The sequence below is a fragment of the Equus przewalskii genome, chromosome 4 (assembly GCF_037783145.1).
Source record: "Equus przewalskii isolate Varuska chromosome 4, EquPr2, whole genome shotgun sequence".
NCBI lineage: Eukaryota > Metazoa > Chordata > Mammalia > Perissodactyla > Equidae > Equus > Equus przewalskii.
The window spans coordinates 15,498,730-15,637,620 of NC_091834.1; the positions used below are offsets into that span (position 1 = coordinate 15,498,730).

The 138,891-nt window shown below is 52.3% G+C and overlaps 4 protein-coding genes, 1 long non-coding RNA gene and 3 other non-coding genes across 16 annotated transcripts; 1 reads left to right on the forward strand and 7 right to left on the reverse strand.

The window, feature by feature from the left end:
• Positions 1-6,192: 6,192 nt before the first annotated feature.
• MYO1G (myosin IG) lies at positions 6,193-25,159 on the reverse strand. The gene is made up of 22 exons (XM_070615522.1): positions 24,717-25,159; positions 23,102-23,310; positions 22,836-22,929; positions 21,851-22,016; positions 21,534-21,587; positions 16,932-17,027; positions 16,696-16,815; positions 15,845-16,069; positions 15,609-15,754; positions 15,046-15,160; positions 14,716-14,886; positions 14,442-14,512; positions 13,315-13,389; positions 12,965-13,097; positions 12,005-12,171; positions 11,469-11,676; positions 9,633-9,856; positions 8,916-9,060; positions 8,069-8,173; positions 7,601-7,714; positions 6,580-6,734; positions 6,193-6,495 (listed from the first exon to the last, which is right to left on the reverse strand). The coding sequence occupies exons 1-22, from the start codon at positions 24,809-24,811 to the stop codon at positions 6,339-6,341; spliced, it is 3,045 nt and encodes a 1,014-aa protein (XP_070471623.1). The 5' UTR covers positions 24,812-25,159; the 3' UTR covers positions 6,193-6,338.
• A 2,568-nt stretch (positions 25,160-27,727) lies between these two features.
• LOC103555922 (uncharacterized) lies at positions 27,728-31,892 on the reverse strand. The gene is made up of 4 exons (XR_546089.2): positions 31,621-31,892; positions 29,272-29,500; positions 28,843-29,056; positions 27,728-28,101 (listed from the first exon to the last, which is right to left on the reverse strand). It is a non-coding gene; the product is annotated as an uncharacterized lncRNA (long non-coding RNA).
• On the reverse strand, positions 30,710-30,841 carry LOC139083165 (small nucleolar RNA SNORA9). Its single transcript, XR_011539732.1, has one exon. It is a non-coding gene; the product is annotated as a small nucleolar RNA SNORA9 (small nucleolar RNA).
• Positions 31,893-45,927: 14,035 nt separating the features above from the next.
• On the forward strand, positions 45,928-96,506 carry CCM2 (CCM2 scaffold protein). 5 transcript variants are annotated; one of them, XM_070617271.1, is made up of 10 exons: positions 45,928-46,119; positions 66,160-66,333; positions 84,443-84,526; positions 85,626-85,809; positions 89,360-89,496; positions 90,551-90,686; positions 93,603-93,660; positions 94,150-94,288; positions 94,891-95,029; positions 95,968-96,506. In XM_070617271.1, exons 1-10 carry the CDS (start codon positions 46,090-46,092, stop codon positions 96,240-96,242), a joined length of 1,356 nt encoding a protein of 451 aa, XP_070473372.1. In that variant the 5' UTR covers positions 45,928-46,089; the 3' UTR covers positions 96,243-96,506. The 5 variants fall into 5 exon arrangements, with proteins under 5 accessions (XP_070473372.1, XP_070473374.1, XP_008525951.1 ...); XM_008527729.2 differs by lacking the exon at positions 45,928-46,119 and adding an exon at positions 59,146-59,878; XM_070617272.1 differs by lacking the exon at positions 45,928-46,119 and adding an exon at positions 59,724-59,878 and having other exon boundaries at positions 95,949-96,506.
• Positions 96,507-98,617: 2,111 nt separating this feature from the next.
• NACAD (NAC alpha domain containing) lies at positions 98,618-109,167 on the reverse strand. 2 transcript variants are annotated; one of them, XM_070615524.1, is made up of 9 exons: positions 108,923-109,109; positions 101,568-106,777; positions 100,295-101,477; positions 100,066-100,175; positions 99,910-99,984; positions 99,358-99,504; positions 99,139-99,285; positions 98,789-98,911; positions 98,618-98,701 (listed from the first exon to the last, which is right to left on the reverse strand). In XM_070615524.1, the coding sequence occupies exons 1-9, from the start codon at positions 108,987-108,989 to the stop codon at positions 98,687-98,689; spliced, it is 7,077 nt and encodes a 2,358-aa protein (XP_070471625.1). In that variant the 5' UTR covers positions 108,990-109,109; the 3' UTR covers positions 98,618-98,686. The 2 variants fall into 2 exon arrangements, with proteins under 2 accessions (XP_070471625.1, XP_070471624.1); XM_070615523.1 differs by having other exon boundaries at positions 100,295-106,777; positions 108,923-109,167.
• A 9,965-nt stretch (positions 109,168-119,132) lies between these two features.
• On the reverse strand, positions 119,133-129,513 carry TBRG4 (transforming growth factor beta regulator 4). Of its 4 annotated transcripts, none has more exons than XM_070615525.1 (11): positions 129,396-129,513; positions 127,237-127,701; positions 124,218-124,541; positions 123,494-123,665; positions 123,054-123,211; positions 122,290-122,400; positions 121,277-121,421; positions 120,641-120,886; positions 120,273-120,384; positions 120,044-120,158; positions 119,133-119,419 (listed from the first exon to the last, which is right to left on the reverse strand). In XM_070615525.1, the coding sequence occupies exons 2-11, from the start codon at positions 127,648-127,650 to the stop codon at positions 119,318-119,320; spliced, it is 1,899 nt and encodes a 632-aa protein (XP_070471626.1). In that variant the 5' UTR covers positions 127,651-127,701; positions 129,396-129,513; the 3' UTR covers positions 119,133-119,317. The 4 variants fall into 4 exon arrangements, with proteins under 4 accessions (XP_070471626.1, XP_070471627.1, XP_070471628.1 ...); XM_070615526.1 differs by having other exon boundaries at positions 129,331-129,408; XM_070615527.1 differs by lacking the exon at positions 129,396-129,513 and adding an exon at positions 128,971-129,189.
• Positions 123,313-123,447, reverse strand: LOC139083162 (small nucleolar RNA SNORA5). Its single transcript, XR_011539729.1, has one exon. It is a non-coding gene; the product is annotated as a small nucleolar RNA SNORA5 (small nucleolar RNA).
• Positions 123,830-123,966, reverse strand: LOC139083163 (small nucleolar RNA SNORA5). The gene has a single exon (XR_011539730.1). It is a non-coding gene; the product is annotated as a small nucleolar RNA SNORA5 (small nucleolar RNA).
• Positions 129,514-138,891: the final 9,378 nt, after the last annotated feature.

Genomic DNA, 138,891 nt, shown 5'->3' on the forward strand with positions numbered 1-138,891 from the left:
TGTGTCTCATTCTGGAGGGGGGGGGTTGAAACTCATTGAGTTTCAACTCAGCTTGCTGCTGGGCAAGAGCAGGCTGCAGGCCCTGCAGCATTTATTACCTCCGAGGTCATGTTCTGGGTACCTCACCCACCATCAGACAGCAGTTCTTGGGGCCAGCCGGTGGCGTAGCAGTTAGGTTCGTGTGCTCTGTTTCGGTGGCCTGGGGTTCGCTGGTTTGGATCCCGGGCGTGGACCTAGCACCCCTTATCAAGCATGCTGTGGCAGGCCTCCCACATATAAAATAGAGGAAGATGGGCACAGATGTTAGCTCAGGGCCAGTCTTCCTCAGCAACAAGAGGAAGATTGGTGGCGGATGTTAGTTAGCTCAGGGCTAAACTTCCTCAAAGAAAAAAAAAAATCAGCTCTTTGAGAGCAGTCAGCTCTATTGCATAGTATAGTCTAATGTTTTATTACAGTGAAGTATTCATTGATTTTACTGAAATCTGTCATAGTCATAAAAGTTATATGAGCATCATCTCTTGGCAGGCAACTACCTTTGCAATTGAAAATAAATTGCCATAAAAAATAAATTACTGAATTGAGTCTTTGAATAACCAAGAAAACTTTATGATCTTTCTGCAAAATTATATGTGACAAAATGGTTGGAATTCTGAAGGCTGATGCCTGGTAGCCCCCCTGGGAGCTTGATCTGGCCTGGTTCATGGGTGCCATGTTGAAAACCCAGGCTCTCTCCATGTTCTAGAAACTGAAGTTGATCTGAGACTTGTGACTACATTCACTAGGAGGGATGAATGAGAGAGTATAGTTGGCAAAAGAGCTTTCTAGAAGGTTGAGGATGATGCCATTCTCCCCAGCCCTCTCTAGGGCAGGAGGAGTGTCTGCACGCATGTCTCTAAAGTTGGGAGGCCAAGCCTCTGGTCGTTTGTCATCAGGAGACTTCTGAGGCAGGAGCAGGGGGAGGATTGCAGCCGAGTGCAAAGGAACGAGAAGAAGTGCTCTGTAGAGAGGAGGGTGGGCCCCCTCGCATTTGAGTCCTGCATCCCCCACAGGGCACAGAAGTGGCCCTGGTGCCCCTGTGGCCTAAATGATGGCACATGGGGTGTAGCAGATGAAACAGAAGCCTGCTGTTCCACGTATGGCTTCTGGACTGAGAGAAGGGCACCCAACTCAGACACAGAGACACAGAGGCACAGAGGACTCTGAGGAGCCAGTGGGTCATGGCTGCTCCACTGTGGTAAAGGGGTCCCTGTCCAAGAGAGGTCAGCCCCCAAACTATGCACAGCCATACAGCAAGCCCTCACCACTGAGACTGCTGCCTCAGCCCCGCCCCCCCACCCCCAGAATGAGACACAGGCATCCCCTATCCTCCAAGAGCACCTGTGACAGAGAGGGGACCACCAGGCAGTAAACAGAATCCACCCTCCCTTTAGCCACACCACTGCTGGGCCGTGTAGATGAGAGATGCTGCAATGTGGTAAGGCATTGGGAGAAAGATAGACAGGGTGAATTTTGTGGCGTGAGAATTATACCTCAATAAAGAAGTGGCAGAGAATATGCAAGGCTAATTAAAAGAATTGTCTCAGCATTTTTTGAGGGAAGACCAATTTAACTTCAAATTTAAAAAAAGGGAAAGAAAAAAGGCCTTCTTTATGCTTCTGTTTCCTTATCTGCTAAATGGGGATGGCCTTTCCTGTTCCCAGAATTGTGGGGGGACCGGACACAGTGAGGGAAACCACTGCCTGAGCCACTTATGGGATTGTCTTGTCCCTGCATCCAGGATAGGGTGGCCCCTGTGTGCTGGACATCTTCTCTGATGGCCTCCTGTCATCCTCAAGACGACTTTAGGGGAAGATTCTAGCAGACTTGTTCTGTTGACAGGGAGATGAGAGGAGGGCCCATGCCTGGGTTCCATAATTCTAACGAGAAGAACTGGGATTGGAACCCTGGTCTGGGGAGCTTCCTGGTGGGTGCTCCAGGCCTCACCTCAGCCTCCTGGCAGGGAATGGCCTGGTCTCGCATGCCTGAAACCGGCAGGTTTGTTTTATGGGCATGTGGCACTTCTGGGGGGAGTTACACTTTAGGCATCAAAATGCTTTTTATGTGAACACTTCTCACCCTCAGTGAGAAACCTCAGCAGGTCAAAATACAAGACTGCAAAACTAGCCCCTTCTGCAGAAAGAGGCTCTGCTGAGAGAGGAGGGGCCCACGTACCAGACCACGGAGTCTTCCAGCCGAGCTCCTGGGCTCCTGTGGACCGAGCCCCCTCTTGACAGCCCCTCCCCGTGTGGAACTGGCGCTTCTCCAGAACTAAGCCTGTTTCACTTTCTCACAGATGGGGGCTTTCTCTGCTGAGGTCCCTTTCAGCAATTACCTCCTGTCGTTGGTCAGTGAGTGGTTCCTGAGTGCCCCTCAGGGCCAGCCATGCACTGGAGCCAGCAGCTGCCGTGGTGAGCAGAGCAGCATCCATCGAGGCCACCAGCACTGGCAGTGAGGACCGACACAAGCAAACTCTGACCAACTGATGAAAGCTTTGCTGGTGACCATGTGCTGCAAGAGAGAAGTACTGCTGCGTGCTTTACTAGCTCATGACAAGTCTGCAGGTGTGGGGTTGGGATGGGAGGGGCTTCCAAGAAATAAATAGCATGTAGGAGAGGACCTGCCGGAGGAGAAGGCTCGAGCAGGTGAAGAGGGGCAGCAAGAACACCCCTCCTGGAGGGAACAGCGTGCACAGGGGCCTGAGGAAGGAAGGGGCCGGGGTCCTGCCACCAGAAAGCGCTCTGAGCTTGGGGGAGGTAGCTGTGGGAGGGCTGCTGGGGCCATTTGGTTAGGAAGTTGACATCCTCCTGAGCGCAGTGAGTAGGGGGGCTGTAAGCTGGGGGCATTCTCCACGAGGAGTGGTAGCCCCCCAGAAATAGAGTTTGAGGGGAATTAGTGTTTGAGGGAAGGCAGAGTCCAGGTGACAGGCAGCTGGCATCCCTATTACTTAGGGGCGGAGCCAGCTCGCCCAGTGGGCCCCACATGGTGGCTGGAGTCCGAGGGAAGAGGGAAGGGAGGCAGCCAGCCTCTGGTGTGAGCGGCTGGTTGGGCCCTAAGACAAGAACCCTGGAGTCTCTTCCATGTTTGTGGTGAAAGATCATGAGTCGAGGTTGGACCGAGTCTAACTGTCTGGTTAACATCCAAGGGCAGAGGAGGCCAACGCCAGGATCTGGGACTCAGAAGAGCCCGGGGTGGTGCCCAGAACCAGGGGCCAAGGCTCCGTGTGGAGTGCTCTGGCCAAGTTCCCTGTCTTTAAACTTGGCATCCATAATGCTGACCACACAAACTTATTCTGGGAATCTAACGGGACAAGGAAACTTAATACAAACATTACCTTTGTTGGGATACAGATTCAGACAAATAGAATATGTGGATTTTGTTTGGATAATGGTTCAAACCACCAACCATAAAAGGACATTTGGGGCGAAAACTAAATATTGACTGGGTATTAGATGACGTAAAGGAATTATTATTTGTTTTGTTAGTTTTGATCATGGCATTTGATTATGTAAGAAAATATGTTTAATTTTTAGAGGTGCATATTGAAATATTTAGGGATGACATGGCATGATATGTATAATCAACCTGAAAACATTTCAGGAAAAATTGAAGCAAAGGGGTGATAGGGCACATGTGCATGTTGACGGTAATTAGTCTTTGGGTGGTGAACATGATGTAATCTACACAGAAATTGAACTATAATGATGTACACCTGAAATTTATATAATATTATAAACCAATGCTACTTCAATAAAAAAGAAAAAATTTTAAAAAAGAGATACCATTTACAATAGGATCAAAATATGATGGTCTTATGAATTAATCTGATAAAGACGTGTAAGACCATTACGGAGATCATTAAACTTAAGACAGCTCATTGGTTAGACGTCAATATGTGGAGAGATAGACACAGCCATGGATCAGAAAGCTCAACCCTTGTTTCAATGATCTATCGCTGTGTTAAAAAATCACCACTAAATTTAGTGGCTTAAGACAACCACCATTTTATTTATTTAAGATTCTACTCAAAATCTGCTGGTGTTGCTGGTGGGTCCCCCCTGCCTCTTCTCTGTCTCCATTTCTCTTTCTCTGTCTCTCTGTCTAGCTCTCTCTCTCATGGCCTGTCCCGCTCCACGTGGCCTCTTCATGTGGTCTTTCCATTCAGTCTCTGCCTCTTTAAGGCTCAGGCCGAGGACTGGCCCCACCTTCTGGTTAAAGCCGCTTCCAGGACCAGGCCAGACTTGGAGGCAGAGCCTGAACAGGCATGGATGTCCAAGGGAGGCCAGTGGGGACACATGAATGGAGCTGGACTCTGATTGAGGCCCTACCCCTGGAGAGCCACCTGACCCATGTCAACGCTCAGGATGGCAGTCCCCATCTGCAAAGTGAGTGCCCCTGTCTGGCAGAGGGGTTCCGTGTTGGTGTGACATGAGGGGCGTGTGCCTGGATCTGCCCTGCTCAGCATCTGGATGGCCTCAGACAAGTCAAGGAACCTCTGATTTCCCACTTGTAACAGTGGGAAGATAACACCAACTTTGTAGGTATGAGGTGAGGTGATATTTGTAAAGTGCTCAGAACGGTGGCACCTAGTAATATAAGACAAATCTAAGGGTTTGTGAAGTGACATATAATGTATGTGAATTGCCTGATACGAGATCTGAGTTCAATAACAGGGTTCTATCACCCTCCGTTTCCTACCATGTCACCCCACCCTTTGGACTGGATCTCAGGATCCCACAGCCCCAGGAACCCGCCTGGCAGCCATGACCTTTCTTCCATGAGGCTGGGTGAACTGTACTTGGCTCTGGGCCCTGGGCAGAGAGTGGCGCCCAGCAGGGCTGGACCCCAAATGTTGCCAGGTGGTGTGTGAGGTATCCCACTCCGGGCTCTGTGACGTTTTCACTCCCTCATAAGCCCTCCTGTCAGCCAGGCAGTGGGGCTTCCTAGAGCCGTGAGAGAATTGGAAAGGAAGCAGGCGATACTGGGGATCTCTGACAAGCCACACTCACGGCAACCCATGGGGAACCTGCAAAGGGCCGGGACCACCTACTGTCTAGTGCCGCTCAGGATCGATTGGTCCAAGGGGACTCGAGTACTCTTCACATCTGCTTGCTCTGCAAGGGAAGCTCCAGCTTGTCCCAAAGCCACCAGAGCCGGGGACAGATGCTAGACTGGGTCTTGTGGGGGCTTTTGGAGGCCTCTGGGCTTAGCTAGGAGATAAGCTGCTCTCCTTTGGCAGGAGCAGCCAGACATAGGCCTGCATGGTAGGGTATGTGTGTGTGTGCGTGTGTAACCCTGTCTACCCCTGGACAGGTGGGGTGGTAGTGACAAGAAGCCTCAGTAAGTTCTGAGCCCTTCCATGAAACACCCAAACGACTTACAGATGCTGACCTCCCTCCACACCAACGGGGCACAACCAAGCAAGAATGCCCCCGAATTTAGGGTGCCTCAGGAAGAGGGAGGGAGCAGTTGTGAGAACAGAGGGTCTGCCTATGGAGGGAGGAGAGGAGGAGGTTGGGGAGGGGCGGGAGCTGGGGAGGGCCTGAGGGGTTGAGGAGGGGTCTAGGGGCAGGGAAATCTGCTGGCCAGAGCAGGTGGAGATGCATCCGCTCTGGCCTTCCTTTGGTTGGTTTCCAGAGAAGCCCCAGACACAAGACCCTGCTCCCAGACTCTGGGAAGTCCTGGCTGCTCCTGTCCCAGAGGTAGCATTCCCAGGGCCTGGGACACCTGCACCCAGCATTGGTCCAGACAGCTGGGACAGCATGTGCCCCCAGTTGGCTGGTGGGACTGCTCTCTGCCCCCAGTGTGTACCAGTACCGCCCTGGGATCCCCAGCTTCCCCAGTGGCCCAGTGGCAACAAGGCAGGGAGCCCTACAGGAAAGGGGAAAGGGAGAGAGGCAACCCCTGTGGAGACAGTCTGAGGGGCAGCCCGGGGTATAAAGGGCATCCTTTTCTCTCAGACCACAGGTTCCACGTGCAGCCTGTCCCTAGGCTGGGGCCCTATGTGGGATGGGGCCTTGCTGACCCTCTAGACTGGGCCCCCAGGCCTCCTTCTCCAGTTTGGGTGGCCCGGCAGGGTCAGCAGAGGACTCTGGGGTGATGTTTGTCAAGTTGGCAGCGGCCACGCGGATGTCCAAGCACAGACACGGGCCCAGCTGGGCAGAGATACAGCATCCTTTATTGCTCAGGGCGCTGGCCGTCCCCGCGCGGGTGTGCAGGGATGCAGGAGCCCTCGGCCTTCGCCCTTCGGGGAGGCCGGAGGCCCTAGTGCAGGCGGACAGACCCAGACAGGACAGGCCGGCTCAGCTGCTCGGCCACAGGAGAGTGAAGGCGCCGCGGCTGCAGCGGAAATCCGGCTCTGGCTGTTCCGGCCTGAGCTCCACTGACACGAGGCGCCGGGCCCCGCGCTGGCTCAGGGGGATGCAGTCCGACACGCGGACCTCCAGGGCACGTCCCTCCCTGAAGCCGGGGCGGACGAAGAAAGGTCAGGGTCACAGTGGGCGGGCTCCGCAGACCCGCAGCCGCCCGCGTCCCGGGACTCACCCCTGGCAGTGCGCGGCCAGCACGCCCACCAGCTCCCCGACGCGGTTGTCCAGCGGCGGCTGGGAGCGGTGTAGACACACCACCAGGTCGTCCTGGCCCCGCGCGTGCAGCACCACCAGCTGGTCCCGCCCGCTGGTCACGCTCAGCCCGGTCACCTGAGGAGGGCGGGGGGCTCAGGATCAGGGGTGCAGCGGACCCTCCTCCGCGACCCTACACCCCGCGGGACCCGCACCCCAGGAGCACGTGGCGCCCCCTCAAGCACCCTGCCCTCGCGCGCATCTCCTGCTCCCCCGCAGCACCCAGTCTCTCTGCCCTCAGCCCTCTCAGCGCCCCTTAGCCCGCGGCTCCACGGTCCAGCTGTCCCCTCCAGGACCCCTTCCTCCCTCTCTGGCCCCACCCACAAGGCGGAGGGTTGGGCAAGGCGCCGCACAGAGGAATGTTCTAAATGTGCGAGGTCTAACACCGCGGCCACTGTTCACCTGTGGCTCTCGAGCACCTGAGTGTGTTGGTGCGACTGAGGAGCTGAACTTTTAGTTTCCTTTCCTTTCCTTACATTTAAATAGCCCCACTAGTCGTGGCCACCGTACCAGACGGCCCTAAACCTTACAGTTATAGGCCCGACCTCGATCCCTGCCCCCGGTTGCTCCTGGCCCTGCGGGAACAGGAGCTCTGCTTCCAGCGAGCGAGTGGGCTACAGAGCTGGGAAGAGGGGCGACGGGACCAGAGTCCCACGGGTGGCAGCCGCACCCCGCAGCCGGATCCAGGCGGTCCGGGCGAGGAGACCCCGAGGCGGCACACGAGTAGGGCAGAGGGGACACTCGGCTCGGCCAGAGTTGAGCGGGAGGGGGCGAGGGGCTGTGCCGGCGGGGTTCGGACCCGGCACTTGGGGGCAACAGGAAGCCACGCAGGCTGTTCAGAAGGGGTGCTGCCATCCTGAGTTGATATGAGTTCTAGAAAGCTCCAGCCATCCTAGGTAGGCGCAAAGGGAGGTCCGGCGGTGCCCCCCGCCCATGGGGCTCACCGTGTCCAGGGGCACGGCCCGCATCACCCGGTACTGCCGGGCCGGCTCCAGCTTGTAGAGATGCCGGTCTGTGAGCAGGAGTGCCCGGTCCCGCCTCTTGTTGAAGCGATTCACCTGCGGGACAGGCGCTGGGGGGTCACTTGCCTGACCCAGGGGCTACTCTCCCCGGGCTGGTTTTCTCACTGACTGGGTTAGAGCTGACGGTTTCCGAAGTTCCAGGATCAGCTGTGAAACCTCTGAGCTGGGCCAGGCTTGAGCTGCCGCGTCCCCAGCGCGCGCGGGAGCCACTTCTCACCTCGCGGCCACGCCCCGCCCCGCCTCCCTCTTCGAGGCCCCGCTCCGCCTCCCCCCTCGAGGCTCCGCCCCGCCTCCCCCTCGAGGCCCCGCCCCGCCTCCTCACTGGCGGCCCCGCCCCGCCTTCCCCTCGAGGCCCCGCCCCACCTCCCCACTCGCGGCCCCACTTCTCACCTTGCGGACGTGGCTGGAGAAGAGCACCGTCCCGAAGCCGTCCTTCTCCCGAAGTATCTTCAGTCGCTGAGCAAACAGGCCTGAGGCTGTGGGGTTGTCGGTGGCCTGAGGACAGATCGGGGGGCTGTTTGGGACAGGGTCTTTGGACCATGCTGGATTAATACCTGTCCTGTTATGGGCACAGCTGTCTTTCACCTCGGGCCATCGAGTCAGGCTGTGCGTCAGCCTTCAGCTGGGTCCATCCCCACGCTGGGTTCCCCGAGGGCCCAGCGCAGCCCTGAGGTTGTAGGCACGCACGTCTTTGCCCTCCATTCACCCTCACCAGCCCTGCTCCTCAGGCCAGACCTGGACAGATGAGGAGAAGGCAGGGCCCCGGGCGGGACCTGGCTCCTCCCTGGTAGCTGCACACCTGGGCAAGCCCTGAGCCCCCTGAGGTGTCATCATCCCCTGTAGAACGGGGCCGGGGGCGCAGCTCACAGTGCCCATGTGAGGGCCAAGACAGATATGGCGTGAGTTGCTGACCAGGAGGCTGTGCCTGAGAACAGGGTGGGGGCGGCTCTGAGAACAGGGGTGGGGGCCTTGCCTGAGAACAGGAGGTGGGGCCGTGCCTGAGAACAGTGAGGGAGTGGGAGCAGGGTGGAGGAGAAGGTGGTAAGTAAAGCCCAGGCCGGCTGATTCTGGGTGGAAACCTTTACACTTCAGAGGCAAGGGACAGGGGCAAAGAGGCATAGCCTGTGGGACAGATGGACAGCCAGGCTAGGGACAGGACAGCTGGGGTGGACACAGGAGGCAAGGTCTCAGCCTTGAGCCCCTCCTTGGTGTGCAGCCTGGGCAGCCCCGCACTCACAGAGGACAAGTAGTCTCGGGCCCAGGCCCGCCGGCAGCCCCAGTCCTGCCGTAGCTCCTGCAGGGCCCCCATGGCGGCCACCTTGGCCTTGATCTGGGCCATGTCTGAAGGGGGGATGTTCTTCACCAGCTGCCGGGCCCGCCACCTGGAGAGGGATGGGTGGTCAGATGGGTGCCCATGCAGCCCTCGCCCTTCCCCACCCCTGGTCTTGGCCCCCAGAACATATGGTAATGACTTCTCATGCCCCTTCCCCTAGAGGAAAAGTCCAAGCCCCTCAGCCTGGCACTGGCCATCCTCCGTGTCCTAGCCTCCCTGGTGTCAGCGGAAGGTAGCTCCTCCCACTGTGAGCATGCTGGTTGCTCTGTACCCCATCTCCTGGAGAACTCCTACTCATCCTTCAAAGCCCCACTCAGATGCAGAGTTTCCTCCAATCCCTAGCCAGGACCTACCACTCTCCTCTGCAGGCCTCTATCGAGAAGACCCAGGCCTGAATGCACAGCACTATGCTGGTGCTGGGGATGTCAGGGCTCTGCCACTGACAGTGGGATGTGGGCAGCCAGTTAATGCACAGAGCCCCCATATTTTTCTGCTTGTCAGATGGGGCTCATGTGTCTCCTAGCAGGCACTACTTGTGGAGTTCAGATGATTGGGTCCAGGTGCTCAGTGGGTGCTAGCTGAATGGGAAAGAGTGAGAGGGCGGCAGCCGAGGGCACATACCTACAAAAGAGTGCGTGGCAGGTGTCCTGGAAAGGCTGCAGCACAGCGGGGGGCGGTGGCCAGACGAGGTCGCGGCCATAGAGTGGGGGCTGCCTTGCAGCCTGGAATTGCCGCTGCAGCTCTGCCAGGTGGGCACGCACCTTGTGCCTCCGGAACCAGCGCATGATGGTGTAGATGGCCCGAAGTCGCCGGCAGCGCCGCCTCGCCAGCGTGCCCCGCCATGCCTGGAGGACCAGCCAGAGGCAGATCCTAGGTTAGGCCCAGCCGTGCCGGCCTCCCTCCCTCCACCCCCAGGGCTGCCTGCTCTCCCATCTTTCCTGAAAACACTATGCTTGTCTCTAGGGAACCCACAGCCTGGGGGTGCTGGGCCAGGCTGACGGCCCCTGGCTCCATGCCTTTTAAGCTGAGACCCAGCACCACTGGGGACTCCCAGGTGCCCCCAGGGAGAAAGCATGTGAGAAGAGAGCTGGGGGGCAGATGGCAGTGTTGTCCCCTCTACCAGGGGCAACTGCCAACTGTCCATCTGGAGTCTGACCTGGTCTAGATCTAACCTCCAACTCCCAGGAGACTCTCAGACAGAAGGGCACCCCAAGAATGCCACCATCAAAACCCAGACCGAAAACTCTGCAAGCCAGGCAGCCTGCAGACCTGAAGATTAAAACAGACTTAAGCAATGTTGCCCTGGACCGCAGTGTATGGACCCTGACTGAACAGAGTGAGCAGAAGTCTGGGGAGGTGCGGACGTCGCTGGAGCTGGTGCGACAGCAACAGTGCAGTGTGAACGTTTGAAGTCCCATCTCTGTGATAGCGGCCTGTGTCATGTTCTTAAAACCAACCCCTAGGGTTAGAAGAGGTTACAGTTAAATGCAGTGTGTCATCATTGATTGGAATCTGGGTTCATAAACGGTGCCATGGGTAACAGGGGGACACTTGCAGAAATTTGAGTATGGCCTACATATGAGATACTCAGATCGTAGATTATATTTCATTAGTGTTGGATTTCTTGAATGTGCTAATGCCAGTGTGGATATAAAGGTGAATGTCCTTGTTCTTAGGATATGCCTGCTGAAGTATTTAGGGGCGTCGTTACTTTATATGGTTCAGGACAAAATACAAGTATTGAGTACCTATTGAGTCTCTGTATGTGGGTGAGGAGAGAGACAAAGACAGAGAGACAGACAGGGTGGGGGAGCCCACAATTGTAGCAATCCAGGTGAGCAGCAATCGTATGAATCTTTCAATTTTTCTGTAGGTTCGAAATGTTAAAAGTAAAAAGTTATGGGGAGAGGTGGAAGAACACTTATCCTCTGGAAATACATACTGAAATGATTGAAAAGGAAACGATTCGCTTCAAAATAACTAGAATAGACGCACAGGTGTCTACACGAATTATATTGGTCACGAGGTGATGCGTTGACACTGGGCATAGGACTGTGGGAATTTAGTATACCATTCTGCACATTTGTCTCTAGGTCCGAAATCTTTCAGAATAAACAGAAGAAGAAAAAAAAGCAAGGAAGAAAAGAAAGAAGAAAGGAAGCCAGATTCCTGAAAATCTTGTTTTGAGCACCTGGATCCACCTGGGCCTGAAGCTAGTGGCCACAGGACTAAGGTGACCTGAACTGCAGCCACACTTTTTGCTTAAGTCAGTTTCAACCGTGGTCTGTTTCCTGCGAGTGGGGACTCCTGTGGTACTTGGAAGTGTGCCTGTGGGCCCTGCTGGTGCACACACATCCCCCCACTCCAGGTGGTGCACCCCCATTCCCCCCGTCCCTCCCCCGGAGTGCACACCCATCCCTGCCCTGCTCCGTGGTGGGTGTCCCTCCGGGGCCGCACCTTCTGCAGCAGCAGCACGATGATGGGGATGAGCCGCGCGCGGCCCTGCTCCAGCGTGACCAGCGTCTGGGGTGAGCGGATGAAGAGCTTGCTGTGGCCAAAGGCCACGTCCCCCTGCAGCCCATGCTGCTCTAGGAGGGCGCCCACGGCCGCTTTGTCGGAGCCCAGCAGGTGGTTAGGCCACGTGTACTCACAGGTCATCTTGTACCTGTCACCGAAGGACAGGGCAGTGGGTGCCAGTCCCTGGGGAAGGGTATGGAGCCACCCCGCCCCATGCACCACGCCCAGCCCATGTGCCCTCACTCCCCAACCCCTGCACTTGCCACTCACGCCCCAGCCCCTTCCTGCCCACATCCCGCCCTGTGTGTCACATGAGGGTCCTTGCTCTCAGTGTCCTGAGGTCAGCAGCATGCTACTCCCATGTGTCAATGTCTGAGAAGTGCTCACTGCTTTGGGCACCCCCTGCTCACCCCTCAGGCTCCACACAGCCCGTGGAGATCGGGGTGATGGGGCTCCTGGGCAGCAGGGGTCCATACCTGAGCAGGAATCGAGGGTAGGGTTGGCGGGAGGCGAAGCCGGCCCTGCGGACCCTCACATTCTCCAGCAGCCCCAGGTATGCGACCTGGTGGCGACAGTGGCCCTCGTCCAGCCTCGCGGCCACCTTGTCCTCATTGGGCTTGATGCAGCGGACGTAGAAGGGCTCCTGTGGGAACAGAGGTCACTCAGGAGGCCGGTGTCTCAGCCCCAAGGTCACTGGGCAGGGGTGGCAGGTGAGCTCAGGTGTGCTACCTCGTGTCCCTCCCACGCTCTGTCTGCGTGGGGAAGGGGCTTTCGTGGTGGGAAGGGGAGGCCGAGGGGCCAAGAGCAGGCAGAAGCGCCAGGCAATAAGGAGATGGGGACGAGGGGATGGCAGGCTGAACAGGACCTGCACCAGTGGGGGCAGGAGGCGGGGCCCAGAGCCAGGTTCGGGCGGGGCAGCATTGCGCCCTTTGGCCTTTCCTCTCGCCTTGCCTGAGGCTGAGCTGGGTCTCTGGATGTTCTTGTTGAGCCGGCCCTGGTGGCCTCCCGCTGCCCTCTCTGCCTTTGGGCTCCAAGCTCCGAAAGAAGCTAGTGCCCGTTTCCTGTCCCTGTGGCCCCAGCTTCCAGAAGATAATCCTGGTTCCCGGCAGGGCCTGGGCTGCGCCAACCCAAGCTCTGAGCAGGGTTTTCCCTTGCCTGTCCCTGCCCAAGGGGCAACGGGGCCAGGGAAGGCCAGCTGGAATCCCGTCTTTACTCAGGAATCCTGTGCCTACTCGAGCCTCAGCCTGGCTCAGGACATCCTAATCTGTGCAGTCGTGAGTCCCTCCGCCCGGGAGGCAGTGCAGCTCACAGCAGACAGGAAATGAACACCCTCCTCCACATGATGTGCAGAGGCAGTGGGCGGCCCGACTTGACACCCAGGCACAGATGGAAAGATCTGGAAGGATCTAGGGTGGCAGCAGGAGTGAGGGTGGTACCTTGGAAGCCAGGTTTTCCACCAGGGCCACCATGGAGTTCTTGAAGAGGGTGCCGGCCGTCAGGGGGCGCTTGGTCACCTCTGTGATGTCCTGCTGTCCGTCCGGCCACATAGCCTTCAGGGTGGGGTCCGTGCTGTGGAGACAGGCTGCATGTCCAGCTGCCCTCACCCTCCCGGAGAGCAGCCCCTACCCAGCTCAGCCATTCAAAAGCCTCGTGGCCTTAGTGTTGTACCTCAGGCTGTCTGCCTGTCAGGCAGGGTCAGCCCCGAGTGTCTGAAGGCCCTTCCAGCCCGAGCCCCTGGGTCCTCCACCCCCCAGCGCCCACACACACGCCCAGCCAGCTGGCTCACCTGTTGTACAGCAGCCGCTTGAAGTCCTGGAAGAGGGAGTCTCTGTTCTTGTCAATGAAGCCCTCCACCGAGTACCTGCAGGGGTCAGGGCTGGTGAGGGCCGAAGGGGCCTCTGACAGCCCCAGGAAGCCCCTCAGCCTCCTCTGGCCTGCCTCTCTTCTCATAGGCCAGCTCTCTTCCTCCCCCCTCAGCTACTGCCCTCCCTTCCCCTCTCCTGCCTGCTTTCTCTCTCATCACGTAAAACTCCCTCCCTCAGAAGTTTCCTAGATGGGTCGAATGGTTATGCCCACGGCTCTGGAGCCAAATGTTGCAGCACTGAATCCTGGCTCTAATGCATACATGCTGTGTGACCTGGGATGAGTTACTTAACCTCTCTGTCCTCACTATACATCAGATGCTCAGAATAGTATCTACTTAGTTTTCCATAAATATCAGCAATTGCGATTACAACCAGGAACTTCTGAGTCATTGGTCTATTTTGATCCCGTGGCACTGACAACCACAGATTCATTGTCTCCTCCTTTGACTGCTAGAAAGCTCAGCACCAAAATCTTGGCTCCACTTGCAGCTCCTGCAAAAGCTCGGGGCGTGGGATCTGATGCCTGGCTGCTTCGTCTTCTCTATTCTATTTCTTCTCCTTGTGAAGGACACATTAGACACTTGTGTCTCTCTCTGGAGTCCCTCGAAACCACTTCAAGATGAGGTGAGCGACAGGTAAGTTAATAACAACAATCATGGCGATTTCCAAAGGACCCCCTCGGCCTTGGCACTCTGGGTGTGGCCTGAGGACCGGCAGTGTTCGCCCGCCTGGGAGCTGGTTAGAAATGCAGACTCAGCCCGTTGCCCCTCTGCGCTGACCTGCAGCTCGCAGGATGCCCTGCTCAGAGTGTGCCAGGAACTGGCCCTGGACTGGATTGGGGGCCCCTCCCCGGCTGCACCTCGGAATGTGCTGGGGTGGAGCCCAGACATGGCATTTTTTTAAGCTCCCCAGAGGATTCCGTGGTGCAGCCAGGGCTGAGAATCACTGTCTTAAAATCCCCATTTCATGCTTTTCACTTGTGAATCTGGTAAAGAGGACGTTTTCAGTGTCTTAAAAAGGGAAGAGGGGACATAGTGGGGGGCCTCACGTGACATCCCCCGCATAGTGCTTGATCCGGAAGTCTCGGCCAAACTCCATGGTCTTGTCTGTGGGGCAGAGCTGTGGGAGGGACAGGCCAGGGTCAAGGCACAGAAGGTGAGCGGGATCTGCAGGGGGTGGGGGGACAGTGCTGAAGAAGAGGCTGGGCCACCCCCAAGGCCCCACCAAGACAGGCAGCAGGGTGCCTGGGGGTGTGTGTGCCAGCACCAGGACAAGCTGGGGGTATGCGGGGTGGGGGTGACTGCAGGGGGCGGAGGGGGCACCTGGCGGCTGGTGTAGTGTGGGTGGTGGCGGTGGTGTGTGTCCAGGGTCTGCAGGAAGATGCGGTCAGTGATGGGGCCCGCGGTGCTGCAGGCCTCATCCAGCACGGCCAGGATGCCGCGGTGGGGCCGCTCCACCAGCTCCACGATGGTGGCGTTGTTGAAGTACTCAACCTGGGGCAGAGCGAGCAGGCAGCTCCCGAGTCCCGCCAGCCAACCTCTCCCACACCGTCCCTGCTGGGCGCCCGCTCTGCCTGGCCGTCCTCCGCACGTCTGCTTGCCTGCCCGCTCCCTCACGGCCCACAGCCGCGTGGGATGGGCCCGGGCACTCACGCTCTGCCAGGTGATGCCCTCCCGCTCATACTCCTCCTGCTCCTGCTTCAGGATGAGCTGGATGAAGAGCTGCTGCAGCTTCTCATTGCAGTAGTTGATGCAGAACTGCTCGAAGCTGGGGGCGGAGGGTCTCGTTCAGAGTCACGCCTTACCCGCCCACCTTGGGGCTTTTGCTCCATTTGGAGTGAGTGCAGTGTTGGCAGGTCTCTCCCCTAAAGTTTGCCCGAGGGGTCTGGTGCCAGGTACCCCAAGTGGCCCAGAGTGGGGCTGCATTTCCCACTCTGGGCCTCTCCTTTTCCCCACTGCTCCCACCTCTGGCACACATGCTCTGGAGTGGATTGGGGAGTCTGGCAAGGGGACATAAGCCTGAGATTTTGCCTTCCTGGTCACCACTGGGCAGGTGGCACAGCTGAGGCAGGCTCGGGGGCATGAGCCTGGGGCCAGGGACCAGCTGGGACAGATGCCAGACATCCCACTCCCCAGCCCAGCCAAGCTCCCCGGGGCTAAGGCGGCCCTAGAGGTTGAGGGGTCAGAGCATGGGATATGGTGCCTGGGCCACCCACCTGTTGACAGGGAACACCTCGAAGCCATAGATGTCCAGCACACCGATGACTGTGTCCTTGCCGTCACGCCGGGGGTCCCGGCCCCGGGGTTCCATGACACCATTGATCCGGTCCACCACCCACTCAAATAGCCGCTGGTATACTGCCTGGGGAGAGGCCAGGAGCCAGTTGCTTTGGCTGCCTCTAGCCTTGCCTCCTCCAAGAAGGCCCCCACCTCCTGCCTGCCCCCAGAGTACCTTAGCACAGGCGTCCCGGGCATAGCTGGCCTCAGCCGCAGTGTGGCCCTTCTCAATGACTTCTCTGCCTCCCGAGGCCACAGTGCGAGCCAGCAGGCAGCGTAGCACCAGCTCCCGAGGTGTGGCTGTCAGCTCAGCCACGTGGTCCACCAGCACTTCCTCCGTCACGGCCAGGCTCCCCTGCTCCAGGGTATCCTCCTCAGTCTCCACAAACTCGATGTTTCCCTGGTGATGGGGGAATCGTGAAGAGTCAGGCTCCATGTTCCAAAGGAGCCTGCACACCTTTCCTGGGGGAGAGGAAAGGAAGCCAGTGGAGCCCGGCTTCTGCCACAGATGCAGCGAGAAAGGTGAGAGCGGCCCCCAGAACACACCAAAGCCTTCCCCAAGGCTTCCCACTCAGAACAGCATGTGAATGATCCCACTGCATCCTCCAAAGCCGGCTACGCGCTACCTACTCCTCAAGCTATCTCGAGAGGATGGAGTTCTCAGAGGCACTGAGTACCCTACCCAAAGCCACACAGCTCTTAAATGACAAAAGCAAGAGGCAGGTCTGCACGATGCTCGCCTTTACTGAGCCTGGACTGCCCTTGCCCACTAAATGCGGGCTCATCTACTAGACGCGGACTGGGCACGTCGCAGGCCTGACTTGCCACAATCTGGGCACATAGAGCCCACAGCCCAGGGCCTGGCCTTGAGAGAGCCCACAGCTGAAGCAACTTGGCTTCAGCAGAGGGAGGAGTGGGCCAGCTACCTAACTGGGTTGTCAGAGGCCAGTCTCCTCCTCCAGGGGTGGCTCCCAGCCAGAACACCATGTGGGGAGGTGGCCCCCCAGCCCTGGCAGCCAGGCTCACCAAGTGTAGTATGGCGGCCAGGATCCGGTGCACGGAGCCCACCTCCTCAGGGCTGAAGCCGATCACCCGCATGGCCTCTGTCACTGCCTGGTGGTGGCTCTTCTCATCGGTCTCCAAGGCCTGGGGGAGAAAGGGGTCAGCACCCCAGGGCCACGCTGAGCCCCAATTCCTCTGTCCCAGTGCCTGTGCTCACCTTCTGCACCCCATCCCCACACTGAGCCCTGTTCCCCGCTCACACTGAGCCCTGCTCCCTGGCGGGTGAAATTATACAGGGCAGGGTTCCTCTGCAGGTGCAGTTCTCGCAGCATCTCGTCCTCACTGCCCCGCAGCAACTGTAAGACAGAGACACCCCTTGGTTAGGCCCCCTGAGCTCCAGAAACCTCACCCACACTTGTTTGATGACAAACAGATGTGTCCTTCAACCATCGTTGACCCAACAATGGCACGGAAGCTCAGAGATGGTGTAGATACTGCTGGAGTTCAGGGAGAACCCATTTCTAGGTCAGACATGGTGTAGACACTGAACAAGTCAATGAGAACCCACTTCAGTGGTCAGATATGGTATAGACACCATGAGAGTCCAGGTAGAACCCACTTCAGTGGTCAGACATGGTGTTGATACTGCCCAAGCCAGGGAAGAACTACTCAGTAGTCAGAGCTGTTATAGACACTGAATGAGTCCAAAGAGAACCCACTTCAGTGGTCAAACATGTTGTAGACACCATGGGAGTACAGGGAGATCCCACTTCAGAGGTCATACACAATGTAGAAACCACCTGAGTCCAGGGAGAACCCACTTCAGAAGCCAGATGCATTGTAGACACCACCCGTGTCCCAGGAGAACTCACTTCAGTAGTGAGACATGGTGTAGACACCATCAAAGTCCAGGCAGAATCCACTTCAGTGAATCAAGAAAGAATGTAGATATCACCCAAGTCCATGGAGATCCCACCTCCATGGGTCAGAATGGTGTAGACACCACTAATGTCCAGGCAGATCTCAACTCAGTGGTCAGGCAGGGTGTAGACACTACCCATGTCCAAGGAGATCCCATCTCAAGGGTCAGGCACAGTGTAGACACTGCCTGTGTCCAGACAGAAATCACCTCAATGGGTCTGACATGGTGTAGACACCATCAATGTACAGGGAGATCCTACCTCAGTGGATCAGTCATAGTGTAGACACCACCTGAATCCAGAGAGAGCCCACTTCAGTGGGACATAGTGTAGACATCAACTGTGTCCCAGGAGACCCTGGTTTAGTGGTCAGACACAGTGTAGATACTGCCAGTGTTCAGGCAGACCCACCTGAGTGGTCAGTACACTGTGAATGTCCAGGGAGATAGCACTTCAGTGGGTCAGACATGGTGTAGACACTTCAAGTGTCCTGGAAAAATCCACTTTGGTGCATCAGAACAGTGTAGACACTGTGTCCAGGGTGAGCTTACCTCAGTGGGTCAGACACGGTTGTACACTGTGTGTGTCCACGTAGAACCCACTTCAGTGAGTCAGAAAGAGTGTAGACACCACATGTGTCCCAGGAGAACTCATTTCAGTGTGTCAGAATCTTGTAGACAATGCCCATGTCTAGGGTGAACTTACCTCAGTGGATTAGACGTGGTGTAGACATCGACTGAGGCCAGGAAGATCCTACCTCAGTGGGTCAGACACAGTATAGACACTGGCCCAGTCCAGGGAGAACATACCTCAGTGGTAAGATTGGTGTAAACAAAGACCAAGTCCAGGGAGATCCCACTTCAGTGGTCAGATACAGTGTAGACATTGCCTGTGTGTTGGTGTGTCCCACTTCAGTGGTCAGATGCGGTATAGACACCGCCAGTCCAGACAGACACTTCAGTGGTCAAACATGGTATAGAAACTTCCCAAGTCCAGGGAGATCCCCTCTCAGTGGCTCAGACACTGTAGACACTGCCTGTGCCCAGGTAGAACCCACCTAAGTGAGTCAGATTGGTGTAGACACCAGCCTAATCAAGGCAGATCTCACCTCAGTGGTCAGACATGGTATAGATAGGCCAGTGCCCAGGCAGAACACCTTAGTGGTCAAAGTTGGCATAGACACCACCATAGTCCAAGGAGATGCCACTTCATCAGTGAGTCAGACACTTTGTAGACACTGCCCAAGTCCAGGCAGAACTCACCTCTGTGGGTCAGACATGGTGTAGACACTGACTGAGTCCAGGCAGAACCCACTTCAGTGGGTCAGACATGGTTGTACATCATCAGAGTCCAGGGAGAAGCCACCTCAGTTGGTCAGACATGCTTGTTCAGTGCAAGTGTCCTGGGATCCGACTTCAGCATGTCAGACACTGCGTAGACACCACAGGTGTCCCAGGAGAACCCAATTCAGTGGGTCTGAATGGTGTGGACACCACCCGTGTCCAGAGTGAACCTACCTCAATGGTCAGACAAGGTGTTGACACCGCCCGAGTCATAGAGGTTCAGCCTCAATGGGTCAGAACTGGTGTAACCACCAATGTCCAGAGAATTCCTACCTCAGTGGGTCAGACACAGTGTAGACACTGCCTGAGTCCAGGGAGAATCCACCTTAGTGGGTCATACTTGATGTAGTCATGCCCACGTCTGGGGAGAACCCAGTTTAGTGGGTCAGAACAATGCAGACACTGTCCAAGTCAAGGGAGAACTTACCTCAGTGGGCCAGACACAATATACAACTGTGGAAGGAAGATCCCACCTCAGTGATCAGACACGGTGTAGACACTGCCAGTTTCCAGGATATCCCACTACAGTGGGTCAGAAACAGTGTGGACACTGCTTGAGTCCAGGGAGCACCTACTTCAGTGGGGTGGACAAGGTATATCACTGCCAGTGTCCAGGGAGATCCTACATAGTGGGTATGAAGGGGTGTAGACGCTACCTGTGTCCAGGCTGAACTCCCACCAGTGGTCAGACACAGTGTAGACATTGCCACATCCAGGGAGAATCCACTTCCATGAGTCAGAATGGTGTAGACCACCAGTGTCCAGGGAAATCAAACCTCAGTGGGTTTGAAACAGTGTAGACACCACCAATTTCTGGGGATATCCCACTTCAATGGGTCAGATCAGTGTAGACACCACCTGAGTCCAGAATGATCCCACCTTAGTGAGTCAGACACAGTGTAAACATTGTTTGAGTTGAGGGACATCCAACCTCAGTGGGTCAGACAGTGTAGATATCACTAATATTCAGGGAGTTCCCACTTCAGTGGCTCAGACACAGTGTAAACACCACTTGAGTCCAGGCAGAACTCACCTCAGTGGTGTGTACATCACAAGTGTACAGGGGGATCCCATTTCAGTGGGTCAGACACAGTGTAGACACTACCCATGTCCAGGCAGTGTCTACCTAGTGGGTAAGATTGGTGTAGTCACTTAAGTTCCAGGGAGTTCCCACTTCAGTGGGTCAGACATGGTGTAATCATGTCTGTGTCTGGGGAGAATCCAATTCAATGGGTCAGAACAGTGTAGACACTGCCCAAGTCCATGGAGATCTTACTTCAGTGTATCAGACATGGTTGTACACTACGAGAGTCCAAATATCCCACTTTCATGTGTCAGACTTCATGTAGACACAGCACGTGTCCGGGGCAACCCAATTCAGTGGGTCAGAACGGTGTAGACACCACATGTGTCCAGGGCAAACTTACCTCCATGGATCAGACACATGTGGACACTGCCCAAGTCCAGGCAGAACCCACTTCATTAGGTCTGATACTTTGTAGACACTGCTGAGTACAGACAGAACCCCGCTCGGTGGGTCAGACATGGTGTGGACACCGACTGAGTTGAGGGAGATCTCACCTCAGTGGGTCAGATAGGGTGTAGACACTGCCTGAGTCCTGGCAGAACCCACCTCAGTGGGTCATTCAAAGTATGGGGACCACCAGATTCAGGGAGATATCCAACATCAATGGGTCAGACATGGTATAGATCACTAGTGTCCAGAGAGTTCCCATTTCAGTGGGTCAGACGTAGTCTATGTAGATATGTCTGTGTCCTGAGAGAACCCACTTCAATGGGTCAGATACAGTGTAGACACTACCCGAGTCCAGGGAGATCTTACCTCTGTGGGTTAGACATGGTCTAGACACTGACCAAGTCAAGGGATTTGTCACCTTAGTGGATATGAATGATGTAGACACTGCCAGCGTCTAGGAGGAAGCCGCCTCAGTGGGTCATGTACACTGGAGACACTACCAGAGTCAGGGAGATCCAGTATCAATGGGTCAGACATGGTGTAAACACCACAGGATTTCAGGGAGATCTCACCTCAGTGGGTCAGACATGGTGCAGGCACTGCCCAAGTCCAGGTAGAACCCACCTTGGTGGTGGGTCATACACAATGTCAGCACCACCAGACTCAGGGAGATCCAGTATCAATGGGTCAGACATGGTGCAGACTGCCAATATCCACAGAGTTCCCACCTCACTGGGTCAGATACGGTGTAGATATGCCTGTGTCCTGGGAGATCCTACTTTCAGTGGTCAGCCACAATGTAGACACTGCCCGTGCCCAAGCAGAACCACCTCAGTGGTCAGACATGGTGTAAATATAGCCCGAGTACAGGGAGACCCCACCTCAGTGGGTCTGACCTGGTGTAGACACCACTGGTGTCCAGACAGAACCCGCCTCAGTATCACACAGGGTACAGACCCTGCCCATGTCCAGATAGACCCCGCCTCAGGGTCAGATGCAGTGCACACACCGCCTATATCAGGGAGACCCCACCCCAGGGCGGGTGGAGAGGGGAATGGACGGTGGACGGAGCCATGGAAGGGCTTCCCCATTACCTGCCCGCCCACTCGCCAGCTCACTCACCTGGTAGAAGGCATGGAAGTTCCTTTCACCCACGTGCTGTTTGAGGACTCGAGACTGAGGAGAGAGGGGCAGCTGGGCCTGTGCTTGGGCAGCAGCCTCATCCCAGGGGACCCGCCCTAGAGCCCCCAGGGCAGTGCAGGCAGGAGGTGGTGGGCCTGGCCACAGAGGGTGCCCTGCCTGTGAACCTGGGGCTTCAGAGAGGGTATGTTCCTGCCCCCAGGGCCTGGGAGGGTCAGCATGGTTGGGCAGCTCTGTCTGGTCCCCATGGGGAGGCCTGCACAGCCCACCTGCCTAGGGTGTGCAGAAGCAGGGCCCACCTTCTCCAGCAGGTAGCTGTGGATGTGTCCCCCGACAGGGTCTCCTTTGAAGTCAAAGTTGATGTCCATGTACTTGCCGAAGCGGCTGGAGTTGTGGTTGCGGTTGGTGCGTGCATTGCCGAAGGCCTCCAGCACGCAGGTGGACTTGAGCAGCACGTCCTTGACCCTGCGTGGGGCGAGGGGCCAGAGCTATAAAGCAAAGACCTCATACTGGGGACTGTACCCAAGTCCAGTATCCGGTCTGAAGCCTCCCCATTGCAGGAGGTGAGGAGGCCCAAGGGCCTGGCCTCCCCCTGCGCTGCCCCGTGCAGGCTGTGGAATGGCCCTTCGCTCTGAGACGCTGGGATAAGCACCGGCCAGGCGCTTGTGCTGGGTGTAGTATAAGCACTGGGCCCGAAAGGCCTCAGCCATAGTGTATGGTCACCTCCCACCTTCCCAGACAGCAGCTGCGGGCTGCAGTGAGGAGATGGGTCTGGACGCTTGTCATCAACTCCAGCTGCAGGAATGGGCAGCTGCCGGCCACGTGTGCTCAGGAACTTCCATCACTGCCCCCCACCCAACCCCACCTCACCCATCTTGACAGGAAGAGCCGGGGCTCCCACACAGGAAGCTGCTCCCACAAGGCCTGACTGGTGAGCAGCAGGCGGGCAGGTGGACAGCCAGGCCCTGATTCCCAGGTTCCCGGCCCAAACCAGCACAACCGGCCTGGCATCCTGGGCCTTCCTGAACGGCCACCCAACTTTTCCCCTTCGTTGGGTGCACCGGCTGTCAATCCTTGTCCCTCACCTCCATCCCGTCGCCAGGGGGAGGGCTTCCTGCACAGGGCCCCCTCAGTTGAAAGGTCCAGGGTGTGGGTCACCTGGAGCCTCCTGATAGGCGAGCCCACTAAACTTGGCTTGAGCCGAGCTGGGCTCAGTCCTGTCTCTTGCTCCCCGTTAGGCGTGAGGCCCAGGGCTGCCCCTGCCCCAGCCCTCTCCGCCCTTACCTCTCCACCTCGGCCCTCTGGCTAGGGTTGGTGACGGCAGCGATGTACTGCATGATGTGCTTGCTGGCTTCTGTCTTTCCTGCCCCACTCTCCCCTGCCGGACAGATGGACAGTCAGACAGAATTAGCGACCACTCCCCCTTGGCCAGCTCCCTGTGCCCACTTCCTCCCCAGTGCTTCATTCACCTCCCATCACTGACAAATGAAGATGCTGGGGCCCAGGGAGGCTGCGAGCCAGCACTGGGGCCTTAGCCACAGGGCAGGTACCTGAGATAACGATGCAGGTGTCCCTGGACCGGCGCTTCATCGCCCTGTAGGCGGCGTTGGCCACAGCATACAGATGGGGTGGCCGCTCGTAGAGCTCACGGCCTTGGTACCTGGCGATGGCCTCGGGCCCGTACAAGGGCAGCTCCTGGTAGGGGTTCACGGACACCAGCACCTCCCCGATGTAGGTGTAGATGCGGCCCTTCTCGAACCTGGCACAGGCAGGGCCAGTCCTCAGCGCTCAGGGCAGCAGGGACACACACCCAGGTCCTGGGGCCTCGAGGCCCTGGGCTGCCCCTGGGCTGAGAGCGGAGAAGTGGGATGGGTTGACCTGAGTCTTCCCGGTGCCCACACTACCGTAGTGTAGTGTTGGGCTCCACACTGCTCTCCACGGGGTCCTGATGTCACAGGAATCATGACCACCCATTCTATGAAGGGACTGACTTGCCCAAGACCACACTGGGCAAGGCAGAGCAGCAGGTTCGGAACCAGGTTTGGGGACAGGGAGGGGCCCATTTCCGGCTCAAGGCCTGGGTGGGGACCCAGAGGCAGATAGGACCCGCCTAGCTCCACCCAGATGGTAGGCGCCGGGAGGGGCTGAGGGCAGCTGGGGCTGCAGCATCCTCCCTGGCACATCCTCAGACTCCTCAACTCTCCCGTCAGGCGCCCAGTTGCTGGTGGGGTGGCTGTGTCGTCCCTCTCTTGATCTTCCTGCCTGAGGAGGAGCAGCGCGGCCTGCTCCCCGTGGTGTCGCGGACCCGCCCTTCCCCTGGCGGCTATCCTGGGTTCCTCTTCCTCCCCTGCCTCTGGCTCCCTCCACACCTTCTCAAGTGCCACCCAGCCACCCACCGGGGACCTGCTCAGAGACACGCTTTCCCATCTGCAAGCTGTGTGGGCTGGGGCTCAGTGCTCCACTGTTAAATGGAGATGGTAATACCTGGCTTATATGCTAGTTTATACGAATGAAGTAACATCAAGTTTAGCTGGGTGCCCCATACATAGTAGCTCATTTCCTGTCCTCTGGCTTCAACAGTCTGTGCTCAGTGGAGCCCCACCCCGAAGCTCTACACAGCAGGCTGCCTTCTGCTCCCCAAGGCTGTTCAGGGATGAAACCAGCTCTCAGTGGCCACCCCATCTCACTGCCTGACCCCTGGTTCTTCCCTGCCCTCTGCCTTTCTCCTCAGTAAATCGGGCCTCATGTCACTTCTACCAGCCACACCCTGAATCATCCCCATGTGTCCCCCTGAGTGTCACCTCAACTTGTCCACCTGCACCCCAGGGCAGGACTTACCCACTTCCCTCAGAGCCCCCAGGGCTCAACACAGCCCCATGCAGGAGATGGAGCGCCCACCCAGTCCGGGTGCCTGGCACCTGCCTGTCCCTGCCGGACAGGACGGGTAGAAGACACCTGGGTTGTGTGTGAGGCAAAGATCTGAGGAGCTCTGTCCATCGCAGGGTGGCCACCCTTGCCCTTGAGGGGACAGTTGTTCCTGCCCTGCCACATCTCCCTGCAGTCACCCAGATGGTGGTCTGCCAGGGTGTGTATGCACTACCCTTCCCGGACTGATGGAGATCAGTAGGGCTGGGGATGAGAAGGGAGCCAGTGCCCTGGGTCTACCTGAGCTTCAGGTTCTCCATGAAGTCCTCCATGGTCACTTGGTCCAAAAGCACAAAGTCGGCTTTGCCGCAGTCGGGGCCTTCCTCGTCCTCCATCCTGCCGCGGGCAGCACCCAGGCCAGGTTGCCCCTGCCTTCCTCTGCAGAGGGGCGGAGGGAAGGGGTGCTCTCCAGCAGGCCCAGCCCTCCCTGCCCGCAGCCCTCCCTGCTCATCTCCCCAGCGGCTGCGCAGTAAAGTAGGAAGTGGGTTCTGGCCCCAGGGAGGGACTGCTTTTCCCACTTGCAGCTCCCTCCTGAGGGGCTCTGACCCCTGCTTCCTGTTCCCCACCCCCAGAGAGCGGGTGTGCCTAACGGTTGGTCTGGTCAAGGCTGGGGGGTTCCTGTTGGCCTCCTTAGGAAGCTCCAACCATTGTGATCTCTAAGTCCACCCCTCACCCCAAGCAGCAGAGACTGCAGTCCCCAGCCCTGCCACACTGAGTCACTTGTGGGACTGTAAGGAATGATTTCTTGACATGGTCTTGGCTACCTAACCCTGTGTGTCTGTCAACTCTCAGACCTCAACAGTAGGTGGATTTTACGGTGGGTACACTGTACCTTGATAAACAGTAAAAATGTGCTGATGCGCAGGCCTTTGGGGCAGGAGCCCAGGCAATAATATTGTTTAAAGTGTGCGAGACCACGCCAGGATGTGAAGCACAAAACGAGCTTCACGGTGAAGCCCACGATGGGCTGGTGGTCTGAATTCATCATGCTGCGATCCACAGCCTCTGGATGCTTCCCAGAAGGTTCCTACTTGTCTTCGGGGTCCACCTGCCTGTCCCTTCAGTAGTAAGGACAGGAACAGCACCAGGAGCCCTGCTGTCCAATCTGTGTACTCAGCTCAGAGGTGTGGACTCTGTAGACGAGATAGCACCTTTAGGAGATAGCCAGACTGGCTGGCTGAGGTTCACTTGAAACAGCATCCCTTGACCGCACAGTGCTCTCATCCCTCCCCTCGCACAAGGAGGCCAGAGTATTTCCCAAACTTGGGTCATCCATGTGTCACCTCTGGGATTCTGTATTCAAAAAGCTAGTTTATTTAATAATTGTCTTTCAATCAACTCACTTTTTAAACTCTAAAATAACTGTTTAATATGCAAGTTACAGGGTTTTTTCCCCCTCAGATACCTTAAAGTGGATGCATATCTAATAAAATTGGAAAGTGCTTGTTCAAGTTCCTGATAAAACCAGGCTGTGCTCCATTGTGCGCCATGGGCTCCAAGGGGACCCTGGCCAAAAGACCCTCCCATCATGAGAGGGCTTTGGCTCCACCCTGCGCCAGGCCTGGGGCTCCTCTTGGGCAGATTCAGATCAGAGTTCACCCATCCAAGCTCTGGAGACACCCTCCCTAACACCCACCTCGAGGGCTGGTGCTTTTGAAGGGCTTTCCAAAGGCAGGCTCAGGACAATCTGGGGCATTCTCAGAGCTGGGTAGCAGGTTTCACTTCCTCAACCTCCCAACCACTGGGATCACCCATCCCAGGGTCTGTATTAAATTAACATTTGAAAGAAATGACGTGGCTGTTTCAGAGAAACTTCAGGGACACTGAAACTTGAACTTGATAAAATTTCCCACGTGTCACCAAAATTTTCTTTGTTTTTTTTTCCATGTAAAAATGTCAAAGACCATTCTTAGGTTGGGTATTTGGCCCACGGGCGGAGCTTGGCAGTCCTGGCTTTAGACACTGCTGCCATGTGACCTCGAGCCTAACTGCAATCATGCCTGCGGTCTCTCCACCCCAACAGCATGCACAAAGGATTTGCCACCCACTGCCTCATTTATCTCACTGAGGCGGAGATGACATCACACTAAAAATCCTTTTCCCTTCTGGGTCTGGCTGGACCTCTGGGCTCACAGGTCAGTCTCGGCCTTGTCTTAGGCAGTAATGGCTCTATTTGCAGTTTCCCCAGGGCACACCCCTTGCAGGGTCTGACAAGTTGGGGCAGTGACCATGGTGGAACTACCAGGTGTATGAGTGAGAATGTAAGGACACCAGGGAGGGGCTGCTGGGGGCTGAGGGCAGCAGTTTCAGTCTCTCGATCTGATATAGATCAGTTTCAATATGCCTCTCTGTGTAGTTCCTTTGTGGCCCCCAACCTGGGCGTGCCTTGCCGATGCCATTGACCTTTGCAGAAGATCCCCAGTCCCTTTCAGTTTCTCAGCTTCCTTACACAACTAGACCCAATTGGGATTTACACTTAAAATTTTCACACCGCAGGGCAGACACATTGTTGGTTAGCTGCAGGTAAGGGCCCCAAAGCGCCCTGGAGCTGCATGTACTCAGAGGCCACACGGCTCATCCTCTGAAGGTGCTTGTGAGGAGTTGCTCTGAGGCCACCTCCCACTCTCCTCCCCGTCTGCCTAGGAGGTGGTCAGGAGGGTTTCCTCTAAGCCTCCAGTTCTGCGATGAGGCTTTCTGCCTGTGCCCTTCAGGGTGTAGCAGCGTGACTTGGGGTGCAGGCACCTTTGGGTACTCTTCCATTCACTACATCAGTAGCGAACTGAACGTAAAAGTAGTCCCTTACATCAGTTATGGCTGTTAGCCCTGGCCTGCCGACATTCCTTAACACAACATCAAGCTGTTTAGCTAAATTTGTTGGTGCAACCCATTGGTGGATTATTTTCCAAATGAAATAGGACATTATGTGAGTGCACCACTCATACTAAGGGTATCAATTCAACTCAGGTCTTGATCTGCACTCCCAAATCTGACTCACGCTGAAGAGGACATCAAGAGGCAGAGAACACCATCAAGCCAAGGCAACTCACTCTAGGATCTAAAGGTAACCCCGATGATGGGTCTTTGTGCCCCATCACCCACTCTGCAGTTTACAAAGGCACAAGCACTGAGAATGTCAGACACCCTGGGGCTCCCTTGGACTCAGATGAAACTCATTCAAGCATGGCAAGGTCTTCTTCCTCTTTGTATCTAACATATGGAAAGGAGAAAGAAACAGAGGCTAGACTAAATCACACATTTAAAACTGTTTATTAAATATGTCTTTCTCCTTATTCAGGAGATGTCAGAGAGACCTGGGTCCTGATGCACAGCGAGGATTCTTTTTTTTTTTTAATTATTATTTTTTTTAAAGATTTTATTTTTCCTTTTTTCTCCCCAAAACCCCCCCGGTACATAGTTGTATATTCTTCGTTGTGGGTCCTTCTAGTTGTGGCATGTGGGACGCTGCCTCAGCGTGGTTTGATGAGCAGTGCCATGTTCACGCCCAGGATTCGAACCAACGAAACACTGGGCTGCCTGCAGTGGAGAGCACGAACTTAACCACTCAGCCACGGGGTCAGCCGCACAGCGAGGATTCTTGTTCTGGAGGCAGATACAGCGCCCACACCTGGGGTCAGAGAATGTCAGTCAGACACACACCCCAGGCCCCGAGCCACCCACACCCCAGCCTGGGCCCAGAACCGGAAATTCCTGACTCTTCCTAGCAGGGGAGTAAGGGAGGCATTGAAGTTGCTCAGAGAACCCAAGTGCAAAGGCCTGGTTCAAATTCTGCTGCAACCTTATTAGGTGTGTCAGCGTAGACAGGCCACAACTCCCCAGAGTACCCACTTCCTCATCCGGAAAAATGAGGAAATTGGAAACACCTCAGAGGCCTGCTGTGAAAAATGAGTGACGTAAACACATAGCCAGGGATTGTTACAAATGCCAATTGCCACTGAGTGGCAATAACAGAACTGAACTTGGGTTCCCACTCCTGACTCCACCTTCAGTTGAGGAGGCCTCTGTGATGAGACTTCGCAGCAGCCTGCCCTTTCTAGGCCAGCACATCACTGACCGAGGAGATTCCTGGGGAAAAGGTGGCGCGTCGAACCCAAAACCAAATTTGGCAACCAAATGCCAAAGAATCAAAGCCCCACAATCCAGACACTAGAAAACTGCCTGTCCACAATGTAGTCTTGTGGGCTTGAAGGCAATTAACCTTTCTGGGACTCAATCATCTGACCTATAATAAGGGAAGGTCAGAATAAGTCAATGGTTTTAAACTTCTTGGCCAGGGGATTCATGGAAAACTAACATATAAAACAGAAGTGAAGTGACTTGTTAGGCCCGACCCTTCCTGCATACATACCACTGCAGATTCCATGGACAGCCTGACAGCCACCAAAGGGATCCTCTCTCAGGTCTCTTCTAGTTCTAGCATCCTGGGCTTTCTGAAACACTGGGGGATGGCAGGCACTTCCTGTTATGCGCTAGGGCAGGGACGCAGAGCAGAGTCTGCTGGGGGAGGTAAGGGTCTGATTTAGCTCCCATCCGACAGCAGACAAACTCCAGTTTCACAGATGCTGGTAGGAGACACAAGATTCCTCGATTAGAGACACAAACAATCGACTATTCAAAACAGCAGCTGCCAGAACATCAGCATTTTCCCCTAGCCCCAATTCCCACAGGGTGACCCGAGGGGAGTCAGAAGGCACCCGTACGTGCAGTAGGCTGCGTTACAGGAAAGGTACTCCGAATGCAGGAAAGCCAAATCTTTTACGGTGGACAGTGGGCATACCTGCTTTCTGCTCTGGAGGGAGGCGCTACCTCACACATCTCGAGGCTGTCTGCTACTTGAAGATCCTTGAAAAGGCAATCTGGGCAAAAGGGCAGCCGGCACCTCGCTCCGAGGACTGCAGAAACTCGAGACTCATGGGCAAGTGTCCCCAGACGCAGCCGCGTGGAGGCTGGTGTGCTCAGCCTCTGCAGTTGGACTGAAGGGATCCGTGTCCACTGGAAGCCTTCACCTGCAAGGGAAGAAGCGTGGTGTGACCTCACCACCCGGAGGAGCACAGAACTGGGCCGCCCTGCCACGACCATGCTGGCCACTCTTTCCACCATGGCCTATCCCTGACTGTACCCCACAGTGCTCACACCAAAGGACACAACCTATTTCCCTCCAACCCAAACTTCCCACCCGCTTCTAGATTCCCCTCTGTCTGGCATCCTGGAAACGAGCACACACGGTAGGGCTGGAGAGGCCTGGCGTCCAAGCCCGACCTGCTAGGTTCCAGCTGGGCAACCCTGGACACAGAATTCTGACTGTGGGCTTTTGTACTAGACCTAAGACCACCTCATCGTGGTCCTCAAAGATTTAAACTGGGTGAAGAACTACGAAGTTCGGCACAAAACAAGAGTCCAAGCAACAAGAGAGCCCTCCTCTCCCAGGAGGTCTTCCCTTGAGATCAGTGCACTGACCCTGCCCTTGGTCAGCTCCTGGGGCATTCAGCTCTGCTGCAGAATTTAGCCTCTGGTTCTCTTTGGTTTGCCTGTTGTCAACACCCTGTACCCTCCAGGCAGGGCTCACCCCTGTAACTCCTTTCTACTCTTTATTCCCTGATGCTGGTCCAACTTTACCTTTACCACTCCCCCTGAGCTTTATTTTCAAATTTTGTACAGGTTTTGTTTTAAGAATATAATAAAATTCGCAATGAGCCTGACACATAGAAAACACCCAAAGTCCAAAACAACTTTTGCAGAGATGTGGATGTTCTATATTCTGCACAGTCCAGTACAGTAGCCATTTGCCACATGACTACTAAGCATCTGAAATGTGGGTAGTATGAATGAAAAACTGAATTAAAATTTTTTTTTTAAAGATTGGCACCTGGGCTAACAACTGTTGCCAATCTTTTTTTTTTTTCCCTTCTGCTTTATCTCCCCAAACCTCCCCCCTCCCTCCCGTACGTAGTTATATATCTTAGCTGCAGGTCCTTCTAGCTGTGGCATATGGGCCGCCGCCTCAACGTGGCCTGACGAGCGGTGCCATGTCCGCGCCCAGGATCCGAACCCTGGGCCGCCGCAGCCCAGCGTGCGAACTTAACCACTCGGCCACGGAGCCGGCCCCTGAGTTTTAAAATTTAAGTTCAAGTTAACCATATGCTGCAAGTGGTTACCACATCAGACAGTACAGATCTATACAATGCCTAGCACACCAGATAGGGAAGGGAGCAGGCGATTGTCTGAAATTTCTATAACCTTGCTCTGGATAGAGCAGGGCAAGGCCTCAAACCGTTTCAAAATGTTCTCGCAAGCACTGTAGGAATGCACAGGGTCACCCCAGACCCAAGCACGCTGGAGGCTTGCAGCCCACACTCATTTAAGCCCCTCAAGCCCGGGGAGCTGAGAAGAGAGATCATGGGGTTAAACTGGGCCTACTTGGGTTTATTCCAGGAGCGCACGGGCACAGGTGACTCCGACAGGTGGAAGGAGCCTGAGCAGAGGAAGCCTTATCAAGCAGTTGGGACGAGGGGAGCGAATTTTACTCCCTACGACCGTGTAATTCTAGAGCTGAGCTTCCTACACTTAGGCGACCAGAGAAACCTCTCTATCATCATATCATTCACAAAACGGCCTTTTCTTCCACATTCTTCTAGGTGTGGACTTTACGTTCAGAAAACACTTCGGAACTGTAGGCCAAGACACAGAAGTAGGCTCGGTTTTCCCTGTGAAATAACGGTGGAGAGAACAGCGGGCCGGGTTCCGGGAGGTGAGCGCGGGGCCCGGGCAGCGACACTCAGCAGCGCGTCTCCGCGAAGAACTGCTGCGGGGAGCCGAGGGCCGGCCCCGAGAAGGCACGCGGCCAGCTCAAGCCGGCCTCCTAACGCGCCCAAGTCCCTTCCCTCGGGGCAAGCCGGACGCACGACCCCATTCCCCCAGCGCTGCCCCCAAGGCCGCATGTGTCCTCCGAATGGGACCCTCAGAAGCCCGGCTGGAGACCCCCGCCCGCCGAGCCCCTAGCCGCAGGGCCGACCGCGCCCGGTCGGGCACCCCGGATCCCTCCGCACCCGACCGACGCGGCCCAGCCAGCGACAGCAGGGGGGCCAACGCGCCCTCCCACCGGGCCCACAGACCCCACAATCTTTACCTGGCCTCAGCAGAGCGCAGGTACCACCTGGGGCCCTCGATGGCCTCGGATGACGACGCTGCCCGGCAGCGGTCCGCGACCGCACAAACACGCCTCATCCACCAGCCATGGCTTCTGCCGCGCACGCCCGCGCCTACGTCACCACGCAGTCCGCCGAAGGCCGCGCGCGGAATCACGTGACCCCTGGGCCCGGCGCGATGACGTCACCTGGGGCGCGTTCGCGGCGTCTGCTCGTTGTATCTTGTGAGAACGGCGAGCAGAAGTCTGGTGCCGCGGGAAGCCGGGCGGCTGGTGTCTAACCGCGGGTGGGGCCTGGGGCCGGAAGGCGAGCGGGTGGGCCCTGTAAAGGAGCCGGAGAGCGGAAGCCGCCCGGGAGCGGGGCGGGGTGGGCGGAAGGCCCCAGAAATGAGGAGCGGGACCTGGGTCATCCTTGTTCAAAATGAGGAAGACAGCCCTTTTGCTTTCAGAATTTCATTTTCTGCACTTTTCAAATAAATCCCTAATGGCTAAGTAAGCTCAGGCTAGTCTCACAACTCAGGAATGTTTCCCAAGGACTTGGGAGCCCTCACTTTGAAATGTAATTGTCAAGGGGGACAAAGCTCGATCTCCCGTGTCCTGGGATGTTAAGGGTCCATTTGTCACCTGACTCCAAATTGCACAACCTGTCTAGTGTAATGGGCTCTGTCCACTTAGCTATATAGGAGAGTGAAGTTTCTTTCTGTCTTTGCATCCCTTTAGTGGATTGCGGGTGGTGCACATCACATTCTGGTTTAGCGCTTTTTCAATAAAATTGTTTTCTTTCTCTTCTACCTTTGTGGAGAGGTTTTCTGAGTTGGGAGGAGATTTTGTTTTTAATTGTATTCCATCCCCCTGCCCCCTGCTGAAGAAACCACATTGGAAGGTCCTGAGACTGGAAAGGGCATGGCTTGTTGGAGATACAGCTAAGTCTAAGGAGAGGTGGATAAGGACTACACAGTTAAGGGGCTTGACTATCAGGCTGGGAAGGGGAGAACTTGGTTCTGTAAGTAAAGAAAAGCAGAGCAGTACTTGAAACTCATATTTTATGTGTAGCACCTGGTATATACATTCAAGCAGTTTACAGTATACAAATCCAATTACTTCATTAAATTTCATGAGACGCATAGGGCAGGAATATCACTTGCAGACTGCTAACATGGAAACTAACTACATTCACCCAAAGAGGTTAAGTGGCTTGCTCAAGATCTCATAGAAGGCTAGGGTTTGATGCAGGTTGTTCTCGCTCAATGCTCTTTCCATTCTGTCACTGCCACGAGATAATCAAAGAGAACCGGGAAGGTAAATGGTTATGGAGGGCCAGAGTATGAGTGTGAGGATGTGAGTTTATATGTGTGACCAAAAAGGGTGGGCTCTCCCAGGACTGAAAGAGAAGAACTTTTTTCTAAGATGGTAACAAACAAAATTCACTAGAGAGGGGAGGACGCTCCATGGAAACTCTTATCCAAGTAATAAGAAAGGATGCCAAACATTAAAAATGACATACTCAAAGCTCAATCGCATTATACTAGGAGGTTGCATGAGACTGGCAGAGAGACAGAACTGTCAGTAGTTAAGCATCTTAACTACTTACCAGAATTTTGAAAAGACCTTTCCACAACTACATCTCAAAAGAGTAACTCCACTGTTCTACCAAGCCAACTGGGATGTATGCCTGAAAAGAAAATTAGCAATTTGGCTCTGGAGGAATACAGAGGCCTAAAGCCAAAGAGATGTCAAAGTAGGGCATGCAAGCTTTCTTCCACTGGGGGCCACATGGGGCAGCAGTGCTTCTGAGGGGTCATTATAATCTAAAGTTGGTTTCCTCCTTTATCATTTATAGGCCCGGAAACTGGATATATAAATTTATTGAAAATTCACCTGAATCAACTCTTAAAGAAATTCTTTTCTTCATGAATTAAGTCAACGTTGGATTTATCACATGCACAGCATGGTATGAGGTGTTGCATGGCATGTCAAAGAACAACTCAGGGACATCTAGTTAGCTATCTGCTAGCTATTTAGTTCTCATATGAGGGAGACAGTTGATGGGTGAGAGGAACAAAAAGGAAAAAACTGCAGTCAGCCTTAGGAACAGTGAAAAAATTCACTTAAAAACCCCACAGTTAGCTGGAAACTAGCAAATACGTGAGTCCAGCAAAACTGTCTTTGAGTAGGCCAATTGAGGATAAATTTCAGTTCAGGGGTTTCTTGAAAACTAGTCTAGCTAGGAAGCATGTGTATGAAGCTGTGTTCAGGTAACATCAGTGCCCGTCCATCAGTCTGGCCAGGTGTGTGCCATTTCTCTCAGAACTTCTCAGATACCAAGAGGAATCCCGGGGCTGGCCCCGTGGCCGAGTGGTTAAGTTCGCGCGCTCCACTGCAGGCGGCCCAGTGTTTCATTGGTTCGCAATCCTGGGCGCGGACATGGCACTGCTCATCGAACCACGCTGAGGCAGCGTCCCACATGCCGCAACTAGAAGGACCCACAAGGAAGAATATACAACTATGTACTGGGGGGCTTTGGGGAGAAAAAATAAAATCTTTAAAAAAAAATAATGCTAGGTTATCATAAAAAAAAAAAAAAAAAGAGGAATCCCACTCAGTCCCTATCTTTAAAGGAGCTTATAATCTAGTAGAGGAAATAACATAGTTATTTCCAGTCTAGTCCTAACATGGTTAACTCTAGCATCAGAGCAATATGAATAAAGTGCTCTGGGGTCTGGAGGAGGGAAAAATTGCATCCAAAGATTTAGTGGAAGAGGTGATACTTGAGCTGGGTGATAAAGCCCAACAGCCAAGTCTACTAGGGACAAACCAGGCGTCCAACAAAGTTTGGTTCATTAATCTGCTGCAATAAAGGAGAACCCCGGGGGATTCTGGGCTGCCTCTCATTATGAGAGTAGAAAGGGGATTTTGTAAGATTTGGGGATTGCAATGAATAATTCAAGGAGAGGAGAGGGGAAGTGAGACTCAGCTCTAGAGTGTTGCTTCCATGAAGTGCAGACAATTTAGTAATTGGATCTCAGTCATTTTTGTTCATGAGGTGGGGCCACAGAGCAGGCTAGAGAGGTTATTGCTAAGAAAGTAGTGACTGCGCAAAAGAAGGAGGCTGTTAGTACACTTTATAGCCAAGGTGAGACCTTGGGAGAAATATTGTTTTCTATTAACATTGCAGCTGGCCTCATCGGTGTCTGTTATGAGAGACTGAATACACAAATGGACAATGAGTAGACCCAATATAAAAATAGACCTCTGACCCACAACCTGCAGCAACCAGCCCAGGAAGACAGCTGCTGTAAGTTAGTTAGACTCAGGGGAAGTCAGATTGCTTTCTCTAGTGACAACCCAGGAAGCCACACCATAACTCCTGCAACAATCCAAATGAGCCAGATGACCAGGACTTGGTCAATAACTGACAACTTCCCCAATTTTTGTTTCCACTTCCTACTTAGCACCAATCAAAGACAGCCAAACACACTCCCCTAACCAATCACGAGGATGCCCCACTTCTAGTTGGCCCACCTCCAGCTTCCCCCGGCATACAACCCCCATCACGACACCCATGAGCCCCCCTTTTTCCACCATGAAGCTCTCCCATCCCTTGCCTGCCTTTGGGTCTGTGCCAAACCAAGTGACAGGGGCGACTTTCTCGCTATAGCCAACTCTGAACGCATAGCCTTTGCTTGTTCTCATTTGGTTGGTCCTCGTTTATTTCCAAAATTATCACCATCTGATTATTAGTAGGCAGAATTTTACTTGAAGCCTGGTCTGTGAGTGTGGATTTGAAGAAGCCTGAGAAGAGTCAGCCGAGGGTCAGGTTGTGAGATAATAGAAAATACACATATTGGTCTCTCCCCCAGTTCCTGGCGCAGAACTCCTACATCCCTTGGAATTTCCTGGGCGGAAGTGTCTTTTTTTTTCTAATGAGGCAACTCTGGGTGGGTTCCTGGATGGTTCCTGGATGGGGGCTGGTCACCAGAAAGACCATAATTAGAAGCTTAGAACTTTCAGCACCACCCCCATCCTCCAGAGATGGTAGAGGGGTTGGAAATGGAGTTAATAAGTAATCACGTCTATGTGAGGAAGCCTCCATAAAGTCTCAATATTATGGGGTTCTAAGAGCTTCTGGGTTGGTGAACATGTGGAGGTGGTGGGAAGGTGGTTCACTGAGGAGAGAGCATGGAAGCTCTGTGCCCCTTCCCACATACCTTGTCCTAGGCATCTCTTCCATCTGGATGTTTATCTATATCCTTTATCATATCCTTGAATAATGAAGCGGTAAACAGTAAGTAAACTGCTTCTCTGAGTTCTGTGAGCCACTCTAGCAAATTAATCAAACCCAGGGAGGGGGTTGTGGGAATCTCTGATTGATCAGAAGCACAGGTGACAACCTGCACTTGAGATTGGCATCGGAAGTGGGGGGCAGGGCGACTTTGTGGGACTGAGTCCTTAACCTGTGGGATCTGACGCTATCTCCAGATAGACGGTGTCAGAACGGAGTTAAAGTGTAGGACTTTTGACTGGTGTCACAGAACTGCATCATGTGGGAAAAACTCTCACGCATCTGGTGTCAGAAGTGTTGTGAGTGTGGTGTATAGTGTGAGAGTAAAGGAGAAATACAGGAGTAGAGTGAGTTTTTCCTAAAACACAGGTTGAGGAAAGTTTTAGCAGTATTATTTACTGCATTACAGAGTGATAAGTATGGAAATGTACATTAGTGGAAGACCTTAAATATTAGGCCTCTGTTCTGTGAATGGTGGGAGAATAAGTACCAAATGCCCTGCATTATTTCTGTCTGTGAATGTAGTAAGCTAAATTATTGCAGAAGGTAGATTGAAGGGTCATTTCCTGCACTTCCGATTTCTGTGCCAAAGGGACTGGAATACCTAATACCTTTGGAGAATGCTAGAGACCAACTATTTCTTTGGTATCTGTACCAAATAGGGTCCAGTCAGGAGACAGAAACACGGTACAGGAAAGATTTACTATAAAGGATTATTAAGTATAAGGGGATTAGGTACAAGGGATTGGATAGTAAAAGTGAAGAGAACTGAAGAATCAAGAATTGTAAAAATAAGGAGCAGCTACTATTCTGAGAGCTGAGATAAAGTTCCCAGGGAATAAACCTCCCCACACCCCCAGGCTGAGATCCAGACTGTTGAAGAGAGCGTAGCTACAGCTCACTGAATTGCAGGGAAGTGCTGGCAGAACCTAGCGGAAGTCCGTCCTCTGGAATGCGGGGAAAGCTGTTCATGGGGAGGTGTCTTGCTGAAGCACTTGGATATAAAACTCCCCAAGGTGGGTGCTGGAGGAATCTGCTGGCAGCTGTGCACTGCAGACCGGATGCTGCAGAGAACCTGTACTGGAGAAGCTCCCTTGATGTAGGGAGGTGGGCCCTGCAGAGCCTCTCCTTCTGCAGATGCTTGCTGAGAGAGCTCACTAGAACCAGGCAGCAAAGCCCCTTCTTCCTGCACTCCCTCTCAGCAGCTTCTACTGGCAAAGCTTTATACTGGGCCACCTGGTAAAGGAGGAATGCTCAAAGGACCTGGCTCCATCCCACAGAGCAGGAAATGAGAGTGAATATGGAGCTGAGAGACCATACATTGGTACTGGCACAGGATCCAATACTTTAACTAAATCAGTTGAGACAAATATTGGCTTGCTTGGCATCAGTTTGCATGCTAATTGTGCTGTATGGTTTTTACTGGCAGCTTGGTTTAGTGGCAAAATGGCTGGCCTGCTGCCGCTGACTCCAATTTGCAGTCTGCTTTGGGCAAACCACCTAATTCTCTGGACCTCTTCTGTAAAAGGTGGCAGTTATCCCAGGTGACTGTTAAGGTTCTATGTTTTATTCTGATAGGGTCCAGACATGCTTGATGTTGCATTTCCACTTTCCTGACCTGTTTGTCTAAGGAAGGCCGGCATTGAAACAGAAGTCTTAGTAAAGGGCTTCGTGGTTGTGAAAATTAATAAAGAACTGCTTAACTAAAATTGGAGTAGGGAGAGCCTGTAGAGGGAACTCTCATGCCCTACCACTCAGCGTCAGTTACCCCAAATGGAAAAAAACTACCTTGCATCTCCAGCAGGAAGTTAGCTACTACTCTGCTACACCAGCAGGAGGAAGGAAGGTTTTCTTCTTGCCTGGCAACAAGCCCAGCCAATGGCAAACATCACAGTTCAGTCAATGAGGAGTCGCTGCCACCCTGAACTCTTACTCTCTTCCAAAGAACTTGCCTTTAGAACAGCTCCTCTCAGCTCCCACTTTTTCTCTGTACAAGCAAGCTCCCCTTCTTTGTTCTCTGGACTTGCCTGTGGTTTGTGTAGTTTGTAGGTCCCAAATTGCAATTCTTTTGCTGTTCCTAAATAAACTCATTTTTCTGGTAAAATAACTGGCTATTTTATTTTAAAGTTGACATTAAGTGGTGTCAGAAAGTGGGATCCCAAGTAGGCGGCCCCTGAGAGATGACAACCCTTGGAATCGAGTGAGGTACCTTCCCTGAGCCCCTTGTGCTCATTGCTTCCATGAGTTGCCACCAACTTTCAGTTTGGTAAGTCTCCTCTTGGATTCTGAGCTCCAGTCTCCTTGCATTTTGAGCTTTCTGACTTTATTTGGGATCATGAAAGGCTTTGTCTTTTCTCGTTCAAGGCTTCATCCTTGGTGTCAAGGTTTCATCCTCGGGGATCAATCGGTTATTTTCTTCAGAAGTGTACTGAAACTTTAGTAAAGTTCCTTTTGGAATAGGGCTAGCTAGGAATTTTCTTTTGTCCTGGGAAAAATTTGAGAAATGGGATCGCAGTCATCTAAATGCTCTAAGGGCAGCCCTCCTTCAGGGACCTCAGCCAGTTTTATGTTAAAAAACTATGGTCCCTTTTCATGCACGTTTTTAACTAAATGTACTGAGTTAACTAAAAATGATTTAGAACACCAACGGCCATTGTGGAGAATTTTCCATCTCTCCAAACTTGATTTTCTCGGAACTAAATTAGAAAGACGCAGCTCTAAAATTAAACAGACTGAATGGGATGCCTATTTTAAATGATACCTTTGGACTTCTAAACATATTCAGGACTCTGAAATTGCCTCTCTGCAAAATGCTGTTATCTAAATTAACCAAGACAACCAAACAAACAAGAGAACAAAATGGCTTCCACTGAAGCCTCATGTTCCCCTTCCTCTGCTCCTTTGTCTCAAGCTCTGCCCCTGACGCCATCCTCCTCTTTCCCTTCTGCACCACCTCCACCTTCTCTGTACCCTCCCCTTCTCCGTTTTAATTCTCTTGCCAAACTTCTCTTCTCTGAACCTGTCCCTGCCCTCTCTTCTTCTGAATCTATTAGAATCTGCCTCTTTAAAGTTAAGCCCTCTGAGGATCTAAATAAACCCCAAATCTCATATGTTCCCTGGACTAAAGCAGAATTGTGTTAAGAATTTTCCAAAAGCAACCGAAGACCCCATAGATTTGCTGATGAATTTAACATAGTTGTTCAGACCTACTATCTGTGGTTTTTGGATTTCTAGCAACTAATCCACATGCTTGTTGGTGAAGGTCAGGCCCAACATTGGATGAAACTGGCATCCTGAAAGGGATTTAGGAAAAGAAACCTCTAACTTTTGGAAAGATGCTAGAATATTCGCTGGAAATCTCCACTGAGCAATCACAATAGCTTTTCCCAAGCCTGTTGATTGGAACAAAATTCAGGCTTGCACATGAAAGCCTGAGGAACCTGTTTATGACTATTATAGTTGGCTTCAGATTGCTTTTAAAGAAAATTCTGGCCTCCCTATGGATGTTAAATCCACTGAGTAAAATCACTGTTAAATCCACTGGGCTGAACCAGGACCTTTCCCTTCTAGTAGAAAGGACCAGGATGGAATGGGAGACTGTGTCCACTCCAGATTTGGTGACTATATCAGACCAGCTCATTGGACCCTAGATGATTCAATTGAAAGGAAGACCACAAAAATACTTTATTTTCAAATTCAACAAATGGAGGCTCCTGGATAGAACCAGAAATTTTCTGGTTTCTGCTATTATTGTGAAAAGCCAGAGCATTTGAAGAGACACTGACTGAAGCATAAGCACTCCAGGGGTTTTCAGCTCTCTAATCACTCTTTCCAGTGCCTTCCTAATCTCCAGGGACAGGGCTCCAAGGAACCACAGGAGCTTTTCCCAATCCTTCTCCTTAATCAACTTGTGGAAACCACTCTCCAGATTGGGAATGAATCTCTCCCTGTACTTATTAAGACTGGAGCCATGCTCTGGTGTCCAGCCCCACTGTTATTAAACAGCCCTTGCCTTGGAGTACTGAAACCGTTCAGATAGTGGGGTCTCAAACAAAGCCCACTGGTCCTGTCTCTAAACCCATCCCCTTTTGTTTAGGCCATTTGAGAGATACTCACTCTTTTCTCCTTAGTTCTTCTGCTCCTATTCATTTATTGGGCCAAGATTTCTTAGAAAAATATCATGCTGGAATTTCTTTTTCCCAAAACAGGGGAATAATTCTAGAACTTGACAGCAGCAACCAAAATGGCCAACTAGGTGAATTAAATGACCCTTCAACATCTTCTATTTACTCTGTCTCTGATTACCGTGAAGCTAATTCCAAGGACACTAGTCGTTTGTCCCTATTAGACCAGCTACCACCGTCTTTATGGGCAAAATACACAACTGATATTGACAGTATCCACAGTGCACCTCCAATTAAGATCCAAATAGACCCCCAAAGCCTCTTCCCAGAATTAATCAATACCCTATAAATAAAGAGGCCCTCCAGGGCATTAAGCTGATAATAGAGGACTACAAGGTCCAAGGCCTTGTCCCCTGCACTAGTCCCTGTAATACTCCTATTTTCTCCTTAAAAATACCCACTGGCCGAGGATGAAGTTTTGTCCAGGCCCTCTGAGCAATAAATAACGTTGTCATCCCTCAACACCCTATTGTTTCTAATCCTTATACACTCCAGGCATCCATCCCAACTGAGGGCAAATTCTTTACTGTAACTGATTTATGCAGTGTATTCTTTAGCATTCCACTTGATGAAGGTAGCCAATACCTTTTTGCTTTCACTTGGAAAGGAAAACAATTCACCTGGACGGTAATGCCTCAGGGTTTTACGGAAAGTCTTTCTTATTCCTCACATATCTTAAAGGCTGATCTGGATGATATGAAGTTTCCTAGAGGCTCTACTTTGTTGCATATGTGCACTATTTGCTGCTTTGCTCTCCCTCCCAAGCCTCCTCACAGGAAGACAGCATCCACTTGCTAAAGCTTTTAGCCTTAAAGGGACACAAGGTCACCAAGAAAAAATTGCAGTTTGTGCAAACCCAGGTTTGGTATTTAGAGCATCTGATATAGAAATAAGGGCTACACCTAGATCCAGACAGTCATCATAGTGTCCTGAGTTTCTCAAAAGCCCAAACTAAACATCAGTTGTGAGGTTTTCTCAGGTAAGATGGCTATTGTCAAAATTGTATTCCAAATTTCTCTATTTTGGCCAAACCTCTGTGTGTTTTATTAAAGAACAACAACCCTGATCCAATTTTATGGGGAGAACCAGATGATGTAGCCTTTAAAGCCTTAAAGGAGCATTTAATGAACCCCCCTGCCCTTGGGCATCCCATTATCAGATTCCCTTTCTCCTTTCTATATATGAAAAGGAAGGGATTGCCCTTGGGGTGCTCACTCAAAAACACGGGGACACCGTTGACCCATATATGGCCATCAACTGGACCCTGTGGCAGGGGATAACCCCCCTTGCCTTGGAGACATTACTGCCACTGCCCTTCTGTTTAATGCCACCAAGAAGATCATTGTGGGATCCCCTTTAGCCCTTTTTGTACCTCACGCTGTGGAAGCCCTCCTGAATTCAGACCACACTCAACGTATTTCAGCCAGTTCCCTCACCTATAAAATCCTTTTGTTAACTGCTCCTGACATAAGTCTTTTATGTTGTAATAACCTTGACCTTGCTACTTTTCTCCCCACCGTTATGGATGGAGTCCCTCACAACTGCTTAAAGCTGACAGATCACTTCCTGACTTCTTGTGATGATCTGTAGGAAACTACTTTGGTAATGCTGACTTCTCATGGCTCAAGGATGGTTCTTATTTAAAAGATGACAATGGCAAATATTGTGCTGGATGTGCAACAGCAACATCTTTTGATGTAATCGAAGCAGCGTCTTTGCCTTTGGCTACAACAGCCCAACAAGCTGAATTATACGCAATCACATGGGCCAGCACTGTAGCCAAGGACAAAACTGCCAACATTTACTGATAGTAGATATACTTTCAGAGTAGATCATGATTTTGGAATGTTGTGGAAACAATGTAGTTTCCTTATTTCCAGCAGAAATAAAATTAAAGATGGCTCCTATGTTCAGGAATTATGGGTGCTAAACTTTTACCTACCATTTTAGCTATTATTAAGATCTTGAGACATTCTGAGCTTGACCCTCTGGAAGCTGAAGGGAATCACCTTGTTGATACTCCTGCCATGAATGCTACTCTTAAAGGAACCAAGAGCAGCCAAACCTCTGTCATGATTCAAAGGGATATTTCCCCAAATGATAACTTAGTAAATTGGCTAGAGAAGCTCAACAATCAGCCTCAGAAAAAGAAAAACAAGATTAGAAATTCAGCAATTGTTGGTTTGACAAAAAGAGAAAGCTCTGGTTTGGAGCAAATAACAACCCAGTGCTACCGGAGTCTGTGAAGTTCCCATTGCTAACCTCTGCACATGCCTTGAATCATTGGTCCACTGATAAAATGGTAACAGTTATGCACCAGTACTGGTGGGGAAATATTAGTAAGCCTGCAAAAAGTGCCCATTTTGCTTATCATACCTATCCAAAACATAATTCAGGAAAACCTGCCTGTATTGTTCCCAGATACTTTAAATTTCTCAGTGGACCATTTGAGGTTTGGCAAATGGATTTCATATGGCTTCTCCTGTCTCATGAATATAAATATCTTTGGTTATGGTCTGCATGTTTTCTCACTGGACTGAAGCTTTCCTTTGTAGATAGGTCACTGTTTCTTCTGTGGCTAAAATTCTGTTAGAAAAGACTATCCCTATCCGGGGAACCCCCCTCGAACTTCATAGTCACTAGGGAACTCATTCCACTGGTCAAGTACTTGGACAGGCCTGTGCTGTTTGGCTGGTTCTGCAGCATTTTCACTGTGGTTATCATTCTCAATCCTCTAGACTGGTCAAATGCACTAATGACATTATTAAGACTCCATTGGTGAACTTTGTAGAAACCCTCCAGATACCCTGGCCAAATCACTGCCCCCAGTTCTTCTAAATTTTAGGTCTACCCCCTCTGAGGCTCATAAACTCTCACCTTTTGAGATAACTACAGGATGCCCCATGCACTTGGCTTCTGCTTCTTTTGATCCACAGATAACAAAGGGAGATATGCTTCAATATGGTAAAGGCCTAATTGCTTCTGTTGAAAATAACGATGTTTCAGGAGCAATCTTTTCACAGTGCGCTCCCAGGAGATGAAAACCCCAAAACACCACACTGCAACCTGGAGATTTTGTCTACTGGAAAAGATACCTCCCAAAGGACTCTCTCCAGCCTCCCTGGAAGGGCCCCTGTCAGATATTACTGACTAACCCTTGTGCTGCCAAAGTCCAGGGAGTGGACACTTAAATTCACGTGTTGCACATAAAGAAGGCTTCTAACCCTGACTGGACCTGCATACCATCTGGTGACCTGAAATTAAAGATTTCCAGGAATTGAAGCAGGCAGCATTTGAAGGAGACAGCTTTCCCAAGATGACTGGATTCAGGTCTGTAATCTCTTTTTTCACTGTTGCTTCTTACTTTATTTTCTCCCTCTCTTTCTTGGAAAGACAATGCCCTTGTCTGCGTTTCCAAATCTATTGTGAAAGGGGGAAACCTCTCTGATTGTCAGACCTGTCATCAGAAGCCTGGATCTGTCCAAGACAGTAATGACTGCTTATTCACCCTATAAGTAATTTTGCCAGAATTCCAAATGTACGTTTAAATTGTTCCACGGGCCCATTTTATAAATTAGGGTAGTAAGCCCACCTAACCTCATTCCTTGCTTCAATCTAACCCAACCCTGGGTTGGGGAAATGAGATCTTTCAAATATCCATATAAGAAACTGTGTGGGACAGCCACTGTAAATCAGGCCATTTTTAAGCTCACTGACATACACATATATTTAGGTAGCCGTTTGATAATATAGTATCTGAGCCTTGGTTGAATGATGCTAAAGCCTCTATACCAATGAATGGGTCCATAGATTAACATTTATGCAGGAGGCTTGTGCATACCTCCTGGCTATATCTATATATGGAGATTTCGGTAATGGTCTTAATACTTGGGCAACACATTGCCTTGATAGCTAGAGGATAAAAGGACAGTGTCCCCTTGTTGTATTCACTGTTCTAGTCTCTCTTCACAACAAAACAGAAGCCTCTCATTGGTCTGTCCCTTTAAACTTCTGTACTCACTTTAAATGAGAACTTCCAGGAGGTGCATGTGATTCTGGGTTTGCCTCTGCAGGGAGAGCTTTCTTTCCATGGATTGGAGTAAGTGCCAATAAACAAATGACCAGAAATCTCTCCCTAACATTAGGAAAGTTGGCCTATTCCACAAGTCAAAGCAGTTTCACCTCAGCAACGACTGCTTGACTCATTGGCTAAAATAGTTTTGGATAATCATATAGCCTTTGATTATGTACTTGCTGAGCAAGGAGTTGTCTGTGTGATAACATACACCTCTTGTTGTACATGCATAAATGGCTCTGGAGAAGTACAAACCCAATTACATAAAATTCAGGAACAAGGACAATGGCTACAGCAAATTTCATGTGACGATCCATGGTCTTTTGATCTATTTAGCTGGTTACCCTTAGGTCTGGGCTCCTGGTTTAGAGCCATCATACAAACTGGGTTTAAGTTGTTTTTAATTCTGCTCTGTATACTTGTTAAGTTCTGTACCTGCTGGATGTTGAACCTTTGTAAAAATGACTTGCCTAATAAGGTGATGTTAGCTGGGTACTTCAAGATGATTTCCAACACTTATGACCTTGACAAAATACAGACTTTGAATAAGAAATCCCTGAGAGTTCTCCCTAATACCCTTTTTTGTTACTCACTGTGGCATCAAGAGGTTTACCATCTGTGCACTTTCCCTCTAAGGTGGGACAGGATACCCAGGGAAGTTCTTTCCTGGTACTGAGGGATAAAGGTTAGTGAAGTCAGAAAACCTGACTCTGGACCAGCAATGCTTTCAGAGAAAGATCTTGATCAAAAGGGAAAATGTGGAAATTAATAAAGGAAACCTCAACTAAAATTGTAGTCAGGAAGGCCTGTAGAGGGAGCTCTCATTCCCTACCACTATTTGTCAATTGCCCCAAACAGGGAGGGACATACCTTGCAACTCCAACAGGAAGTTGGCTACTACTTTACTACCCCAGCAGGAGGAAGGTTTTCTTTTTCCCTGGTGACAAGCCTAGCCTATGGAAAATGCCCCAGCTCGGCCAATGACTAGCCATCACCACCCTACACTCTTACTCTCCTCCAGTGAACTTTCATTTAGAACAGCCCCTCCCAATTCCCTTTTTGTTCTCTGGACTTGCTTGTGGTTCCCTATAGTTTGCGTGTCCCAAATAAACTTATTTTGCTAGTAAAATAACTGGCTATTTCATTTTAAAGTTGACACTGCAGCGGTGGGAACGAAGAAGCAAAATGAGAAAAAGAAAGGAGTGGCCCCTGCACGCCCCGCCCTCCCCTTGCCACCGGCACCACCCCTCCTGCAAGGCCCCGCCTTCACCTCCCCACAGGCCCCACCCCTTTCCACCTGCTCTTCCCTCCGCTTGCCTCTAGCCCCGCCCCCACCGGCCCCGCCCCTCCCCTTCCCACCAGCCCCACCCTCCTCCTCCTGCCGGCCACGCCCTCCGTTTCCCATCGGCCTGAGCTTGGCCTCCTGAGCGCGAGGTAGGCTGGGAAGTGGCTGTCCTAAGGATGGCGGCAGAATTGAAAAGCTGTAGCCGCTCTCGCGGCCCTGAGGGGCAGGGGGCGTGCTGGGGGCGGGGCAGACGCACTCTCGCTCCCTCTATAGCCCGTGGGGCGGGATAGAAGCGGCTCTGCCGCCGTGAAGGGGAGGGGCAGAAAGGGGGCGTTCCCGGCCGCCCTGAAGGGTTGGGGGCGGGGCGTGCGGGCTGGGAGGGGGCGGGGCGTGCGCGCGGGGCGTGGCGGAGGCGTGGCCGCGCCCTCGGCCCGGAAGTGCGGGGTGCGGGGCGCGGGGCACCGACGGCCCCTGGCGGCCGCGGGTGGAGATTGCGGCCGGGCGGGCGGCGCTGGAGCAGCGGCAGCGGCGGCGGCCGCGGGGCCCGGCGAGCATGTAGCGGCTGCGGGCGACGTGGGGCTCCCGGGGCGGGGCGGGCCGGGCCGCGGGGGCGGCTCGCAGCGACATGGAAGAGGAAGGCAAGAAGGGCAAGAAGGTGAGCGTGCGTGGGCGCGTCCTCACCGGCGGGAGGCGGGCTGGACCCCAGGGCGAGGCGGGCGGAGGGGCCAGGGCTCGGGGGGGACAGGGGAGGATCCCTCGGGACCTCCTTTCCGTCTGCTGCTGTGGGGCGCAGGGAGGTCCGGCTTGGAGAGGTCCAGGGAAGGGAGGTCTGATTTGAGGAGGCCCGGCGTGGAGAGGCCTGGGACGGGGAGGCCCGGCGTGGGGAGGTCCGGGGGCGCACACGGTTGGAGGTGACCGTGGCGGGCGGGCTGAGGTCCCTGGGCGGACGGCGCACGGTAAGGCCCGGGACAGGGCCGCGGGAGTCGGTCTCCGCGGATGGGATAGGAGGCGAGCCCCTGGACAATGGGCTTAGGTGGTCCCGCCGGCCCGGCGGGCGGGGGAGGAAGGAGCCACGCCTTTCCGCCCCTTCCGGTCAGTGACTCTCCCCAGACCCAGGCTCGCCACATGGCCTTTCCTTCGGGTCAGTGACCAGGGGCTGCAGAGGAGCTGGCCCCGGTTAGGGCCCGGAAAGTTTTGCACGGTTGGTATCTTAGAGACAATGGGGTGTAAGCTTAATGTGGAAACAGTTGCCGCTTAGTTGGCTTAAATTTTTTGATGTCAAGTAAAAGCAAAAGCTGTGCTTCGCTGTACAGCCAGTTCACGGGTTGAGTTTTGCCCTACCTAGTAGCAGCTGAGTGATTTTAATGACGTTACATTTGGCACTTGGATTTCGGACGTAGTTCAAGACAACGCTCCTTAGTTTATGTAGTTTTAAGAATGTGGCTTTAATTAAAGGTTAGAGTAGTTGATAAACTCAGCATTGTAAGGAGACTGAAATAACCACTTGGGATAAGCTACCATTAAAATGGAAAATGGGTTTCCATGAAATGCATGTGTTTCAGATACAGTCTTTATGTCTTACCTGTCGTTTTCGTTTTAATAAGTGTGTGTGTGCACTTTTAAGCACAAGTTTAAAACAGACCTTGATAAATCCTATGATTTTACCACCCTCCGCTCTTCAGAGCCAGCTATGTCCTCCAATGACGATTACTCATCACCTTGTTTCACAAGGTGCCCCATTTAAAAAAGGTCATGTTTGAAATCACGTATAGCTGGGTGGTCTTCTGGGGATTGTGTGGTGCTGCCTCTCTCACTTTCTTTGCTCGTTGTTTTGTTACATTATGGACATGCATGTCTAATTTAAGTGCTATATCTGTTGCAGTTACCTACAAAGATAGTTTAAGTCTGGAAACAGCCTAAGAAGGTGATTCAGCCTGCAAGCATTGGACTGCAGAGGGATGCTGCCCACCATAAGGGGGGAAAGCTGAGTTTGATGTTTCTACTAAAGCTGGTAGAAGCCTCCAGAAGATCTTCAGTCAATTCCATCCTTCCCTGTCGCAGACAGACAGGTGGGCCAGGGCCCTTAGAGGAGATGACCTGTCCCCAGTGCTCTTGGCTGCCAGCATTCAAGAGAATTGCTAGCTCACTCCCAGCAAAGCACCGGTCCTAGCCACACAGCATCTTCCACAGTCAGGCCAAATGGTGCCTGGTAGGAAGAGTCATTCCTTTCAAGTGGGTGCTAACCTGTCTGATGGAGAAGGATGGGATTGACTGAATTTCTTCTAGAGCATTCTGCCAGCTTTGGTAGAAACGTTAAAACATTCAGTAATATTGAGAGAGACAGAGAGAAGCAGTAAGACATTTCTGAGGTTTTGGAGTAGAAGTGAAAAAACCAGTAAAACTGAAGAATTTTGGAGTTGGGGGCAGTGGAAAGATTTAGGCGTAGAAAAGGTTAATGATGAATTTCATTGTCTCTATTAGAGGAGACAGTTGCTACCTCTTATCAGTTGTTACCTCATTGCCTGAGCCTGGAGTTTTGTGTTGTCTCTATATGCTGTCACTGCCCCAGCTCATTTTCCCACAGGCAGGCCAGACAGAGAGCTCTGGGGCATGGCTTCTTATCCAGGCCATAACTTAGCACAGTGTACCGGTTGCTCTCGGCCAATTGCGAGCTGGCAGACCTTCCTGCTCTGCTCCCTAGTCAATGTCAGGTCACTTCCAACTCGTGAAATTTGGTACTTAAGTTGTTCTCATTACCTATTTTAGAGATACCTATTTTCAAACTTATATACAAATTCAAGCTAAAATAGCAGAAGTAATGACAATAGTTTTATAAAAGTACAGTTTAGACATTTAAATTCTCTTTCCAGGTTAGCGCTGTCAAAAAATGCCGATTTAGACCTTTAAAAATGTGGATTGGTGAGCTTTTTCTGGTCTTCAGACATTTGTCTTGGTGTTTGTCAAGCAGTTATTCAGGCTTGTTCTCACGTGGCCTATTTCCTCAAGGTAGGAATCAGTGAGCTGCCAGAGAACCAGTAGACCAGAGTGGATCTCATATAAAGTGGCCCCAGGTACAGCCCTGTTCTTTCTCAGGCTACCCTGGCACATATGATGAGGGTGATTTGACCCCCCTGTAATGTCCCGTGGAAGGCGCTGGGTGATAGGGATGCAGGAGGAGCCAGTGGGGAGATGGGTAGGTCCTGGTACTTCTGGGCGATGAGTGTGTGGACATAGAAGTCCACTGGCTGCTAGAGGTGTGGGGCTTGGGGAGTAGGAATGACCACAGGGTCACTCTCCTGCCTGGATGTCCCCAGAGTGACTAGTACCTTTCAGACCACAAGTCCTGATTTGGAGTTGGGAGAATGAGACTGCCTTCTTACAAAATAGACCCAAGTTGTGTGTATTTTGACACTATTCTGTTAGGATGTGCTTTCTTTTTATAAGAAACTTAGGTGTGCACTTGAGTTGGAATGTGCGCATTTTTAGAAAAACAGTTGACTCAGGTGAGCGTGTCAGACTGTGAGAAGCCACGGCCATGGGAGGTCACCATTGGGCCTCAACCCCATTTGGGTCCTGGCTTCTGCTGCTGTTAGGTCATAGGTCATACTACTGGTGGCTATGATTTCAACCTGAACAAAGTTAGATATTTTTACATCGATCTACTTTATTTGCATTCTTTAGCTGAAAAAAAAAAAGTTTATAAGTTACTCTGGAAATGTATGACTGGATATTAAATGATAATTAGGAATTATTAACTTTGTTGCGTGTGTAATCTTCATAATATGTTTTGTCAAGTTATGATCTGATAGCCGTAGATACTGAGATGTTTATAGGTGAAATACTATGATTTCTGAGATTTGTTTTACTCAAACTAGAAAAAAAAGAGGAGAGAGAGCTGAATGCTTTGGCAGTGAATATTCATTATTCTGTCTACTTCTGTGAAATTTTGAGAGTTTCCATATAAAAAGGGAGAAGAGCTCCTAGGTTATCAGCTCATGTACCTGCCAAATCATCCTTCAGCCAGTGTCTTTGAGGAGCTGGCAGCTTGGGCTGGACCTGCACCTTTAAAACTTTTGTAACTCCAGCCATCAGGCAGCTACACCTTTTCCATTACTGTGTGCATGTGTGTGTAAGTGTTTATAGCTGGAAAGAAAGTTTAAAGAAATGGTGCTTGTTCCAAGCAATGCACTCTGATTTTTTTATGTCGTTCTTTTTTTTTTCATTAAAATAACTGCTGGTTATCACCTACTAAATTGCTTTTATAACTAAGTTGATTCTGTGGCTGTCACAGCTGTAACATGGGTTAACAAAGTGAATTGGGCCTCTGTACCTTGTTATGTCTTTCCTCTCAGATAGTTGTCAAGTGATTCTTGTGGGGCAATGTGGCACCCCGGGGTGAGGAGGCGGGAAGACCAGGGCAGGAGGTGCCTGCTGGAGACCATAGGTCAGACGAGTCCAGAATGACCGGCAAATGTGAGGCTCATTCCTCTCTGATTTGGAGAGTTACTATTTACATAGTATCATGCGTTTATTAATCTTCAACATTAGGAGCTGTAGAGGCCGCGCCCAGATTCTGTTACCCACTGACCATGACAGTGTCGATTGAGAAAGTGCATCAGAATCTTGTAGTGCTTGTCTGTTACTGCTCTGACCATCATCGAGAGGAAGGTAGCGAACAGGGAAACGTTTCTCTTAGCAGTGGTACTGATTGGGGGGCTGCTTTGAAGCGGGAAGGGCCGTCCGCATTTTGCCCCATGAAGTAAGGGACAAGTGCCTATTGTACCCAATGGTTTTTGTCGCTGCAGTTAACTGTTGGTCTTAATGTTTCTTCATTTCTGTTAGCAGTAATAACCCAGCTTGCCCGTCCTGATCCCCACTCTGCTGTGAGTTAACAGCCACAGTTAAGTACTGTAGATTTAGCTGATGGACATGAAATCATCCTATTTATTTATCTGAGTGCCTATTACATGCTTAGTATAGTGAGAAGAAGGGCTGAGGACGCTGTATTTTGTTTGAAGAGTAAGCTGCTCACGTAACATTAGAGAATGAGAGAGGGTCAGTGCCATGATGTCAGGAGAGACCTGGGTGGGTGTCAGCTAATTCCCTGTGGAGGACCGTGTACGTAACGTTCAGAAGCAGGAGGGGTGGAGGCCAAGGCCTCACAGTGCTGGGAGGGCTGGGGGCGCGGTGGGGGAGTTTGGGTTTAGTCCTGCGTGCAGCTGAAGCCACTGGAGGTTCTCGGTTATTCCTTTAAGAACCGTTCATTGGCACGGACTGTGTGCCAGGCGCAGATGCTCGGGAGACAGGTGAGTCAGATGTGCTCTGTGGCCACAGGGCTTGAAGCAGAGCTCAGAGGACAGATGAGGGTGGAACTTTAGGAAGTGAGCTTTGAGAAGAGTGAATAAGAAAACCTTTTTGTTATGAAGACATCAAGTAGAAGCATAGAGAAAATCTTGTAATGACATCCCTATGCCCCAGCTTCAAACATCGTCACTGCATGGGCAGCTCGTTTGAGGTACAGTTTTTCCTCATCCACCCCTGCTCCCCTGGTGTTGTGGGCTGAACCATGTGCCCCCCAAATTCATATGTTGAAGCCCTAACCCCAGGCACCTCAGAGGGGCTCTGAGATATGGCCTTTAAAGACATGATTTAGGTTAAATGCAGTCACTTAGGGTGGGTCCTGATCCAGTCTGACTGGGGTCCTTATGAGAAGAGGAAATCAGGGCACAGACACGCACAGAGGGACGACCACGTGAGGACACAGGGCGAAGACAGCCGTCTGCATGCCACGGAGAGAGGCCTCAAGAGGAGTCGGCCCTGCTGACACCTTGATCTCTGACTTCCAGCCTCCAGAACTGTGAGGAATAAATGTCTTGCTTGAGCTGCCTGGTCTGTGGTGTTTGTTAAGGCAGACAAAGCAGGTTATTCTGAAGCAAATCCTGGTTGTCAGACTGATGTGACAGGAGTCTAGTTCAGTGGCCCTGTTCTCGGACCACGTGGTGGGAATCGCTTTCAACCTAGCCCAGTGGTTCTGAGGACCTGGTCTCAGCTGTTGCGCCAGACATGGATAAGCTATTCAGAGCAGCGGGACGACCCACACTGCACTCTGTGTGGGCCACAAACCGCACTCTCTGTGGCCTGTGGCCCGTGATGGGCTTTGAGCCTTAGGTCTGCAGTGGGGGAGTGGACTGAGCCTCGTGTCATCTTTGCACAGCTTCTGTGTCATTGCTCTACATTGACACTTTCTGCTGCTCAGCTTGCTCTTTCTTATTCCTCAATCCGAGAACAGCGGCTCTTCTTGAAATACGACACTCAGTTTTGATGATTATGCAGTTGTAAGGGAGTTTAGAGTTGGATTTGTCACTTTAGTAGAAAGAAAAAGGAAATTTCTTCCTTAGCTCTGTGCCAGTGCCAAAAATGTTACAGTTTTTCCTTCTAAGTGTACCTGTTCAGTAGCAGTTTTTTGTTGGATTGTCTTAAGAATTAGGGCATTTGATCACAGGCGTGCAGTGAAAATAATCCTCTTTAATAAGTGCCGTAGGAAGTTGGAATTTGGGCTTTTGTTCAAGGCTTAGGATGGTGAACTGCAGTGTGTATCTTGTAACCTAGGAGGTGGAAAGAATAGTTGAATTCTGAACGTGTGAGAACAATGGTGAGCCCGACCCTGTTGTGTCCCTGTTCTTAAGGAAAACCCGGTGTGGGAGTAACCCATTTGCGGTAGGAGATGCCGTTTCCCTATGTTGTTACTTGTGACTCTGAGAAGAAAAAGAGAGAAACTTTTATTATTTGAATCTTTATTATCCATTCCATAGTTTAAAATCCCGTGTTAGTTTTTTCCAAAAATCGAATATGCTTCCTGTGTGTGTTGCCATGAACTCCGCAGTCAGCTGTGATGTAGAATATTCTGTTTTCCTCTTGCTATTTACATGGTGGGGATATAGGTGATTAATTTAATGCCTTAGGGCAGACCTACATGTCAGGTATGTTACCCTGCATGTCACATGTCAGGAAATGTTCCAGGTCTGACCGTGTCTAATTGTTGTATTACCACGTAGACACGTCACTCTAAACAGCTCTTACATTTTATGTCTGTGGTACACATGGTAGCTGAAGCAGACCTGTCCATTGTACATCTGATGTCAGGCCCATTTCAGGCTCTGTTCTAAGCCCTCTTTCTGCTAATATTGTGCATCTTCAGCTCCCCTCTTTGGAAGAGGTGTATACAGCGACTGTCTGCTTTTTCCAGCCTTCCCACCTAGCGTTTTATTATGAAAATTTTTTAATACACTGGAGTTGAAAGAACTTTACAGCATATATCCGTACACTTACCACCTAGATTCTACCATTAATGGGTGCTATACTTGTTTTATCGCATTTCTAGCCATCTATTCATCCCTCTACCCATCCAGCAACCCATCTTATTTTTCTGATGCATTTCACGATAAATTGCAGGCATCAGTTCATTTTGATCTAAACATTTCATCATGTTTATCGTTAACTAGGCTTCAAGAGTTGTTTTCTTTTGCTGTAAAACTGATAGGCAGTGAAATATACACGTTTAAGGTACATTTGCTAAATTTTGACAAATGCATACCCCTGTGTAACCCAAGCCCCTGCCAAGAAATAGAACACTGCCATCACTCAGAAATTTCCCTTGTGCCTCTTAGGATGTCCCTTTCCGAGGCAACCACTGTTCTGATTTTTTTCCCACTGTAGATTAGTTCTGTCTAGATTGGCTTTATCTGCTCTAGAACTCCATACAAATGGATTTGTACAGCATATATTCTTTTGTGTAAAGTTCCCTTTACTCACATAAGGTTTTTGAGACTCATCCATGTATCCAGTGTTGCCTGTATCAGTTACTCGTGAGTAGTATTCTATTGTATGTATGTACCACAGTTTGTTTTTTCATTCACCTCTTGTTGGACATTTGGATTCTTTCTAGTTTTTGAATTATTATGAAAAGCTTCTATGAACAGTTGTGAGCAAGTCATTGCATGAACATATGTCATTTCTCTTGGGTAAATACCTAATGATGGAATTGTCAGGTTGTACGGTAATTGTACATTAAACTTTATAAGACACCACCAAGCTGTTCCCTACTGAAATTTTGTCAGCTAATTCTATCAGTTATTGAGAGAGGGGGTGTTAAAATCTCCAGTTCTTGTTTTGGATTTGTTTGTTTCTCCTTGTAGTTTTGTTAGTTTTGGTTCTATATATATATATATATATATATATATATATATATATTCTTTCTTTTTTCTTTTGAGGAAGATTAACTGTGAGCTAACATCCGCCACCAGTCCTCCTCTTTTTGCTGAGGAAGATTGGCCCTGAGCTAACATCCATGCCTGTCTTCCTCCACTTTATATGTGGGACACCTACTGTAGCATGGCTTGATAAGTGGTGTTTAGGTCTGCACCCGGGATCTGAATTGGGGAACCCCGGGCCGCTGAACTGGAGTGTGTGAACTTAACTGCTGCTCCACTGCACCAGCCCCCTGGTTTTATGTATTTTTGAAGCTCTGTTCTTAAGTAGATACACATTTGGGATCATTTTGTCTTGTTGAAAAGGTTCTTTTTCATTGTGAAATGACCATCTTTATTTCTGGTAATATTCCTTGTCTTGAAGGAAGAATATCAAACTTTGTCTGATATTGGTATAGCCACACCAGCTTTCTTGTGCTGCGTGCTTGCATGGCGTGTCTTTCGGTATGTCTATGGCTTTGCATTTAAACTGTACCCTTTATAAACAGCATATGGTTTATACGCTTTTATGTCTTCCTTTTTTATCTGGTCTGACAACTTTGTCTTTTGATCCTGCCATTCACGCTTAATGTGACTGTTGACATGACTCTGTCTGTCTGCCATGGGGCTCTTGTTTTCTAATTCTCCTCTTTGTGCTTTCTTCCTGTGTTCCTCCTTTTCTGTCTTCTTTCAGGCTGAGTATTTTTAGTATTCCGTTCTCTTGCTAAGTGCTCTTAGCCGGATCTCCTCTAGCAGTTACAACACGCCTCCTCAACTTGTCACAGACTGCTGTCAATTAACGTTGTGCCATTTCTGGTCTAACGTAAGATCTCAGCAGTAGCATTCCATTTCTACTTCTTCCTGTCGTTTGCAGAATTTTGACATACAGTTTATTTCTATACATGTAATATTATATTATTTTTGCTTTATTTTTTTTTTGCTTACTTTTTTGGTGAGGAAGATTGACCCTGAGCCAACATCTGTTGCCCATCTTCCTCTTTTTGTTTGAGGGAGATTGTCCCTGAGCTAACATCTGTGCCAGTCTTCCTCTGTTTTGTATGTGAGATGCTGCTACAGCATGGCTTGTTGAGCAGTGTGTAGGTCCATGCCTAGAATCTGAACCCTGGGCCACTGAAGCGGGGCGTGTGAACTTGACCACTGTGCCACTAGATGGCCCTCTTTTTGCTTTAAACAACTGATTTTTCACCTTTTTCTATTGAAATAATTTTAAATTTACATAAAAGTTGCAGAAATAGTACAAAGAGCAGCCATATACCTCTACCCAGGTTCCGATTGTTAATGTTTCTGAACTGTTTAAGAATAAATTGCACCTTTGGTATGTTATTTCCTCAGTACATGGGCCCTCCAGCCTCACCTCACTAAGACCTTGCAATCAGGAAAGTAACATCAATCCAATGTTACCGTCACTTCAGGAACCCCACCCACAGTTGCTGATTGATGTCTGTTTACCCCATTCCTGGTGATGCTGCCTGTGGTCACTTGCCAGGTTTCTCCATTTTAAAGTTCTCATTTAATCTTATTTCACTCAGGAGACTGTAATCCTTTACTATCATCATTTCTTTTGAAGCTCAAATTGTCCAAAACTCAGCCAGTAGGAGCCACGAACGGCTCTGGTGTCTTTTCATTTTTAATTGTGGTGAAAATCCCATAACATACAGTTTACCATCCTAATCATTTTAAAGTGTGCAGTTCGGTCATGTTAAGCACATTCACACTGTTGTGTACCTGGTGTCTTTTGACAAGTCCCCGTTCTTTGAGCTCTTGCTTCCATCTCCTGCAAGATTTTTCAGGCTCCTCTGATGCTTCCTGGCCCAGCCCTGTACCAGACATTGTCCAGGGAGCCCTGGTTTCTCTCAGTGGAAATGGTATTTAGAAACCAAGATCTGGTCGGTAAATGTGCTCAGTGCTGCTAGGGTATTGTTACTTTTAGGTCCAAGAGTTCATGATCTTGATCTGTGAGAGGGTTATTCTGATACAGTCTATTATGGGAATAGGAACCTCTTTTGGGGTATTTTTTATGGACAGTATTTTTTGGAGAGCTCTCATTTCTGCATGGATAGTTTCTTTATTCCTCTTTAGGGCTGAGTGGCATTTTCTCCTGTGGTCATGTGATTCATTTAAGCAGTAGCCTGTCTGTGGACTGTTAGCTTGTCGTTTTGCTCTGACAGAAAAACGCAGTGATGAGCTTTTCACTAACCTTTCACAGGTGTGCAAATATAGCTATAGGATTAAGTACTGAAAGCGCAGTTGCCAGGAAAGCTTATGTACTTTTGTAATTCTAGTAGATATTGACAAATTGTTTTATATAGTTGTACCAGTTTTTATCCCTAACCGCAATTTATGATGAGAGCGCGTTTTCAAATATCCTAGACCACTTAGCCCAACCAAACTGTTGAATATTTGCCAAGCTCATAGATGCAAATGGTGTTCGCTAATAGTTTTGGGATTTTATTTTCCAAAATGAACTTAAATTCTTTTCTCTTTTTACTAAAAAATACGTTTATATCTCAGAAAATACAGCAAAATTTATTCAAGGAAAAATCATGAGAAAAATCTGACCCGCTAGAAACAGCTATTATTAGAATTCTTCAGATTGCTTTCCTGTGTGTGTATACTTTTCTGTGTTGGCGTACACGGTCTGAGTCCCTTGGTATCATTTATTTCAAACACTTGGTGCCCACTGGGTACAGTGCTTTCTGGGGAGCTGTTACTGCCTTCCCGAATCTCCCTCACCATCTAGTGGGGTGGGGGGTCTTACTGCTGTGAGGTTGAGAGATCTGGGTGCTGCGTTAGAAGGGGCCGGGGGCAACGGGTCAGGATGTGCACTGTGCAAAGTGAGCAGATTCTCCAAATGCTCCACCCCCCCCCGCCCCTGCGTCATATGGTCCTTTTATTGCTGGAGAAGCAGAGCTCACACTGCCTGCCCCTGCTGGGCTGCTCCTCTGCTGACCAGCATAGGTTTCCGTAGCTATGTCTGGCACGTGTAGAGGCAAGCAGGAGATGGAGCACGCCTTCGAAGTAACATTAGGAATGGAGTTATTTAGCTTGGAAGGAGGTTGAGAAGTCAGCATAATCTGATTATGGATGTCCCTCCCCAAGATTCTGTTGTGTTTTAATACTTGTTATAAAGAAACATCTGTGGACCCCACTTCTGGGGTCACCGACCTGTGTCTATATAAAGTGCTCTCGTAAGGTTACTCCCAGAGCTGTCATTTTGTTGAAATTACCAGAGGCAGAAAAACCTGTCGCAGCACGTCCTGTTAGCGGTATTTCATCTCCTGGTATATGCAGGAAAGACGACATTCCACATCCAGGAATTTCCCAGAGTACCAAGTACCTACGTGGGAAGTCCTCATTTCCAGAGCTCTTCCCATGTGTCTGGATCCTCCACATCATCACAGACTTGGGGTTGGCTCCCCAGTGCCACCTCTGTTGTAGTGAGAGGGCATGGTTTGACCTTTACAGAAAAGGTCCTTGGAACCTTTTTCAAAAGGCCCTCTGCCTGCCTTGTCTCCTTGAGTGTCCACCTTCAGCAGTGGAATGTCGTTTCTAACCTCCCTGTCTTCCATTTTTGGATCTCAGACATAGAGGGCTAAGAGGATTGTACGTATGATTGGTTCCTGCCAGGCCTCCCTGGGGCTCTCTGATTCTTTTATTTATTCATTTATCTGCTCACTTTCTTTGATCTTTCATCCCCACTGCTCTTTCTTGCCCTTCTTTCATTGACAGCCATCCTAACCTATTTAATGGGGGTTCTTTTGTTAGTGTGTGTTCTTGTAAAATGTATGTTATTTTGATGTCTGGTTCTTTTTTCTTTGAAGTAATTTCAAACTTACAGAAAAACTGCAAGAATAACACGAGGAACTCCCATGTACCCTTAGCAGGATCAGCGCTCAGGTGCTGTCCGCTGTGGAAGCAGTGTTGCATGTGCGCTGCCCGCCCCTTGCTCTCAGCAGCTGCTCAGGGTCTGTGTGCACACCTCCTGTTGGCCATGCCAGTCCTTCCCGGTTGCCCGTCTCCGTGGGGTCAGGCGCTAGTGGAGTTGCTCACTCGCCTTGCCAGTGGCAGTGCCTCCCCTGGGGGCGCTTGCATGGGTCACGTGAAGATTTGATGCAGGGAGGAGCCCAGACGGCGAGCCCGCGGCTCTGTGTGTGAGCCTCTGTGCGGTATGCTCTGTGGCCAGGGGCTCTGTCGGACGGCCACCCTTTGGTTGTCGTGTCTAGTGCATTGGGCTATGGGCAACTCACGATCAGTAATGCGGACAGCTGCAGCCTTCTGTGGACTGTGCACCTCAGGGGTGAGGGAGGCAGGCTTTACCGTCCGTGACCTGGGTCCGACCTGGTAGGCGAGCCCACAGTGTGGGTGAGCTAGAGGATCTTGCTTCCTCTGGGCCGCCTGCTTGTGGAAGTAGCTGGGTTTTACCCTTAACTAGAGGTGTTCTTTCCGTCTTCCAGGGAGCAGTTCTGGAGCTCCCTGGAGCTGGGAATGTAGTTTGGAGAGAACTCGTCATCAGAATTGGGGGCAAAACATCACTACTTTTCTTAATGTGGCTGCTCCTTTTCTTCATCCCATTCCCTCGTGGCTGCTCTTCCTCTTCATCCCATTTCCTTTCATCCTGTTCCCTCATGGGTGTTTCCCCCTTCATTTCATGACCTCATGGGTGCTCCTCCCCTTCATCCCGTTCTCTCATGGGTGCTTCTCCCCTTCATCCCGTTCTCTCATGGGTGCTCCTCCCCTTCATCTCATTCCTTCCATCTCATGTTCTGGTTCCTTTGGTGCAGGTTCAGGCAGCGCTTCCTGCCCAGCCGCAGGAGAAGTTCTCTGGTCAGAAGGTTGGAAGCACATAGGTGTCAGGGGAGTCCTAAGCTCCAGGCCAGACTGGTTCCAGAGTTCCCTGCATCTGTGGGGCTGGTCACAGGAGCCCTGAGGAAAGTGGGGACTTGGCCTCACTGCCACCTGGGCGTCCTTCTGTAGAGGCACATGCTCACATTCGGCTACACTGAGAGGAAGTTATATAAAATCCAAGCACGGATGAAGCGTCTTCTGTGTCCTGCTCTTAGCTGTGCATTTGGCAAGCCTTGCTGTGCAGTGTCACACTTGCCTCCAAGTCCTCCCATTGTCTCTGCAGTGTCTCTCCCAGTTACATGGCTAATGAAAACAGCAAGCACAGCCTAAACGCAAGACCACAACCAGTGTTCAAGTCAACACAGGAACATGCGGGGTTTCCTGCTTACCCCACCCCATAGGTCTTGCCTCCCAGGCTGGCCTCTTGAAGCTTCTCCTATTTGCGAGACATTCTGGAACATTCAGAGAGTATACAGGTCTTCACCATCGACAAACTTAACTTCTCCTTTTCTAGATTAGGAGATTTGACCCTGAAGAAGTTAAAGTGAGCTTGCTCAGAAACACACTCTAGTTTCAAAGTTGTAGCTCAAACTCAAGAGTCCTGGAGGCAGGTAGAGGCGCTTGTGGGCTGAGGGTCTTAGATGAAGGGATGCTCTGCCCAAGACCCTCAGACTGCCGTGTCCTTGGAGCCAGCGCTGAGAGCAGCCTGGTTAGCGGTCTCCCCTCTCACTGAGCAGGGTGACTTGTGGCTGGGAGGGGGAGCCCCGGCAGTGTTCTTGGTTTACTTTTTTTGTTCTTTTTAGCTTTCGCATTTGGGTTTGCAGAATAGTTGGACTTCCAGAATAATGTCCCTCAACTGACTACACAGCAGTGGCTAGAAATGTGGGGAGGCCGCCCGTGGGCTCTGTGTGCTGGAGGTAGTAAGGAAGATGGGCTGGTTTGATAGGGAGACACACTAGTTGACTAAGGAAGATGCGCTGGTTTACTTTGCGTCTTTTTGTGTACAAAGCCTGTTTGGTTTTTGCCAGCAGTTTCAGGGTGCTCCCTGCCTCTTAAACTTTTTAAAAAACTGTAAACAGCGTCAGTGGGGTTTGCAGAAGGAAGCTGTGGTTTCTGGTCTTCCTGTTCATTCACATGTTTTTTTAGAGGGAGGGCTAACATCTGACCATATTTTTCAACAAGATCAGAAGTGAACACAGGAGAATGCACAGTAACTGTCGGCAGAGCGGGAGGAACCAGAATTTCTCCAAAGAAATTCCTCCTCAAACTGACTTTCCAACGGGGTGTTCCATGGAGAATGAGGTAGGTGCAAGTCCAGCAGGGAAAGAGCCATCTAGAGTGATCCTTTGGGTCCCTCAGGGGTGCGTATGTGAGCTAGGATGACCTGATGCTGTGACCCCTGTTATGGGAAGGTGGGGTAGAGAGTTCCTGCCAGCTTCTGGGTCTGAGAACTGGTAGCTGTGGGTGGTTGGTGAGCAAGATGAGCTGTTTGTAGGTCCTTGGGTTCATCCATCCTAAGCCAAGAATAAGAGGCCACAGTGTCACGGCTGCTGGGGAAGAGCAATCTTCATGTGGATTTTTAGTCATTTAGGACCCAAGATCTGAGCTGGAAGTGATTTAGGGAAAAGGTCAAGGAAAAGAGCATGCTCACATCCAGTCAACTAGAGCCTGGAATTGGTCCGTGACGCCCATGGGAGAACCAGGGACGCTGTGTGTTTGTCACCAGAGCAAACCGGCAGCAGTGCAGGAAGTCCGGTTCATGCCGACTCCTGAGATGGGGAACTCACCGTCTGCAGAAGGTCTGAGGGCACGCGCTGTGTCATGCTCATCTTTAGGCCTCTGTAGCAACTAAGAAAGCTTCTTCTTCTGTTGGTAGGCACCTAAGTACTTGACTTTTTAAATAAAGATAGCTAATCTGTTGACTTGTGTTGTGGTAAATGCTGTAAGTTAGTTGAAATTAAGATAGACAGTGTTGCAATGTGGGTGAAAACAAAAGGTGCTCTTTGTCACGGAGTTTAGGAGAGGATTTGTCACAGTGTCTTGTGCACCCGGGGCAGGTGTGACTCTGTAGGGAGTAGCCACTGACCTGCCCAGCTGGACAGAATTGTATTTTTAGGTTTCCCCTGAAACAGGCCTCTTGGAGGGGTCTGCCCAGCCCACACTTCCTTGATCAGTCTCCTCCAGTCGTGGTTCGCACCCGCTGGTAGCCCTGATCACCGCCGCACGCTTGACCCCTCCCTCCTATTAGACTGGGGCTCCTGGGGCAGGGACGGGTTTCCGTCTCATTATAGCCCCAGTGCCAGGCATACTAAGCACTCATTAGACATTTGCTGAATGCTGAACTCAAGGACCACCATGCCTTGTGCTTGAAAAGGCCTGCACCCTTGTTCAGGGGCAGCTTTGTGTTATTACAGGATTAAATAAGATACGTATGAGAGAATGCCTGAACACTATCCCCGAGGCGCCTTGGGTCCCTAGTGCATTTCCTTCCCTCCTAGACTGTCATGCACTTTCTCCAGAAAATGCTACCCTTAGTGTTGTGCACATGGAGCCAGTTGGTATGTGTCACCTTATTATTAACTTTGGTCCCCTAGTAGAGGCCACTGTCCCACACGTGAAATGCATTTCTCATTGTAGGTTAATAAACAGATGCTCTGAAGAGAAGTTAGCCTCTGAGAATTTGTTTAGGAGATGTACTAACTCAGAGCCTGGTTACCCCAAGTGAGCTGATAAATTGAGCTTCAGTCTAACAAAACTCAGGGCCAGCTGTTGGCATCCGGGCCTTCTTCCAGGAAAGTGCTGAGTGGGCCAGAGTTAGCATATGTGTGTTTGTCTAAGAGCTACATTTTAGGTTTCCAACTTCAAAAGTTGTTTCAAGCATAAGATGGAAAATATTGCAAGAATATTGTAAAGATCTAAGGATCGTTTCCAAACCAGTCCAGAAACTTCCGCACAGTTATAAGAACAGCATGTGTTCCACGTGAGAAGTGTACACGATGCTGGGTGGTGCCTCAGAAGCCTTGCCTTTCCTCCCTGGCTCCCTGCCTTGGACCCTTGGCTGGTTCCTTTAACCCTCAGGGCCCCTGTTTCCTCACAAGCGACTTAGGCACAGATGGACCCCAGTTGCACCCCAGTGCTGGGGCTCCATTCGTGAAGAGAAATGGCATTTAGTTTTGTGCTCCTTCTGGAGGCTAAGTTGGTCTTTTTGTCTTTTGGGGGTCGAAGATTATAAGGTCATTTTGGTGATGATGAACATGATCACTCAATAAAAATACTTGTTGAATGAAGAGTGAGCGAGTGCACGGGCTAAAACCACTGTTCAAACTCTGTACTGATTTGGAGAATATTACAGTGAATTGAAGGATCCACGATCGTTTACTGTAATCCTGATTCTATGTGTCAAAATATTCTTAATTATTTCTCAGTTTATTTTTTCAACCAGAACTTCCCTTTACATTTTCATGTTCAAAAGCAACATCAGTTCCAAAACCCTGAGTGCCTTCTTATTCATTGTGTTTCTGGGAAAGCTGAGAGGCCCCCACCATGCCTGCTGCCCCCATCTCCCAGTGTGTGTATTTTCCAGCTCTGTACAGTGGGAGCAGGGCATGCATCAGTGCAACATGCCCGCTGTCCTCAGGTCGAGCAGCTACCACCCATTCTGTGCCGAAAGGGGGTGAGATGGCAGAGGAAAGCTGGTTTACCACGATGCGTTTCTTTATTTTTTAATTTTTTTTGAGATTGGCACCTGAGGTAACATCTGTTGCCAAGCTTCCTTTTTTTCCTTCTTCTCCCCAAAGCCCCCCAGTCCATAGTTGTATATCCTAGTTGTGGGTCCTTCTGGTTGTGCTATATGGGATGCTGCCTCAGCATGGCTTGATGAGTGGTGCTAGGTCCATGCCCAGGATCTGAACCAATGAAACCGTGGGCCGCTGAAGCAGAGCACACGAACTTGATCACTCGGCTACAGGGCCAGCCCTGATGCATTTCTTTATGTAATGGTTTCTGCATTCCACTTTCTAGGAAGCCTCCTCCACCAGCTAAAGTTATTTGGGACATTTTTTTGAAAAGCATGTGGTGCCTGGTGTATTCAAGGCTAAGGGCGAGGCTGCGAACCTGTACCTGCTCCCAATTGGTCACCCTGAGTTCGTGCTCAGCCAGGTGGTCATGTGTGGGGCCCAGGTTGGAGGGGTGCCTCCCCTGTGAAGCACTTTGGTGGGTCCCCTCATCTCTGCCAGCCTGTGAGCAGCTCGAGGGTTGGCACCACTATTCGTCATGGGCTGTGCGTGTCGTCAGAGTAGCACCTTTATAAACAGGCCACTTTGTCACAAAGCGCACCTTTGAAGCATCTGGCTGGTGGTTTTTGTGTTCTTCTGCTTTGGCCTTATTTCCTCTGCTTGTCTGACCTCCTTGAGGGTAGGAATTAGGTATCATTCACGCTCAGCACCTTCCTGATGGCTGGCTGCAAAGGCACCAAACACATGTTCAGTAACCAGCTTTTCTTGCTCCTCTGAGAGGTGCTGGGTGCCAAGCGGTGAAGGCAGAGGAAGAGGGAGTTGGGTTCAACATAGGGAAAACCCTCATATGGTTAGAGGCATCTGCATGGGGTTGTCCTGGTTTCCTTGGCCTGCAGGGGGCCGGACAGAAGCTGCTTATCTGCCCACAGAGGGTCTCTCTTTAGGCTGGGTTGCAGGCCTCGGGCCCCGGGGTCCTTGCCAGTACAGACACTCTGTGTGCAGACTGTAATTTGTGACCTGCAGCTCAACGTTAAGATAACAGCATGGGTTGCATGCGGTCTGTGGACCTGGTGATTTGGCACGGCCTTCTTGGTGAGAGGCTGGCTTTGGCAGTGCCTCGTCTCAAAGTTGATGTCCTGTTGCTCCCAGGCATAGAGGAGTAAGGAGGTGGAACAGCAAACGGGTTGAGCTGAGCTGTTTGTGTGTGCCCTCAGATTGAGAATCAACCACGGTCTGCTCCAGCTGGTTATGATTCAGGAGGCTGAGCTTTGTGGGGTTGCCAGGTAGATGGTGTAGGGACAGATGTTGACCTCTGGCCGATTTCCAATTGTGTATGCCTGTGGAGATTGTAAGTTTTAAAAAGCTCGAGGCTTGTGTTACGTGCCTTGGTATTTCCACCGCCCTGGGGCAGTGCCGCACACATCATAGGAACTGGGAGGCTGTCTGTGCAGCCAGACGAAGGATCAAGCAGAACCTGACTGAAGAGTTGTCTGCGTGCCATCTGATCCCTGGGAGGGCCAGCCAGAGAGGCAGTCACAGTCCAGTGTGGCCTTCCTGTGGTAGGCCTGGTGAAATGTGATGTTTGCCTTGTGATGCAATGTGATGTTTCCAGGATCATTTTCAACTTAAAGTTTACCATTGGTGCTTGTCTGACTAATCATGGGTGACCCTTTCTCATCAGTCCGTATGTGAACTCCACACGGAGACCACCTGGTGCTGTCGCCTGAAGTGCCCCCACCCTCTACCACTTGCCTAAATCGTCCTGGGTCTGAAAGCTCCTGTGGGATTGAGGAAAAGGAAGCCTGAGCGGACCCAGGTGGTCTGTCTCAGAGCTGGGGTCAGGCAGCGCAGGCTCCTCCCAGAGCCCTTTCTGTCCGTTCTGCAGCTCGTCTGTGAGACTGTGGAGATGATACTGTCATTTTATGATGATGTTGCTTGTCTTGTCTTGCTTAACTTTCCATGCTTTTATCTTGTCTCAGCTTAAATGTAAGCCGCCATAGGCAGGAACTATATACTCATGCGTAAAATGAAACTTAATGTTATGGGCAATTTCAAGTATAAACAAAGGCAGAGAGAGAAGTAAACGAAGCTCCATGTGCATAACTTCCAGCTTTAATCATTAGCACGCTGCAGGTCTCATGTCGGTGTTCCTCCACCCCGGCCCGAATGCTGAGGGGCTGTGTTGGGGGTGGGGTGGGGTGGGAACAAGGGGGTGCTCCAGGGTAAGGAACGCGGTGCTCCAGGGCAGGGAGGGAGGTGCTCCAGGATAAGGATGGGGGTGCTCCAGGTTGAGGAGAGAGTACTTCAGGGCAAAGAGAGGGCTACTCCAGAGTAAGGAAGAGGGTACTCCAGTATCAGTTTTAGTGGATTGGTGGAATAAAAACCAGATATCCAAGGGCCAACTATTTTGAGGTAAGGAGTGCGAGCCAAGGAGCAGAGGAGGAAATGAACCTCTGGCTAGAAGGAGGTAGTGTGGGCAGGAGAATGTTGGGGTTCAGTTGGTGGAGGGTTTGCCTTTGTTTGCTTGTTGGTTGACCTGATGTTGCAGAGCTGAGCGTGCTGGTGGCTGTGGGGTGGGACCTGCAGGGTCTGCTGGGAGACCCCGAGGCCTCACCTGCCCCTGGTGAGTGGGGGAGTCACTGCACCTTGCCGTCTGCGAGATTGACGGGCTGATGAGATGCCTCACAGGGTCGTAGGTTCTGTGATGCTGTTTTGTGTGGGATTTGGTGTATGACTGAATTTCCCCCATGCAGAGGAGAAACAGAAAGGAGAGCTTTTAATAAATGTTTGGTGACTTAGATATTTTACGAGTTTCTGTAAGTCTTGGTTGGGGCTAGGCCTGCTGTGGGTCCTGGCTGCTGCGGGTGCTGGGTCCGTGGCCAGGCAGGGAGCTGTAGATCACAGAGAAGACGGGAAAGTGACCTTGGTCTAGTGTAGACCCCCAGCTTTGGATTTTGTGTGCTGTGTGTGGTGATGTTTCCCTTCTGAGGCTGCGTGTTGGTGTCTTGTTTTCTCTGGTTTTACGTTCCTTTGGGTGACTGGGAGCAGTGACCCGTGTGTCTGGGTGCGGCTGCCCAGTGGCCGTGGCATGACTTTCGGAATGTCTCTGCCCTTGGAGGGTGCTCCTGCCCTGTTACGGAGAATGAGAACCAGGCCTTTTCCTGGCTCACAGGAGAGGCCGACCCTCTTCTCCTGCCCCTTGTCTCACTCTGCAGATTTGCTTTGACTAAGGGATTAGCCTTCAGGACCCTCTAGACCCTGAGTAGGGTGTGAGGTCACCCAGGTGCTGATCCGTGCCCCAAGCCACCAAGGTCCTGGCGGAGGGCAGGGAGTGCAGAGAGCACGGGCTGCATTCCTAAAGAAGAGAGAAAGAGGTGGCACTGGTGGCCGTAGGCTGTTGGTGCCGCAACCCTGGGCCCACCTCCCCCGCCTTCTCAGAGGTCTTGGAGTGAAGTGACCCAGCGGAGCTGGGAGGGTCGCATGACGCTATGTATGTGTCTTTGGGGGGATTCTCCCCATTTCTCCCCTCTTCTCACCTGCTGCGGTTACTCGCCTTGAGAATTTATTTGGTCTTGACCTTCTCAGTGTCCATGAACAGGTGAGGGACAGGCCCTTCGGTGCCGAGGCAGCACTAGACCCAGCCCCATCCTGGCCAGTGCCTGCTGGTCTGTAGAACCTGGGCCTCTGGCCTGCGCATCCTTGGTGCTTTTCTCCCCACACTGGCCTGGCCAGCCCCTGTTTGCATGGGGACCGTAGTAGTGGTTTTGCCTACTTCTGCTTGTTAGCCGTAGGTACGACGCAAAGCCTTTGTAAATAATGAACTCCAATCATTGCCGTTTCTGCCTGCAGCCTGGAATTGTGTCGCCATTTAAACGAGTATTCCTAAAAGGTGAAAAGAGTAGAGATAAGAAAGCCCATGAGAAGGTGACAGAGAGGCGCCCTCTGCACACTGTGGTGCTGTCCCTGCCTGAGCGCGTCGAGCCTGACAGACTGCTGAGCGACTATATCGAGAAGGAGGTGAAGGTAAGTCCACAGCCTCAGGACGTGCCTGCCCATCGCCAGCAAAGGCCCCTCTGATCCACCAAATGCTGCGGCTCAAGAGACTCGTCCCCACGCACACCCGCTGTCGTGCCTGTGGTATTGTGTCTGATAACTGGGGACCCAAACCCCAAATTCCTGTCTTCTGGCCCCATTTCTGGTTCTTTCTACAGTAGCAAGCTACCTCCTTTCTCTCGAAGGCGGACCGTGTGTTTTGGTTCCTTGCTCAAGGCTTTTTAAAGCTATTCCATGTGTCATTGTCACAGCCCAGGATGTGGGTCTCCCAAATCCTGTCAAAGCCTGTGCCCAAACCCTTGTGGATAAGGATGACGTGCACCAGTGTAGTTTTAGTCCCTCCCCCAAACACACTACAGTGAGAATAAATGAATGAAAAGGTATAAAGCCACGAGGTCAGAGAGAATGAGAAAGGAGACAACAGTGATGAGTGAGGCCCATAAACGTGGAGAGAGAACCTGTGCAGGTGGGACAGCAGAGTTAGCAGAGCCGACAGAGCTGGACCTGAGTCCCTTCAGAGGACACAGCGCTGTCCAGCTGAACCCTAGGGGCTGGAGGGGCCTGGGGCAGCTTGTGTGCTTGGGAGGGGTTTCCACTCTCGCCTGGCAGTCAGATGAGAGGGGAGGTGGGAGGACTCCCTGGTAAAGACATGAAATTAGGGAGACTGTGGGTGTGGTGACACCTGCCATGGAGGAGGTTGGGGGTGAGACCCGGAGTGAAGACAAGGAAATTAAATCAAAGCCTCTGTACAGAAAGGTGAGAAACTCCAACCCGCTTTCCATGCCAGGCTTTCAGAATGCCAGCAACCAGGCCTCCCCCACGAGAGGATCTGTGGAGGGGTGCTTCTCTGGGGGAGCTGGGCAGCCTGCAGAAGTGCTGCCTGGATACCGACCCTGGGGCTACCACCAGCCAGCCTGGGAAAAACCGACGGTTGGCGACTCCACCTGTGCACACGGCTTCTGTCATGGGCAGCCAAGGGGAAGTGCACTTTTGAGGAAAATGTTTAACCCAAAGATAGAGTCCAAGAGATAAACATGAATGAAACAGCAGTGATGCTGAAAATAGGGGGAAAATATAATATTCTCAGAAAGATAAGAGGAAATATTGTTAACTATGAAATAGCAGGATCAACTTTTAAATAAAGAAAAGGAGACGAGCTTTTGGAATTAAAAGTATCTTAATTGTGTATCTAAAACATTCATTAGAGGGGTTGAAAGATAAAATCAAGAAAATTACCCAGAAAGAATAATCAAAAGACAAAGAGATAGAAAATTAGTAAACAAAAGATGAGAAGAGAAGAAAAGGAAATTACAGATCAATCCAGGGGTTTCAGCATCCGACTCACGAGAAGGAAGAATGGAGAAAAGAGCAGGAGGAGGTTGTTAACACAGTGATGCAAGAACATTGCGCAGAATTCACCGCCGGATGTGACTCTTAGACTGAAAGGATCGTGTCACAATAACCAGAAGTCAGGTCTCTAAAACGTGAGCCTGCAGAGCCCATCCTGAGGAGGTGACTGGAGGGTGTGCTGCGCCGGAGCCCGAGGACACGCCAGGGACGGGGAAGACACGGATCGAGAACCAGGGCTCCAGCACAGGAGGAGCGGAGGGAATTCCAAAGCCAAGGTCCAGAACGAGAATGTGAGGAACAGTCCTGAGCAGCTCTGGGAGAGGGGCCACAGATGGTTTTATATGTTTAGGTAGAGGCTGCTGAAGAATGGGGAAGAATTAGAACAGTGCATAAGAAAACAAAGCAAGTGGAGGGAATGCGGGTCCATATTAAACCACGAACATGAAAGGTTGGGGACTTCCGCTTCTGGGAAGGTGGAGTGGACGCACTTGCCCTATTCCTTCCAATAAGAACAACTGAAAATCCTGGATGTTACATAGGCAGCAACATAAGAAGACTGAAAGGTAGAGAGAAGGCGGACCAGCTAGGACTTTGGGATCCAAGGAGTGACCTGGCGTTGAGTTCCCTGAGTTCTTTTTTCCTCATGTGTCCCAGGCCTGGAGCTGAAGAAGCCACAGCCCAGCAATGCCAACAGGTGCAGACAAAACCCCATGAAGCTGCTCCCTCTGGACAAAGGGACAGGAGAGGGACAGCCTAGCAGGACAGAATGTGTTTAAAATACCTGCTCAGCTCCAACCAAACACGACAGAAAAACCTGTGGCCCCACCTCCGCCCCGGCCAGCAAAAGCCAAGTGGAGGCCAGCGCCCACCTCACAAGGCCAAGTGGGGAGCAGGGACTTTGACCCCGATGATCCCTGGATGGAGCTGGGTTGTCAGTGGGGGCCACATGGGAAACCTGGACTTATGCCCTCAGACAGCAACGATGATACACACGCTCCCTCATGTCAGTAGGGGCCACGTGGGGAGCTGTAGTGGCCACCATGCCCCCCACTCAGGTGGCAGCAGAGGCCAGTGGGGAAGTGGATCCTCCATCTCCACTTGGCAGCAGCGGGGTGCACTCTCTTCCCACCTGCTCTAGTGGGACGAGAGCAAACTCTCTATTATTTTTGACATTGGAATTCTGGAGGAAGGGGCTGAAAAACTGTTAGAGGATTCATGGCAGAAACTTCTCTGATTTGGCAAGAGAACAACTTAGAGATTCAAGAAGCTGAGCCACAAACAGGACAAGCCCAAAGCAGCCCACACGAAGACACCTAGTGAGACTACCGAAAAGAAAGACAGAAAAAGTCTTGAAAGCAATGAGAAAGAACGCTCCACCCATAAGGCAAACAGAATGACAGCAGGTTTCTCATCAGGAACCCCGGGCCCAGAAGGAAGTGGTGCGGCATTCTTCAAGTGCTGAGAGCCCTCGAAGAGTCAGGGATAGTGAGAGAATTCGCAAGCACCTCTGTGCACTCAGAGGACCGACAAATAGTCCATTTCCTCGAAAGGCACAAACTACCACAGGTCACCAATATGAAATAGATAATTTGACTAGCCCTATAGCCATTAAGGAAATCCAGTATCTAATTTGAAAACTCCTGTGTGAAAGTCTCCAGGCCCAGATGGTTTCGGGAGAATTCTATCAAATATTTAAAGAATTAACCAGTTCTACACAGTCTCTTCCAGAAAAATAGAAGGGGAAGGAACACTTTGTAACTCGTTTTGTGAGGGTAATGTTACCCTGATGTCAAAACCAGAGAAAGACAGTGCAAGACAAAAATAAGTTACAGACGTGAATATAGACACTTAAGTGTAAATCTGACAAAACATGGGTGGGATTTATATGCTGAAAACTACACAGCACTGATGAAAGAAGTCAAAGATCTGAGTAAGTGAGTGGAGAGACATGCCATGTTCATGGATTACAGGAGTCAACCTAGTTAAGGTGTCAGTTCTCCCTAGATTGATACACAGGCTCGCCACAATTCCTGTCAAAAATCCCAGGAAGATTTTTTTGTAGATAGACAAGATTACTCTAAAATTTATATGAAAAGGCAAAAGAAGCAGAATAGCTGAAACAGTTTTGAAAAAGAAGATTAAATGAGATGAGTCAGTCACCTGATTTCAAGATGTGTTTTATGGCTACCAGCCGTGAAGACAGTGAGATATTGGCAGAGACTGACACGGCGATCAGTGGAACAGAATCATGAACCTGGAAACAGGCCCACACAAATATGCCCAGATAATTTTTGACAAAGGTGTAAAAGCAATTCGTGGGAGGAAGGACGGTCTTCTCAGCAGACGGTGCTGTGACCATTGGCTACCCATAGAGAAAAAATGAACTTCATCCTAAACCTCACACCTTATACAAAAAGTAACTCAAAATGAATCGCAGACTTAAAGGTAAAGTGTAAAACTGTAAAACTTTCAGAAAAAAAGTAAGGGAAATTGTTCAGGACCTAGGGCCAGGCAGAGTTCTTAGACTTGACACCAAAAAAAAAAAAAAAAAAGAAAGAAAGAAAGAAAGAAAAATCAAACTGGACTTCATAAAATGTAAGTCTTTGACTCTGCGGAAGACCCTGTTAAGAGGATGAAAAGACATGCTGCAGACTGCAAGAAGAAATTTGCAAACTGCACATCTGCCAGAGGCCTTTTATCTAGAATAAAGAACTTTCAAAACTAAGAAGTAAAGAAACCAAAATAATCCAGTTAAACTTGAGCAAAAGACTTGAAAAGACATTTCACTGAAGAAGATCTACAGATGGCACATAAGCCCATGAAAAGATGTTCAGCACACTAGCCATTAGGGAAATTCAGATTAAAACCACGGTGAGACATCATACACACCTGTCAGAATGACTAAGTAAAAAAATTAGTGAGAACACCGAATGCTGGCAAGGGTGTGGTGGATCACTCATGCATGGCTGGTGGGAATGGAAAATGCTGCAGCCATTCTGGAAAACAATTTGGCTGTTCCTTAAAAAACTAAACATGCAGGTCCCATACGACCTGGCAATTGCACTTAGAGTATTTATCCATGGAAATGAAAATTTATGTTGACACGAAAACCTGTACGTGACTATTCAAAGCAGTTTTAGTCATAATAGCCACAAACTGGAAACAGCCCAGATGTCCTTCACTGAGTGAATGGTTAAACAAATGAGCTCCGTCATAGCGTGGAACCCTATTCAGGCGTGAGAAGGAATGAATTACTGATACATTCAGTGACCTGCGGGACTCTCCAGAGAGAGACGCTGAGTACAAAAAGCCACTCCCAGAATGTTACATACCGTTTGATTCCCTTTGTATAACATTCTTGAAATGATGAAATTGTTGAAATGGAGACTTGATTAGGGCTTGCTAGTGATTAAAGAGGACACCAGGTGGGTAGGAAGTAGGTGGGCCTATAAGAGGAATGGGAGGGTCCCTGTGGTGCTGGAATGTTCTGTGACTTGAGCATGTAGTTGTCCTGGCTGTGATGGAACGTTCTGTGACTTGACCGTGTGGTTGGTGTCCTGGCTGTGATGGAACGTTCTGTGACTTGACCGTGTGGTTGGTGTCCTGGCTGTGATGGAACGTTCTGTGACTTGACCGTGTGGTTGGTGTCCTGGCTGTGATGGAACGTTCTGTGACTTGACCGTGTGGTTGGTGTCCTGGCTGTGATGGAACGTTCTGTGACTTGACCGTGTGGTTGGTGTCCTGGCTGTGATGGAACATTCTGTGACTTGACCGTGTGGTTGGTGTCCTGGCTGTGATGGAACGTTCTGTGACTTGACCGTGTGGTTGGTGTCCTGGCTGTGATGGAACGTTCTGTGACTTGACCGTGTGGTTGGTGTCCTGGCTGTGATGGAACGTTCTGTGACTTGACCGTGTGGTTGGTGTCCTGGCTGTGATGAAACGTTCTGTGACTTGACCGTGTGGTTGGTGTCCTGGCTGTGATGAAACGTTCTGTGACTTGACCGTGTGGTTGGTGTCCTGGCTGTGGTGGAATGTTCTGTGACTTGACCGTGTAGTCACTATCCTGGTTGTGAGGGTGTGCTGTCACAAGATGTTACACATTGGATGTAACAGGGTGAGGGATAAATGGATCTCTATTATTTCTTACAACTGCACATGAATTTTACAACTGTCTTAAAAAGTTTAAAAGAAATAAAAAATGATGCAGGAACAAAATTGTGAATTCATTACTTCTTGGCACAGCAGTGAAATAGTATATACCTAGTAAACTATGGTATAAGCACCAAGCAATGATTAAAAAATTATCTGAATCATAAGAAGAAAGGAAGGGGAAGTGGGAGTGGTGATATGAGAGAGTTAAACCTTTCTCTACCATAACTGGAAATCAGCAGATCATGTCTTAAATTGACGAATCAAGCAGTAGCAATGTAAAACCATTATGTGGAAAGTGGGCCTGGATCCCTTAGAAGACCCCGGAGTGGCTGCCTATGGAAAGCGATCTATAGGGTTGTCTGGGTTGGGACTGGAGATTGTTGGTTTTTAATGTATGGTTTTGGGGACTATTTGCCTTTTTTAACTGCGTACATGTTTCATTTTGATAAAATAAAAATAGTGACAACAAAGTCTGCTAGTGATGAAGAAACATTTACTCCCACATACTCCAGTGTGATTCTTTATGGCAAGTATTTTGTATTTAGAATAAACATTGATAACATGAAGTTGAGAGGAACTTAATAGTGGCTTCTGTTTTCTGAATGTTTACTGTATACAGCAACACTGTTTGACATTTCAAATACATTTCCTCATTTAATCCTCCCCAGCCTTTATAAAGTGGAAGCATCCTTCCCGTGTTTTCTGTCACAAGCTATTATCTATTCCAGCAGGCCCCAGCGCAGTGCAGGCTCAGGCCCTGTGAATGGATACTCCTGGCTTTTAATACTGGGGGCAGCAGTGGGTAATTAATCACATCTGTGATACTAAACCTAAGACACTTCTTGATGAGATTTATTATTTATTGTATTTTTAAAATTGAATATGTAAGTTATGTATGTGGTACAAAATTCAAATGGTACAAGGAGACCTTGGTGAAAAGAGGTCACCAGTTCCGTCTGTGGAAGCAGTCACTGACACCACTTTCTCGTGTGTCCCTGTGTGGTTAGTCTGTCCATACACAAGCAGATGTGCGTTTGTTCCCAAATGATCACAAAGTGTGCACTTTGTACCCTGCTGTTTACATGCAACAATATATCTTGGAGAGTATCCACATTAGGACTCTTAAAGCTGCCTCATCCATTTTACTGGCTGTGTAGTATTCCATTATACAGCTGTACCATATTTTATTTAATCAGTCATCTATTCTTGCATATTTCATTTGTCTCAACTGTGACACACACGTTTTACTATTCCTATAGGATAAATTCCAGAAATAGAATTTCTGGGTATCAGCCTAGGTTACTTTTTAGTTTGATAGACATTTCCAGATTGCCCTTCATGGGGGATTTAAGCCAGTGTGTACCATTGGCAGTCTATGAGAATACCTGTTTCTCCATGCTCTGAGAAGCAGCACAGTGATGGGCAGACTTTTTGATCTTTGCCACTCTCACGTTAATAAGATGTTTCATCATTATAGTTTGTACTTATGAATGAGCTTGAGCATCTTTTTAGCTGGTCAAGAGTCAGAGCTCTTAAATGTCTTTCTGTAGCCATTTTTCTGTTGATTGGTTGGTGGTTTTCTTACGCATTGGAAAACATAGCTTTCAGTGTGGCAGGTGAGCTTGCCCTTTGCTGTGAAGTTAGCTGTGAGGTTTCCTTGTTTGGTACTTGTCTTTGTAGATGTCTTGGATTGCTTCTCTAGAAGCAGAGCCTGAAACTGGAGATGGTGTTTGACGATTTATTCAGGGCATGCTCTCCCGAGAAGGAGAGTGGAGAAAGCAGGATAGGGCAGAGGCGGAAGGTCTGTGGGAAGTGTACCTGCCCACTATGGGTGGGAGTGTCAGGGGACATGTGGGGGTACCTGGAGACCACACACATGCCTTTTTGTCCCCGCTATGTGGCAGCATCCCCACCTCCCCATCACGATGAAGGCCGTTTGCCCTTGCAGAACAATAACTCCTTTCTGTGCTTGCTTGTCTGCTGGCATGAGGAGCCCAAACTGACCAGCTAGCAACTGTAGTTTTAAGTTTAGATCTTTATTGTGTCCCCTGACAAGCATTTTACCTTTAGTGCCAGGCTCTCAAAACCCACAGAGCCGAGAGTTATGGGGACAGGAAGCCCATGTTCCCCAAGGTCTCTTGGATTGATGGTGATCAGAGCTACTCCTGCTTCCATGGGACCCCAGATCCATGCATTCTGCCCACTGGAGACACAGTGCGGTGGCGTGACTCTTGGTTTAAGACATACCCTGCATTCTGAAGAGATGTGGCATCCTTTTGGGATGTCCTCTCTAGGCTGGCAGCTCCTGGATGGTGTGGGATTCTGTAGGACCACTGAAGCTGATGGACATGCGCCTGGTACCGTCCTTGATCCAAGGTGGGGTTATGTGTGACCTCATCAGAGCTCAGACACTCCATGAGCCCTTAGGGAGTGAGAGTGGGGCTGGCTGGGACACTGCAGGCAAGAAAGGCAAACCTATACCTGGAGTCCATGTCAGTCCTGCCAGGGAAGACGCTCCCATTGCAGGGTCCACTGGCCACCCAGAGCCTGGTTGGTCTTGACTATGCCTTATCAGGGTCGTGGAGTCTACCACCTTGAGAGGGGCTGTAGTGCGTTGGCTTCTTCCCAAATACGTGAACTGAGCTTGGGCTTTCTGCCCTCTGCTGTGTACTGGGAACCCTTTGTGGGGCCATAGGCGTAAGCTAAGGGAGGGGCCCCAGTGCATCTGTGCTGGGGCTCACTGGCTCCAGGGCTCCTGTTCCTGCAGCTGATGTGTATAATGTGGTCCTGGGGTAAGACCGTGACTATGTGCTTTTGTGGACATGAATGGGTTCCTGATGGGTTTGCAAGAGATTGCATTGGCCACTTCAGTAGCTGCAACCCTGTACCCAAGACTGTGCTTGTCTTAAGGTGTATGGAGGTCCCCGGTCACACACCATGATCCACCCTCTTATGCAGGAGCCAGACGGGATAAGATGGAGACCGCTGACCCCATGTCATTTAAGTCTTGGAGGGCAGCATGCATCTCTGCTTTTCTCTCTGGAAATGATACTGTTCTTGCTTTAGGACCATGGCCAGGGGCAGGGGGCTGGGGTCAGTTTCAGGGTCTTCCACATGGCCTTTTATACTTCAGTAGCTCCTATTCTGCAGGACTTAGAACCAGTGTGAGGCTTCTACAGGCTGCTAAACATGTCTGTCCCTATTACACATTTAAGAAGTGGATCTGGTCCCAGTGGACACACTCTGAGGTGGACCTTGGCCTGGAGTCCATTTACTGCCTGACCCACGTATGTCCCCATGCTAACAGAGGACATTGTTGGCCGTCTGGGCCCCTGAGTATCAGCATCATCTCAGACCCTCTATTCCAAAACCTCTAAAAGACTTTCCGTTCCCCCGTCAAGGACTGTAAGTCCCTGTGGAGAGAATGGGGTCAGCGCTGCAGTGTGCACTTGCTTGGTGTTACAGATTTGTTCTTGTGGGGCTTGGCTTCTCTTGCAGTCATGTTTCTGGGTCTGGAAGCCAGCTGAGGGATCGACACTTTCTGTTGGAGTGGCGCCCTCAGTGTTGATGTCCTTGTTTGTTTACATGAGGTGGTGCCCTGGGTGGCTCCCAGCTCTTGCCCCTGGGATCTCCTCCACTTCACGAGCCATCTCCATAGGTCCCTGCATACCAGGCCCCTGCTGCCCCCTACAGTGACCACACCTGCCCCTGAGTGCTACCTGGCTTCTGCTCTGCCAGGGTCCTGTTGTCCCCCTTGCTCCAAGGAGCCTGGTTCTCTAAGCGTCTCCTACGGCTAGCTCCGCCTTCAGAGAACAGCCGCCACGGAGCTGCTCAGTGGTGCCAGTGTCCCTTCCAACCCATTTGTTCCAGCCCATCCTTGAGGGGAGTGTCTTTCCGGCCCTCCCAAGGAGCAGGGGCAGCCATGACGTTCCCTGTCTTGCATGGTAGATCCCATCCAGGCCCACCTCTCAGCCTTTCAAAACCTTTATCCACAGTTTGCCATGGCAGTTCTGTGATCTCTCCTGTGTTTAACGTGTGCCCTCACTTTTGCTGAGCTTCTAAGAGCCATACAAGCAACGTTTTAGAGCTGAATCTGGGCCTCTTATCGGGGTTAAGTGCCAGGCCATGGAGAGCCCCCATAGACACACTCATCCAGCTAGTGTTCCATCCCTCTGAGCCCAGCACCTGCCACTCTGTTGGCGTTCAGTCCCCTGTCCTTCAGTAGGACCAGCAGTCCCCACTTGTGCTACGTTGAGACTTTACCCCACGTACAGATCCAGCAGTGTCGGGAAACGTACCCATCCCATTTCAGGCCTGTGTGTTTTCAATCAAGGTGTGTGTGTGTGTTTGTGTGTGTGTGTGTGTGTGTCTCTACCAACAAGCAGGGATGGGCCACTTCTGCAGGCCCAGAGCGTGGAGAATAATTTGAGGATTGAGGTTCTCAAGTGCATCCACCCAGGTGTCCCCACCCCAAGTCTCAGAGTCACACCCTTCCTGTCAGGGCCCATGCTCTGCTGTGGGAAACTTGTCGATCAAGGCCAATAGGTGGGTGTTATAGGGAGGCTGATTCGGCCTCAGTATACAAATGGACTTGTCTTGTTTCTTGTCAGCAATTATTTTGGGAAGCATTTTCTACTATTTAGAGCTGAAACAGTGAGCTTATCAGCACACCCCTGTGTGGGCTGCAGTCTCTGTAAGGAACAGCAGTGGCGTTGGTGGGTGCCTGAGACCGTCTGGCTGTGTCGTCTTCCATTTCATTGATACCCAGGCTGATTGAGCTGATGTTCTGTCAGTCGAATGTTCCCTTGGTCTCTCACGTTCCATCACGTTCATCCCTCTGTGGCTGTGTCCTTGGCATGCTACAGTTAGTGAGTTGGCACAGCAGCCTGTGCCATTTCTCTTCCCTGTGGGTGTGGGCTTGTCCCTGACATTGCTGTTGGAGGCATTGGGAGTTGTTTAGGACTGGGCAGGGGACTGCCCAGCACAAGCTGGGAAGGGCTGTTGTAAGAACTGACCAGGAGGCACACTTTGTCCCATCAGGAATTATAACAAGGATGAGAGCTGCAGTTTTCTTTTATTGATGAGAGTTGTTTTATGAATATTTTACAGCAAAAAATATCTCACATGAATGAGGACTCACCTCTATGAGAAAGTAGAATCCTCTTTGGAGATCTGTGAGCCTGTGTTTGAAGCATAGTGCCACCACCGGGGAGGCGAGACAGCAGTGGTGACGTTGTGTGCCCAGGCCATGTGGAGGTGGGGCAGTCCTGTCTGGTCCTGCAGACATAATACCAGGGCGCTTGTATTTCACTAAAGCACTGGGCATATGACACCATCTTAGCCAATACTTTTTACTACCATTTGAATGAAAACACAAGATTATTGATTTTGGATGATACAAAGCTAGAAGTGATAGCTAATATGTGGTATAATGTTGATTATGATTTGGAGTTTTTAGCAAATAAAATTATTGAGTAAAGCCAGTAGGAAAACTTTTTTGTTGTGCTAAGATATACATAACATAAAATTCATCAAATTAATTTTTAAGTGTACAGTTCAGTGACATTAAGTACATTCACATAGTTGTGCAACCATCAGTACCATCCATCACCAGAACTTTTTCATCTTTCCAAACTGAAACTCTGTCCCTGTCAAACAGTGACTTCCCATTCCCTCTTCCCCCAGCCCCTGACTAGCCACCATTCTCCTTTCTGTCTCTCTGAATTTCACTACTCTAGGTCCCTCATAGAAATGGAATCATACAGTATTTGTCTTTTTGTGACAGGCTTGTTTCACTTAGCATAATGTACTCATCTGTGTTACAGCATATTGCTGAATTTCCTTCCTTTTAAAGGCTGAATAATTTTCCATTGTATGGATATACTACATTTTGTTATCCATTTATTGGTTGATGGACACTTGGGTTGCTTCCATGTTTTGGCTCTTGTGGATAATGCTGCTGTGAACATGGGTGTACAAATATCTCTTCGAGATGTTGCTTTCGATTCTTTTGGGTATGCATTCAGAAATGGAATTGCTGGATCATATAGAAGTTCATTTATAGTATTTTGAGGAACCTTCTATGCTGATTTCCACAGTGGCTGCACCATTTTATATTCCTACCAATAGTGCACCAGGGCTCCAGTCCCTCCACATCCTCGCCAACTCTTGTTTTCTGTTTTTTTGGTAGTAGCCATCCTAATGGATGTGAGGTGATATCTCATTGTGGTTTTGATTTGCATTTCCTTAATGATTAGTGATGTTGAGCATTTTTTCATGTGCTTATTGGCCATTGGTGTATATTCTTTGGAGAAAAGTCTATTCAAGTCCTTTGCCCATTTTTGAATCGGGTTATTGGTTTTTTTATTGAGTTTTAGGAGTTCTCTCTATAATCTAGATATTAATCCCTTATCAGATAACATGATTTGCAAATATTTTCTCCCATTCTGTGGGTTGCCTTTTTACTCTGTGCATAGTGTCTCTTGATGTACAGAATTTTAAAATTTTCATGAAGTCCAATTTGTCTATTGTTTCTTTTGTTACTTGTGCCTTTAGTGTCATATCAAAGAAATTATTGACATATCCAATATCATGGAGCTTTTCTCCTGTTTTCTTCTAAGATTTTTATAGTCTGCTTTCACTTCTTCTGTGTATATACCCAGAAGTGGAATTACTGGATCATATGCTAATTCTATATTTAATTTTTTGAAGGCTGGCTATGCTGTTTTCCATGATGGCTTACCCCATTTTACATTCCTGCCAATAGCACACAAGTGTTCCAATTTCTCTGCCTTCTTGCCAACACAGTTATTTTCTGTTTTGATAGTAGCCATCCAATGGGTGTGAAGTAGCATCTCAATGTAGTTTCGATTTACATTTCCTAATTATTAGCAATTTTGAGAATCTTTTCATGTGCTTATTGGCCATTTGTATATATTCCTTGGAGAAATATCTATTTAAGTCTTTTGCCCGTTTTTCAGTCGGGTTGTGTGGTGTTTTGTTCAGTTGTAGGAATTCTTTATGTATTTGGATATTAGCTTCTTATCATATATAAGGTTCCAAATATTTTCTCCCATTCTGTGGGTTGTCTTTGCACTGTATTGATTGTGTCCGTTGATGTACAAAAGTTTTTAATTTTGATAAAGTCCACTTTTCCTATTTTTTCTTCTATCATCTGTGCTTTTGGTGTTATGTCCAAGAAGTCATTGCCAAATCCAACGTCATGAAGATTTCTCCCTACGTTTTCTTCTAAGAGTTGAACAATTGGGTGTTACATTCAGCTGTTCCCTCCATTTTGAGTTAATTTTTGTACATGGTGTAAGGTAAGGGTACAGCTTCATTTACATGTGGATATCCATTTTTCCCAGCACCATTTGTTGAAAAGACTGTGCTTTCCCTATTGAATGATCTTGGCACCCTTGTCAAAAATAAACCAACATACATGCCAGGGTTTATTTCTGGGCTTCCTATTCCGTTGGTCTGTATGTCTATATGCCAGTCCTACACAGTTTTGGTTATTGTAGCTTTTTGGTAAGTTTTGAAGTCAGGAAGTGTAAGAAAGCATCTGCATTAGGTTTACATGAGCAGATAAGAGGATGGAAAGATCTTGGCTAACTGCAGATCTCTGGAAACATTCTGGAATGTTCATCAGTGACAAGCTAAGTTGAGCCAGTAGTTAGATGTCGTGCTTGTTTATTCTTAAACTTCTCTAACTGTCAGAGGAGGATTCCCAGCCCTGTAGAGAGTGGGGAAACCAATACACAGTTTAGTTTTATTTCTTCTCCTCTGCCTCGCCTTAGAGAAGATGAAATCTAAAACTTTTCAGAATGGTTATGCATTTGCCTGTGGAGCTGCCCAGCGCATACTGACAGTTTTTGAAGGCAGCTTTTCTCAAGTTTAGGATGCTGCCCAGACTCAGCTCGTATCTGCCACTGTGCCCTATGTGTGCTTCAGCTGATTCTTCTCCTCTCTGTGCCACTTTCCTCCTCTGTGTGGGCAGATGGTTGCCTGGCATAGCAGTAGGTGGACTGACTCAGGCCGCTGTGTTTACCTTGCTTGGGTTCAGTAATCCCCAGAGTGACTTGCCTGCTTGGTTCCCCAGTCAGAGGGCTTCTGTGAACAAAGACGGTTTTTGACTTCTTCCTTCCCAGTCTGCACCTTTTATTTCCTTTTCTTGTCTCATTGCATTAACTAGGACTTCCAGTATGATGTTGAAAAGCACTGGTGAGAGGGGACATCCTTGCCTTGTTCCTGATCTTTGGCAGTCTTTGAGCTTCTCACCATTAAGTGTGATGTTAGTTGTAGGTTTCCTGTAGATGCTCTTTATCAAGTTGAGGAAGTTCCCCTCTATTCCTAGTTTGCTGAGAGTTTTTGTCATGAATCGGTGCTGGATGTTGTCAAATGCTTTTTCTGCAACTGTTGATGTGGTTGTATGATTTTTTTTCTTTAACCTGTTGATGTGATAGATTACATTAATGGGTTTATGAATGTTCAACCATCCTGGCATATCTGGGACAAATCCCACTTAGTTGTGGTGTATAATTCTTTTTATATGTTGTTGGATTTGATTTGCTAATATTTTGTTGCATCTGTGTTTATGAGAGATGTTGGTCTGTAGTTTTTCCTTTCTTGTATTATCTTTGGTTTTGATGCTAGGGTAATGCTGGCCTCATAGAAAAGGTTAGAAAGTGTTTTCTCTGTTTTTATTTTTTGGAAGAAATTATAGACAGCTGGTTTAATTTCCTCCTTAAATGTTTAGTAGAATTCACCAGTGAACCTGTGTGGCCCTGGTGCTGTTTTGGAGATGATATTGATTCAGTTTCTTTAGTAGATTCATATGCCTGTTCAGATGATCCATTTCTCCTTATGTGAATTTTGGTAGATTGTCTTTCAAGGAATTTCCATTGTGATCTGAGAACACACAGTCAAGCATGGCTTAATGATGGGGATATGTTCTAAGAAATATATTGTTAGGCGATTTCATTGTTGTGCGAATATCATAGAGGGTACTTACACAAACCTAGATGGTGTAGCCTACTACACATCTAGGCTATATGCTACTAATCTTATGGGCTCACCGTCATATATGCAGTCCGTCCTTGACCAAATGATTGTTATGTGGTACATAACTGTACTTTGTATGCTTTCTATTCTTTTAAATTCATGTAGGTGTGTTTTATGGCCCAGAATATGATCTATTTTGATGAATGTTCCATGTGAGCTTGAGAAGAAGGTGTCTTCTGTTGTTGGATGAAGTTGTCTATAGGTGTCAGTTATATCCCATTGATTGATGGTGGTGTTGAGGTCAACTATGTCTTTACTGATTTTTCTGCGTACTGGATCTGTCTGTTTCTTAGAAAGGAGTGTTGAAGTCTCCAACTAGGGAAGTAGATTCGTCTATTTCTCCTTGCAGTTCTATCAGTTTTTGCGTCATGTATTTTGAAGTTCTGCCCTTACGCACATACAGGTTAACGATCGTAGTGTCTTCTTGGAGAAGTGACCCTGTTTTCATTATGTAGTGCCCTTCTTTAAAGTGGGTTTCCTGTAGACAAAATATATTTATTTGAATCTTGAATTTTTTATCCCGTCTGACAGTCTTTGTCTTTTAACTGGTGTATTCAGAGTATTCACATTTAAAGTGATTGTTGATATAATTGGATTAATATCTACCATATTTGTAACTGTTTTAGTTTCTCTTGTTCTGTTTATTTTTTTTTTACTTTTGTTTTGGTTTTCTACTCTTTATCTGCATCCTTTGGTTTTATTTGAGCACTTTATATGATTCCATTGTTTCTCCTTTCTTAGCATATCAATTGTAGTTCTATAAAAAATACTTTTAGTGATTGCCCTAGGGTCTGCAGTATACATTTACAACTGGTCTAAACCCATTTTCAAATACCACTTCCCTCTTCATGAGTAGTGCAGGTATAACCAAGTACTCCTGTCCCCCCCGCCCCCCACTCCCCCCACCATTGGCTGTCATGCATTCACTTAGCCCAGAGCTGTAATCACCCAAAACATTGCTGCTAGTTTTGTTTTGGAAAACATTTATCTGTTAGAACAATTAAAATAATAACATAAAAGATATCATTTTGCCTTTATTTATTTCTACTTTGACATTTTTCCCTTTCTTTATATAAATCAATTTCTGACCAGATCCTTGTCCTTCTCTCTCAGTGAGATTTTTTAACGTTTCCTCCCAGGTAACTGTGGAAGCCCTCAATTTTTGTTTGTCTGAGAAAATCTTTATTTTTCCTTCTCTTTTGAAGGACACCTTGACTGGATTCAGAATTGTGGGTTGGCAGGTTTTTCTTTCAACGCTTTACGTATTTCACTTCTCTCTTGTCTGCATGGTTCCTGAAGAGAAGCCCAACGCCATTCTTACCCTTGCTCCTCTGTAAGGTCGCTTTGTTCTTGTGACTGACTTAAAGATTTTCTCTTTGTCTTTGATTTTCCGCAGTTTGGATGAGGTGTGGAGGTGTAGTTTTTTTGCTATTTATTCTGCTTGGTGTCCTCTGGGCTTCCTGGACCAGTAGTTTGGTATCTGATGTTAATTTGAGGAAATTCTCAGTCATTGTTGCTTCAAAGACTTCTTGTGTTTATTTCTCTCCTCCTCCTCCTGGTATTCCCACTACGCATGTTACACTTTTTATAATTTTCTCACTGTTTTTGGATATTCTGTTCCATTTTTTTAATGTTTTTTTCTTTTCAGTTTTAATGGTTTCTACTGACATACCTCCAAACTCACTGACTCTCCCTTGGCCGTGTCGGGTCTACTGATGAGCCCATCAAAGGTGTTCTTTCTTCATTTCTGTTACAGTGGTTTTGATTTATCGTTTCCCATTGATTCTTTTTTAGAATGTCCATCCCTTTGCACACGTTACCCATCTGTTCTTACATGATGCCCACTTTTTCTATTAACATATTAATCATAGTTCTTTTAAATTCTTGGTTCTGATAATGCCAACATCCCTGCCATATCTGAATCTGATTCTGATGCTTGCCCTGTTTATTCAAACACTGTTTTTTGCCTTTTAGCATGCCTTGTAATTTTTTTGTTGAAATCTGGACATGATGTAAAAGGAACTGTGGTAAACAGACCTTTCGTGTGAGGCTGTGTTTCTTTGGCCAGGAGTTGGGCTGTGTTTATCATTTGCTGCAGCTGTGGTGTCACGGCTGAATAGGGTCTGAGACATGTCATCTCCTGTTGTACAGGAGCGTACTGACGTGGTAGTGGGAGGGGTGGGGGAGCGCTCTCTAGTCCTGTGATTAGTGGGTCTCAGTCCTCCAGTGAGCCTGCGCGCCTGGGCTCTGACCACCATCTGTGCTTCTCCTTGGTTTTGTTTTTCCTGCTTAAGAGAGACGGAACAGCTATGGGGGCCGGAGTTGGTATTTCCCTTCCCCCGGGTGGGTCAGGAGCTGGAAAATTAGTTTTCCATGAGCAAAGGCCTTTGTTAAGGATAACAGGGTGCTCTGGTTGCAGTTTAAAGTTGTTTCTTTTCCCCTCCCCCTGCCAGAAGCACGAGGAGATTTTTCTCCAGTCTTCACCCTGAGAACCTGGTGAGGCTCCTGACGGCGGAACTCACACAAGTGTGGGCCCCGTACAACTGGCCATGGAGTTTTTGTCTCCAGCATGTCCACACCTGTGTTCAGCACATGGTCACTTCCCTTCCTGGTGCTGCTGCTGTGCTGGCTCCCATGGCTTCTTCTCCCTGGGAGCTGCAATTCTCTGTTCCCTGTCACTCTCTCCAGTTTTGGGGGCAACAGTTTGCCCTGTGACTCCATTCTTTGATGAGTCTAAGAAGCGTTGTTGATTTTTAGTTTGTTCAGCTTTTTCTTATATGGGAGTGACGCCTTCCAAGCTCTTTACACGTTGAACCAGAGATGGGAGTCCAGCGTCACCCTTTTTTTAACAGAGACTTTAAATATGCAAGTTAGTGAAGACTGAGAAATACCAAGTACAAGAGATGTGTTCTTGGGAAGAAATAAAAAGAATATTACAAAACTGTGTTAGTTGGTAGAGATACGGCGTGAACGCGGCCTCTACGGCGCTGTGTCTGTATTCATACCCTCCTGTGATCGTTAGGCCCTTGTCATTGAGGTTTGTTAACCAAGTCCTTCTTGGCCACATGCCACTTCATTTCTCTGTTTGTCCTCATTCCTCAGCTGGCCCTTTGTGATTTATTAAGTTTATCTTTAGTAGGGTTTTGCAGCACCATTGTTTTCAGTTCCCAACAGTGACCTGGAAACACGGGCCATCCTTGTCTGTTCTTTCAGAGTCCACATTCCACCAAACGAGTTTTCAGGTTTCCTTTGCAGGACTCTTGATGACAACATTGATGCAGTATAGTTGGAAGCGTGGGAGCGTTCTCCTTAGCCTGTAGAGATTTCTCTCAGAATTCGGAGCATTCTAGGAGCACATTTCCCAGAGGAGGGCCTCAGCTTTGAGCCAGAACTGAGGCCAGAGGGCCTGGTGGCGGGAATGTGTGAGGCTCTCGCTGCACTGTCTGTGGAGTCCATGATGGTGGTGGCCAATCTTCCCTTTCTCATGGTGCTTTCTCTCTTCACTCTCTTTCAGTACTTAGGTCAGTTAACGTCCATACCAGGATACCTGAATCCCTCCAGTAGGACCGAAATACTACATTTCATAGACAATGCAAAGGTAACCCCATCTTCCTGACCCCATTCTCTGACCCTCGGCCTGCTCCAGTTCCTACCCCTGACCTCTGACCCTCAGCGTGTTCCACTTCCCAACCCTGACCTCCAACCCTCGGCCTGCATCAGCTCCTATCCCCAACCTCTGACCCTTGGTCTGCTCCACCTCCCAACCTCGACCTCTGATCCTTGGGCTGTACCACCCTCAACGTGAACCTCTGACCCTCGACTGCACCAGCTCCTAACCCCAGCCTCTGACCCTTGGTCTGCTCCATCTCCAACCCTCACCTCTGACCCTTGGCCTGCACCACCTATGACTCCGACCTCTGACCCTTGAGCTGTACCACCTCCAAACCCGACCTCTGACCCTTGGCGTGCACCACTTCCGACCCTTGGCCTGCACCACCTCCAACTCTGACCTCCGACTTTTGGGCTGCACCAGCTCCTAGCCCCAATCTCTGACCCTTGGTCTGCTCCACCTCCCAACCCCGACCTCTGACCCTCAGCCTGCACCAGCTTCTAACCCCTATCTCTGATGCTCAGTCTGCTCCACCTCCCAACCCTGACCTCCAAACCTTGGCCTGTACCACCTTCAACCCTAACCTCTGAACCTTGGCTTGCTCCACCTCCCAACTGTGACCTCTGACCCTTGGCTTGCTCTACCTCCCAACCCTGACCTCTGACAATTGTACTCTGTTATCAGCTCTTGGTCTTCTGACCCTAGGCCTTCATGGCTGTGAAGAATAACCCAGTTCCACCATATTATGGGTGCGCTTGGCACTTGGCCAGTAAAGACTGTTCCTCAGTCTGAACATAAACTTTATTCTCTAGACTTGCTTCTTGAGGTTTTGGGCTGTTTTCACAATTCACATTTTCAAGATATCCTGACCACTTGCCATAGGTCTGAATGTAAAGGCAGTTCTGGAAGACCCCCACAATGTGACGTGAACATGGCAGTGCCCCTGGAGCAAGCATGGCCACACTGAAGGGAGCAGCACTTGCTTCAGCTGGCCGTGTGGGCTGTGTCTGCCGGCACACATTGCAGGATTCCTAGGGGAGCCTGCTGCCGGGGCCCTGTGTTTCTGACACCCTGTGGTTCCTTCTAGAGAGCCCACCAGCTCCCCGGACACTTGACCCAGGAGCATGATGCTGTGATCAGCCTGTCTGCCTACAACGTCAAGCTGGCCTGGCGGGACGGGGAGGACACCATTCTCAGGGTCCCCATCCATGACATTGCTGCCGTGTCCTATGTGCGGGATGATGCCTCACACCTGGTGGTCCTAAAGACAGGTACGGACCTGGGGGTGGGGTCAGAAGGGTCCTTGGGAGAAATGGCCACGTCTTTGTCCTGAGGAGCGAGTCCATGGATTTGGAGCTCTGGAGACCATTTCTCCAGTGCTGGGTCAGCTGCTGCTGCCCATTGTGCCTGAGGAGTGGCTCTCCTGTCTCCAAGGCCAGCCTTGGCCAGAGGAGGGCAGTGACCCAGGAGGTTGTGAGGAATAGGTGCTGAGCCTGGCCACTCTCACTTGGAGCCTCGCGGGCCTGCCACTGTGCCTGGTGATGCCCCCTTCGGGGACATTGGAGAGTCCTCCAGCAGGCAGGCAGCACTGGTCTCAGGCTCTGGCTGGGGCCTCAGCTCTGCCCAGCCTTTGGCCATGCTGCCTTCCCAAAGCTGAGGGTGCAGATGAGACCGTCACGGAGCTCTCAATCTGTGAGACATTGTCAGCATGTCCTTGTAGCAGAATCAGAAAGCCCCTTAAACCAGACATCAGCCCCCTTCCCCCAGCCCGGTTCCCTCACTTGGTGACGAGAGGGCAGTGCGCCTTACTGGGCACTCGTGGACAAGCTGTCCGCCAGGTTCCACAGCTTCTGCCCTGGCGTCAAGTTACTCAGGAATGAGGAGCGAAGTCATGGTTTCGCTTGTGCTGTGCCCTTCCCCGTGAGGGTTCTGAGGATGGTGCTGCACCACTGATTCTGTTCTGGGCTCCTTCGGGCGCTCCTGTCGGCTGGGTTGGGCCCCGAAGCCATTGTTTTCCAAAGGGCCACTGGCGGGGTGTGAGGCCAGCCAGATGGATCCACCTGGAGCACACTTCAGGCAGCACAGAGAGAAAGTTGTTTCTCTGCTGGAGCTCGGTCATTCATGGAGGATCCAAGGGCTTTTCTTAAGAGCCAGGGCCCTGGTGAGCTTTCTCAGCACTGACTTCTTGAGCTTGGGTGAGCTCTGGAGATTGGTCGGGAAGCTGCCAGCCCATGAAGCTGGCGGGGTGCTGCGGGCCCACCCACACAGCTGACTGGAGCAGTGTGAAGGCGTCTGCCGCAGTTTCAGCCCCTTGGCTTTGTGCAGCTGTGGCTTAGCCCCCCCGACTCTCACACACACACACACACACACACACACACTCAGAGTGTCTTCACACTCACAGCCCCTCACCTATGCTCACACACTCCCACACACACCCACACCCCCGCTCTGTCACGCTGTACTTCTGAGCAAGGTCCCTTCTGTGCTCTGCTTGTCCCTCATTTCCCTTCATTGTGCTCAGTGAGCATCTGCTATTTAATGACGGGCATTATTTTAGGTGGACAATATGAAACTGCCGATATTTAACTATTTTAATCTACAAAAATGGCAATTTAGTGTGGCTCAAACTAGTACAAAGTATGTGACATGAGTGATCTAATTTAATCTCCATCGTAAATGGGAAGGAGGAGCCTGTTTTCTCCTGCTTTACAGGTGGAGTAACAGAGCAGACAGGACGGGTGACTCGGCGAGGGTCACCTGGTGGGTAGATGGTGGGGCTGGCTGTGGGAGCTGGTTTTGTAATCGCTTCCACCACTGCTGCCCGGGGCCATGTGACTGCCCAGTCTGCTACCCAGGGATGGGGTCCCCCGCAGGAGGCCTGAGGTCTAGGGCACCCTTAGGGACAGAAAGCGATGGGGAGACCAGCTTCTGACGGGGTGCTGCAGGCATGTGAGCTGGAGGGTGGGCGCTGGGCCCCCCTGGCTTCTTGTGCAGCCGGGCATTTCTCAGCGTTAATCATTAGAACAAATTGCTGAGAAGATGAGTAACAGATTTGTTAAAAGGGAGTGAATGAGCTCCATAGGAGAAACTTGCCAAAAAGAGATGAAAACCAGGAGCCAGAGCTTTGAGAGCCTTTGAGTTAAAGGAAAAGAATGAATCCCTGTGTCCCAGGGCGCCTTCCTTGATTTAGTGGATCGCTCTGAAGTGAAGTCCTGAGATCAAGAGCCTTCATGTCTCTCAGAGGCTCGTGTGTACGTCGGATATACTGTTGGTGGGATTCTGAACATAGCAGTCCTCAGCACAGACACTGGCAATGATGGCTCATATTTATTAAGTGCCTACTACATCCAGGCACAGCTGTGTGCCTCCTCGGGCCCAGAGTATGCTGGTGTTGGGAGAATGCTAGGTGGCGGGGTTGGGGGTGCTGGGCGAGGGTGAGTTGGGGCCAGGTCTGGCTGCAGGAGGTTTGGTGTGGCAGGCATGGCTTGGAGGGCGGGTGACCAGATGTCCCTTTGTGCCAGGATGGAGCAGATCATGGGGACATCTCATTGAAGGATTTTTCTGTGACTGTAGGAGAGCAGATGTGGATCTGAAGCAGGACCTGTGGGGACAGTCTGTGTGACTGCAGCTGGCAGTGCTCATGGCCAGGTGCAGCTGGGGGGTTGGAAGTGGGCTCTTTAGAGACAGCGCAAGCTCGCTTCCTTGTGAACCAGCCATGGGTGCGAGCCATAGAGCTACTTAAAATGTTCTAGGAGCCATGTTAAAAAAAGTAAAGAGGAACAAGTGAAATCAATGTTAATAATATACTTCATTTAGTTCTCTGTCTCAAATATCGTCCGCATATGATCAATATAACAATTTCCAATGAGAAATCATACATTCTTCTTTGTATAACTCTGAGACCCTGTGTAGTTTACACTTAGGGCTGGACTCAGTGTAGGCTCATCACATTTCTCGTGCTCATTGCCTATGGCCGCTGTGGGACAGTGCGGTCCCAGAGTCCCCCCAGGGTTTTTGGGGCTCAGCCTCCACGCAGGGTGCCAGGCCACAGGGCACCTGGTCTCTGCAGGCCCATTTGCCCCGAGTCCCACTGTTCCTGGCCCGGTTCCTGTCTCCTGGCCATGTGTGAGCCTCAGGTGTTCTCCCTCCTCAGCTGGGCCTGCCCCGAGACACACGGGCACCAGGCGGAGTTCAAGGCTTCACTTGCAGTTCCTGTGCCCGGGTCTGTCCAAGCTGATGTGCTTGGAGCCCTGCTCCTGCACAAGCTTCCCCAGGACGTGGGCCTCCCTTCCTGCCTCGGGCAGGCCTGGAGTCATCTCCGCAGCTCTTGAGGCCCTGTTTGTCCGAGGAGGCGGTGCATAGACTTTAGGACCCCAGTTGGGGCTCTCACAGTCCAGATCCCCACCTGGGCCCTGCCCCTCACATGCCCTTGGGCCCCGTCCTTTGTCCCCCATGCCTCAGTTTTGTGTGTCAGGATTGTCCTCATGGTCCGTCTTATGTTAACCCTGTGAATGGAACCCTGTGAGTACCTTCCTTTGTGTAGATCAAAAGCAGCTGAATATCGGCAGTTTCGTGTCTCAGCCTAAGATATTGGCACCATCTTTGGCAAGGATGCTAGAAGGTCATGTAGGGTGAAAATTCTCAGCAGCCAGTGTGAGGATGAAGGAGTTGCTCCCTTGTTCCCACCCCTTGTTTAGAGAAGTTGGGGGAGAGGGCGTACCCCGTGTAGGCCTGTCCCCACCTGAGCCTGCTATGGGCTGTCTAGAGACGGCTGTTGAGCTCCTGCACTTGCCCTAACCTGCCGCGGTGTTGACTTCTCAGCCCAGGACCCCGGCATCTCCCCCAGCCAGAGTCTGTGTGCGGAAAGTTCCAGAGGCCTCACCGCAGGCTCCCTGTCAGAGAGTGGAGTGGGACCCGTGGAAGCGTGCTGCCTGGTGATCCTGGCTGCAGAGAGCAAGGTGAGCAGAGTTGGGAACTAAGACCCAGGCCCCATCCACACCTGGCCCAGGCCATCACCGTCACCTGGCCCAGGCCTTGCCCACAACCTGTCCAGCTCTGCCCATACCCCACAGCCTTCCCAGGCACCACTCACAATCTGGCCAGGCTTTTTCCATATCTTGGCCCAGCCCTACCCACACCCAACCCATGCCCTGCCTGCAGCCTGTCCAGGCCCGTCTCACATCCTGACCCAGCGCTGCCAACAGCAGCCCCAGCCCCACCTACATCCTGACCCAGGCTTCGCCCCTAGTCCCACTCCATCTGGTGCCTCCCCCTGTGCTGGTTGGTTCCTTCTCCTCTTGGTGGGCCTTGTCCCTCTCTCCCCCGTGCTGATGGGGGCAGTGGTCTCCTCCACCCCAAGCTGTGCCCTGTCAGAAGATTCCTAGGAGTGGCAAGTTGGGGTTGGGGCCCCCTCAGGCACCTACGTGCTGCCAGCCTCTGGGAGCCCTTAGATATCCTTCTGTTTAGTTTCCACATCCGAAAGACAGTGGTGGTGCCGCCCCTCCTTAGGTCGCCTCTCGTCAGCTTCCCTCCTCCTCAGCTGTGCCCGCGTTTCAGCAGCAGTTCTTCCTCATGGGGCCACCTCCCTGGCCTGCCCCGCTGGAAGCCCCTCCAGACATTGCCTCGTGTCCTGGGGCCAGAACCGCCCCAGATGGGGCCCTGGTTTAACAGCACACATGTGAAGCATTTTGCAGTGTTGGGAATGCTGTCCATGTGAGCTGCCACAAATGCTGGTTCCCTCCCTGCCCCGTTTCCTGAGGCTAGAACAGGAGTGGTGAGAGGGTGTTGGCCGGCCAGGGCAGTGTGAAGAGGAGGGCTGGTAGCTGACACGTCTGCAGGCCACACCTGGCCGCCCCGGGTCTGGAGAGCGTCCTCGCCGTGGGCTGGCATCCCTGTGGCCCCACTGGGCAACAGGAGGCAGAGGGCACTCAGTCCTGGTGTTCACTGAGCATCTGAGGTGGCAGGTGCCCGGAAGCCACCCAGGAAGGCGCAGCTTTGTCCCCTCCATGGCAGGTCGCCGCCGAAGAGCTGTGCTCCCTGCTGGGCCAAGTCTTCCAGATTGTGTACACGGAGTCCACCATCGACTTTCTGGACAGAGCCATATTTGATGGAGCCTCAACACCCACCCACCACCTGTCCCTTCACAGTGGTACGTGGTGAGAGGGCGGGCAGCAGGGCCCCAGCTTCCCTCCCCCAGTCCTGCAGAAATGCCCCCCAGGCAGCATCCGTGTGCAGTGCCTTTGCTCCCTGTCCTGGGGGTTCAAGCCAATGCCCTTTGTTTCCAGACTGCACGTTCATGTTACTCTGCAGGTTTAGTCAAGGCCATCCTCTTACACCAGCCTGGTGGCTTCCAGCATAACTTTGGGAGCCCGGAACACTTTTTCTGGAACTACATGTGGCTAAAGTCACTTCACCTAACTCAGAACAGAGGGCCAGGAGGGGCTTCCAGCACTGGGGCTGAGCGTGGGTGTGAGGAGCCTCCCTTCCAGAACGCCCAGACCTCACTGCGCTTGGTGGGTGTGAGGACTCCTTCCAGAACGCAGACTGCCTGGGAGCAGGGTGGTGGGTGGGAGGAAGTGAAGGAGCCCTGAAGACTGTGTGGCGTGACCAGCATCCGGGAGCCACCACCTCCGCATGGATATCTGGAGCATTTTCAGGAATCTGTTAGCGCACACAACACATTTCCTTTACACACAGCCCACTTGAGCTAAATATTCTACACACCAAGAGTATCTGTCTTAAATATGTGATTTATTGAGGACTCATGGCTTCTGTAAGTAGAAAGACACTGGAGACAGTACAGCTGTAGCTTCCAGTATCGTCTGTCTGTGGAGATAAGTCCCAGCCCTGCGTCCTCCCCAGTGGTTCACACATCTCAGCGAAGAGGGACAAAGCCAGGAGAACCCTCCTTTGTGTGTTTATGAAGCTGGGGGCTCTTTGAGGAAGGACCCATCCCAGGGCTGGTTGTCCGCTGCCTGCCTTTCCTGCTGCTGGTGCTGAAGCTGCACGCGGCCCCGCAGAAACGGCCCAGCAAGGCAGGCGGTCTGTCCCCATATGCTGGGCGGGGGTTGAGGCCCAGAGGCCAGCGACTTCTCTCCAGTAAGTAGCAGGTGGTTGGTTTATCAAGCCGTATGTAAACATCCAATTTCAGTGTGATTGGTTTGCCCTTGTGCATTAAAATTCCCAATAGGGTCTTTTTTTTGCTGAATCTTTTGCTAAAAAGTGCATAAATTATAAATGTATAGTTGCATGAGTTTTCACAAAGTAAGATGTAAGTGATCAGGGCTTCTTGAGTGGCCTTCCTCCCTGCCAGCCTCCACTCCACATGGGCGGCGGCGTGCCTCTCTCCTCAAGTCTCCCTGTGGGATCTGCACACATACACACGCACCTGTCACCCATGCACACGTACGAACAGGCACACCTCAGAGATCGCTGTTGCATTCCAGACCACCGCAAGAAAGCGAGTATCGCAATAAAATGAGTTGCATGAGTTTTTCAGTTTTTCCCAGTGCACCTAAAAGTTATGTTTACACTATACCATAGTCTGTGAAGTGTGCAATAGCATTATGTCTAAAAAACAATGTACGTACTTTAGTTAAAAAGTACTTCATTGCTAAGAAATGCTCACTGTCGTCTGAGCCTTCAGCGAGCCGTAATCTTTTTACTGATGGAGGCTCTTGGAAAAAACGCAGTGTCTGCGAAGGGCAGTGAAGTGAGGCATGCCTTATCACACATGTGTGCACATCTGTACACACCACACATGCACACCCATTCCGTGCACATGTACACGCTCACACTCTCACACCCACGTGCACGCACACGCATCTTGTGCTGGTTTATGCCTCAGGGCCTTTCTTACTGAGTCTCTTTGCTCCTGCTGCTGTGAGATCACCAAAACTTAGGAGCTTAGAAGCTTAAACACAGATCTAGTCTCTCATGTTTTGTAGGCCAGAGTCCAGAGCGGGTCTCACTGGCTAAAATCAGGGTGCTGGCCAGGCTGCCTTCCTTCTTCGGCTCGGGGAGAAGCTGGCTCCTGCCTTTTCTAGCTTTGGGAGCCCTTCCTGCATCTTCACAGCCGGCAGAGGAAAATCTCTGACCTCCTGTTGTCACAGCTCTGTCTGCCCCTCTGCCCCTCCTCCACTTTGAAGGGCCCGGTGGTCACACCAAGCCCACCCACACAGCCCAGGACATTCTCCCTGTGTTTGGTCAGCTACAGAGCAGCCTCCACCCCCATCGCCATGTCACCCACACATTCATAGGTCCTGGGATTTGGACGTGGACCATTGCCCTTGCCCACCACTTTTATTTCTTCCCACTGCCAGAAACGTCCCTTGTTCTTCCTCAGCCTCTGCCACACCGTGTCACCACCACTGTCACAGCTCGGCTTGCTGTCTAGAACGGTGCTCCGATGTCCCGCACGGTCTGTGTCATACAGACGTTACGTCATCTGTCCAGGGTTTCCCGAGTAGCTGCTGTGTACCAGGCCCTTGCTGGGCTGAGGGTCTCGGGCATCCCGAGGCCTCGTCTCTGTCCTTGGGGAGCAGCTGTCTGCGTGTGGAGCTCGGCTGGGTCCAGGATGGGGGTCAGACCTACCAGCTCTGATTGTGGCTCTGCCCTCACAGCTGTGACGTGGGGCACAACTTCTCTGATTCACATCCTCATCTAAAAGCAGGGCAGTGATGAGACCTGCCAGAGTCAGAGAAGATGAGGTAACACAGCTCCTAGGATTCTGCCAGATGTGGAGCTGACACCTACAAATGGTGCTTTTCTTTTTCTTGGCCATTGGGGAGCCTCCTCCAGCTCTGCCACTTGGCACATCCTCTGAGACCAGAGCATCACCCCTCCAGCCCAGACCTGCAGCAGGTGGTGCATCTCACAAGAGCCCAGGAGGAGCGGGTGCAGGTGCGGCCTGAGGTGCACCCCAGGTGCCCAGCCGGCTCTGCCCACAAAGGCCCCAGGAGCCCTGCCGCCAGGGCTCTGCATCTCCCATTTGGAGCTCGGCCGCTGGACTCAGTGCTCTCTCTCACGTAACTGGAAGCATCTGTTTTCTGCGCTTTCTGTACAGATGACTCTTCCACCAAGGTGGACATGAAGGAGTCTTATGAGACAGAAGCCAGCACTTTGTGAGTACTGGGCCCTGGCTTTCAGCAATGCCAGCATGTCAGCCTGGCCCCCCTCCCCTGTCAGGCTCCCTCCATTCTCCCTTGCTGGCCACCCTCCCCTCCCGCTGTTGGGCCCCATTCCTCTTGCTGGGCCCCCTCCCCTTCATCAGCCCCTCAACCCCTCCCCCCGAGTCCAGCCTTCATAGGCTTTCCAGCTCGCAGGCTCCCCAAGGTTGCGCTACCGGTGAGCTCGTCGATCTGTGAGAGCGTGCTAGGCTCCATGTCGCTGATCCCCTTGTGTCTTCCTCTGTCCCACTCCCTGTGCCCCTCCCTCCACCTTCTCCAGACCCTCGCCCCATGCCCGGGCAAGCTGACCTCCCTTTCCCGTCACCTGCCCTGACTCCCACCGCGGGGCACCCCTGGCACTAACTGGGTGCTTGCAGGGTGTCGTGGGTGCAGGTACGGGGCAGGGGTCGAGGAGCTGCCTGCCCATGGCTCGCGTCCTTGCAGCTCCTTCCCTGAGTGTGCGCACGCAGGCGGCGTCTCGCCCTTGTCCTTCTGCATGCAGACGGCACCCCATGCCAAGACGGTGAGCGAGAGCGAGCTGAGCGCCACGGCCGCCGAGCTGCTGCAGGACTACATGCTCACGGTACCCTGCCCACTGCGGGCGCCTTAGTCGTAGAAGTTCCTGAAGGAGGCGAGGGGGGGGAGGAGGAGGAGGAATGGGGAGGAGGGTGAGCGAGGGTACCTTGCTTATGTCTCCATCCTCTTCGCCAGGCATCACTGCCTTTCCTGCTGGGACAGTCATTGGGGAGCACTTGGGTTGGTGTGGGGGCTGCTCTGGCCACTGGGGCTTGACCACAGGTCTGTCCCTGGGTCTCAGATGGTGAACGGTGGCAGAGGGACTGGATGCTCCCTGGAAGGGCTGGATGGGGCGTCTCATTGTTCAGCTGACTTTCCCTCTGTCCCCTGACCTCATGTGGTCTTGCCCTTGAAAATTCAGTCTCCTGGCCCACACGTGTCCCCCAGATGGTGTGGGCATTGCTCTGGGCCCAAGGACACCAGTAAACAGACCCCTGGCAGTGGTGCAGCCGCGCTCCCTCTGCCCTGCTCCTGGTGAGATTAGGGCAGACGGCATGGGCTCTTCTTGGGTCCCTGCGACCCTCTGCGCAGGTGTAGGGGCCTTGACCTGTGGCACTCTTCTTCCTCCGGTCACCGGGTCCTGTCTGGTGTCCCACTCTCTCTCTGTAGCTGCGCACCAAGCTGTCCTCGCAGGAGATCCAGCAGTTCGCTGCACTGCTTCACGAATACCGCGACGGGGCCTCGGTGCATGAGTTCTGCATCAACCTGCGGCAGCTCTACGGGGACAGCCGCAAGTTCCTGCTGCTGGGTGAGTCCTGGGATGGACGGGCACCTGAATTGCGGGCCGGGGCTCTGATAGGAAAGGGGGTTCCAGCCATTAAGGCCCAAGTGATTCTGGCCAGAGGGCTCTTCCCAGTGCCTGGCAGGAGCTCGTCCTCTGGGGAGCAGCAGAGGGCCCCACAGAAGCTAGACTGAGAAGCCAGGAGCTGTGCACTGGCCACATGAGGGCTAAGGGGGCTCTTCAAAGGAGGTGGTGCTTGAGCTGGTTTTGATGGATGAGTAGAAGAAGAGAACGTGGCATTTCTCAGTGGAAGGACCAGCTTTTGCTGAGGCGGTGAGGCCCCAAGAGCTCAGTATGTTGGGCCAGCATGGAAGGCGGGGTGGTCAGGGCCTGCCGCCCATAGCTGGGATGTGGCACTGGACGTCTGCCCACACCCACGAGGACAGGGGCAGGGCTGTGCCTTCCCTCTGCTGACTCCAGAGAACATGGCTGGTTGAAGGTGGCTGGTGGAGGCTCCTGGGTCCTGGGCTCCTCCTGCAATAATCCAAGCAGGGTGTGTTGTACCCGCACTGGCTGCCACCTGAGGGCTCTGCTCGCAGGGGGATAAAGGGCTAAAGGCTGGACCTGCTGCCTCCAGTGAGCTCTTGACGACTTCATGGCCTCCCTGGGGTCAGTCGCCCAGCCAGGGCTTAGATCCAAGGGCCTTGACCCCCAGCTCATAGTGTTCCTTTCAGTCTTGTTCTCACATAGGAGGGTGCCTCTTGTACGGAAATGGGTGGTCCTCCAGAGGTGGAAGCGCAGCTGGGCGGTGGGGGCCTATTGCTCCGAGCTCCACCTCCCCTCACCTTGGAAACTTGTGAACTGGGACTTCTGCGAGGACTGGTGGGAGTGAGGGTAGACATGGGGCGGGGTCCTCTGGGTCATGGATGTGCTTCCTGTGGGTCAGGCGAGTGGTGTGTCTGCAGGTCTGCGGCCCTTCATCCCTGAGAAGGACAGCCAGCACTTCGAGAATTTCCTGGAGACCATCGGGGTGAAGGATGGCCGAGGTATCATCACGGACAGCTTTGGCAGGTACCGGCGGGCCATGAGCTCCACCTCCACCTCCAATGGGAACAGGGCCGCAGGCAGCTCTGATGACCAGTCTGTGCCCTCAGAGGGGGACGAGTGGGACCGCATGATCTCAGACATCAGCAACGACATCGAGGCACTGGGCTGCAGCATGGACCAGGACTCTGCCTGACGACGCCGGGAGGGACCCCGCGCATCTGCCCTTCCTGTGCCGGGGCTGGGGCCAGCCGAAGGGCCCCAGGCACAGGTGGCCCTTTACTGTGAAGAACGCGCCCCAGTGAGGGGGCAGAAGGCTGCACCCTGCCGCCTGCCTGCGGCCCCACTTTGGGAGGGGCTCCCTCGGCCAGACCTCGGACAGCTGTCGATTTTGCACATGACGTTCCTATTGAAATTCCCAGAGACCTTAAAAGAAGTTTACTGCAATGTGAATAACTTACCTCTGGTGGCCAGTGTGTTTCTGACCCAGTGGGGTGAGAGCGGCGGCCTTTGCTCTGGCCTCTGTCCCAGGCCTGCATGCCCGGGGCTGGGTACGGTGGTCTGGGGGCCAGGCTGCCCTTTGGCTCTGGCCCCTGCAGGGAGCTGGGCCGGGCTCAGTGGCAGGGGAGGCCACGGGGAGGACGTGATGTGGGCTTTTGCTTTGTGGACATGGGGTGCAGGAGTCTTGGGGACATGTGGTTGTGAGTGGCAGGCAATGGCTATTGGGACCCAGGCACTGGGCTCTCCAAGGGGCGCTGGCTCTGTTCTAGCCTCACCCAAGTTCCCAGGTCTCACCTGCCATTGCGGTGGTTTCCAGAGCAAACCCTGTACACCTCCCACCCCACCAGAAGTGCCATCCGCATCCTGAAAGCGTGTTATCTTGGAGCCTGGGTCCCATTTCCAGGGGGCCCTCCTCAATCCCCTGGGCTCGGCTCCTCCTGTGCCCTTGAGACATGGGGAGGTAATGGGGATGACCGCAGGGCAGGGGCCTCAGTTTGGGAGCTGGGCCTGGAGATTGCAGTGTGCAGGCGCGGGCAGGCCCAGCTCTGGGACTCCCTCCTCACCTGGAAGGTGCCTTCATCCTGCAGACCCCCTCCCAGTTTCCTGTACAAGCTCTGGCTGAGCTGGGGGGGCGTCTGGCCCCAGGGAGGGAGGGTAGAGCCCTGGTCTCATGTGTGGGACCAGGCAAGGGTCTGCAGTCCCTCAGGCTCCCTCCTGCAGAGGGGCAGGGCAGGACAGGAGGAAGAACCTCAGACTGCTCTGGCCAGGATGTCTGAGAGCTGTTCACGAGCAGCCCAGGCCGGGCAGAGCTAAGGGAGACACTTGGTAGATACTGTCTCTAGACACGTGTGCAAATCGATCTGCCCTGGAAGCATTTGGGACAGCGAAAGACAGCCACAGCCCAGGGCTGGCCCCTCTAGAGCCCAGCCTGTGCCTGAGCAGTGGGACCTGTAGTGGGATTGCATGAGCCTTCTGTGCAGATGGTCAGGACTGCTCCTGCCCCTTCAGGGGCCCCCACCCACATGTGGGCCCCCACTACAGTCCCTCACCCTGTCCTGGGACATGGCCCCCACTCTCTGGGTCTCTAGACTTTGGAGAAAAGAGGACATAGGCCGGAGTGAGGGGCCAGGAACTTTGAGGATTAACCACTGGCCCCCTGAGCAAATGCGGTTTTCCTGCAGCTTCTCCAGTGCAGGTGCCCTTGTGGAAACTTCTAGGGTCTCCTACATCTGGGGACATCCACCTGGAAACTCCAGTCCCAAGGCCCATGCATTGAGTCACAGACAGGTGACCAGACTGCCTGCAGTCTCTAGGCAAATCAGGCACCCCAGGACATAAGGGGAGGACCACCACCCTTTGGGAACACAGTAGAGGGCCCCCACCCTCGGGGGACAAAAGAGAAGGATGACCACCCTCTGGGACATGCGGGGAGAATCACCACCCTCTGGGGATGGGGAAGGAGGACCACCACTCTGTGGGGACATGGGGGAAAGACCATCACCCTTGGGGACATGGAGGCGGGGACCAGCACCCTCTGGGGACATAGGGGAAAGACCACCACCCTCTGGGGATATGGGGGGGGGGGACCACTGTCCTCTGGGGATATGTGGGGGAGGACCACCACCCTCTGGGGACATAGGGGAAAGACCACCACCCTCTGGGGATATAGGGGGGGACCACTGCCCTCTGGGGATATGGGGGGGGAGGACCACTGCCCTCTGGGGATATGTGGGGGAGGACCACCACCCTCTGGGGATATGGGGCGAGGACCACCACCCTCTGGGGATATGAGGGGAGGACCACCACTCTGGGGACACGGGGAGAGGGCCAGCACCTTCTGGGGACACGAGGGGAGGACCACCACACTCTAGAACCTTCTGGGGACACGGTGGGGAGGGCCATGACTCTGGGGACATGTGGGAAGGACCACCACCCTCTGAAGATGTGGGGGTTGGACCACCACACTCCTTGGGTTCTGTGTAGCCTCTGGAAATGTCTTCACGCCGCCTCAAATCCTGCTCAGCCAGAGCCTGTGCTTGGGGAGCAGTTGGAGCAGGAACAGAGAAACAATGAGGGAAGACTCATTTATTGAGCAGCAGAGCTGAGGGGCAGGGATGGAGTTGGGTCACTGGTCAGCGGCTACATTGTCAGCTCCTGCAGGAAATGTAGAAAGAGAGGGTCACGTGGGAGAGGCCCCAGCAGAGCCAGCCAGGGTGTCTGCGAAGGGGCCTAGTCACTCACCATGATGGCGTTTACGATATCGCTCTGGTTGTCCCTCAGGGCCCGCACAGCCTTGGCCCTCGACACATTGGCCTGCGCCATCACCAGCTCAATGTCCCGCAGCTCCAGCCCCGCCTCGTCCACCTGGAGGGCGGCAAGCAGGAGCTGCTGGAGCTGCCCCCCCCCCCGACACCCCAGGCAGAGTCTCTGAGGGCCCACCCCCCCACCCCCGACCCTGTGGACCTCCCCTAGACCCCCACAGGCAGTGCTCCCCCAGACCGTACAGGCAGAACTCCCCTAGGCCAAGTCCCCCCAAGCAGAGCCTCCCCGCCTGCATGCCTGAGGCAGGGCCCAGCATCCCTGGGCCTCACCTCCTCCTCCTCCTCGTCCCCTTCTTCCTCCTCGCATGGCCTCACATGCGGCCCGGGTGCAGACTCAGGGACCAGGGCAGAGGGCTCCGCGGGCACCTTGAACTTCTCGGCGGCGGCTCTGTGCACTTGCTGGGACAGGTCCTCAATCTGTAGCACAGGGCACAGCTGTCAGCCAAGTCCACACCCCCAGCCCCTGCCCGTGCCCGCGGCCAGTCGAACCTTGGCCTCTCCGAAGACCACGTAGGTGTCCGAGGCCGGGCTCTTGAAGACGTCGGGCTTGGCGATGACGAAAAGGATGTTTTTGGACTTCTGGATGGTGATCCTGGTGACCCCCTGGATCTGCCGCAAGCCCAGCTTGGACATTGCCTGGGGGCACAAGGGGCTCAGACCTGGGTGTCAGCCCCAGGGGTCCCAGTGGGGGGTGGGGGGAAAGGAGCAGGCCCAGGGGCAAGCAGCACACTGCTAGGGGATGAGCGCTCTGCCAACTCCTGGGGACCATCTCTGGATGTAAGCAGACTTCTTTGGACCTTGGGCAGCACTCCATGGGACTCCTCATGGGACCCCTACAGTCGTCTCTGGGACCCCAGGCAGCCCCCCCCTTGTGTACAGTAGGGCATTGGACTCAGGCTGAGAGGGCCACCTCAACTGACATGCAGGCCCCAGCTGTTTCACAAGGTGTTCACTACTGAATTCCCCAAGGACCCCCACTGGTAGGATTCATTAGCCATGGGGTGAGAGGGGTCCCCTTGTGCAGCCAGGCCCCCAGCCCACCTTTCGGGCCTTCTTCTCACTGCGACTCTGCTTGGCTTTGGCGACGGTCTCCTCGCTGCCACTGCCTGCTGCAGCCTGGGGAAGGGTGGGGTCTGAGCATCCGAGGGTGGGTGTGGAGCCTTCCCAGGGGCGCACCCTCCCCCCTGGGCCAGGCACCTGGGCTGGGCACTGCGCACTCTGCGGTCCTGAGAAGTTCTCCTCCAGCTCGGCTGATGACTCCCCGTGGCTGTCTGAGTGCTGGCCTGAGCCCGGTGCTCGTGGTGAGTCTGGGGACAGGAGAGGTGTGAGGACAGCTCTGCACCATGGAGCAGGAACCCCTCTGGCCCACCCCACTGCCTCTGGTCCTGCTGCTCAGGACAGCGCTCCAGCCCGGGGTCCCCCTCACCTTCCTCCAGGCTGTCCTGGTCGTCCTGATGCTCAGTAGCTGGGAGCCCTCGAGGGCCGGCTGGGCTCCAGGGCCCAGAGCCAGGAGGCACTTGGCAGGGGGGTGAGAGCTGTGAGGCCAGGTCTTTGGCATGGCTGCCCCTCTTGGAGGCTGCCTTGGGGCTGAGAAGGGGGGCGTGGGGCGGGAGGGTGACTCGCTGTCCGGCCCCCGGGAGGTTTGTGGTTCCTGAGAAGGCAGCCACCGCCCGCTGGGCTCCTGCCTTGGGGGATGGGAGGCTTGGAGAGCCCGGGGGCTCCTCACCCTCCATTGAGTCTTCCCGGGGGCCCTGACAAGGGCAGGGGCCAGGGAGCGCCATGGGAGGCGGGGCTGCCTCCACGAGGACACCAGCAGCAGAGGGCTCAGAGCCCAGGATACTGTCCTGGGGCGCCCTGGGCAGGCCCCCCGTGGGGCTTTCTAGGGACTGTGGTGGGAAGGGGCCGGGGATTCTGGGTGCTGCCTGGGCCCGCTGGCTACTGCCCAGGCTCAGAACAGGCTCTGGCTGCCAGGAGGGAGGTGGGGATGTGGGGGCAGGCTCTTTGGGGTAGCCCTCACCCAGCCTGGGCACAGCCCTCAATGGAGGCTCTGCACAGGAGCCCAGCCAGGCCTCTGAGGCCACAGCCCCTGGAAGCCGGGGCTCCGGGGTGGCCCTTCCCTCCTCCACTGGGCTTGGGGGCTGTGCCTGGCTGACCTCGGGGCAGGCAGCAGGACACCCCTCTGGGCTGCTGCTCCTGGGAGCCTTCCCGGCACCCTGCGGCCTTGGCTTAAGGCCTCCACTCCACTGGTTCTTGGCCCCCTGGGCCTCCTTTGGCAGCAAGTGGGGCTCAGCTCCACCACCAGTGTGCACGCCGGCATCAGGACAGGCTCTCCACTCGGGCACCAACACATCCTCAGCTACTTCCTTTCCACTGGAGGCACGCTCAGGGGTGTCCAGGGCCTCCGTGGCAGGCTCGGGGGTGTCCAGAGTCTCCGTGTCAGGCTCAGGGGTGTCCAGGCCCTTCGTGGGAGGCTCAGGGGTGTCCGGGGCCTCCGTGGCAGGCTCAGTCGTGTCCAGGGCCTCCGTGTCGGGCTCAGGGGTGTCCAGGGCCTTCGTGGCAGGCTCGGGGGTGTCCAGGGTCTCCATGTCGGGCTCAGGGGTGTCCAGGGCCTCCGTGTCGGGCTCAGGGGTGTCCAGGGCCTTTGTGGCAGGCTCGGGGGTGTCCAGGGTCTCCATGTCGGGCTCAGGGGTGTCCAGGGCCTCCGTGTCGGGCTCAGGGGTGTCCAGGGCCTTCGTGGCATGCTCGGGGGTGTCCAGGGTCTCCATGTCAGGCTCAGGGGTGTCCAGGGCCTCCGTGTCGGGCTCAGGGGTGTCCAGGGCCTTCGTGGCAGGCTCAGGGGTGTCCAGGGTCTCCATGTCAGGCTCAGGGGTGTCCAGGGCCTCCGTGTCGGGCTCAGGGGTGTCCAGGGCCTTCGTGGCAGGTTCAGGGGTGTCCAGGGCCTTCGTGTCAGGCTCAGGGGTGTCCAGGGTCTCCATGTCAGGCTCAGGGGTGTCCAGGGCCTCCGTGTCGGGCTCAGGGGTGTCCAGGGCCTTCGTGGCAGGTTCAGGGGTGTCCAGGGCCTTCGTGTCAGGCTCAGGGGTGTCCAGGGTCTCCGTGTCGGGCTCAGGGGTGTCCAGGGCCTTTGTGGCAGGCTCGGGGGTGTCCAGGGTCTCCGTGTCAGGCTCAAGGGTGTCCAGGGCCTTTGTGGCAGGCTCAGGGATGTCCAGGGCCTCCGTGTCGGGCTCAGGGGTGTCCAGAGCCTCCATGTCAGGCTTAGGGGTCTCCAGGGCCTCCGTGGCAGGTTTGGGGGTGTCCCCGGCCTCTGTGTCAGGCTCGGGGATGTCCCTGGCTTCCATGGCAGGGGTGTCCATGGCAGGCTCGGGGGTCTCCAAGTCCTCTGTGTCAGGTTCAGGGGTGTCCCTGGCTTCTGTGATAGGCTTGGGAGTGTGCAGGCCCTCCGTGTCAGGTTTGGGGGTGTCCGGTCCCTCTGTGTCAGGCTCAGGGGTGTCCAGGGCCTCCGTCTCAGGCAGGGGCGTTGCCAGGGCCTCCATGTCAGGCTCAGGGGAGTCCAGGGCCTCCATGTCAGGCTCAGGGGTGTCCAGGATGTCCACGTCAGGCTTGGGGGTGTCCAGGGCCTCCATTTCAGGCTCGGGGGTGCCCAGGATGTCCACATCAGACTCGGGGGTGTCCGGGCCCTCCATGGCAGACTTGGGGGTGCCCAGAGCCTCCATGTTATGGTCAGGGGTGTCCAGGGCCTCCGTGGCAGGCTCAGAGGTGTCCAGGGCCTCCATGTCAGGCTCGGGGGTGTCCGGGCCCTTCATGGCAGACTTGGGGATGCCCAGGGCCTCCATGTCAGGCTCAGGGTTGTCCAGGCCCTCCGTGGCAGACTTGGGGGTTCCCAGGGCCTCCATGTCAGGCTTGGGGGTGTCCAGAGCCTCCGAGTCAGGCTCAGGGGTATCCCAACTCTCCATGGCAGACCTGGGCATGGCCAGGCCCTCCTTGTCATGCTTAGGGGTGTCCAGGCCCTCTGTAGCAGATTTGGGGGTGTCCAGGGCCTCTGTGGCAGGCTTGGGCGTGTCCAGGGCCTCCATGGCAGATTTGGGGGTATCCAGGGTCTCCGTGTCAGGCTCAGGGGTGTCCAGGGCCTCTATAGCAGATTTGGGGGTGTCCAGGGCCTCTGTGTCAGGCTCGGGGGTGTCCAGGGCCTCCATAGCAGATTTGGGGGTGTCCAGGGCCTCTGTGTCAGGCTCAGGGGTGTCCAGGGCCTCCGTGGCAGGTTCAGAGGTGTCCAGGGCCTCGGTCTCAGGCATGGGTGTGTCCGAGCTCTCTGTGGCAGACTTGGGGGTGCTCAGGGCCTCCGTGTCACGCTCTGGGATGTCCAGGCCCTTTGAGGCAGGCTCAGGGGTTCCAAGGGCCTCTATGTCAGGCTCAGGGATGTCCAGGCCCTCTGTGTCATGCTCAGGGGTATCCAGACTCTCTGTGTCATGCTCAGGGGTGTCCAGACGCTCTGAGGCAGGCTTGGGGGTACCCAGGGCTTCCTCATCATGCTCAGGGGTGCCCAGGACTTCCTTGTCATGTTCTGGGGTGTCCAGGCCCTCTGAGGCAGGCTCGGGGGTGTCCAGGACCTCCTTGTCATGCTTGGGGGTGTCCAGGCCCTCTGAGGCAGGCTCGGGGGTGTCCAGGACCTCCTTGTCATGCTTGGGGGTGTCCAGGCCCTCTGAGGCAGGCTTGGGGGTACCCAGGGCTTCCTCATCATGCTCAGGGGTGCCCAGGACTTCCTTGTCATGTTCGGGGGTGTCCAGGCCCTCTGAGGCAGGCTCGGGGGTGTCCAGGACCTCCTTGTCATGCTTGGGGGTGTCCAGGCCCTCTGAGGCAGGCTCGGGGGTGTTCAGGACCTCCTTGTCATGCTTGGGGGTGTCCAGGCCCTCTGAGGCAGGCTTGGGGGTGTCCAGGACCTCCTTGTCACACTCAGGGCTGTCCAGGCCCTCTGAGGCAGGCTTGGGGGTACCCAGGGCCTCCTTATTGTGCTCAGGGGTGCCCAGGACTTCCCTGTCATGTTCGGGGGTGTCCAAGGCCTCTGAGGCAGGCTTGGGGGTGCCCAGGACCTCCTTGTCACACTCAGGGCTGTCCAGGCCCTCTGAGGCAGGCTCAGGGGTGTCCAGGACCTCCTTGTCATGTTCGGGGGTGTCCAGACCCTCTGAGGCAGGCTTGGGAGTACCCAGGGCCTCCTTATCATGCTCATGGGTGCCCAGAACGTCCTTGTCATGTTCAGGGGTGTCCAGGCCCTCTGAGGCAGGCTCGGGGGTGTCCAGGACCTCCTTGTCATGTTCGGGGGTGTCCAGACCCTCTGAGGCAGGCTTGGGGGTACCCAGGGCCTCCTTATCATGCTCATGGGTGCCCAGGACTTCCCTGTCATGTTCAGCGGTGTCCAGGCCCTCTGAGGCAGGCTCAGGGGTGTCCCGGACCTCCTTGTCATGTTCGGGGCTGTCCAGACCCTCTGAGGCAGGCCCTGGAGTGTCCAGGACCTCCTTGTCATGCTTGGGGGTGTCCAGGCCTTCTGAGGCAGGCCTGGGGGTGTCCAGGACCTCCTTGTCATGCTTGGGGCTGTCCAGGCCCTCTGAGGCAGGCTCAGGGGTGTCCAGGACCTCCTTGTCATGTTCAGTGGTGTCCAGGTGCTCTGAGACAGGCTCGGGGGTACCCAGGACCTCCTTGTCATGCTCGGGGGTGTCCAGGCCTTCTGAGGCAGGCTTGGGGGTACCCAGGACCTCCTTGTCATGCTCGGGGGTGTCCAGGGCCTCTGAGGCAGGCCCGGGGGTGTCCAGGACCTCCTTGTCATGCTCCGGGCTGTCCAGGCCTTCTGAGGCAGGCTTGGGGGTGCCCAGGACCTCCTTGTCATGCTTGGGGGTGTCCAGGCCCTCTGAGGCAGATTTGGAGATGTCTGGGGCTTCTGTGTCAGGCTCAGCAGGGTCTGGGGCCTCTGTGGCAGGACTGAGGCAGCCCGCATCTTCCTGTGAGGCCCAGGGTATTTCAGCATCTGCAGCTTGCTCTGGGCTGCCCTGTTGGGCCTGGTCCAAGGCTGGAGGCTCTGGGCCTCCAGTGTGGCCTGCGTCCCTATCGTCAGGAGCTGGCCTCAGTCTCAAGGCCTTGTCTCCTTCCCGCCGGGCCGAGGTTGCCATGGGCTCAGTACCTGGGAGGCAGCTTGCATCTGTCTGCAGGGCCTGATAGCTGGCCGCAGCAGCAGGCCCCTGGCCTGAGGGGAGGCCTGCATCCTGCAGGGGCAGGGGTGTGGCCAGATCCACTTCTCCAGGCTGTGGCTCAGGGCTGGCTGCAGCAGCAGGCCCCTGGCCCGCTTCCTCCTTCAAATCCTGCGGAGAGTCTGGGCTTGGCAGGAAACCTGCCACGCCCTGTGCAGTCCGAGGCTCCAGGCCTAAGGTGGCATCGTCTCCCTCCTGCAGGGGCTGAGGTGTGGCTGTGGCGACAGGCCCTGGTCCTGCAGTGGAATCTGCCTCTTTCCCCAGGACCTGAGGGGTCAGCCCGGTGAGGCCAGGGCCTTCCTGTGGGGCGTGCGGGGCCACAGCCGCAGTGGATGCCTGGCCTAAAGCGGGCTCCGCCCCAGCTATTTCAGCAGCAGTTTCCTGGCTCTCAGTGGCATGGCTGGCCTCTCCCTCCAAGACCCCAGGAGCGCACTCCGGGCCCCAGGACAGGGCCTCGTCAGGGCTGTTCTGGAGCAGAGCGGTGGGCTGGGCGTGGGGCTCTCCGCTGTACAGCCTCTCGTCATCTGCCCCTGTGTAGGAAGCCGAGTCGGGGTCAGAGGAGGCCGCCGAGGTGTCGTCTCGGAAGGCAAAGGCCTCATCCATGCCCTCAGTAATGGAGAGGTCAGACAGCGACTGCAGGGAGGAGGCAAAAGTGCTGTCGTCCTCGCCCTCCCCGGCCAGGTCCCCTCCAGGGGCAGGGGCCTCCTCCTCCTGTTCCCCCTCCTGTTCTTCCTCTTGTTCCGCCTCCTCTCCCTCGGGGGGCAGCGGCGTCACCTCTACTGCCTCCACCTCGAAGATCAGGCTGCCCCGGAAGGGCAGGAGGGCGGCGGGGATCATTGGGTCGTTGGCCAGGAAGTCCAGCTCGAAGAAGTGGCCCTCCTGGCCCCAGGAAGAGCTGCTGTCTGCCGAGAGGCTGGACTCTGAGGACAGGGAGCCCGGGGGCCCAGCAGGGGGCAGCTCCTGCTCGTCCGCCATGGACCCCAGCTGGGAGAAGCCCCAGCCCGAGGGGATGTCCAGCCCCTCAGCCGGGGACAGCAGGCTCAGGGAGCAGGATGGGGACGAGGCCCAGCTGTCCCCATCCGCTGTGATGTAGGAGCCTGAGGGCGAGGCCGGTGGTGAGGCAGGTGGCGAGGCAGGTGGTGAGCCCCCTGGCTCAGCCTGGGCATCCCGGGCGTCCCTGCAGGGCCCAGCGCTGCTCCTGGGGAGCAGGGCAGAGGCTGTCTCGGTGGGGGTGGAGGGAGGTGTGAAGTAGGAGTCAGGGTCCAGAGCAGGGAAAGGCACAGGAGGGTCACCCTGAGAACACAACTCGGGGGGTGGGTTCAGGCTGGCGTGCCCACCCTCCCAGTCCCTGAGCTCTGGCAGGGCTGCCCTGGACGGTGGGAGTGCGCGGTGCGTCTCCTCGCCCATCACAATCCGGGGCTCCAGGGTGGCTAGGAGAGGACCCTCGGCAGGTCGAACCTCGGGGGGCCCTGGGCTGGGGCCGCCTTCCGTGGGGACTGCCCAGGCTGAGGGGGTGCCCGGTCCTGCATCCCAGCTGGCTCCCTCTGGTGGGGGCCTGGCTCCTGGCTTGTTGGGCAGGAACGTGAGGGCCAGGGCACTGGGCCCGGGGGTCAGGGCACAGTGCTCCAGCTGGTCCCCTCTCGGGGTGGTGGCCGCAGCTGCATCGCAGGACAGATCTGTGGAGAGAGGAGGGTGTGAGGAGGGCAGCATCCTCACTGAGAAGCGGCCCCCAGGCCACAGCCGTCCCTCCCTCAGCCCAGAGCTGAGCACAGGGCTGGGGCCCCGGGGGTGTTGGCTGAAAAGGGAGAGCAGGAGAGGGAGAGGGGATTGCTGTGTCTGGGTAAAATTTCCAAGCTCTCTGACCACCATGAGCAGCGTGGGGTCACAATGCGTGGGGTGTGGCTGTGGGCACAAAGGGGCGCCCTGGCTTTTCTCCGAGATGCTCCATAAAGATGAAACTAGCATCTGTCTCCTCGGACACTGGCTTGCTGCCTCCCTGCAATTAATCTGTGCCGCAGCCTCTGCTGAGCTTGGCAGGGCAGGCCCTCTCATGACCTCCCAGGTCAGAAGGGCCTCAGGGGGCGGGGGCAGGGGCCTGCATTGCTCAGCTCTGGAACATTCCAGGTCTCATGCCTGCTGTGAAGTGGGAGTCCCGCCTCTCTGCCTCATCCCTCTGCTCTTGCTGCCTCCACCTGAGGCCAATTGTCAGGGTCTTACCGGGCTCTGCCCGACTCCTACTCCCAGAGCTGGCACAGGGAGGATGGGAAGCAGGTCCTCAGGCAGGGCGTCCCACTGAGGCTGAGCTGGAGCATTAGGCCATGGGGCAGTGCTGGCAGTGACGATGGCCATCCCATGGAACTCAGAGGGGGCCCTGCCCTGCCCTGTATTCAGCTGTGGTGGGCCCGTGGGCTCTAGAGGCTGCAGGAGGACCTGGCCGAGTCTCTCCACGGTGGCAGCCGCCCCGTGGTGCTGGCAGGGCTTGTTCCTTCTGTCAGGAACATGTGAGTGGGTCCCACGGCTGTGCACAGGGGCTGCTCAGGCTCCAGGGGCATTCTCTGGGGGATTCCTGCTCTACCATGCTCACCCATGACCGCTCACAAGTGCAACACCTCCTGTGCCTCAGCTTTCTGTCTGCAAAGTAGAGTATCTGCCAGGATTAGAGGTGAAGCTTGCGAAGGGGTGGCCTCTCCCCAGGCAGCAGCAGCAGCAGAGCCCCAGGCCCTTGGGCCACACCGCTAGGGTGCCAGGGTGGCCAGGAGGTCCTGAGAAGGGGGTCCTTTGGTTCCACTGGGGTGTGATGGACACTCAGCTCCTGGAGGTGGGTGTGGCAGGCAGGGCTGGGTGCTAGAGACTGGGATCTTGGCACTGAGCCTGGAGTGGCACCCCTGCCCACTGGCATTGGATTCCAGAGCCCCGGGGCAGAGGGAGGGTGGACATGGGCCAAGGGGGCAGTGGAAGGGAAGCCAAAGGTCAAAGGTTTGTATGACTCATTCAAGGTCACCAAGCAGTCCCAGCAGAGCCAGCCCCAGTCTGGGGAGTCCCAGCCCCCACCCTCTTTACTGGACCCCAGAGGCAGGCCAGCCCCCTGGCCCCAGTACTGGTTCCATCTGCAGGTGACTTCTCACCCACAGCAAGGTGCCCTTGGCCCTCCTGAAGCCACACATGGCTGACCTGGCTGGTCAGGCCATCCTGCCTGGTCTTCCAGACCCCTCAGCCTCCACTGACACTTGCTGACCTGGCCTCTCCAAGGACGCGGGTCTGCCCTCGGGGGCCACTCTTCCCAGGCCATGCTCCCCCAGGGCCTCGGGCCTCCCAGATCCACAGGCTGCCCCTGTGGCTTCCTCAGCCTCCAGGGCTGGGCCTGCTCCTCCCGGGCTGGGCCAGTCGCCCATGCTGAGGCAGCCCTCAGACAGCTGGGGGGCCGGCGCCCTGCGCTCCGTGTGTCCTCAGAGGCTGAGGTGCAGTTGAGAACCCGCCGCCTCCGGTCCAGAGCCCCCCAGGCCCGCCCGGCCCAAAGCTCTGCGCGGACAATGGGGCGCGGCGGCCCAGCGGGCGGGCCGCGGCCGGAGCGCACGGAGCGCAAGGAGCCCGGGGCGCTCGCAGGCCTCCCGGCTCCGGGACGACATCCCCGCTCCACCCTGCCCTTCCCCGCAGCGCTGAGTGGGGACCGGGGAGGGGCGGTCGGGGTTCGGGTGAAGGGGGTTCAGGGCGCCGAAAGGACCCGGGAGGGGACGGAGAGAACAGGCACGGAGAGGGGACAGGCAGGCAGAAGGAGCAGGGCGGCGGGGACGCACGCAGGCGGGAGAGCGCTGCAGCCTCACCTGTGCGGGGACCCGGGCCGCCCGCCTCAGGCAGCAGCAGCTCGGCGCGAGCAGCCTCCCCGGGCATGGCCTGGCCGTGCGCCCGTCCCTCCGTCCCGGGTCCGTCTGTGAGTCCGTCCCGCGGAGCCTGCGCGGCCACCGCCCCTCGGCCAGGGGGTGGAGGGGGTCAGTGGGTGACGTCAGCGCCGCCCCGCCCGCAGGGCGCCCCGAGTGAGCGTGCGCGGGCGCGCCAGGCACTGCGGAGCGCGGGGGGCGGGGGCCTCCCCCCGACCCGGCTGCGCCCTCCTCCCGCGGCGCGCGGCCCCGCCTTTCCCGCAGCATCCCCTCTTTAACTGGAAAGGGGTTCGGGGCCAGTCGGAGGCTGGGCCGACCCAGGGCGGCATCACGCCTTAGCTGGGTCGGAGAAAGGCGGAGAGTCGGCACAACTCGGGGTGCGGGGGCTGTTGAGTGGTTGAAGGTTCTAGAGGGCAGGGGCGCTTTGGGGGAGGCGGCGGTGCAGTGCTTCTGCCCGGCCGCCCGGACCCCAGCTGCCCCGGCGCAGGGTCCACGCCCAGCCTGGCGCCTCCATCCGAGAGGTGAGCTGGCGCCGCAGCTCCGCACTGATTGGCTGGTCCTCGCACGTCGGTCTCTGTGGCAACCGCCTCCCGGCTCCATGACAACCGGAGCCGGCTGGCGGGAGCGTATTGGGTAGGCAGCCCCAGCGAAGCTCTGGGCAGGCGGGTCCCTGGGGCTCCCCGCAGCTCGGGGCTGCCCCACCCTCAGCTCTCGGGTACTGGAAGGACGGTGAAAAACAGACCTTCCTCCATTCTTGGCAGCCGCCCCTGCCACACCCCCCAGGATGCAAGCCCTCCCAAGACTTCCTGAGATGCGCCCTTGCTTCCACATAGGCTCTCCTGAGCTCAGATTCGCCGAGCACCCGCCCTGTGCCAGGCTCCGGGAGACAGATGAACATTGTCACTACCCCAGAGCTAGCCGGGGGCGGGGGTGGGGAAGGGAATAAGGGCGGCCATTGTCGTGGGGGAGTCTCCTCCGTCCTCAGTCTTCGGCTGGCTCTATCCCGGAGCCCACGGAGCCAGGGGCTGCCTGCTGGGCATCTCTCCACTGCACTGGGCACCAGGCCCCCCACGCCCCAACCTAAGCCCTGCATTCGCATCCTTCTCAGTGGCTGGAAATCTGTCCATCTATACCCCGGGCTAGAGGGGCACTCCTCCTCTTCTTCCTTCCTTTCCTCTGCACGGGTCTTCAGCCTCACCTCTCAGGCATTCCTAAGTTGCCTCCCACCATGGTCTGTTTCAGTTCAGTCCTTCATAACTCCCACTGCTCTGCCAGCCCTCCCAACAAGGGGCCAAAGGATGCACACTCCCTCCCTACAAGGCCTAAGGCCCCTCAACCCTGAGGCTCCAGGGGATGGGGATGGGGGCAATGGCAAGGGGGATCCCACCACAACAGGCTTTCAGTCCAGGAAGCACTCTCCCTACTCGTAGGCACAGGATAGTTTTCCCCTGGGAAGTGCCTCCCATCTCTTCCAGAGCACCAGCAGGGACCAGCAGCCCAAGACCAACACTGTCACAGAGCCTCTGAACATTACATTGTCACTGGAATCACAGGCCATGAAAATAACCCTGGACCTGCACACTGAGAGTTCACGTGACAACCTGCTACAATAAAAAATCTGAACGTGATAGCCTAACTGTTGAAGATACAATAAAAAAATTACCTGTCACACCAGGAAAGTCAGGGAGGAACCCAAGAACGAGGAAAATCACAACTAGAACAAGAAAAAGTAATTGACTGATGCCAGCACTGAGGTGAGGAAGATGCTGAATTATCTGACAAGGATTTTAAAACAGCCATAATAAAAGTGGTTCAACAAGTAATAACAAGTTATCTGAGGCAAATGGAAAATCTCAGCAAAGAAATAAACACAAAAAGGAACCAAATGGAAATCATAGAACAATATAGAACGATCACTGAAATGAAAAACTTGCTGAGTGGGCTTATTCGTAGATAGAAATGACAGAGGATGTATCAGTGAGATTGAGGATGGGTCAATAGAAATTACTCAACTGAATTATAAAAAGAAAACACACTGAAAAAGAATTGAACAGAGGCTCAAGAACCTGTGGGGCAATAGCAGAAGATGCATCGTTCACATCACTGGAGTGCCAGTAAGAGGGAAGGAGAACACGGTTGAAAAAAGTATTCAAAAAAATGACGGCTGGAGCTTCCCAAATTAGGCAACAGATAGAAACTTACAGATTCAGGTAGCTGAGAAAACCTCAAATAGGGTAAACCCAAAGAAATCCATGTCAGGACACATCACACTTTAACTTCTGAACACCAAGGACAAAGACAAAATCTTGACAGCTGCCTGGGGGAAATGACACAATACCTATAGGGATATCGATTAGAATGACGGTGGACTTCTCATCTGAAACCACAGAGGTCAGAAGGAAGCAGCACAACATTTTTTAAGTGTTGAGAGAAAAGAAAGTATCATTCAAGAATGAAGGAGAAATGCAGTCTTAGAGGAAGGAAACCTGAAGTGCTTTAACACTAGCAGACTTACCCTTAAGATTGGCTACAGGAACTTCTTCTAAAAGAAAGGAAATGACAGAAGAAGGCATCTTGGAGCATCAGGAAGGAATAAATAAATCAAGATGGAGTCCCTTAAAGTGTTCAAATAATCCACAGGAATAAAAAACAGAGGTGAGCCAGAAGACAACAATATGGCAGACTGGGACCTTAACATTCGTAAATGTAAATAGCTAAACACAAAGATTGCATTAAATACATTAAAATGTAAATACAAAAATTAAAAGGCAAAGATTAGCAGAGTGGATAAAAAAGCAAGACTGAACTATATGCTATTTATAAGAAACTCACTTCAAATTCATTGACATGGGTATCCTGGAAGTAAAATAACAGAAAAAGATACACCATGCAAATGTTAACCAAACACAACACAACACAAACACGAAAAAGCAGGCCGGCTATGTTAATATCTGAGGAAGTTGACATCAGAGCAAAGAAAATGGCTGGAGGCAAAGAGGGACATTATGTAATGACACATTATATAGTGGATCAGTCCTCCAGGAGGACCTAACAATCCTAACTGTAAGCACCAAGCACCAGAGCCTCAAAGCACAGGAAGCAAAAACTGACAGTGCTGGAAGGAGGAATAGACAAGTCCACAGTCACGGCTGAAGACTTCACCAACACCTCTCAACACCCGACAGGACTACTGGACAGAAAACCAGCACGGGCACATAACAGCTCGACCACCCCACCACCACCAGCATCCGATCAACATAGCACTCTTCACCCAACAACAGCAGAATACATCTCTTTAAAGTGGGGAATATTCCCCAAGACACATCGTAAAGCAAACATCAACACATTTAAAATAACTGAAATCAGAATACGTACTCAGACCACAATGGACTCAAACTACAAATCATTAACAGAAAGACAACAGGAAAATCTCAAAACACTGGGAAGTAAACAATACGCTTCTAAATAATTCCTGATTCAAAGAGGAAGTACCCCAGCTAATTTTTTAAAAACACAGAACTGAATGAAAACACATACAGAACATCCAAGTATGGGTCTGCAGTTACAACAGGACTGAGAGGGCACATTCACAGCACATCGGAAGAGGAGATGTCTCGATCAGCCATCTTGGTTCCTACCTCACGAAACTAGGGAAAGAGCAAAAGAAATCAAAAGAAGCAGAAAGAAGGAAATAATAAAGTCAAGAGTAGAAATCAATGAAGTTGAAAACAGGAAGACAATAGAGGAAATCAATGAAACAAAAAATGGTTATCTGGAAAATCAATAAAATTCATAAACCTATAGCAAGATTGACCAAAATAAAGAGAGAAGACACAAATGACCAGCATCAGGAACGCAGTGGGGGCTGTGATGGTTAATTTTGTGTGTCAGCTAGACTGGGCTAGGGAGTACCCAGCTGGCTGGTAACACGTTATTTCTTGGTGCATCTGTGAGGATGTCTCTGGAGAGACTGGCATCTGATTCAGAGTGAAGAGATCCACCCTCAGGAATGTGGGTGGGCATCGTCCAATCTGTTGGGAGCCCAAGAGGCACAAAAAGGTAAAGGAAAGGCGAATTCTCTCTCTCTTGTTGAGCTGGGATGTTGGTCTTCTCCTGCTCTCGGACATTGCAGCTCCTGGTTTTTGAGCCTTTGGACTCCAAGACTGACACCCGTGGACCTGTTCTCAGGCCTTTGTACTTGGATGGAATTCTACCACTGGCCACAGCTGTCCAGCTTGCAGACAGCAGATTGTGGGACTTCTTGGCCTCCAGAACTGGGTGGAACAATTCCTATAATAAACCTCCTCTTACATCCATGTCTATAGCTCCTGTTGGTTCTGTTTCTCTGGAGAATGCTGACTAATAACAGGGCTGATACTATAGAGCCTGAAGACATTACAAGGATACTAAGAGAATGCTACAAACAACTTAATGCTCCTAAATTCAACAACTTTGAAGAAATGGGCCAGTTACTTGAAAATTAAAATCTACCAAAATGAAATAGATAATCTGAATAGTCCTATAACCATGGAAAAAAATGGATTTTTTTTTATAGTCAGCACCATGCTTTTTTTTTTTTTTTTTTTTTAAGATTGGCATCTGAGCTAACAACTGTTGCCAATCTTTTTTTTTTTCTGCTTTATCTCCCCAAATCCCCCCAGTACATAGTTGTATATTTTAGTTGTAGGTCCTTCTAGTTGTGGCATGTGTGATCCCACCTCAACATGGCCTGATGAGCAGTGCCATGTCCATGCTTAGGATCCAAACCAGCGAAACCCTGGGTCACCGCAGTGGAGTGCTTGAACTTAACCACTCGGCCACGGGGCTGGCCCCCCAAAAATTGAATTTTTAATTTAAAAACATCCCCAAAGAAATCTTTAGGCCCAGATGGTTTCAATGGAGAATTCTACCAAGTATTTAAAGTAGAATTAACATTAATTTTAAGCAAACTCTTCCAGAAAACCGAAGAGGAGGGAATACTTCCTAACTTATTTTATGAGACAAGAAATACTCTGATACTAAAACCAGGCAAAGACAGTACAAAAAACAAACGCTATAGACCAATATCTCCCATTAACTTAGGGACAAGTTTTTATTTTATTTTATTTCTCAATAAAATATTGGAAAATCAAATCCAACAATGTATAAAAAGAATTATACCCCACAACCAAATGCAATTTATTCCAGGTATGCAAGGGTGGTTCAACACTTGAAAATCAATGTAACCCAGCATACCAACAGACTAAAGAAAAACTATATGATAATGTAACTGATACAGAAAAAGCATTTGACATAATCCAACAGCCAGTTAGGTTTTTTCTTTTTTGGTGAGGAAGATTGGCCCTGAGCTAACATCTGTGCCAATCTTCCTCTAGTTTGAATGTGTGTTGCTGTCACAGCCTGGCTTGATGAGTGGTGTAGGTCTGCGCCCAGGATCCCAACCCGCAAACCTTGGGCCACTGAAGCAGACCATGCTGAACTTAACCACTACGCCACTGGGCCGGCCCCTACATTTTAAAAAACTTCTCAGCAAGTTGAAATAAACTTGACTAAGATCATATACAAAAGCCCACAGCTAACATCATACTTGATGGTCAAAGACTGGAAGCTTCTCCCTAAGATTGGGAACAAGGCAAGGATGTCTACTCTCACCGCTCTTTTCAACATAAGAACATAGGGTCCCCTCAGCCCCCGCCCCTGCCTCCAGTCACAGAACTTTCTTCCCCGGATGACTTCAGCACTTCTTATCCTGCCCCCAGAAACCTGTTGCTGAGGCTGAGTCCTAGGCAGGTATGGCTGAGAGGTGGGGCTCCCTTCTTCTGCTCAGCCCCCACTTGTGGGAGGAGCCTCTGCCTTGGGCCTGGCATGCTGAGAATACTGGCACTCCCCTCCCAGCTCAGGGGAAGTGAGTCCGTGCCAGGAGAGGCTGCTGCCCCCACCCACTGAGGGCTCAGCTCCTAGATTGGAGGTGTCTCTCAGAAGCTTGCCATCGGGCCCTGGCTCAGAGATGTTGCCTGTGGGAGAAGTTCCTGATCTCTTCCCATAGGAACTGACTTCACCTGCAGCAGAACCCTGGAAGTTTAAACCTGACAGTGTTCTCCAGAACCGCGGAGGTTGTGGTGAGAGGTGGCAGGGAGGAGACACATGGGTCTAATGACCACGGGCAAGGGTGACTGTGGGCATTCTCACGCACCTCCCTGAGGAAAGCATCAGAGACTGAGTAATGCAGGGGAAGAGGAATAGACTTCACCAAGATAATCCAGCCAGTCACTAAACAAGCAAGCAACAAAAACAAGCCCCAGTGAGGAGAGGGGTTGGGCCAGGACCCAGCGTTGTTAAATATTTTATCTAAAATGTCCACTTTCCCACAAAAAATTACAAAGCACACACAGAAACAGGAAAACATGACTCGCACACCACCGGTAAAAAAGCAGGTGATAGAAAATGCCTGTGAGAGGGAGAAGATGCCATAGTTAACAGAAAGGACTGCAAGGCAGCTGTTATAAACACATGCACAGAACCGAGGGAAAGCACAATTAAAGAAGGGATGGTTTGATGACAAGGTCACATCAAATAGAGAATATCAATAGAGGACAGAAATTATAAATTCACTAGAGGGGGTGAACAGAAGATCTGAACTGGCAGAACTAGTGAGCTTGAACACAGATCACAGGAGATTACACAAGCTGAAGAACAGAGAGAAAAAACAAAAATGAACAGAGCCTCAGAGAAATGTGAAACAGCATTAGGCACACCAACATACACATAATGGGAATGCCAGGAGGAGAGGAGAGAGAGAAAGGAGAATGTTCAAAGAAGCCATGGCTGAAAACTTCCCAAGTTTATTGAAAACAATAACCTATACAATCGGGAAGCTCAATGGACTCCAAGTAGGATATATGCAAAGAGACCCACAAACAGCCGAATAATATAAAAATGCTGAAAGACAAAGACAAAATCTTAAAAGCAGCAAAAATAATTAGGACTAATAAATTAGTTCAGCAAGGCTGGAGGATTCAAGATCAATATATAAAAATTAATTGTTGGGGCTGGGCCAGTGGTGTAGTGGTTAAGGTTGCATGCTCTGCTTCAGCGGCCTGGAGTTCGCAGGTTCAGATCCCAGGAGTGGACCTACACACTGCTCATCAAGCCGCACTGTGGCAGCATTCCACATACAAAATAGAGGAAGATTGGCACAGATTTTAGCTCAGGACCAATCTTCCTCACCAAAACCCCCCAAAACAAAAAGCCAAACAATTGTATTTCCACAAACTTGCAATGAACAGTCCAAAACTGAAATAAAAAAAATTCCATTCACAATGACACCAAAAAGAATAAAATACTTAGGAATAAATTTAACAGAAGGAGCTTAAAATTTATACTCTAAAAACTACAAAGCACCATTGAAATTAAGGAGTATCTCAATAAGTGGGAAAACACGCCATGTTCCTGGATCAGAAGAGGCAACGCTGTTAAGATGGCAGTCCTCCCCAAACCGGTCGAGTGCTTCACTGCGATCCCTAGCTGAACCCCAACTACTTTGTAGGAATCTACAAGCTAATGCTAAAACGTACATGGAATTGCAAGGGACCAGAAAAGCCAAAACAATCTTGAAAAAGAAGAATAAAGTAGGAGGACTCAAACTTTCCAATTTCAAAACTTACTGCCAAGCAACAATCAAGACAGTGTGCTATTGAGAGCCCAGAAATAAACCCAAACATCTATGGCCAACTGATTTTTGACAAGGGTGCCAAGGCCATACGAAGGGGAAAGAATAGTTTTTCAATAGTGGCGCTGGGACAAACGGACAGTCCCATGCAAAAGAATGAAGTTGACACGTCAAACCAAATTCAAAAATTAACTCAAAATTGATAAAAGACAAAAATGTAAGAGCAAAAATTATAAAATTCTTAGAAGAAAACCTAGGGGTAAATCTTCATGACCTTGGATTCACCAAAAGCTTCTTAGATGTGACACCAGCAGCACAAGGAGAAAAAAAAGATATATTGGACTTCATCAAAATGTAAAACTTTTGTGCTTCAAAGGACATCATCAAGAAAGTGAAAATACAACCCCAAAAATGAGAGAAAATATTTGCAAATCATTCATCTGATTACAGACTTGACTCTAGAACATAAAGAAATCTTACAGTTCAATAATAAGACAATCTAATTAAAAACTGGACAAAGGATCGGAATAGGTATTTCTCCAAAGATTATATAATTGGGCAGTAAGCACCTGAAAAGATATTAGTCATCATGGAAGCGAGAAATGAAAACCACGAGACACCACTTCATATCCGCTGACTAGCAGAAAAGTCAGGTGAGGGGTCAACCTCACCGGCCCTTAGGGAAATGCAAACGAAAGCCACGAGCTCTTAGTCCACAGGGATCAGAGCTGCTGCCATGCTCAGCAGGACCACATGCTGCTCCTCACACACTGCTAGTGGGGATGTAGGAGGGGGCAGTGACTCTGGTAAAGTTTGGCAGTTTCTTAAACTCAGCATAAATCCCATCGGACCTGGCAGTGGCACTCCCAGGCATCTATCCTAGAGAAATAAAACCTTAGGTTCACACAAACACCTGCACGCAAGGCTGGAGCAGTCTAAGAACCTCCAGAGAACCGTGCCAGTGAGGAAATCCAGTTCCTAAAGGGTAGGTACTGTATGGTTCCTCTACACAAGATTCTTGCACTAACAGAGCAGAACTGGGGGACAGGTTGGTGGTTGTGGCTGGCTGAGGACAAGGGGGAGGTGTGAGTGCAAAGCGGAACAAGATGGGTCCTTGTGACGGGGCAGTCTGCATGCAGACTTTCGTTCCCATCGGTGTCCTGGTGTGACATTTACATAAATCTTCAGGATATTATGTGCCCATAGAGGGCACAGGGGCCACCGCAGTTTCTTATAGACACATGGGAACTCGCATCTCAAATAGAAGTTGGAGGTCCCAAGTGATGGGCAGGATGCGCTCTCCCGTCCTTGGTGGGGTCTCTGAGGCCCTCCTGAACCGGCTGTGCATCCTAGGCCCCTGTCCACACTGGTCCTTCACTTTGGAATGCTCTCCCTGCTTTCATCTTGCCTGGGTCTTGTGTCACCAGCTTCAGAAAGCCATCTCTGGCTGGCCCCTCCCAGCAGGTGAGACGACCCCCCTCCGCCAGCCTATGCAAATAACAGACTTGTGTTGTGTGTGGTGCCTGACAGCTGGCCCTCCACCCCAGTGGCCATGTGAGGGGTGAGGCTTTAAGCAGGAGGGACTGGACTGGCTCTTTTTGGGGGACCACTTGGGAGGGGGTGGGGAATGGCCGGGATGGAGGGGCCTGGGGCAGTGCACCCGCCCTTCTCTGCTCAGCTCCACTCCCACAGTCCTCCCTCCATTCTGTACTGTTGGGGGCAAATGACAACACTGCCTCCCCTCTAGTGGTCTGCCTGCAGAAGTCTCCAGCAACGGGCTGGAAGCAGGAAGGGAGAAAGCCTCGTTTCCCAGCATCTGGCGATCCTGCTGCTGTGGTGAAGGGGCACTGGGCTCACGCAAGTGGTTCCCACGACACAAACCCCTGGTCTGGGGTGATGACAGTGAGGGGTTTCTCTCAACCGGGCAGCAGCAGCCCAGCACGCTCGTCTCCTACTCCAGAGCCAGTGCCTCCTGAGTGTCCAGCTCTCATGCCACCTGTCAGTACAGGCTGTTGGGGTCCCCCCACTCACCCGAGACCATGGATGGGAGGAGACCTCCCAGGACAACTGTGATCAGTTACCACACGATGAACAGAACCCCAAGCCAAGCACTGCAAACCCAATGGGCCTTCCCTGGGAAGGTCCTCACACTGAGATTCAGAATTCCAGGACTTGGTCTGTGCTGGGCTGACTGCAGGCCCTAAGGAACAGGCCGGCCACGTGTGAATGTATGGGAGAAGGGTCTCCGTGGGTGGCAGAGACAAGCTGGGACAGACGAGCAGCTGGAGTGACAGGGGAATTCTGAAGAGCCAGCCCCCGTTTATGGCTCCTTGCCTCTCAGGCAAGCAGGTCCTGCTGACGGGGGTGGAGAGCGCCCAGGGCAGAGCCACAGCCAGCCATTCCCTGGCCGCGTGAGCAGAGACGTGTGGTTAAGAAAGTGGGGTGCATGGTGGAGAGCTGTGACAATGCCTGGGATGCCTCCTGGTGTCGAACACCAAAGTAAAAGATTTATTTCCCACGAGAGGGCAATCTGCCACTTGGGGCTGCCAGCCAGCACCCCACTTCAGGCCACGGTCCTGCACTAAGGTCTGTCCTCGGGCGTGCCACCTCCTGTGCACCCAGAGCCGGGCGAGTCCAGCCCCCTGGGCATGCAGTCCATGCCATGGGACAGGTCACTTGGCCAGCTCCTCGGCCACTGCTTTTCGAATCTTGTCCTTGAGGTAGGCGCCTTTCTGCCATTCAGACTTGAGTTCCAGCCACTCGTAGTACGGGACCTGGGAGAGGGAGGAGCAGGGTCAGCGCAGGCTCTGCACCACAGCCCCTGGCTTCGTCAGTGCTCAGAGCCGCAGGGGCCCAAGCCAATGGCCAGCAGCAACTACATGGGGCCCAAGGCTTTTAAAGAATTGTCAACAAATAACACCCCCACCACCCAAAGTAAAAAAGTGACAAAACCCTCATGTGTTCCATGAAGCCACTCATGTATTCTCTGGCCCTTACAGGACAGTCGGCTCTCTGGAAGAGAGCAGGAAGAGGTGGCAGAGGTTTCCCAGCTGAGAACCTGGAGCCAAGGCCCTGGGGCCAAAGCACACTGCAGAGCTCCGCGTGGGGCACACACTGCGCGCAGCCCATGCATCCTGCCAGCCTCACCTTCTCCAAGAGGCCTGGCTATGGAGATGGGAGCAGCACCCGAGGCCCTGCTCTGATCCTTAAAAGCTGTGTGATCTTGAAAAAAATATGACACTTCCCGAGCTCCCCTTTTCTCCTATGTAAAGACAGAATCCTTAATATGGCTGACCTTGAGCTGGGGGCTAAGCATCTGTGCACCCTCTGGCTCGAGGCCTGGCCTTGCTCCCTGCCCAGCTCCTGGCCCCACATGGGTAAATCCACCAGGTACTCACGTCTACCACTAGGAAGCCAGCAGCCAGCACGTGTCGCCGGGCCAGCACAAAGCGCCCCAGCAAGTCTTTGCTTCGGCTGTTGAAGTTAGGGAACTCCCAGCGCAGGAAGGCCAGCCTGGTGGGGGGAGGAGGGCATGATGGGCGTTGATAGCTCTCCCAGGCCCTTGCGGGGGAAGAGAAATGCCAAAGAGCCAAGCACACACACCCGGAGAGATGAGGGACTATTTACCTCTTGGCCCCAGGGGGAAGTGGCTGGCTCCCGGAGGGTGGGGCGAGATGAGGGGCCACAAAGTCCCTCAGGGGCAGGAACTGGCTATCGGCGTCCAGCAGCACCTCAGCATCTGAAAAAGGGGCATGGGATGAAAACACATTGGGGATGATCTCCTGGAGACCAAGTGGGCTGAAAGCCCCCAGCAACGGATGGACAGAGACCCTGGAGACTGGAGACCAGCGTCTCTGCAGTTCTCTGGGCCAGCCCTTGCTGCGGACGGCGCAGGTGAGAACAGCCCTCAGATGGGACTGCGGGGGTCCTGGCAGGTCTCAGGCCGAATCAGCCTCCATCCCGACGAGGTGGGAAAGGGCAGGGGGAGCTCTCACCCAGAACCCAGCCGTACTGCGTGGCCACCATGAAGCTGCCCCTGTCGGAGCTCCCCAGCAGTCCCTTCAGTGTCTCCTGCAGCTCCTTCTGCAAGGGGGTCACCTTCTTGTCAAGAGCTGAGAGCCTGGGGACCAAGGCTGAGACTGGCAAAAGGGGGCTGGTATACTCGGGGTGCTCCAGCTGGGCGGTGGCATTGATGTGGAGCAGCTTCTGGAAGATACTCTGATCCTTTGGGGACTCGCCACCTAAGGGGAGAGGATGGAGTGAGAAGGGAGGGGTGGGCCGAGGGCCAGGAGGACCAGGATGGAGGGACATGGGGGGCTAGGTGGGAGAGGCAGAAGCATCCCCCACATCCACGCCCCACCCTGGGCTCTGGGTCAGGAGCAGCAGAAAGAGGGTCTGCTGGTCAGCCACCAGGAGTGGACAGAGAAGGAGCCAATGCAAGCTCCGGTCTGCCTGTCTCCCCTTCTCTCTGACGATCAGCGGAGCCTGGAGGCCCCTAATCTCCTGCCTGCCTCAAGGCAGACAGAATCGGGCAGCCGCCAGAGCTACAGCAGTATTGGGGTCGGGGGAGGGTGCGTGGTGATGGGCTCACCATCACTTAGGAGGAGGAGCGATGTCCCCCCACTGCTCACCTAGAAACTGGGTGTGAAATTCAGGGCGGAGCACAGCCCGCAGCTCCGCTTCCCGCACCTGCTGCAGCACACACAGGGCCCACACCACGTCCACCTGCAGGGCTGGGTCCAGGCCTGCCAGCTCCGACCCCAGCTTCTCCCGCACCTGGGCAAGGACAGGGTTGGGTGGAGAAAGCAGGCTCTGTTCAGCAGCTGCAGATATCGCGGGGCAGGCAGCAGCTGGGGCTGCCTCACGACCCGGCCACACTGAGGTGGCCATGGGGAGCAACCTCAGCAAAGGCACTCTTGGTCAGGCTTGGGGCACCCCTGATGGAAGATACCAGAAACTCTCCTCATTCCCTAGGACCAATTTGGACAGCAGGAACATTCAGCTGGGCTTTCTCACCACCCAACCACTGGCAGGGGCCTAAGGCACAAAATTACAGATTCAGGAACATCCTGACTGGGCCCCTAGGACAGGGAAGGTGGTGCTTCCGGCCCTGAGAAAGGGCAAGCAGCTGGTCAGCCCAGGCAGCACCCTCTGTGGGGGCCTAGGGTCAAACGCCAACCCCACACATGATGCTCTCACCCCTATGTGGGCTCCCCTAGCATGGTGGCCTGCACACCCCTGGGCCCTGCCAGCAGATCTCTGAAGTGGACCAGGGAGGTCTCTGAACCTTGGCAGGGCGTTAAGGGAGTGCTAGGAAGCGAGACCAGTGGCCCCCAGCCCTGACTGCACTGTGAGCCCACCAGCTGATGTCCTCCTGACCCACAGCTGCTCTCGGTTGCCCAGCTAACATGCTAGGATTTTGTGAGTTTTGTCCCCAACCTCTGGGACCTCTGGCTGCCCCCAGTGCTTCCCTGGAACCCCCTTGCCAGGCCTTCTCCCATTCTGTCTCTGCACCCAGCACTCCTCTGCAAAAATCTCACCTTTTCCCTCCCTCCCATCCAGCCCTGAGCTGCTCCCTGGAGGGCGGAGCATCAGCCAGCAGGGAGAGGTCGGGGACAAGGGAATAGGGGCACGAAGACTGTACCAGGCTGAAGAACTGATCCTCTCGCTCTGGACGGAAGTTCAGACGGGCGAAAGCCAGGAGCATGTTGCACAGGTGTGGCACAGTGGTGCTCTGGGCTCTGTTCAGGACGTGCTAGGCCGGCCAGGTAAGGCAGAGAGGCAGGATGAGAGGGGCCCGGAGCCAGGGAAGCTTCCGGGCCCTGGCCAGCGCCCCATGAAGACCCAGACCTCCCCCAGGGCCCATGAGCCCCCAGCCACATGGGGAAATTTACACAGCGTGGCAGGTGGAGGACCAGACTCTACGCTCCCAGCAGCAATTCCTCACAAAGGCCCAGGACCCTTGGAAACTGCTCCCTGATGATGGTTTTAGAAATACGCTTTATGCACAACCAGTTGAAACCACATTTATTGACTAAATGCAAGCACAGGCGTCGTCTTTTTTTACGACTCCATTTTGGGGAGGTTGGAAGCTTAGGGCGAGTTCTCAGTGGATTCTCATCTGCACTCTCCCTGCCACAGCCACCCAACGAGGAGTGGAAGCACCTACGAGGTCTGGTGAAATGACGGAGGAGACATGACTGTTCTCAACTACTTTTCCTTTCCCTATCGAGCTCTACCACTGCTCTCCAAATGAGCCAGAAAGTAAGCATGCCACACCTGCCATCAGGGAGCATTCCCAGGCCAGCTGTAGTTCCCTGATCAAACGACCAGAGGGCCGGCTCCTCGCAGTGAGGGTCAGGCATGGAGGGCCCTCAAGCCCAGGCCTCAGAGGTGCACCCTGCTCACCTGGGCAAAGGCCTCGAACAGGGGCAGGTTGAGCCACTTGAGGAAGGCGAAGGACTTGGCGCAGCGGGCCACCTCACCAGATGTCAGGCTGGGCGTGTGGGGCAGCAGGTCGGCGGCCAAGCGCTGGAACACCTGGGTCTGGTGGAAGCCGAGTTTACCTTCGGGACAGAGCAGACCCGGGGGTCCTACCTGGTGAGCTTTGGCAGGCTACCTGTGGGCCCACCCTACCACTCTATCCTGGCCTCAAGGTCCAGGAGCTTGGTGTCTGTAACCGAATTTATCCCTGAGGCCCAGCAGAGAGGATCAGGGCCCATGAGTCACAGTGTTTTTATGGCAGCCTTTTGGGCCAGTGCCTGCCATGGGTGGGGCAGGCACCGAATTTGACACAGCTGCAGCCAGAGCTCGCTCCCTCCCCCAGTCCTCCCTGTGCAAAGGCTCACCGTAGGCATAGGCCAGGTCCAGGAGCATGCCTTTTGTCAGGGGGAAGGGCTTCTGGACCAGGTGATAAGAGATGGCCCGCAGCAAGGGCACCGACCGCCGGTTCTGAGCTGCCAGCGTCACCAGCACCTTCCGCAGCTCGTCGGGGCCAAACTGCTCCACCAGCTCCAGGCACTGTCAACCACAGCCGGCAGGGGTCAGCTCGATGGCCCGAGGGCCAGGGGTCCCATGCAGTGCAGCCCCTGCGAGACAGCAACTGGGCCTGAGCTTACTAAACACAGGCCCCACCTGTGCAGGGCCTGCCTCCACTCCCACCCCGGGGAACCAGGCCTGGGGTGCTCTGTCCACAGCCAAACTTATCCCCAGGTCCCAGGGCAGAGGACCCAGGGCCCATGAGCTGTGGAGCTTGCTGTGGCAGCCATCTGGGCCAGCCCCCGCTACGACAGGAACGGGGGCTGAATTTGACTTGACTGCAGGGCTGAGGGTGTAGGGGGTGGGGGCGTGATGTCTCTAGGAAGCGCCAGCCAGAAGCGGAGCCACCTACACAGGCCATACTTTAGGAGTTGCCGGCCATGCCCTCTCCAGGTTATGGACAAGAGGCAATTTTGGAGGACGATAATGTAGAGAGAAGCTCTCAGGGCTCCCCTCCCACACCCCTTCCCCAGAGGCCGTCACCCAAGGAAACAAGCCCAAGTTCCCAGTGAGAAATGCTCTCAGCCCCAGTACCTTGTCCTCCAGGCGGTTCATCAGTGACTCTGAGAGGTGCCCCACCTTCATCATCATGGCCACCACTGTGCGGCCGTCTTCGATCTCCGCCCAGCGCCGCTCCAGGTGCACGAGGAGCTCAGCCAGCAGCTCCCGGGACTCCCGTTCCTGCATGTAGGTGGTGCTCGACTCGGCCAGGAAGGCCAGGTGCTTGTACTTGAGCCTGCGCATTCGCCAGCGGACCTCCTGCTCCACCGACTGCAGCTCCTTGGATCCTGCGGGGAGCGCCAGTGCATAGAGGCTCCGGAGCAGCTTCACGAGGGTGCCGTGCCAGACAGTGGTTATCTGGTGGGGAGGACACAGGCAAGTCACATTTGGGACCCCACCGATCCTGTGTCGTTACAGAGCTGGCCAAGGGTCTGAGCCCGAAGCTGCGTCCCTAGAATCACTTCATCTACTATCGTAAGGCAGGCACTTCTAACGGGCCGCACCAGGCTGCTCCTCACAGCCTCTGCCCGCGCCTGTTTTCTGAGTCAGGTTCTCCAGCCTCCAATATCCTGCGTCCACTCCAGTCAGTCGGTTGTTTGCTATCACCTGCAAGCAACAACTCTCTGCCATAAGAAAAATTCTCCTGGAGTTCGCCTAATAACAAATTCGACTGATGTGACATTAAACAGAGAGCAGGCTCAGCAACTCACGCGGGCACGCCTGGCTTCTGCTCCTCTCACATCCACAGACCTGATGGGCAAGTAAAACTCTGAAGTCCAGAAGTGAGAGTGAAGCCTGTGGGAGGGTGCCTCAGGGTCAGGAAGGACCGTCAGGCTTTGGAAGGTCAATTTGGTCAAGAACTCATTCTTTTGCCCGTGATGACAACTACAATTTTTAGTTATTAAAAACACAGACTTTTCTACAAACAAAAGTGGTTGAGTCTGAGAAGCCCCAAACCCTAAATCCCTTCCTCCAGCGAAGAGTCAGAACAGTTTCTGGGAACGTGGCGTTCCTTGGGAATGCAACTGCTGCCTTAAAGCAGAGACGACAGCTAGGCACCAGGGCGCCACATCAAACCCTCCAGTCTGTGACTGAAGCCAGCCAGTCTGTCATCCCCAGTGCATGAAGCTGTGCACGAAAGCCCTTTGATCTGTGGGTAAAAAGATGCCCTGCTATCACTGAGTCCTGCCCACCCCCAAACCGCCAGGCATCGAGGGATGAACAACTGGCTGGCTGCCTGCTGCCACCACTGCCAGCTCTTATGAAACACAGGCATTCTTCCACACACTCTTGTGTGTCAGGTACCAACAGCCTGGGAGGCGTCATCACTCCGCTCCACACATCGTTTCCCCAAAGTCTTAGCAGGAATGGCAGAACCAGAACTTGCACCCAGGCTATCTGAAACCAGTCTTGTCCTGTGCATGACAGCGCCTCCCTCCTCCTGGGCTCCTGCTCGGCTTCTGAACAATGGTGACCCTGTTGTTCCCTGCAGGGTGCTTCTAAGCCTCAGAGGAACAGGGGGCCACTCCAAGATCCTCTGGCCCAGACCCCACCCTCACAGAAGGCTTCAACATGAGCTGGAGTCGGAACATCTGAGTTTGAGCAAGGCTCAGTCACTGGCTGCGCTTAGCCTCTCAATTCTGCCTTTAATGGTGGTGCAAGTCTGCTGGCCCCTGAGGCTCAGTCTCTCCATCTGTGAAATGGGACTGCACTGCCGAGAGAAGGAATGGAAATCACACACGCGAGCTGAGTAGGAAACAGAAAAGCTGCTGTGTGAAGGGCTGGGGAGCAAGCAGAAAGTACTGAATTTGATCTCATTATCACATGACACCTGGGCACCTGTATCCTTCTCTAGGTTTCCTGGACAGCAGTAAGACTTTTTAAAAGAAACTGTGGTCACCATTTACGTTGTCAATATTTTGTTCCCAGTTTGTTACTGGCTTACAATTTTGTTATAACCTTCCATTTTGTCTTGGGAAACTTGCTTTAATTGTGTGCATAAAATATTTAAGAAATAACAACTAGAATTATTGTCTTAGAACAAGGGAGCTAATTAATGTAATTTTATGACTTTTATTCTCAGCAAGAAATAAATCAGTACTGTGACCCCAGTACACACATGCGTGCATATTTACATATTTAACTGAAACACAGAATTCCACAAAAGAGCACTCCCTCACTACGTGTGAGGCAGGTAGGCATCTTCTATGTTACGTGATCTCATTAAAAAATGGCTGACCACATCCACCATGCTTTCATAACCTGCAGTTTAAAAGACACTCATTTGGTGCAACCCCTTCCTTGAACCAGGGGTGAGCCTCCTCCTCCCTGACAAGTGGACACAGGGTTTGACGCTGAGTGACAGAAGTGCAGCCTCTCCCTTCCAGAGCAGACCGGGGGAGTGAGTGAGGGCCAACATGGCCAGAGTGGGGGTTTGTACCTCCTTTCTGTGCCATGGACCCCTCTGGCAGTCCAGCAAACCCCACAGCACCTGGGGAAGAGCCTACATGAAGGGAGACCTTCCTCAACTGAACAGAAACTGGCTTGAGCTCTGCCCCCTAGAGCCACACAAACAGGTCCCTTCTCTCTGCACTCACCCTTAAAGGCTCCGACTGGCTGAATAACACCTATGTCCAGCTCAAGCTTCTGGGATCCTCCATCAGTCACCCCTGCATCTCCTCCTGCTTCAAAAGCACGCCCACCGTCGGCCAGACACTGATGGGGGAGCTACGCAAGTCAAGACTGTACGGTGAGGGGGAGGCACCCGACCAACCAACAAGAACCAGGCTCACTCCTTGTGCTTCCATTACTGCGTCCTGGTCACCTGTCTGAGATGATGACAGCAGTATTCACCTAACAGGGGCTCTTGTGAGGACTGACAGAGAAAGTACATAAAGGTACTGTGGAATCTATCAAATCAGAAAATATCGCAGGATGTTGACGGACTAAGCAGAGTTCCTGTCTACATCTGAAAAGCGACTGACTGCTCTGGACTCCAGGGCCTCTGCTGTGTTCTGCTTGTTGAGCCCTCAGAGAACACTGCAGAACTCACCTGACTGTTGACGAGATGGAGAAGCTGCTGGAAGCGGGCATCCCGTACGAGCGAGGCTTTGTCTCCTGGCTTCTCAGACAGCAGGCGAGAGAGGCGGATGAGGATGAGCGCTGCATGGTTCTGGTGCAGGCAGTGACCACCACCAAGCAGGTCCAGGAGCTCCTCAGGCCGGGCAGCCTTCTCGATGAGGTGGTCCACCTCCTGGCGCTCTGGGTAGGGAGTAAACACTTGTTCCCTCTCCACAAGCTCTGACAAGGATCCTGGGAAGTGGGAACTGGGTGAGGTAGCTGAGGAAGTCAGAGTCTTATGCGCTACCCTGGCAAGTCTCAGTCGGCCAACCGGAGATACGGCAGGGGCTAGAAGAGCAGCCTCTCTCAGGAGGCATGTACATCGCTTCACCAGGCGAGCTGCCATGATGGCCTGGGTGACAGGGAGGTAAGACTCCTAGCAAGTGATTCCAAAGCCCTGAAGAGAGAAAGGAGAGAGAAGGGAGTGGTGCAGGGGCAGTTCTTGACTCACAGACACAAGAGGACATGACAAATGAAAGGGAGTCACAGGCATGCTCTCCATAAACCAGCCCAAACCTCTCCCTTCTGATTGCCCACATACATATAACAGCATTTTCCGAAGTAAAAAATCCCAGAGTTTTTGTTCCAGCATAGAATGTAACCAAACACGACAACTCAGGAGCACCAGAGCGTGGGTTGGGGGACTTTTAGTCCTGGTTGTGCTTCAAAACCACCTAGGGAGGGGTTCAACAATTCTGATTCCCAGGCTGGGCCCAAGACCCCTGGAATGGGAGACTCATGGCTCGGAGAGCATTGTTTTCTTTGAGAGCATCCAGGATTAAGAATTATTGGCTTACAGAGACTACGGGACAGGATATTTTAAAATCAGACTGCTCCTGGAATACCCTGACACACAATCCATACCCTACAGCTTCCATGGATATATTTTAATACTTAGAGACACGCGAGTGAGCTTCTCCAAATCAATCTACATTACATCACCAACCTTCTTAAAAACACACACATACAACCTTCTAAGAGCAAAACTCCTGGACCCATCACAAGAAGCACTTCACAACATGGCCCAGAATTACCTCTCCAGTTTTACTACTTCTTCCTCCTGGCAACACACTCCCTCATTCTAAACAGGGCCCTGCACTTTCATTACACCTGGGTAGGGCCGGGCCTGCTGCCGGTTTTTTTCACCCCCACCACAGCACGCAGGAAATCACCCTTCATCTTTCTACACCCAGACAAAACATTACCTCCTGCAAGAATCTGTTACATATCGCAACGATGTTGCTTTTAACAATTCTGTAAGACTTGCTCACCAGGGTGATTAAAAGACCTAGGTAAGGCACGAGACCAGGGCACCATAAAATGTTAACTGGGACCTCCCTCCTGCCAAAGCAGAGAGTGTGTCTGATCTTTGATTTCCTGGAACTTGGTATGTGGCCGGCACATTTTATTATTACATGAGATCACTGCAGCTGTAAAAAGCTTAGTCTAACTCTACACAAAAAAAGAGGCTCAGAGAGGGGGAATACTGGCCAAGGGCAACATCCCCTATTCACTGAGCCCCGGCAGCAGGGGAGCGCCGGGAACGTTCCCGGTTGACGACAACCCCACGAGCTACAGAGGAAACCGAGGTCCACAAGCCCATCTGGGGTTAGGCTGACACCAACCCGGAAGTTCGGCCCTCAGATGCAGAGACAGAACCACCTACACCATGGCACGAAGGACAGCTCGCAGAGACGGGGAGGCTCAGCGCGGGCAGCCGGCAGGCCACGCAGTCGCCACGCGGCACCGCGGGAGGCCGGCGTGTGCGGGTCCGAATGGGGCCGGGCCTCTGGCCCCTTCCCTGACGCCCCGCGTCCCCGCCCAGGCCCTCCTGCCCCGCAGCGTCCCGGCCCCAGTCTTCCTGCCCCACCGCGTCCCGGCCCCTGCCCTCCTGCCCTCTCGCGTCCCGGTCCGGCCCCGGCCCCGGCCCCTTGCCACTCCGTTCCCTGCCGTCCCGGTCCCCCGCATCCCAGCGCGCCAGGCCGGTCTCCACTCTGGACCACGCCCTCGTGCCCTCAAAACCCACGCTCAACAGCCCCTTCGCCCTGCTGCGAAACATATGCCGCCGCCGCAGCGAGCGCCATCGCTGACCTCCATGCGCCCTGACACCGTCCTCAGCACACGCCGCACGGCGCCCCCGCCTACGTCACTTGGACCGCCGTCGGAAGCGAGCCTCGCCGCGCGCCGTCCGGCCGGAAGTCACGTCCTAGTCTATGCCGGCCGGGTGCCATGTTTGTTGAGGGCACACGGACGGAAGTCACGCTAGCTGCCCTTTTCCGGCTGGGTGCCATCTTTGTTGAGGGCGCAAACGAGGTGATGGAAAGCGAAGCGAGAGACAGGTGAAGGGCAAATTAGGGAAAATGGGAGGCGAAAGAATAAAGAGGCCAGGATTGAAGGCGGGAGATGTGGGCGTTCCCCAGCCAGTTCCGGGTCCTCAAACGGAGTCTGGGAGGCGACACTTGGTCGTCAGTCTGTGCGCTCCAGCCCCGCCGGCCTCTCCCAGTCTCAAGAGCTGGGGTGTAGACGGTGCCGGGGCTGACGGGCTGTGTCCCGGATTTGCGGCCTCAGCGGAGGTCTTGGGGCAGTGCAGGCACAGTTCGCCTAGATCTTGTAATTTTTCAAAAATAAATAAATAAATAAATAAAATCTAGAAATCTGGAATTTTATGTGCAATCTTCCGATTTTTAAGTATAAAACAATTTAGGTGCGGGGTAAGCCAAGCAAACGTATCTGAGGGGTATGGAATTGATTGATTTTTCCCTCATGCACAACTTTTTATTTTCCATGGAGTTAATAATTGCCTTATTTTTTTGTTTGATTAAGTAAGATCCCATGCATTTATCAAGAATTCTACGGCCAATCCTTCACCAGTTGTCTAAATCTCTCAAGATATTCCTACACATCAGATATGTCACCAGTTTAATTTTACTGAAGAAGTCTCAGGCTCTGGTTGAGCCTTGGGACGTCCACTGTGGATTATCACCGCTGTGCTCTGAGCGCCTGTCATGCTGGCACCCCCTACCCTCATCCTGAGTGTTCCTTTTGTGTCTCTTCAGTGCTGGCTCTGTGCTGTGCCTGCATCTTATTTCTTGGTTTGCACCCTGGTTTGGGTGGAGCACATCCTCTAGTAGGCCTATGAGAAGTGATGCAAAGGAGGTAAATTTCAAAGACCTCGCAGGTCTAAAATGTCTTTATTATATCCTCTCACTTGATCCATGCTTTGGCTGGATATATTTAGAAGTCATTTCCTGATTTTGAAGGCTTACTCCATGAACCCCCAGCTTTCTAGGTTCCCGTATGTCTGATGAGGAGTCCAAAAGTTGTGTGACATGTCCTCCCTCCCTCCCTCCTTTCCTTCCTTCCTTCCTTCCTTTCTTCCTTCCTTCCTTCTTTCCTTCCTTCCTCCCTCCCGTCTTTCTTTCCTCCCTCCCTCCTTTCCTTCCTTCCTTCCTTCCTTTCTTCCTTCCTTCCTTCTTTCCTTCCTTCCTCCCTCCCATCTTTCTTTCCTCCCTCCCTCCTTTCCTTCCTTCCTTCTTTCCTTCCTTCCTTCCTTTCTTCCTTCCTTCCTTCTTTCCTTCCTGCCTCCCATCTTTCTTTCCTTCCTTCCTCCCTCCCTCCCTCCTTTCCTTCTTTCCTTCCTTCCTCCCTCCCATCTTTCTTTCCTCCCTCCCTCCTTTCCTTCCTTCCTTCCTTCCTTCCTTCCTTCCTTCCTTCTTTCCTTCCTCCTCCCTCCCATCTTTCTTTCCTCCCTCCCTCCTTTCCTTCCTTCCTTCCTTCCTTTCTTCCTTCCTTCCTTCTTTCCTTCCTGCCTCCCATCTTTCCTTCCTTCCTCCCTCCCTCCCTCCCTCCTTTCCTTCTTTCCTTCCTTCCTCCCTCCCATCTTTCTTTCCTCCCTCCCTCCTTTCCTTCCTTCCTTCCTTCCTTCCTTCCTTTCTTCCTTCCTTCCTTCTTTCCTTCCTTCCTCCCTCCCATCTTTCTTTCCTCCCTCCCTCCTTTCCTTCCTTCCTTCTCTCCTTCCTTCCTTCCTTTCTTCCTTCCTTCCTTCTTTCCTTCCTGCCTCCCATCTTTCTTTCCTTCCTTCCTCCCTCCCTCCCTCCTTTCCTTCCTTTCTTCTTTCCTTCCTGCCTCCCATCTTTCTTTCCTTCCTTCCTCCCTCCCTCCCATCTTTCCTTCCTTCTCCGCTCCTTCTTTCGTTTTTCTTTTTACAGTTCTAAAAGCTGGTATCTTCTTGTTATGCCCAGGGTTCTGATAGTTCACAGTGATGTTCCTTGGTGTGAGTCTACATCTATTGCCTGAGCACATGTTGGGCCCTCAATCTAAAAATTCATGTCCTGGGCCAGCCCTGGCAGCCGAGTAGTTAAGTTCAGTGCCCTCTGCTTTAGTGGCCTGGGCCAGTTCCCAGGCATGGACCTTCACCACTAGTCTGTCAGTGGCCATGCTGTGGTGGCAGCTCACATACAAATAAAAAGAGAGGAAGATTGGCAGAGGATGTTAGCTCAGGGTGAATCTTCCTCAGGGGAAAAAAAAAAGTCCTTTCATGTTGTAGTAAAAAAAAAATTAAAAAAAACCCCATATCTTCAGTTGAGGAATTTGTTGTTATTTATTTTGTTGAACATTTACTTTCCTCTGTTTTCTCTATTGTCTCTTTATGAAACTCTCAGATTTGAATATTTGCTTTTTTGCACTGATTTCTGATTGTCCCATCTTATCTCTCCAACTCTTCATCTCTTTTTTTTTGCCCTACGTTTTGGGAGATTTCCTCAACTTTAGCTTTCAACTCTTATCCTGAAAATTTGAGTTCTGATATCATACATTTATTTACTAAGAGCTCCTTTTTGACTTTTGAATGTTCTTTTTTATAGTATCTTCTTTTTTCATGATTGCAATATTTTTTTCTTGTCTCTGTGAGGATTTTTATGATAGGGAATTTTTTTTCACAAGTCTTTCTTCTCTCTGTATAGTTGCTGTTATTTTTTTCTCTTGTTATTGTTTGTATTGCTTTGATTTCTATCCTCAGATGTCTGTACATATTTAAGAATGATGGGGAAGGAACTCTCATCTGTTGCTGGTGGGAATGCAAACTAGTACAGCCACTTTCAAAGACAGTTTGGTAGTTTCATACAAAACTAAACATACCGTTACCATATGCAATGGGCTGCATGTCCCCTCAAAATTCATATGTTGAAACCTGAATGCCTAAGGTGATTATATTAGGAGGTGGAGTCTTTGGGAAGTAATTAGGTTGTGAGTGTGGAGTCCTCAAGATGGGATTAGTGCCCTTCTGAAAGAGACCCCAGAGAGCAACCTTGCTCCTTCTACCATGTGAGGACACAGTGAGACTCCTGCAATACAGAAGAGAGCCCTCATCCAACTGTGCTGGCACCCTGATCTTGGACTTCCAGCCTCCAGAACTGTGAGAAATAAATTTCTGTTGTTTGTAAGCCTCTGATTTTATGGTATGTTTGTTATAGCAGCCTGAACAGACTAAGATACCATAAGATCCTCATGCTTATTGGTATTTACCCAAAGGAGTTGAAATCTTATATCCACACAGAAACCTGCACACAGATGTTCATAGCATCTTTATTCATAATTACCAAAACTTGGAAGAATCCAAGGTGTCCTCCAGTAGCTGAGTGTGTAAATAAACTGTGGTACATCCAGACAATGGAATATTATTCAGTACTAAAAATAAATGAGCTATCAAGCCATGAAAAGATATGGAGGAAATGTAAATACCTATCACTAAGTGAAAGAAGCCAGTCTGAAAAGGTTACATACTGTATGATTCCAACTATATGACATTCTGGAAAAGGCAAAACTATGGAGACGGTAAAAAGATTAGTGGTTGCCACAGGATAAGGGGAAGGGGAGAGATGAATAGGCAGGGCACAGAGGATTTTTAGGGCAGTGAAACTATTCTGCATGATACCGTAATGGTGATATATGTCATTATACATTTGTCCAAACCCATAGAGTGTACAATACCAAGAATGAACCCTAATGTAAACTGTGGACTTTGGGTGATAATGATGTATCAATGTAGATTCATTGCTCATGAACAAATGTACCACTGTGGTGGGGGATGTTGATAGTGGGGGAGGCTGTGTGTGTGGAGAGACAAGGGGTATATGGGATATTTCAGTGCTTTTCACTCAACTTTGCTGTGAACCTAAAACTGCTCTAAGAAATGAAAGATATTAATTAAAAAAGAGAAATAGACAACTGAGACACACAAGGACATGGATGAATCTCGAAACAATGATGTTGAGTGAAAGAACTCTCACAACTTAACAATGAAAGGCAATACTCAGTTAAAAAGTGCTCAAAGAATTTGAATAGACATTTCTCCAAAGAAGATATACAAATGTCCAATGAGCACATGAAAAGATGCTCAGCATCACTCCCCATTAGGGAAATCAAAATCACGATGAGGTGCCACTTCACATCACTTAGGATGGCTGAAATTAAAACAAAACAAAAAACCCCAGAATATACAAAGTGTTGGTGAAGATATGGAGCAATTGGAAAACTCATACATTGTTGGTGGGCATGTAAAATGGTGTAGCTGTTTTGCAAAACAGTTTGGCAGTTTCCCAAAACATAGAATTACTATGTGACTCCTAGGTATATACCCGAGAAAATGGAAAACATATGTCAACACCAAAACTCGTACACAAATGTTCATAGAAACGTTTTCATAAAAGCCAAAAAATAGAACAAGCCAAATGATAATGAATGAATGAATGAACAAACAAAATGTCATGTCTCCATAAAGTGGAATGTTAGTTAGCCAAAATTAATGTAGATGAGCCTTGAAAACGTTATGCTAAGTGAAGGCAGCCAGACAGCTGAGACTACATATTGTATGATTTCTTGACATGCAATGTCCCAAAGAGGCAAAGCCGTAGACTCCGAAGTGGCTTAGTGGTTTCCAGGGGCAGTGGGGATGTGGAGGGGGGATGGGGAGTGACTAATGGGTATGAGATTTCTTTTTGGGGTGGCGAATGTTCTGGAGTGAGATAGTTGTACAATTAACTGTGAATTTAGGAAGAGCCACTGTGTTCTATACATTAAAGGGTGAATTTTATTTTATGTGAATTGTACCCCAGTAAAGCTGTTCTATTAAAGAGAAGAATGGTGGGCTAATGAGGGGAACTCTGGCACATAAGTAGACTTGTTGGCAGGGAGCCTCACCATCAGGCCATTTTGTGGGATAGCTGCTGCTGTCATCTTTTCAGGTTTTGGGCTGGCGAGACTTTGCAGAGGCATTTCCAGAGCTGCCAACACTTTGGGAACCTGGTTGGGGAGGACAACTGGGTGGGGGGAGTGGGAGGTCTCAGGTTTGAACATGCATGCATTTCCTTAATCACTGTTACTGTCACTGGGGAAAAAATGACCCCAATTGCTTTATTATGTTTGTGGATATTGTGAGGATGGCTTGCTTCTGTGGCACACTGTCTGGGGCTTCAACTGGAATGGATAAAGCCAGAGACAGCTGACTGATGGAAAGCCTGTGTGTGACTCCTCTCTGGCTCAGCCTCCTCACAGCATGGCAGCCTCTCTTCCTTAGCTCAGTGGTCTGAGTGTGCCAGCAAACAAGGAGGCCCCGTCGCCTTTTATGACCAGCCTCGGGAGGCACAGGGCCTGCATTGGTCGAGTGGTCACGCGGCCCGGACTCCACAGTGAGTTTCTGACCTCGCTCTCAAGGGGCGGAGCATCCACGGATTCGGGGCTATGTTTAGGGCTGCCGCAGTCGCTCGGATTTTAGCAAGGTAACCCTACTCTCCGAGGCTGGAGGTGATTCATTCCAGATGCCCTCCACTACCCTCTCCAGAGAAACTTGTGGCCTTTTCGGGGGATTGGAAAAGAGAGTGAGTCATTTTTGTGGGTTGTGGGAGAGGATCTGACTTTTTAAGAGATTTTCAAACTATGTCCCTGAGCATTGAGAGTGGAATGGCTGCTGCCCTCAGAGGCTGTTGGGGGGGATTTGATGTGGGGAAGAAGCAGCTGTGGTGTTTATGCTTGTTTCCTTCCTGACTTTACTCTGCCAGCTTTCTGTGTCCCTGCCCCCTCCTCCACTGCTGCCCTGTCTCCCTTACTCCTCCCAGAGATGCAGCCTTGGCTGCACTGCTTCTGCCTTCCTCCTTAACCCCAGCCTGTTGGTGACTTGGGGGCATGGAGTGGTGGGGCCGGGATCCCAGCTGAGCGTGTTCCTTAGACGGCAAGGTGCATGGTGAGGGATGACGCTGTGGGTCCAGCTGGTAGGACCTCGGGGCGAAGGGCGTCAGGCTCACAAGAGGGCTGGAAGAGATGAGTTTGTCTCCCTTCCGGAGGAGAGTGGAAAGAAGAGGTGGATGAGAGCCCATCTCGTCTAACAAGCTTGCTGACATGGAGAAACTGAGACCCAGAGCAGCGTGGACTTCCAATGACTGGTCCTGTTTCAAGCGGAACCAGGGCCGGATGAGAGGATGGTGGATGGCAGTGAGGGCGAGTAGCCTTCCAACCAGGCTCTGCCGCCTGCCGACCCTGTAACTCGGGCCGAGTACTGAACCTGCCTGGCTCAGTCTCCAGGTCTGTCAAAGTGCTGCTTCAGGATGAGTGGTCACGGGGAGGGAGACAGGCCTCCGTCCCAAACTCTCAGGATAAGGCCCCACCCAGTTATTCTCCCTCCTTTGCTCTACCTCCTGCCAGGCTGGGCCTCCCACCCTTGCTGTCTGCCCTCTGCTAATGGTGTTTCCTCTTCTGAAACTATTTCTCAACTAGGGTGACGAGTCACCCTGGTGTGCCCAACGCTGTCCTGCTTTAAGCACAGAAAGTCCCCTGCCCCAGGAAACTCCCTGGTTCCATGAAAACTGGGATGGTCAGTCACTCTGTCCTCAACCTGCCCATTCACCTCCCCCAGGTGGAGTCAAACCACAACCTGCTGGGGCCCTGGTGTGCCGAAGAGTGCCAACACAGCCTGTCTGCGGCTGCCTGTCCTACAGGGGCCTGCTGGGAGCTTGGCCCCCGACTGGTGTCTGGGAACCTGGCTGCTAAACAGTTCCCTACACTGATGACAACTTTCCCTCAAGGATAAGAAGGGCTCCCTGTGCCTAAGCTGTCTGGACAAGCAATGCGCTATGCTGTCACCTGCTTTCCCTCTGAGACTCTGGAGTTTGGTACACTCTGGGCAGAGGATGCCTACGAGACCAGCTCCGGATAAAAACCCTGGACTCTGAGTCTCTGATGAGCTTCCTTGGCGGACAACACTTCTCGTGTGTTGTCCTTCTCGTTGCTGCAGATCCAGTGCCTCTGGGTGACACTACTCAGAGAGGTCTGGAAGCTTGCGGCTGGTCTCCTCCAGACTTCACCTTGTGTGCCTTTCCTCTTTGCAGATTTTGCTCGGTCTCCTTTCATTATAATAAATCTTAGCCATGAGTATGACTCTATGCTGAATTCTTCTGGAGAACCATATAGCCTGGGGATGATCTTGGGGAGCCCCAACAACCTGGTCAGAGGCTTTCCTCTCTCAGAGAAAGACCCTCCTTCAGGGCCTCGCAACATGAATGCCTCTCTAGAACCCGAATTAGATGAGGGATCACACCTGGAGCCTTGTTACCAAGTCAGCCTGGCCCCAGCTCCTACTCCAGTGGCTACAACGAAAGTATTCCACCCACCCTCCTTTCTGTATGGGAAACTGATGTCCAGGGAGGGCAGGACTGCCAAGGGCACATGGAGAGGGAGTGCCCAGGTCACTTACTACCACCCAAACCTCCTGATGCCTCTCCATCCTCACTAGAGGCTCCCTTCCAGCTGGGGTAGAGTGATGGGCTCTCTGCCCTCCTGAATCCTGAATCTTGCCAGCTGCCAGGGCCCCCAAACGCCATGGAATGACTCATCCAATCTTCTCCCTCCCTCATCCTTCCACTGTGTCCATCCTTTCCCCTTGTCCATCCTTTCCCTGTGTCCATCCTTCTTCCCCATTCATCTTTCTACCTCTCCCATTCTTCTATCATTGTCTATCCTTCCACTACATCCATCCTTCCACCTTGTCCATCCTTCCACTCTGTCTATCCATCCACCTCTCCCATTCTTCCATTGTGTCCATCCTTCCACTACATCCATTCTTCCACCTCTCCTATCCTTCCACCTTGTCCATTCTTCCATTGTGTTCATCTTTCCACCTTGCCTGTCCTCTCCCCTCTTCTATCATTCTAGCATATTCATCCTTCCCCCTCATCCATCCTTCCACCTTGTCCACCAGGAAGTCCTGCAGAGCCCTCTTGTTGCAGTATGGTGAGGTGCACAGCACAGAGTATGGAGTGGGGCCTGATGATGGCAGCCTGTGGGCCTGGCACTGAGCTGCACCAATGGGCTTCTCCTTACAGCCTCTCCTGGCTACCAGCCCACCTGGGCTCCTGCTCTGGGAGCCCCTGGCACTGAGGACCTGTGTTGCAGGGTGAAGCATCTGTGGGTAGGAAGGCCTCTCGGGGCAGTGCAGGGGGTGATAGAGCTAGAGCAGGGTCAGGGGATCAGCCTAGTAGGGCCTTGTGGGCTCTAGAGTGGGCTGCTGTGAACATGCAGTGGGAGATGGTGGAGTGGGGAGGAAATCCCCTCACAGCCCTCGTGGGTCTTTCTGGGATGGACATCCAGCCCCTGAAAGAGACTGTTTTAAAATATAATGTATTAATAGAAAATCTGAGGTGTAGTTAGGCCAACTGATCAGGAAATGCCTGCAATTGAATGTAGTTTACTATTCACAGTTCCCAAGAGAAGGAGACATGCCACTCCATGCAAGGCCACTCGGGGAAGCACCCGGTCTATCAGGAGACTGTGGTTTCTGCAGCAAGGAGCAGGCAAGGCAGGGGGAGCAGGCTGAGGATTGGCTCGTGTGAGTTACATCAGTGAGGCCTGGGGTGTAGGGGCTGTCCCTAGTTGTCTGGTCCCTGTCCAGGGGTGATTAGGGCAGGGGAGGGTGGCCTAGAGTGTAAGACCCCTATAGATGAGGTGGAGGGGGTGTGGGCTCTGGATGGTTGATTTGCATTTGAAAAGTGCTCCTCCCTCTGCCCCCACCTTGGGAGGAGGACTTCTCCCAAGGAGGGTTGCAGGGGAGGCAGGAGGCCCAGAAGGTGCCTCAGGCGTATCAGTGGGGTGTCCAGTGTATGCCTGTAGGGCAGATGTTAGAGTATCAAGTTTACAGAAGCTAGACATGTGGTTAACGCAGGGCTGGGGGCCCGATGGGTGTTCTCTGCAGGCGAGGAGTCCCCCAGCATGGAGGCGGGGAGCTGTAGTGTCTCCCGCCTAGTTCAGTCTGAGCTGGCGGCAGGGTGGGCTGGGTGGTTCCAGCAGCCCAGGCAGGGCTCAGGGCCCGGAGGCGTCTTTCCTGAGTCTGTGACCCAGCATAAGCGACAGCCCTGTCTAGGGGAGTGCAGCTCCATCTCACATTTACCTCTCTCCCCAGAAGCTCTTTCAGAAGCTGCCCAGTATGGGCTGGTGGTGGGCTTGGCAGGTAGGGGGCAGGCAGGGGGTGGGAGGGTGTGCCCACTGTCCTCCAGCCTGTAGGGCCTCCTGAGGATGGGGAGGGCCCCGCCTGGTGCAGCAGCAC

Bases quoted from the DNA above. Each gene is read 5' to 3' on its own strand.
- MYO1G (XM_070615522.1), bottom strand. From the start codon at position 24,811: ATGGAGGACGAGGAAGGCCCCGACTGCGGCAAAGCCGACTTTGTGCTT. The intron at 16,816-16,931 runs GTGAGCGGGGAA...TTTCTCCCCCAG, and splicing joins GCCAGGGAGCAGGGCTCAGT to GCCTTGGAGACCGATGAGAA. The intron at 13,390-14,441 runs GTGAGGCCCCCC...TGACCCCTGCAG, and splicing joins CACTATGCGGGGGATGTCAC to GTACTCGGTGGAGGGCTTCA.
- CCM2 (XM_008527729.2), top strand. From the start codon at position 59,780: ATGCACAGTAACTGTCGGCAGAGCGGGAGGAACCAGAATTTCTCCAAA. The intron at 84,527-85,625 runs GTAACCCCATCT...GGTTCCTTCTAG, and splicing joins ATTTCATAGACAATGCAAAG to AGAGCCCACCAGCTCCCCGG. The intron at 93,661-94,149 runs GTGAGTACTGGG...GCGTCCTTGCAG, and splicing joins GAGACAGAAGCCAGCACTTT to CTCCTTCCCTGAGTGTGCGC.
- NACAD (XM_070615523.1), bottom strand. From the start codon at position 108,989: ATGCCCGGGGAGGCTGCTCGCGCCGAGCTGCTGCTGCCTGAGGCGGGC. The intron at 99,505-99,909 runs GTGGGCTGGGGG...TTGTGCCCCCAG, and splicing joins GTGAGAAGAAGGCCCGAAAG to GCAATGTCCAAGCTGGGCTT. The intron at 99,286-99,357 runs GTTCGACTGGCC...CCTGTGCTACAG, and splicing joins TGGTCTTCGGAGAGGCCAAG to ATTGAGGACCTGTCCCAGCA.
- TBRG4 (XM_070615525.1), bottom strand. From the start codon at position 127,650: ATGGCAGCTCGCCTGGTGAAGCGATGTACATGCCTCCTGAGAGAGGCT. The intron at 123,212-123,493 runs GTGAGCCTTTGC...TCTGTCCCGAAG, and splicing joins GGACCTGGCCTATGCCTACG to GTAAACTCGGCTTCCACCAG. The intron at 121,422-122,289 runs GTACAGTCTTCG...GTCCTTGCCCAG, and splicing joins AGGATCAGTTCTTCAGCCTG to GTGCGGGAGAAGCTGGGGTC.